The sequence below is a fragment of the Astatotilapia calliptera genome, chromosome 4 (assembly GCF_900246225.1).
Source record: "Astatotilapia calliptera chromosome 4, fAstCal1.2, whole genome shotgun sequence".
Taxonomy (NCBI): Eukaryota; Metazoa; Chordata; class Actinopteri; order Cichliformes; family Cichlidae; genus Astatotilapia; species Astatotilapia calliptera.
In genome coordinates this window covers 27,301,096-27,437,348 of record NC_039305.1, presented here as the reverse complement: position 1 = coordinate 27,437,348, position 136,253 = coordinate 27,301,096, and the positions used below count along the sequence as shown (strand labels likewise).

Genomic DNA, 136,253 nt, shown 5'->3' with positions numbered 1-136,253 from the left:
TGCTCTTTAGGTGGCAGAACAAACGAACAAACAGTTAATCGCTTACTTGAGATGAAATCTAATCAGCTACTTTGAAAACAGCTAAGTGGTTCCTCCTTTAACAGGATGACGGCTCAGGGGTAAGGCCATCATGCAGTCCAGCAACCTTTATGGTTCTGCTTTGATTCACCAGGAACTATTAGGGAAACCTTCCAGCGCCTCCTGTGAAAGACACAGGCATAAACACACAAACATTTATTAACATGTTCCACAGTGTTCCAGTTTGATTTTCTCATCCTGTGGACAACAACGTACATGGATGCAGGTTTATTGTTAACTTTTGTAAGGTTTATTTAGTGAACATATCCAGCTGCAGCTCCACTGTGATCCTGAACTGGATAAGCACTTAAGAAAATGTGTCAATAAATGGACAAACATCAACTTACTATATTTATCCAAACAGACAGGACCAATAATGCTTCACTGAGTTAGAGACTTTAACAGACTCTTCTATGTAAGAATGTCTCGTGCTGCTAGACCTGCAAACTTGACAACAAAGGTTTTTCAGACTACATGTAGCTGTCCTCTATGTCAGCTCACACATTTACATTTATGTCATACTTATTTCTGCTTTCCCATTTTATAATTATTACTTACATTTTGATTAGATACCTTGAGTTTGTAAATGATCAGATTACATAATTGGAATACAATGTATCCAATTCAGGGTTGCGGGAGGATGAAGCCTATCCCAGCTGATACAGGACAAAGACAGGCTGCCAGTTTATCGCAGGGCTAACACAATATGTGTAACAGAAAATCCACTTAAATGTTTGATATTTCTTATAATAATCATAATTATGACTATTATTTAAAGGTTTCTTCATAAATACATTTTGATTTTTTATAACCCCTAAAATATAAACCTGAGCTGTTTCAGATTCTGACCTCTGACCTCACTGGAGCTCCCTCTTGGAAGTACATCTGCTTCTTGTCTACCCCCAGTGTTGACCGCCTGCCCTTGATATCACGTACTGTACCTGAGGAACAAAAAAGGACAAACACTTGCCTTCATTTAAGAAGTACATTCATACAGAGGTAATCTATGGAAACACACTAGTTCAACCTTTGGGAGGAATCAGTTCCTGTGAAACATTTCTGTAAATGAACATCATGTGGAGAATGAATGAAATGAGTTCTTCAGGTGACTCAGCAGTCCCACACTGACAAATGAAATCTAGTTAAACTATTAAGCATATTTGCTCTTCTGAAATCTGTGTTAAACAACAACAAACATAAATTAGTAACAAAAATACAGCTGAGTAGAGGCTTTACAAACCACCAGCAGCCATAATGCTAAATTTTAATCTTCAAATGTTTCTGAGCCGTCTTCAACCTGCTTTCAACACATTAAAGTCCCACAGTCAATGCAGCCTGACTCAATCCTAAATGTTCAGCACACAGAGACACAGAGGTACCGTTTAAAGTTTAGTGTTAACCTGAGTCACTGATCATTTACAGTATTACAGAGTCTGGCAGTCTGCTTCTAGCTGACTCTCAGGTGTGACAGGTGTGCCAGCAGGAAAGAGTGATAATAACCTGCATCCTGAGGTTTGTCATGCAGGATTAAAGGAGCCAGGCTTTGTTCACACAGCTAGGATTGTATTTTACACTGACCCTGGGTCAGTTAAAGCAATGGCGACAGGGAATAGGTAGCTCGAGGACATTCAATAAAAATCAGGTATAATTATAGAATTATGAAAACAGTGTGAAATATGTAACGATTTACTTCTCCTTCACTATATGAGAATATTTTTCTTGGCAATACGAACAGCTGTACCTTGAATTTTTCAGTATGTAATCCAGCCACACATAAACCAGCGTAGTAAAAGTCTAAAGCCTGCTGGTATTATGAAGTAGTGTTTCTCAGTTTTGCGGCTACTGCAGTAAAGAGTTTGTAAAGGCTGCAACAGAGTATTCTGAGGAAAAAAGTATGTGATTTAAAATACAGGCACAATTTTTGTTTATTGAGGATATCAGTAAGCGACGTTAGTGATGGTGTTCCTCTCTCCTGGTGAGAAAATGATGTGCAGTAGCTGTAATGTCAGCAGTGCCTCTGTTTCCCTTATATGTCTTGTTTATTTCTGTCTGAACAGCATTTCCTGCCCATGTGATGGTGGATTTCCTGTTAACAATCCCTACACCCATTTCAAATAAAGCTCCAATGTTGCTGGTCTGAGAAAAAGAATCACTGGCTGCTATTTTAAGAAGAGAAAAACATGTTTAAATGAATTTTATCACTATGGTGCAATCAGGCACTTTCCGGAAAGCACAGATTTCTTTTCCATTGACTGCCTCCGTTGTTCAGTTTCTGTGTGGAAACTAATCTATAAACAAAAATGAAAGTATACTTTTGAGATAATGTAACATTAACACACAAAAAAGAATAAACAAACAGAAAATGAATCATGATAAGCATAATCGAGGAAGAGGCCCATCTTCTTGCAAAGATAACTCTGAGGCCCACTCCACACTGAAGTTCATACCAGAAAAGCCACCAGACCATATAAGGTCAGACATATCCAGGTTGTTTGGTTAATGCAGTGATGCAGTTTAAAGTTAATGATGTGATGACGAATGCTACAGCAGATCACGAGTGGGATTAGATCCCCTTTGTAAACACCCCACCCAGAAGATATCAAAGCCACTTTTCTGTATCTACTGTCTTTGAACATGAGCCCATCATCATCATCATCATCATCATCATCATCCTTTCAGCACCCTGCCCTCTAGTTCACCAACAATTCCCATATTAACTCCAGCTACACATACAAGAAAACCGACTTTAACCTTTGCTGATGTTAAAATTGTATTTGAACAATGAGGTTTGAGTAAATTCATTTATGTTAATAAAAGTCAAACCATTTAGCCACATAATGGTGTTTTACACTGCACCTTAAAAACCTTACAGTACTGACTGTATCCTTGTTGTTTGCTTCCAGCAGTTCTTGTAATTAGGTGTTACACTTCATTTTGGGCAGTGCTTAATGATAATGATACTTGTAGTGATAATAATTTCTTTTGGGATCAATAAAGTGTTCTGATAGTAATGGGTACCTTGAATAATTTCAATAAATGACCGATGACAGCCGTTCGTTGACCTCAGTGAATCGTTAATCCAGTTAGACACAGCTTTTCTTTGTGAGCTGGTGCATGTTACAGATAGTAATCTTTGCTCTTAGCTGACATCAGAGCCCGATGGTGTATTCTTTGATGTTTTTTGCTCATCACAAATGATTCCATCTGCTAACAACAACGAAGTCACCATCAAAATTGGTGTGCTCTGGCTTTCCTATATCTAAAGGATTTTCTACATGTTGGTCCTCGTGATAGGCTGATTAGATAATTGAATGAATAAACAGGCGTGTGCCTTTTCCTAAGAAATTGTATGTTTGCACAGCAATGCATATACATCATAGTTAGGACCCAACAGAAACTTACAGTGACATATCAGTGAAACTTTAAATACATATACTATATACAGTGGGGCAAAAAAGTATTTAGTCAGCCACCGATTGTGCAAGTTCCCCCACTTAAAATGATGACAGAGGTCAGTAATTTGCACCAGAGGTACACTTCAACTGTGAGAGACAGAATGTGAAAAAAAAATCCATGAATCCACATGGTAGGATTTGTAAAGAATTTATTCGTAAATCAGGGTGGAAAATAAGTATTTGGTCACCTCAAACAAGGAAAATCTCTGGCTCTCACAGACCTGTAACGTCTTCTGTAAGAAGCTTTTCTGTCCCCCACTCGTTACCTGTATGAATGGCACCTGTTTGAACTCATCATCTGTATAAAAGACACCTGTCCACAGCCTCAAACAGTCAGACTCCAAACGCCGCCATGGCCAAGACCAAAGAGCTTTCAAAGGACACCAGGAAAAGTATTGTAGACCTGCACCAGACTGGGAAGAGTGAATCTACAATAGGCAAGCAGCTTGGTGTGAAAAAATCAACTGTGGGAGCAATCATCAGAAAATGGAAAACATACAAGACCACTGATAATCTCCCTCGATCTGGGGCTCCACGCAAGATCTCATCCCGTGGGGTCAAAATGATCATGAAAACGGTGAGCAAAGATCCCAGAACCACACGGGGGGACCTGGTGAATGACCTGCAGAGAGCTGGGACCAAAGTAACAAAGGTCACCATCAGTAACACACTACAACGGCAGGGAATCAAATCCCGCAGTGCCAGACATGTTCCGCTGCTGAAGCCAGTGCATGTCCAGGCCCGTCTGAAGTTTGCCAGAGAGCACATGGATGATACAGCAGAGGATTGGGAGAATGTCATGTGGTCAGATGAAACCAAAGTAGAACTTTTTGGTATAAACTCAACTCGTTGTGTTTGGAGGAAGAAGAATACTGAGTTGCATCCCAAGAACACCATACCTACTGTGAAGCATGGGGGTGGAAACATCATGCTATGGGGCTGTTTTTCTGCCAAGGGGACAGGACGACTGATCCGTGTTAAGGACAGAATGAATGGGGCCATGTATCGTGAGATTTTGAGCCAAAACCTCCTTCCATCAGTGAGAACTTTGAAGATGAAACGAGGCTGGGTCTTCCAACATGACAATGATCCAAAACACACCGCCCGGGCAACAAAGGAGTGGCTCCGTAAGAAGCATTTGAAAGTCCTGGAGTGGCCTAGCCAGTCTCCAGACCTCAACCCCATAGAAAATCTGTGGCGGGAGTTGAAAGTCCGTGTTGCTCGGCGACAGCCCCAAAACATCACTGCTCTCGAGAAGATCTGCATGGAGGAATGGGCCAAAATACCAGCTACTGTGTGTGCAAACCTGGTAAAGACCTATAGTAAACGTTTGACCTCTGTTATTGCCAACAAAGGTTATGTTACAAAGTATTGAGTTGTATTTTTGTTTTTGGCCAAATACTTATTTTCCACCCTGATTTACGAATAAATTCTTTACAAATCCTACCATGTGGATTCATGGATTTTTTTTTTTTTCACATTCTGTCTCTCACAGTTGAAGTGTACCTCTGGTGCAAATTACTGACCTCTGTCATCGTTTTAAGTGGGGGAACTTGCATGATCAGTGACTGACTAAATACTTTTTTGCCCCACTGTATACTATATACTAGAGTAAACTAGATATAGTATATGTATTTATTCAGATTTATTTTAGAAGCCAGCACAAGAATTATTTACCATGACCTGTTCATCCCCTTTAGAACTCTACTTACAGCCATTAAAACATCAGCGTCTTTTGATCTCACTTTCTCATTAGCCCCCTCCCTTTGGTCGGTTGTTTGTGGTTAATTTCCTGTCACAGAGGAAGTGCCTCACCCAGCTGCCTGGCTCTTTATTGGCTCAAGCTCTGATGAACAGTGATTTTTGGGGGTGAGACAAAGTGACATGAGCACTCAGCCAGCACAGAAGATAGGCAGAGGGACTGGAATTTGGAGATTGAGACATGGGCACAAGAACTGGCTGAGGGGGTAGTGGTGCTTACAAAGTACTCATTCATACAGAGACAGATGAGTGCTGGACAGATTCACTGCAAGGGAGGAAATGGCTGCGTGTTGCAAGAGGTAAGTAAGCACAAAATGCAGACAAAGCAACTAAATGAGATTCAATAGAGCATGTTGGAAGAGCATATTCTCTGTTTTCTATTTTATTTTGTGTTTAAAGTGACTAATTACTGTAATTCTGAGTTCCATGTTTCCAATACAACTTACTGACAACATTTACTGTAATTACTGTTTTGGCTGTAGTGTGCAGACTTGACTTATTCTTTTATATTTCAAAGCACTGAAGCACTTTCCTTATATGTTTTGGGGGATTTTGGCAGTTGTGACATTATTATTTATCAAGTTTTGCAGTTTAATCTCACCATTACAATCTCCTGAAGTCCTGCATGCGTTCTTGGTCTGGTCACTCCCAATCCTTGTACCAGTGTCTTGACACCAGTGACGCTGGACGGGTTTTGGGGGGGCTGTGCTAAAGACTGTTCATCATTCCTATTGCCTGTGTTTTCATAACTAGTATAATTCTCATTTTGATGTTGTTTTTTCATTAGAATTCCGTCATCGTGATAAGTACCTTCCTAAATAAAATAGACGCCAATCTTGGCGCAAACATTTTTCTGTCATGATCTTTGTATTGTTGTATGCTTACTTGGTCAAGTGGGAGCAACACACATATCACAAATAAATAGCACAAATCTTCACGTATACAGACAATGTTCAATCCAAGGCGTTGTGTGGCACTCTGAGAAAACTGCTCAGAAATAGTGGTTGTGTCTCTTGCCCTCAGAAGATAATATATGTGGGAGATATAACTATACTGTATCATAATGACTTGTTTCACGGGGTATGAAAGATTTGGTGTAACGTCAACCCTAACCCAGTTAGAGAAAGTTCTCCACTGCCTGTCCAGTGGCACAGAGAGATTATCCATGATGAATAAAAGTATGTTTGTTGACCTTTCCACCACAGCTTCAAATGTGTATATTCATTTGATATCAAAAAACATTTAAAAAAAAGATTTACAATTTAAAAAAAGGAAAAATCTGTCTAAGGATGTGGAAAGACTGAAGTGTTTCCTAAGAAATAAATGATATTTATATGACATTAAGAATCACAACAACAACAAATAAAAGACTCATCAAACCAAAATATTTTTATTCTGTGGGGATGATCACATTTGATCAAAGGTAGCTCCATAAGCAAACACGTCACCACATTCTGATGCAAATGCTCTTCAGATTAACTCGTGTATGATAGTGCATGACATCACATTTTTCCAGCAATATCATGTCACATCTGGAGAGGATCTTTACTGTTTTGTGTCCTAAATTGTATTATGTTCAGAAGATTAGATGATGAATATCATGAATCTAGAATTAAAGTCAGGTCAGACTACAATCCCACACCTTTTCCCAAATTTAGTGTGCATCCTAAACGTTTCAAGCACTTGTGTTTACTTTTGTCACAGAAGAGTTATGAGAAAGCCAAACTCTTATTTTTCTGTTGCCAATTTTGGTACTGCAGTGTAGCAGTGTGTGGATCCATAAAACCTCAAGGCAAAATCTTTGCAGCTTTGCTGCAGCTCACACCAGAAAAGTCAAATACAGACATCTAGTGAAGTCATATACAAATAGCATGTGAAGAACCGCACTAGTGCAAGCTAAATTCAAAAAACTGTGTGAATAGTATTGTGGAGATCGAAATGTACACTGAGATTAAAAATGAGTGCAGTCCATACTGTGAGTAACCTACTGAAGTAGAGTTATATTGAAAGATGTGAGCCCATGGCATATTACCTTACAATCCCCATAGTAATCTCTTTAGCTTATATAGAACATCGTCATGGCTGGTATGGCAAATAGATTTAACGAACTCTTTTGTAATATTACTCACCATAAACTGCCAAAAAAGCATTCTGTTCACCTGGATTAGCGTTTTCAGTGGGAGAAATGTTTCTTCGCTCATCAAAGAGACTTCTTCAGTCTCAGCTGACTGCAGGTTCATAAAGTACTTACTTCAAAACCATGTTCTTATACACACAGACACTCACACTTGCTTCATTGAACATATACTCATACACTCCTGTACCACATGAGACCACCTCAACATACAGACTGGAGCAGGAAGCAAATCAGAAACCTTCCAATAAGTGGAAGACATCGACTTCCTCATTCTGCAGCAAGAAAACAGAAACATACAGATTGAACTCAAAAAATAGCTTTTACAAGCAGTCACAGATACATAGACTGATTTAGACAAATTTGAGTAATAAAAAGAGGGAGGAAAATGTCATGTCAGGAGACAGTTACTGGTGTATCTGGTGGAGAGGAGAATGAAATTGGTGGTGAGTGTGGGAAAATCAAACACTAATATCAACATCTTCTCTTGTGGACTCATAAGCAGGACTAGTAGTCCTGGAGCAGCTGGTGACAGTCTAGAAAGGCTCTGTACAACAATGGTGCTCAAGCAGTGTTGTCTGCAACAAGTGATAGAAAGAAACAGAGGAAAACTGACAGTGACAGCAACAGTATGGACAGAGGAAGGAAGAGGAGGAAGAATGGTGTTGAGTGTTGAATCAGAAAGCAAAGGAAGAGGAGTGGTACACAGCTAACTTACTGTGGTGGTGAGATCTGAGAAAGAGGGGTATGTGAAAAGATGGACCCAACAAAATTAACTGGAATTATCAGAGGACAATTGGGAGACGTAAAAATGCACATTCTGAGTTATGGAAATTTACTAATAGGCAGTAAATCTGAAATGGGGGTAAAGAAGGTTAAAAAATGTCAAAAGAGAGTAACTGGTGGAAAATCTACAAGTGAGAAACAAGTGAAGTAAATGAAGAAAATGCTTGGGAGAACATATAAAAAAAAGGGACTGCAGCTATGCTTTGAGGAGCAGGAACTATAATTTTGATATGACAAAACTGCTTATATGTACAGAGAATTTGCACCAAAGCCCATTAAATGTTTTAGCTCTTAAGAATTCAGACAGCTGTATGTAAAAGGAATCACAGGTGAGCTCATTGTGGAGGGGACAATAGAAGTGGCAAGTGTGCAGCAGGAGTTCCTCCAGAATCCTGCAGCCACAGAGGAAGCATTGTGGGGTTGCAAAGCAGTGAAAAGAGAGACAAAAGTACAGAAAATTAAATTAAATTTACAAAAAAATTAAATAAAACTAGTGATAAATGCAACATATTGAATAAAACTGAAAGAATATAAATAATAGTGAACGCTGCGGACCACCACTTCAGGATGACAGATTTAAAATGGGAGGAAATAAATGACAAACTTAAGATTCAGTCAAGCCGAGAAGCAATATGTATCAGATAGAGATGGCACGATACCACTTTTTTATGTCCGATACCGATACCGATATCATAAATTTGGATATCTGCCGATACCGATATGAATCCGATATAGTGTTTTTTAATCAACAAAACTGTTTTTTAAATATCTTGCTGCATTTTGTATAAGTTCATACTCAAGTTTAAAACAACAACTACACTAAAGCTATTCTGTTATACCTGTATACAAAAAAAATATTTCATAGTTCAGCAATACTGATCAATCTAATAAACTTAGACCTACACCATCCTCCCTATTCTGGTATTTTAAAGAGTACTTAGCGTAAATATTAAGCAACCTAACTAATAGGGTTCCAACTCCCAGGAACAACAAAAATAAAAAAATAAAAAATAGGGAACCACCCCTCACGCTCCACCTCATGATGCTTAATCGACGTAATCAACCTTAATTTGATGCAGTGTGAAAAAAAATGCACAGAAATCAATTATTTTTCAAGAAATATTAAATAGATTCAACATCTTTCTTCAACAAAATTGCAGACTGCACAGATGGTACCTTCCCAAAGGAAAAAGTACTATAGCTTACTAGGGTATATATATTAGACTTAATAGTCACTATATACAGTAATTGACTTCTATTCATTTTACATCAAATTAAAACTTTGTGTGTCAGATAATTATTTATTAAAAGCTAGACATTTTAAATGAGAATAAGAAAGAAAAGTATGTCTTTGTGCCCCCTTTTCCCAGTTAATGCCCTATCGGCCCCCCTGGCTAAACTTTGCTAGATCCGCCCCTGCACAGTTACCAGCCGTCAGCTACATAGAAAAAGATCCTGGTGTAGAAAGTAATATTAAATACATTCTAACAACAGCTGATCAAGCTTAAACGTGCTGCTGTTGTTCACCCGCTGGTTTCCTCTTTCTGGTGCAAAGTGGGCCAAAAACAAAGACGGACTCGCGACAGAAAAGCCGATCAGCTGATCATTTAAGCAGTTTCACGATTGAAATAGCAGCCGGAGAGCGAGAGGCAGTCGCTCGTTAAGCTTAACGCAGGAATGCTTTACAAACATTCAGAGATGGACTTACACACTTGCTTTACTTCTCTCGGGGATAACTTTGTCGGAGATGAAATGCCGGGTTGCTAGCGAAGCTCCAAATGCTATCCAGACCACAGGTCCCCATGCCACAGCCGCTCTATCACGTGATGCATACTGCTCCGACATGCTAACGTTCTGAGGTGAGTTATGGCGTGTTGCAAGTTTTGTGAGGTGCTTTCGTGATATTTAATGGATCGGATTACATTTTTTATTTTTCTCCGATATCCGATCCAGTCATTTAGGTCAGTATCGGACCGATACCGATACGTAATATCGGATCGGTCCATCTCTAGTATCAGATACTGTAATACTATTAACTACGCTCATTCTCCAATGGAATGCCAGAAGTTTCAATGCTAAGAGCCAGAAATTCAAGCAATTTATTTGAGATATGAAAGAAAAGTCCAAGATAATCCATATCCAGGCATCCTGGGTTAAATCTAATTCGGAATTCGTTCTATTTAACTATGCAACAGTTTACAGGGACAGAGAAGAAGGAGAAGGAGGAGGCTGTGCCACGCTTCTTAAGCAAGGCATCCCATATACAATACTCATATAGAATAGGGGAGTGCAAATGAGCAAGAATATGTTGTTAGAAATTGGGCTGAAAGACTATGTGATAATAAATTATTATAAGCCATGTGGACGGCTGTAGCTCAGGTGGTGGTGAGTATCCTTGGGCAAGATACTAACCCTAACATGTTGATCATCTCCAAATGTGTGTGGATGTTAATTAGGAAGCATTTAGAAACAGTAGAAAAAACTGCTGTTGTGAATGGGTGAATTGTCTAAAGCCCTTTGCGTGCTTAAGATAAAGTAGAAAAGCACTTTATAAGTACCAGTCCATTTACCAAAATGTTGAAAAAAAAAATAATCCAGAGAAACAACAAAAACATGTCATGGTGGGGTTTACGTTCATATTTTACATTAAAAATGGTTAACCCACCTTGTCTATGGTCACTTTGCAGCACAGCTGTGTGACTCTATGGTTTTCATTTTGGAACACTGCATTAACACCCAATAATCCACCACAATGAATATGAGGAAGAGAGGAGAAGATTAGTGACTTTATTTAGCAAACAAAGCATTAAACTGTGGAATCTGTTAGTACACGGAAAGTAGGCAATCTTTAATTTGATTATGTTTGAACAACGGGATTAATGGTGGTGGCAGTAATGCACCTGTAAGTTGGGTGTGCCTACCGCATTTAAACTAGTAGTAGTTGAAGAAGAAGTGGAATCAAAAGGATCAGTGATGATTTATCAGTGTACACAGGTGAAATGGTTTCAATATTGTTAGCAGTCCACTGGATTGAAGAAACAAAACCACTAAGATCTGTGATATGTTCAGACTCGAACTCTTCACTGGCCAGTCTGCAAGACAGTCACTCAGAATGCAGACCTGGCATTCTGATAGAGATCCAGCAAACATTGTTCAGAATTGTTATGATGGGGCTTATGGTCACATTCTTATGGGTACCAGCGCATCATGGAGATAAAGGAAATGAAATGGCAGATAGGACAGCAAAAGTCACAACAAGGAGACCGATAGTAGATATGGTTATTAGTGTGAGTAGGACGGAGCTCAAGAGTAGAATACGATACAAAATGATCGAAAGGTTGGCAGAAGCAATGGGAGGAAGAGAGGAAAGGGCGATGGTTGTATAAAATCCAAAGGAAGGTGGGGGAAATGAGAAGTACAGGCCGAAACTGGAGAGAGGAGACGATTATATCTCGACTGAGATTTGGACACACTGGTTTAAATACCACATTGTTTTTAATAGGTAAACACTGTACAGGGGAGTGTGACTGCAGTAGGGAACAGGAAACAATAGAACATGTTTTCTTGAATTGTCAGAGGTATGATATTGAATGCAGACAACTGATCAAAAAGCTGGACGATATGGAAGTGCAGTTGGACTTGATTGTTTTGTTTCGCACGACCTCTGTAAGTGAAAGTTATCGGGCTGCATTTTGGTTTTTAAGGCAGGCCCATTTGTTCGAGAGGCTTTGAATTATTATTATTTTTTTAACTTTTCATTTTTTTGTCATTTCGGTCCACACTCCACACCAGTTGGTGGCGGTAATGCGCTATTTTGCTGTTTGCCAACCGCCAGTAAACCCTATACAGAAGAAGAAGAAGACGAAGAAGATAGTGATGGGATTTCCGGCTCTTTTTAGAGATCCGGCTCTTTCGGTTCGGCTCACTAAAAAGAGCCGGCTCTTTCGGCTCCGAACCGGCTCTTCAGGTTGTTTTGTTGCTTTAATTAATTTATTATTAACAATAATATAAAATTATGCACAAAAGGAATTACTAACATAAAAACAAGTGGTTTTATTTATATATGTTTATATATAAATATATGCGGTGGCCCCTAGAGACAAAACACGTACAAACTCCAAAACACATTTCTAGCATTAACTGAACTTCCAAAGCAGAGCTACTAGATCACTTAAATTACACAATTGAAAGCATGTGTGTATTGTTTGTGTATTTATACACAGGCACTCATATATATATTCAAATAATTTAAAAAAAAGTTCATTTACCTGTTATTACCACACACCAAATCCGGTCGTTGGTACTTGCTGGCTTGTGTAGCCACAAGATAACAAAGGCTCAACACTGCGCCCAGCATCCTGGAGCACTTCTGTTGTCTTTTGTACGTGTTTTGAGTTTTTATGTGCTTCTGAGTTTTTATATGCTTCTGAGTTTTTACGTGCTTCGGAGTTTGTACGTGTTTTTACGTGTTTTGGAGTTTGTACGTGTTTTTACGTGTTTTGGAGTTTGTACATGCTTCAGAGTTCGTACGTGATTTGAAGTTTGTATGTGCTTTGTCTCTAGGAGCCACCGTAAATATACTTTTATTTATTCACTCCACATAAAATGTAATAAATAAATCATCTAATACAAAAATCAACTATTCACATTTCAACTTTTAACTATTTAAATTTTCAGCTTTTTCCTTTCACAAATTTAAAGTGAAAAGAACACAAAACACTGCAAACCACAACACAATTAAATATAAATTATAATATGAAAACTAAAAGAACATGCACATTCTCTGTCATATGGACCTGCATGAATAAACTTTCTCAATCCTTTATCATCTGCAACCGAAAATAGTTGTGGATGATTACTATACCTTTCTAATGTTGTTGTCCCTGCCTCTCTTTCTCTCTCTCTGGCTCTGTTCCTGTGCTACTGAGTGTAACTACCGCCCCTCCCCCCTCTGCCCAGCGTAAAGCACAAGGCTCGCGTGCAGAGTGAAGCGGAAAAAAAGTGCGAGAGAGAGGCTGAGAGAAAGAAAAAAAAAAAACAAAACCCACGTGACGGCTCGCGATAAGGAGCCGGCTCGCGTCGTTCACGTCAAAGAGCCGGCTCTAAGAGCCATTTCGTTCGCGAACGACCCATCACTAGAAGAAGACGTGGAAGCGGCAGAAGAAGACGATTACCACGGAGTTCAATGTAGCTGCGCAAGAAAACGGCAAAAACACTCTAAACCTCAATTCGGGTCTACTTCGACACGTCGAGACACACCTCGAGGTACAAAGTTTTTATTGTATATATAAGTTTGTCTCAGTCTAGCATGTATTTACCTTTCGTAAAAGTTAGTGAAATATTCTTTGAACTCGAGTCATCAATACCGCGGAAAAGTTCTGTCCCTGGTCGGTCGGGCGATTACTGTTCTTAATTCACGTATTCTTTGATTAAAATGAATTGAGCTAAAGTTTTTAAACGATATTAAAGAGTACCTTGGCAGAGGTATCTCATAGATGAGGGTCGTCGTAAATTTTGTTTTTTTGGAGGGGGGTTATAAAAAGTGTGTAAGGCGGTGTTTTGTTAGGTGGTGTAAGGAATGAATGGAATGGAACTATTAGAATCACTTGTTTGTTTCTGTTTCTCTTTCAAGCTGTTTCGAACCCGTGTTGCGACCTGTTAACAACAACAGAGAGTTCGCAAAAGAATCGATTGGGCGGAACGTAGAGAACTAATACACAATCGAACGTCACTTGAATATTATCTAGAAAAAAAATTCTTTAATTGAAACATGTAAATAAGCAGTCAATTCTATAGCTCCATGGGGTTTTTCCATGTCATTTTTGTCTCTTATGTTGAGCAAATTTGTTCCTTAGGGAAAAAAACAAAAAAAACTGAGTTACTAGCATAAGAAAGTACATGAGTATACATATTATAAGGAACAGCTCTTTATACTACCATCAAATAAGGAAAAGCACTGGGGGATAACTTCGCAATACGTCAGAATCAGAGAAACGTTACTAATTCCAGAGAGAATTTGTGCAGCACACATACATACAGTGCAGTGAAGTATGTTTAGTCTGGTTCAGTTTGTGTTGGTCTGACCCAAGTTGATGAACTAAACACTCTCATAGCACCAGAAATTAAAATAAAGCAAAAAAAACATGCATAACGACAGTCGATTGTAAGTGCTAGTTTCAATCATTGGATCATGAAGTCAGTTCCATGATAACTAGACGAAAATCAGCCACAATAAACAATTTGCTGATCAACTCTGTGGATAGATCAAGTTCACCAGGGAGGATATGAAAAATGGCAGACTGGCTTTGTTGGTCTGCAAAATTTTCCTCAGTAATGGAGGACATTTCAAAGTCACTGTGTATTTTAAACATATGGATTAGTATTTAAGGTTTGTTTTAGTTATATTATTAGTTGTATTATTATTACATTTTTGCATCTTGGAGCAAAGGAAAGGAGATTTAAAGATTAAAATATCAGAATTTCCTAATGCAGGACATCCAGTCATTTGATTTAAACTGCTGGACTGTCTTAAAGACATAAAGACCTGGATGGCCTCTAACTTTCTGCTTCTTAATTCAGATAAAACTGAGGTTGTTGTACTCTGCCCTGAAAATCTTAGAAATATGGTATCTAACCAGATTCTTACTCTGGATGGCATTACCTTGGCCTCCAGTAACACTGTGAGGAACCTTGGAGTCATTTTTGACCAGGACATGTCCTTCAATGCACATATTAAACAAATATGTAAGACTGCTTTCTTCCATTTGCACAACATCTCTAAAATGAGAAATATCCTGTCTCAGAGTGATGCTGAAAAACTAGTTCATGCATTTATTACTTCCAGGCTGCACTAATGTAATTCATTATTATCAGGATGTCCTAAAAACTCCCTTCAGTTAATCCAAAATGCTGCAGCAAGAGTCCTGACAGGGACTAGAAAGGGAGAGCAGATTTTACCTGTATTGGCTTCCCTTCATTGGCTCCCTGTTAAATCCAGAATTCAAAATCCTGCTCCTCACATACAAGGTCGTAAATAATCAGGCCCCATCTTAGAAACCCAAATCAGAAAAAGTTGGGACAGTATGGAAAATGCAAAAAAAGAAAGAAAGAAAGGAGTGATTTCTAAATTTGACTTATATGTCATTGCAGACAATATGAACACAAAATATTTCATGTTTTGTCTGGTCAACTTTATTTCATTTGTAAATAGACATCCTTTGCTGTCATTCAGACCTGCAACATATTCCGTAAAAGGTTGGGATAGGAGCAATGTAGTGCTAGCAATCAGGTGAATTTGTTAAATAATGACGTGATTTGAAACACGTGATGTCAACAGGTGATTGTAATTATGATTTGGTACAAAAAATTAAAAATTGTCTTTACATATTTCAATAATTTTCAAAAAAATTAATGTTCCTCAAATAAAGATAGAAAGAGATTTGGATAGTTTAACTTCAACAGTGCATAAGATAATTAAAAGATTGAAATTCCATCAATGTATTATTGTAGGGTCTACCTTAGAATATAAAGTGCCTTGAGGTAGGGCTGGGCGATATGGCCTAAAATCCATATCACGGTATAATTTGAAGCATGTGCGGTAACGATATATATATATCGCGATATATTATTTTCTTTTGTATAACGTATTCTACACACTAAGGCACGCTTAAAATCCTTTAATTCTCTCAAAAATCGACAGTGTGCCTGGTTCTGGGTGTGCTTACTGACCTCAAACAGATTTTATGTGGTACACGGCTCTCAAAAATCTGTCAAATGTTTGTCGGAGCATTACGGTTACCGTAGTCAGGAGCCTCGCGGAGTAATCTGGGTCCAAAACTCCATCTGCTTTCAGGTCCCAAAGTCAAACGAACACTGCAGCATCACTGAAAGTTAAAAACTGTCTAAATTCTTTCATCTTTAATAAAATGATCAGCGTTGCTGCTTTACCAGGTGCAACAATTAAGTTTAACATCCAGGCATCCATGAAAACAGAATTTATTCAATTCAACGGAGTTAGAAGTTAGCTAGCTAGTTTCCACCTAAACATGATGTGCCATGTTCTGACTGAGAGATATCTGAAAAAATTAAAACGTACAGCTCTGCTATCACTTCCAACATAAATGAAGACAGAAAACTAAACAGCAGTGACGTTTGTAGGGTTACTGAAGTTGGACTAGCTGGTATATAGTGATGTCCTAAGTCACAGGTGTCGAACTCCAGGCCTCGAGGGCCGGTGTCCTGCATGTTTTAGATGTGTCCTTGATCCAACACAGCTGATTTAAGATAAGATAAGATAAGATAACCTTTATTAGTCCCACACGTGGGAAATTTGTTTTGTCACAGCAGGAAGTGGACAGTGCAAAAGTTATGACGCAAAAATTAGAATACAATAAGAATAAATACAGTACACAGCTGTACAGAATAGAATAAAATAATATACTATATACAGTAGAATAAAATAGAATAAAAATATACAATAAGATAAAAAATAGAATACGACTGAGTAAAAATACAACGATGCCAGAAAAGATTATTGCACTTAGTGTTATTGCACATGTGTGGATGTGTGTGTTTGTTCAGTTAAAGTTTAATGGCTTTAATTTAAATGGCTAAATTATCACCAACATGTCTTGAAGTTCTCCAGAAGCCTGTTAATGAACTAATAATTTGATTCAGGTGTGTTGAAACAGGGTGATATCTAAAACCTGCGGGACACCGGCCCTCGAGGCCTGGAGTTCGACACCCCTGTCCTAAGTGATTGCTAGCAAAACAGCTACATTGGCATAACATTAGCACAGTGAAGCTGAAGGATGAACGCTAACTTTTTTCCACTCAATAAAAGATAACGTGAGGGTTTCTGGTGGTTAGGGACAAATGCAATTGCATAACAGGATGCTATAAACGGACTAAACTTCAGTCAGGAAAACTACTGAGATAATCCATCCACAATACGAGGTTGGTCATTAATATACTGCAACAACATGGGAATAGAGCGGCTGCGAGAGAATTCGGCATTAGTGAATCAATGATAGGGAAGTGGAGGAAGCACAGTTTTTGGCTTTCCTCATATTCCAAAAGTGCTTCATCTTTTTGCTATTACTGTTGCCCAGCATAATTTGCAGATGATGTTGTTTGCAGCTGCTGCAATGCTTTCGACCAAAACAGGTGCAGCTTGATGATGACACCATCAACATGTGCTATTGCGGTAGAGCGGTATAGTAAAAATCTCTACCGTTGGTCAAATTTATATCGTTTCTATCATTTACCGTTTATACCGCCCACCCCTACCTTGAGGCGACTGTTGTTGTGATTTGGTGCTGTATAAATGCAGTTGAATTGAACTATTTCACACAGGGCCATGTAGGTTTGGATTTTTTTTCCCCTTAACCCTTTAGAGCCGGTCGGAGCGGGCACGCTTTGTTTTGTGTAACTATTTTTAAATCCCGGTAGCTCTGCAACCACGTAAGCTAGCGCAATAATTTTTTTTGCATATGAAACTGGAGGAGTTGTACTTACATCTTATGCCATCAGCTTGTCCTAGGTCACGGTTTCCTTCCACATAAAGCTTTGCAAAAACTGCATAAAAAGCACTTGCAGCAACAAAAACATAATATTACGGAAACACGCTTTGCCGATCCGTCAGCGCGAACTTTTGAATGTCCGCCATTACCTGCCCGAAACCGGAAGTGATGTCATTTTCGCGGAAATGTAGTTTTTTTTTTTTTTTTTTTTTTTTTTTTTTTACCATCAGGGCCTCAGGGTCTATACTGGTGTTTTTAAAAGTTATCTTTGACTTTATGACTTTCTGTGTCGTTTCTGGGATGCTTAGGACTCATATTGCACTGCTGGAAATAGTTTATTTTGATGCATATGCTGCTTTTTTGCAAATTTGTAGTATAATATTTATTTTCGTTTTTCCTGCAGTATATAAAAATTGGTGTATTCAAAAATAAAACTATGAAGACACTCAAAATAAATTTCCTGTGGTAGGAAACTATTTTGTGCAACTTTTTTGTATTTACAGTTTTGAGGGATAAGCCTCTTAAAATTTCTCTAACTAGAAATATATGTTAAAAAAGCAAAAACGATTTTCAATTTTTTTGTAGTTTATTGCACGGTTTTGCAATTTATGTAATTACTATGCACTTAATGAATACATATTATTAAAATCTGGGCTATAATTGCTGTATTGATGTATAGCAACTTGAAATGCTCCCAAAAATGGCACCACGCGATGTAAAAATATACTATAAGCTCTGGCGGCCTTGGTTCTATGGTAGGTCTTAAAGGGTTAATAATAAACACCTTCATTTAGAAACTGCATTTTATGTTTACTTGTATCATCTTTTTCTAATATTTAAATTTGTTTGATGAAACATTTAAGTGTGACAAACATGCATAAAAAGAGGAAATTAGGGGGTCAAACACTTTTTCACTCTATTGTAGCTTATTTTTTGAGGATTTTATAACATGACTTAAGTTTTTTTTTTCTTCTGTAAACTGCAGTGATGTCAGACTCTGAAGGACGCCGCTCATCTGTGTCCTCCATCTCTTTGATTGAGATTAAGAGTGAGACTCATTTAGTGCTCCAAGCTTTTCTACATCGCTCCCTTTTAATTCCTCTGAAAGAGAGGCCTGGGAGGGTAGGAGGGGCCTACAACGATCACCACAAGTACAGGTAATATAACTCACTACTATTCTATTTTTTGCTTGTTTGTCTTTGTGTTTGTATCTTTTTTTTTAAAAATTGTAGCTCAAGACACAACATTCTGGATAATAACTCACTGACTTGTGCCGTTTGTGACCTTTACCAGTGAGTAGCAATGATTAAAGGGTAGATAGTTTTAGGACTTACTACATTTTAATCAATCTAAAGGTTTAAGTAAGTAATTATTTTAAATATAGTAATTGAATATTTGCAATATTATTTATGTGACCATTTATTTTTAATGAATTGTCTTGTTTTCCCATGCTAGTTCCAACCCAAAACCAAAAACAAAGGATGAGCGGAATCCTCAGGTTGTCACTTCAGGAGATGAAAAAAAGACTGGATTCAAAGACCTCATAAAGCAACTGCCACATCGTAACAGCACACAACGTCCTGCCAAAGACCCTGAAGGCTCATTGGGCAGGAAGAGCAAAGCAAAACCTGCACACCTCAAAGACAAAAGCGAAGTAAGTGTGTTGTATTGTTTTGAGCTGGAACACATGAAAGACCATGAGTGATGTTGGACACAAACCTGTAGTGTAGTGTCTACATGGTATTGTTATACATTAGTACTATGATACATTAAGACCATGGAGGCTAGAAAAGAGTACTAAATGGGAAAAATTTATAATTTTCACTTCAGTGTCTGAGACTGGTTCTTTTTTTTTTTTTTTTCCTTTTTTCTCATCATAATTATCAGTACTTAACTAAAATTTAATAGTTTAAATACTTCAACTGTTTCCACAGGATGACACCTCCTGTACATCAGAAGAGGATGAAAGTGAAAAGAAACTAAAGAAAAAGCTCAGCCAAAAAAACATCAAACAGAAGCTCTCCAAGATCTTCAGTTTAAGGTTACAGAAGGATAAGGACAAACAGGAGCGTCCGTCTCATCCGCAGCGACCTGACACATTACCAATTAACAAAAAACCGGAGCCTACACCAAATGTCATCTCTCCCAGTAAGCTCTCTGACTGTTACATTTTCCAAAAGAAGAAATATCAGTCGTATTTAATCACCTGGACACACAAAATTCGCTCGTCTTGTGTACATTTGTAATATTAAAGATGTATAAAAATTGCATAAATGTATTCATCTAAATGTAATTTTCACCTGTTGTGTGGTGAACTATTCATGCCGATTGATGTCAGCAATACTTCCTGACCATTTAATTTAGTAGGGCAAGGAATTTTTTTCCATTACAGCACCTTTTCATCTGACTTTTACTCAGGAACCTCTTCTCACTTTTTGCTAAAGAATTTTATTTGATGATCTTGTTGACAAAGATAATCTACATAAGGTTCTTGCACTCAAAGGAGGTAACTTCTATGGTACAACTTTTATTTTGATATTAATATTTAAGATCATGGGGGACTTAAATGGCAACTAAAAATGGATGAGATTGACATTTTTTTTTTTTTTTTAGTTGAATGAACTGAGTGAGGTGGGAGAGATAAGATTTAAATTATTTTGAAGGGTATCTCAGTGAGTCGAATAGAAGCTAGCCTGAGAAGGAGAATGCTGCAATGAGCTATAGTGCCAAAGGCAGCACTCACACTGAGGAGGAAGACAGTGGTTAATAAACCAGAGTCAGCCATTGCTTTCTTGGAAGATACTAGTGAACATAGTTCTCCTGCAATAACTCAAATTAAACACTTGACTGCATTTGAGTGGCAAAAGTCTTTTTATTGTTCATGGATATTTCATATACATTTGTCCATACAGATCACCCTCCTGAGTTCTACAGTAATGTGGCAGAGAAGCTGGAAAAGATTGCCCAGAAGTCTACCAGTATAAAGAGAAATAGTCCCAAAACACAGCCACCAACAGGTAATTGCATGCACAGCCACGCATATACATTAATTCACTTTAAAATGGTATATTGACCCAAACTAGAATTCACAGAACGGTAAAGTAACTAATAAATGTAAGTAAAATGTATTTATAAAGCAGATTTACCGTGTTTTCACACTTACAAGGTCCTATAGGGTAGCAACTAACCACAAAATGAACATAAATTTTTCATGTTCTTCAATAGTGCAGAGCACCTTCTTTGTGTTTTACTTTGCTACCACCCCAGATGCATCAAAACGTTAAAAATGACAACAACCACCAGAGGACAGGAGGGGATGCATGAGTTAGACATGCAGCAAATGAGACATTAGTTTGTTAGCAAGGGAATATTAACAGGGACAAAGGTGGGTTTTGAGTCTAGACTCAGAAGCAAAGATGTGGGTCTCCTCCTCCCCCCCCCCCCCCCCCCCCCCCCATTTCAGGTGATAAGATCATTCAATACACATGGAGCAGTGACCACAAAGGCCGCATCACCTTTTTGTTTGAGGCATCAACTTGTATGTAAAGATCTGTAAAGAGCTTTGATTCTACAAAAGATCAGTGATATAAGCTGACCCCTGCCCATTAAGAGTCTTAAAAATAATGAGTAAGCTCTTAAATGAATTCTAATGTGGCAAGGACAAGACTGTAATGATGTGCCAGTCAGCAGTCTTGCTGAAAGGACAAAAGATTTCAAAGAGGTGATGACGCTTAGCTGGTTTTTGACAACGGAGCAAATTTGTTTGTCAGAGTAAAGCTCTGAGTCACAAAGTTATATTTTGCAAGAGATGTAAAATATAGGATACAATAATCTAACACGCTGGCAAAGGAGCTTGTATGGAGATTTGGATGGACAAAAGATGATGAAAATCTGTTTCGTTCTTGTTCAACTGGACAAAATTGTTAGTCTTCCAGCCTTTTAATATATATTTTAGTGGAAGATATAACTCAAAGTCATCAGTGTACAAATGAAAGGAGATGTTATCTTCTAATAATATTACCAAGTGGAAGCAGATCCAAACAGAAGAAGATTGATCCTGAGATGAACAGTTACTGAAAAACTCTTCTTCTTAAGCTCTACATTGGCTCATTGATAAGAGCCAATGTAGAGCTGCACCCTTAATGCCAAGCCAGTCTGCAAGGGGTGGCAAACATTTTTTTTATCCACAGAATAAAATGCATCACTGAGGTCCTGCAGACTCGGGGCTGCAATATCACTTTAATCTAATGTGACTGGTAAACTACTGGTCACTGTCAGCAAAACTGTTTCTGTACTATGAAAGGCTTTGATGCCCATCTAAAATGCTCCAGAAAGGCAGCACTTGTGACATGGTAGTTTAGAGCAAGGATAATGGTTTTTGGTCAGTTTGCATCCAAGTTTTGTTTGTTTAAGTATTTTTATTTTATTTATTTATTTGACCTGGACTACAGCATGCTTAAAATATGCAGCAATATTTTCCAAGGTTAGGCGTATTGTTAGGTATTAATTATAACTTGGAAACTAGGACTGAGTGTATCAAATTAGTTACCTATGCTGTAACACAGGAAACATCATAGAAGGGGCTCCTGTGAAATGTTACATGAAAAAGTATTTGCCCCTTGCCTGATTTTGTTTTTTTGCATATGATTGTGTCCAAAAAATAAATATAAAATATAGTCATTTTTTTATTATTTCCTTTATGGGGAAAAAAGCTGCCCAAATCTCCTTGGCACTATTTGAAACCTCCCCCCCTTGTCAACTCATGAATTAACTGTGATTAACCACGTTTTTGGAAATGGTGAGTTTAATTTCACTAGCCACACCCAGAACTTACTCATCACTGCCAGACCTGAAATAGAACCTGATAAGATAAAACCAGCACATCATTCCACAATAAAAAGAAACTCAAGAACAAATGACTTGAACTTGGTTCAGGTCACTAACATCAGAATAGGTATATCTATAATCCAGTTTTGAGTTCCCTCCCAGACGCCTTAACGCCCACTCATATCCTGGGCCATCTGACCTCAGGAAATCGCATGATAAGGTGGGGCTAGGTTTCACAATGAGCTCACCTGAAAACCCTGGCTGATTGGGACCCACACCCGTTTTCACACCTTCGCTCAGGCGATTAGAGGATCATCAGGGGGTCCTTTTGTCCCTCTTTGAGGGGATACTCCCACTGGGTTTAAATCTGGGACTCTCCGCCATTTAACCTTAGAACTGAAGTAGCTTCTCGGATGAGAGGTGAAACGTCTTCAAGCAACTTAAAGAAGTCCAGATGCTTTTCTTTGCAAGCTCCTTTGACTACGGTGACCTGGATGACTGAGAACCTTCACAGACATCAGAATAGGTTACAAAGCCATTTCTAAGGCTTTGGGACTCTGGACTGTCTCTCAGCTAAAGAAACCTTACTGAATTGGTTGAAGGTGACTGATAACACCGGAAAAACACTTGAGCAACTGGTGATTGATTAAAAAAAATTGATAGATCAGAAATACATGCAGTACATTATGTGAAGTTAGAAAAACTGATCAAGAACTATAATATCTTCATCTTCAGTAAAGCTGATGTTTCTTTCTCAGCAGTATGTGATAAAGAAACAATAGTGCAGGAACTTGTCAAGGTGCTCTCTTCGGAAGGAGACTCTATCAATACTGTGGTAAGTAGTGGTTCATTATACTGTCTGTAAAGGTCCTTTATTCATTTGCCAAATGTTTTGGGAATAATAATAATAATAATAATAATAATAATAATAATTACAATAAATTAATCAATTCAGGTAAACATAAAGCTGAAGACGGTGTAAATTTTCCTCATGTGTTTGCGTGCGCACTCAAAGCAAATGTGCATCATTTAACAGATCCAATCGGACCGTTTTCTTCGCTCCAGTTTGACCCGTCTTTCATATGCATCGTTTTCCAAACTCCTGGATGCTGTGAGCAGCAGTCATGTAGCTGAAACTCTTTCTCAGCAACCAACAGCCAGTCCTACACTGCAACGGATGGCTGTCAGCATGGAAGTATCACGGCGAATAGTGACAGCCACGGGAACTCAGCGGATGCAAGGCTATGCAGAGTGCTACATGGAGAACTTCGCCCCATGGCTGAAAAGCAATGGAGGATGGGTAAGTGATTTCATTTTTGCATTGACTGTGATTATGTTTTTTACAGACGGGCCTCGGCTGTTATGAACTCTAATTTTTCCTCTGTATAATTAATCATACAGACTTTTTCATCTGCAGGAGAATGCAGTAACTTTGGATGCGCATCTAGAATATGACTGAGCAGTTTTGTTTTTTTTGTTTTTTTTTTCAACTAAACACCAACTGCTGGACCTGACGGGAAAGTGAAGAGGAATAGAGAAACCTTCTCTGCTTTAATATGTGACTTACTTTTTCTTCCATGGCCTTATGTAAACACTCAGTAATTCTTGAAGCCTTTTGAATTCTGCTGACATTAGAAAGACTCTCCAGGTTTTTGATTTGCACAAGTCATTTGTTGTTACTAATATAGATTATTTTATAAAAAAAAAGGCCTGTCAGTTAAATTGAGAATACCTCTAACATCAGTTTTCTGTTCTGTAGTGACCGGGCAATTTTAGCCTTCTTCCTTTCTGTTCAGTGAATTGGTAAAAACTCCTACTTGTTTCTGTGTCCTTAAGACTGAGTCTAAACACTTTATTTGTATTAAAAAAAAACCTGTAAATACCACCAGCCACCCAGTACCCTTTTAAGATTGAATCTCACTGAAAAATCGAATTAACAATCACCCTTATAGTTTAGTTTCACAACTATCCAGTGAGCTAAAGCAGACCAAGATTTTATGTCTTCTTTAGTCAATTTCCAAATATTTACATTTGCATTTTATTCTAAAGTTTGATTTGTTAGTTCCTGCACTGCATGCCTTACTACTGGTATTGTTCTTTCTGTGGATCTAATTTACATGGGATCACAAGATGTGGATTTGTGTATGTTAGCAAAAGCTATATAGACAGGGTATAACGTTTAGAGATTAGTGACTGATATTTCTATTGCTATCGTTTGATTGACAGGTCTTTAATCCACAAAAGGTAAACACTAAAGTTTTTGATTTTTTTGTTTTTGCTATTTTTCCAGTTTTTTTAAATTGAGTTGGAACAGTCTGTGTTTTTGCATGATCCAAAGTGTTTTTGTGTGTCTATTTTCTATTTGAGTAGGAGCATTTAAACGCCTCCTGTCTGTAAGTTATGAGGAGAGATTCTACATGTTTGAATTGCACTAGGTGTAATAGGGACTGTCCCTTTTTGTTGTTGTTTTTTGTTTGTTTGGTTTGGTTTCACACCAAGATGATCCTGGGTTCAAACCCACCAGGAGGAGCCTTTCTGTGTGGAGCATATTGTCCCTGTGCTCATCTGTTCACTCCAGGCAATCTGGGCTTCCTTAGCCACAGTTGTAAATCTGTCTCTCTATATAACTTGTGTGTGTGTGTGTGTGTGTGTGTGTGTGTGTGTGTAATATTTTATTATTTTTATTGTAAATAATAACCGTTTCCTGTTGAAAGTGGACAAATTCCTTAAGGATGTAAGTATTAACATGAATGGACATAATGTAATATTCAACCTAAAACCTTAGTAAAGCCACAGTCTTTACACTGTATGTATGTAATTGTGAGTTTACCTTTTATGTTTTTATTGATTTTTTTTTTTTTTTTTTTTTTTTTTGCAAAGGCACTTTACATTATTTTGACATGAAACATCCATCTCTGTTCTCTTAAGGTTTTAATAGTTCACTGTTTTTGTTAACTAATTACACCAATTTACAAGCAAAACACTGATATATGCCACACAGGGGATGTAATGTCTAAAGGATAAATTACTGGTTTTATGTGAAGTCCTTTCTGTGTGGAGTTTGCATCTTCTCCTCCTGTTTGCGTGGGTTGTTCTCTCCGGGTACTTCGGCTTCCTCCCACAGTCCAAAGACACGGAGCGACCAAGCGAGAGGGAACAGATGGATGGAGTTGAAACTGAGCTGCACGTCTTACAGGGAATCACCTGAATCAAGTCTTCATGTACTTTATCTTACTTTCTGCTAGTCTCACAAAGCTTACTCAGTTTGTTACTCAAACTTTTGTCAAATAGGACATTTTTTATTTATTTATTTTTACTGTTTTTCATTTTTAGGTGAACTTACTCTAATGTTAAGACATTGGAGTCATGTTGAGTATGTTGAGACTAATGTCTCAACATACTCAAATTCTTGTGCATGTTGTGACCTTTAAGCAGGGTGGATATCAGTGATCCTCACATCTAATAAATTTTACCAGTACTACCCTTGCCTGCATCTGTACTTTAAATTTTGCCCTGTATCAGTTAGAATATATAGGCTATAAAGGAATACCAAGAGTTACATTCTGAGTGACTATGAGGATATTTGAAAATTGTTGCGGTAAAATAAGTGAAGCAGATGTATATCCAGTATGCCTACATTTTACAGGCTAGAAATTTAGAATTAAACGTCAAATAAAAATCTATTTTCCAGGGTCCATGTGTCAAATATATTTTCTGCTACTACCGTGCTGGACTAAATACACAAACTGAACCAGCAGTTTGTGTATTTAGCCCCTTGCAGCAGTTCGTGCTTACAGCCATACCACCCTGAGCACGCCCGATCTCATCTGGGCTTGGAAGCTAAGCAGTGTTGGGCTTGGTTAATACTTGGTTGGGAGACTGCCTGGGAATACCAGGTGCTCTAAGCTTACTAATCTAAGATACTAACCTCCACTTGGTCTCCAATGCATCCATTGGAGTATGAGTTAAAGCACTGACAAAGGTTGGTGCTGGTGTGTATGGGTGAATGCGGTGTGTTGTATAGAGCGCTTTGAGTACTTCAAGACAGTAGAAAAGCGCTATATAAGAAGTCCATTAAGAGTGCTCCTCTGTGCTTTTTTTTACATCTTAGATAAATGACATCCAAAGGCTAAAAATATAGTATATACTAAATAAATATTTGTCAAATTGTATCTACAATGAAGGAAATGATAGTCATTACTAGGTTAATTAATATATCCCAGTTAACAGATGTCTTTGTGCAGCGCGGTGTGGAAGAACTAAGTAAATCGGTGTTAACAGTAATTGCCATGTAATAATGTAATGACTGAAAATCTGAACCAAAATTAATCAGTGGAATGTTCCAGGCTGGATTATGGATTTTAGAAATTCAGTTCATGAGTTTGATAGGCGTCACGTGACATCTGTTGAACAGCTTTTCTGCAGTTAGTCCAAGTGTTTCTCGACCGAAAGAATTTGACAATACATGAGCATGGAGAACACCAGGGCCAAAATCTGACAAAACAAGAGGAGACGTACAGGTCATTAATTAACAAGTCATTAACGCTACATATGACAGGAACTACACAGAAATGCACCAACTATGCACTCAGACTCCAGGTGGACTAGGATGTATAACAAGAACTACTTGTCTGCACTGTCCTCAGCTGCCCATGTTCACATCCACAGTGTATAAGCGAATGCAAGTGATTTCGACCAGTTAAAAGCAATCAGCATGAATAACTGAATCAAGAAATTCAGACTAAACACAAGTATTCCTAATAGCTGATATATGATCTAAGATTTTGGAATCTATACCACCTTTCATTGTAAATGTACAAATAACTGAGCTACAGCTTACAACACATAATTACCAAAAGATACGTTATTTCAAGTTTTATGAGCCTAAAGGGTAGGCAAACAGTTACTAAGTTTAAATGTACATTTTGTTTATGGACAGTATATATGTATAGTATATAGAAAACATTAATATTGTCTACCTGCACAACACCAATACACACTCCAAACACCAGGACAGAGGTGATGTTTTTTATCAGCCACTTTCTTGCTTTCTGGTAGCATGGCTGCAAACGACATGGGGAAACAGTTGAGGCAGAGTAGTTATAGATAGAAAGAAAAGCGAAGAAGAATGCCAGGGCTATATTCCAGTATGCAGGTTTAGCTAGCAGCTCTGAGTTCCTAAACCCTGAGATGTGTGAAACTCCTGTTTTCTGCTCCAGAGAGTTAACGTCAACTCTGAGTCAGTTATCAGGGTAAAAGACACTATGTTAGATGCAAATTTGTCCACAGATTAGAATTCGGTCATTAAATATCAAACAACATGTTGGAAAGAATGGTGGCTGAATTCAGAAACATATTGTCCACTTAAAAATCACCTAAATAGTCTCAGTTATTTGACCAGATCAACCAGAAGATATCACAGGCTCTGTTATGGATCAGAACCTATGCTGCCATTTGAACCGCAAGTCAAATCCAAACCGTGATCCGTTTTTAATTAAGGCAAGATCAGGCACAAATTCTGTTCAGCTCCAGGTAGACCCTGGCTATTGTAAGGTAGACCCTACAATGATACATACAGAGGAAAAACCCAGCAATCAATTTGGCGACAGTGGGAAGGAAAAACTCCATTATAACAGGAAGAAACCTCCAACAGAACCAGGCTCATGCTCTGTGTTGGTACAGGCCATTGAAGATGATAACAGTGGGTGGATTATATTCTTAAATGTAAACAGTTTCTATGCCGTATGTTAAAACAAGATCTAGAGTGTCATTAAAGTGGTGGGTGGGTTCTTTTACATTTTTAGAGAAGCCAGTTGAGTTTTCAATTACTTGAAAACTTTGAAGAACCTGCTATTCTTCCTGCAGAGGTCCAAGGGATCTTCCAGCAATTGTGATGCTTTTTTCTGGAGAATTGCTTAGGGTGATTTCATACCTTTTGATCTTGAATCTGGAACCTAAGCTGGAGCAGAGCTGGTTAGATCTACCGCATTATAGTGATCTACCCTGGTAAGAAGTGAACCAACTTTGTAGTTGACCACAGAAAACCATGGGCCAACCCTAAAGTTACCCAGATAAGCCAAAATCTTGCTTCATAGCCTCAGGTTTAGTTCACAGAGTCTGTTACCCTGGTAACTGACTCAGAGTTGAAGTCTACACAATTCCTGAAACATAAATCTTGTAGTTACCAAACTAAGATTTGTTAGCAAATTCTGCTCTGAAAAATGCAAAGACTTTAGTATGCAGTTGCCCAAGCAGTATGTGTGACACATACATTCATTGATCTGTAGGAAAATTCTGTTTCATTTGAAAGGTTTATCCCCCCAAAAAATAAAAATTAAAAAGCAACAAACCTCAGTCCATCCTTCAACACACGTCTGTGTCCCAACTGAGCAACATGATAAGGGTAGCTTTCCCTGCAGCACGTTATACCAGTCTGTTTTGTTGGTTACGCCACAGCACTTGAACTGGAAGAGCAGATGACAGGATGCAAAGAGGACAGTAATACCAAATATTTAATCTACGTTTAACATTTGCACGTGTAAACTCATGTAGATCCTTTTGACTTGACAGTTTTCTCTTGGGTTATTAGGGTGCCTATACTCTTGTCATGTACTCTCATCACTTATTTTGAATCTGTGTTTTTTTAATGTTCATAATTTGTGGCTGTAAAGTTCATTAAACTGACAAACGTCCACCACAAGGTGGCACCATCACCAAGAACAGTAGTTACTTCTAGATTTTGCCAACTGCATCTTGGTCTATGGTTTTGTCAGGTTTATTTTGAATTGGGGTTGCGTTTGGACTGCACCAAGCTGGAGATGTATCGCAGACTGTGGTGCGAAATTGCTTCATGCAGTCCTTGGCAAATATGACTGTAATGTGTTGAGACTTTATTGTGTCAATACTTTAAAATTTTTAAGGCAATATTTAACAAGACTGTGCATGTGTTTGTAGCTGTTGTTGGTGATCAGTACCTTCCGCACGGACTAGAAACCTCCATGAACTTATATGTGTAGCAAGATGCAGAGTCTGCAATCTCCAGTGTGTCCAGACATGAAGCTAGTGAAACTGTAGTGTAAGTGCCTACGGTCATTTTGCAATCATTTGGTGGTTTTGGCTTGGTATTAATTTGTTCCTTCGTTTGTTTTTGTCTGTAGACAGAGCCACTGTTGTATTTTCAGTGCATATTTTTTTATTGGATGTTTTGTGATTTTTCCTTTTTGTTTATTATCTGTATGCCATTAAAATGCTGCAAGAACCCCTGTTATTGTGTCCCATGTGGCAACTAATTTCCCAGGCTACACAGTATATCCGTTATTCTGTTGAAAAGAGGATTATTGTATTTTCATGTGCTGTTCAGTAAAAATGCTCACCATTTTCTGGACATTGTCCCAGGAATTCTTAAGGCCAGGATCTGATTCATACATCTTCATATCTTCCTTTAAATCTTTTTGTGCTTTTGAATCCAGCTGACAAAAAGACAGTGAACGAAACAAGGATATACAATTAATCATAAAAAAATCAATTGTATATATATAATATATAATATAGACAGACTGGCGCGTCCATCCATCCATCCATCCATCCATCCATCCATCCATCCATCCATCCATCCATCCATCCAGATAGATAGATAGATAGATAGATAGATAGATAGATAGATAGATAGATAGATAGATAGATAGATAGATAGATAGATAGATATGGAGCCCATTCCAGCTGTCACAGGGCTAAGTATCTCACAAAAGTGTGTACACCCCTTACTTTGATATAATGTAAAGTAGTCAGTTTACAGATTGTATAACAGTGTAAGTTTGCGGTCCCCTCTAAATAACTCAACACACAGCCATTATGGCCTACTTGGCGATGGCAACAAAAGTGAGTACACCCCGAGGTGAAAATGTCCAAATTGTGCCCAATTAGCCATTTTCTCTTCCTGGTGTCATGTGACTCATTAGCGTTACGAGGTCTCAGGTGCAAGCATGTCTTCAGACTTAAACCCTATTGAGCAACTGTGGCGCATCCTCAAATAGAAGGTGGAGGAGTGCAAAGTCTCTAACATCCACCAGCTCCATGATTTCATCATGGAGGAGTGGAAGAAGTTTCCAGTGGCACCTTGTGAAGCTCTAGTGAACTCCATGGCCAACAGGGTTAAGGCAGTGTTGGAAAATAATGGTGGCCACACAAAATATTGACACTTTGGGCACAGTTTGGACATTTTCAATTAGGGGTGTACTCGCTTTTGTTGCTAGTGATTTAGACATCAGTGGTTGCATGTTGAGTTTTTTTGAGGTGACAACAAATTTACACTGAGCGAGGAGGCTCTAAAAGACTGTTTTGACTCTACTGTGTGGGAGATGCTTTGTGACGACCACGGGAAGGACAGTGACAGACTTGTGACCTTCGTTACAGCCTACATTAACTTATCTAGGACCTCGTGTTGCTTCTCCAACAACAAACCATGGATTACCCAAGAAATAAAAGCTGTCCTCAAGCAGAAGAGGAGGGCTTTCAAATTTGGAGACAGGGAGGAGCTGAAAGGGGTGCAGAGAGAGCTGAAAGGACTGATCAGTTCAGCTTCAGCAGAATGATGTTAAAGAAGTCTGGAGATGCCTTGGAATCATCTTGGGGCACAAAGATTAACACCTTCTGCCCATGGGGGATGCGAGGTGGGCAAATGAACTGAATTATTTCTTTAACAGGTTTGATTACCAACTGTACCCTCATACACACAATAACATGGACTGAACCACCAATTACAACCACTAGCACTTTATATAACTACTGTAGAAATTATCCACATATCTCACTGATCTAAACTACACTACTGTAAATGTTGTATAGACAATCATTCTGTACAATACAATAATTATAGTTTTACAACTGTTTATAACTGTTTATTAATACTCACAATTGTATATCTACAATCTGTATAATTTCATATTTCTGTATAGTTTTCATATTTTTAACCATATTTATATCCTGTTCATAACCTGTTCATAGCTTGTACACTCACTACAGCCTGTGCATACTTATAGTTATAGCATATTCATAACATACCTTCATACCATGTACATTGTAACATACCTTTAATAGATCCATATTTTGTAATATATCTATATTATTTCCAAAGCACTTTCTGGATGGATGCAAACTGCATTTCGTTGCCTTGTACTTGTGACATGAGTTGAATTCTATTCTATTCATCCAGGGTGCAGTCTTCAACATCGGCTGCAGACTCACCCACCCCCCACTGATGCTGTTCCACCTTTGACACCCCAGACACTTCACACCTCCCCCACACACCCTGGTCACTACTCCCCACCCCCAACCACAGCATCCAGTACACATCCAGCACACATCTCCAGCATGTCTCTCACTCAACCACCCGGGTTAGAAGGCAAATGAGGAGGATTAAAGCCAGGAAGGAAGTGGGTCCAGATGGCATCAGGTTGTCAGGTCCTGCGCAGATCAACTGTCTGAGGTGATGGAGCGCATCTTCAACCTGAGCCTGAGGCTGGGGAGAGTTCCACAGGTCTGGAAAACCAATTGTGTGGTACCAGTGCCAAAGACTCCACGTCCAAAGGACCTCAACAGCTAAAGGCCGGTGGCTCTGACATCCCACCTGATGAAGACCCTGGAGCGGCTGGTCCTGGCTCAGCTTCAGCCCCTGGTGAACTCATCACTGGACTCACTTAGGTTTGCCTACCAGCAAGAGCTGGAGTGGATGATGCCATCATTCACCTCCTACATTGTTCCCTCTCTCACCTGGAGACCGCTGGGAGCACTGTGAGAATCATGTTCTTTGATTTCTCCAGTGCCTTTAACACCATTATTCCCACAGTCCTGAAGGACAAGCTGGAGAACTCAGGAGTGGACCATCACCTCACAACATAGATACTGGACTACCTCACCAACGGACCACACGGACCAGAACTCAGGACTGTGTGTCGGACAGGGTCTTCTGCAGAGCAGGGGCCCCACAGGGAACGGTTTATGGCTCCATTCCTCTTCACCATCTACACTTCTCCCACAACTTCACCCAGTGCTTCCTGCAGAAGTTCTCTAAGGACTCTGCAATAGTTGGCCTCATCACTGATGGGGACGACAGGGAGTACAGAGAACTGACCCAAGGCTTTGTGGACTGGTGCCAGCAGATCAACACTAGAAAAACGAAGGAGCTGGTGGTAGACTTCTGCAGGCACAAACATTCTCCACTGAAAACACTGAACATCCAAGGTATGGACATTGAGGCTGTGGACAGCTACGGGTACCTTAGTTTTCATCTGAACAATAAACTGGACTGGATTCACAATTCAGATGCTCTCTACAGGAAAGGGAAGAGCAGGCTGTACCTGCTGAGGAGGCTCAGGTCTTTTGGAGTGAAGGGCCCACTCCTGAAGACCTTCTGTGACTCTGTGGTGGCCTCAGACATTTTTTTACTATGTGGTCTGCTGGGGCACCAGCATCTCTGCTGGGGATAGGAAGCGACTGAACAGGCTGATCCGGAGGGCCAGCTGTGGTCTAGGATGATCCCTGGACCCAGTGGAGGTGGTGAGTGACAGGAGAATGGTGGCTAAGCTGTCATCCCTGTTGGACAACATCTTCCACCCCATGCAGGAGACTCTAACAGCACTGATCAGCTCCTTCAGTGGCAGAGATTCCTTTCAGCAGCTGTCAGACTGTCAGAAGTATTTATACAGTATACAGTATAAATACAGTATATATATATATATATATATATATATATATATATATATATATATATTATGCTTTATGATGTTTTGAATATATTATTTTCTAAGATATTTAACTTTTAGAGAAATATCCCTTTTTTAAAAGATTTTTTTTTTTAAACTAAAATATGCTGGTTTGATTCTTAGAAGTGCTAATTCCCAATTGTTCATTTTTCTTCTTTTTTTTCTTCCTAATTTAGCCTTTTCTAATGAGTCTTATCAAATTTAACTATGGGATCGTTACATATTTTCACATTCCTTACTGTGTACATTGCACTGCAGCAACTGCAGCTTCTTTTTCTTCTTTCAACTGCTCCTTTTAGTGGTCTCCAAAACAGAACATTTGCCCCCATCTCACCCTGTCTCTATGATCCTCATCTGTCCAACTAAACCTGTTCATGGCCTTGCACAACTGACACTTTTTTTTTTTATTGTTCTGGAGCACCTCAAAATGAAAATAAAGAAAAATTAATGAAAATTTGAACCTTGTAGAGAGTGAGCTTACCTGGTCATGAAAAATGTGGATAACTAAAACGAGAGTCACTTCTGTCAGGACCAGGAGTAACAGGATCAAAAAGAACTGCAGAGACAATAAGAGCAGTTGGAGGGTGAAGCGATTCATTCAAGGGTGGCTTACCCCACTAATATGTTTTCACACTAAGATTAGAATTTCTCAACATAAGGTACCTTTATTACATGTGGATGAAGTCTTACCGTAAACAATAGACAACGCTGCTCCTTAAGCGCTCCAAGACAACCCAGAAAGCCTGTTATCATAGTAATACCACCAGCAACTAGCAGCAGATTGGCAGCTGAGAGAGACGGAAATGAAAGTGGAAGAGAGGAAAACTCTGACTGCGTGAAGGACAGCCAGACTCCAACTCCAAACAGGCCACATCCTCCTAGCTTCTCAGAAAATGTAATGTTAACACAGCCAAAATTTAGTACAGAGTGGAACACAGTGTGAGTGAATGAATGCAGCATACAACACTAAATTGGTAGAGACCACAAAGAAATCTTAAATTAAACACAAAGCCAACTTAGAAATCAAATAAAAATTCTGCAAATACTAACCCAGAAGATGAGATTAAAGACAAACATCAAATACTTGACAACACATAAACAGCCCTGCGACACTGGCATCCTGGAAAAGAGAGAGGGAAATAGGACAAAGAGAGATCTTTTAACAATATTTGTCCGATCAATTTTAGTTATTTTTTTTTTTTAGCCTTTGTGAAATATCCAGTACATTGTTTTGTTCTGAAAAACACAGTTAAATATAAATTAATAATCTTTCATGGTTTGTTGTGCTGTGCTTTGGGTGTCTTATAAAATGCTGAGGGATCTGTGTCAAAAGAGTAAGTTAAGTTTGGCACACTTTCTATGTCTAACCAACAGTGCTGAAGCCATTCAGAATACTATCCTTAAAAAGCAAAATATTTTGTGAAAGCCTGTTCCACCTCTGCTAACTTTCTATCATAGAGTTCTGCTCAGACCACTTGCACTCATCCGTCTCCCAAAAAGAAACAAAAATCTAATGCATTATTGGGGGAAAAAGCTGAAGTAAAAAGAGTTGAAGAGTGAAAGATTGTGAATGTGTATTTAAAAATCTGTTTCTTTTTCACTACACTGTCAACATACCCAGGTAGAAAAATTTACTTAATAAATTATGAGCCCTACTCCGGCCCACCAAAAAGTACTCGAAGATCCCATCACAACATCTAAAGAACCTGCCTCATTTAAGATCAGTGTTTAGGACTCGGTTAACAGCTGGGCAAAATGTGGCCTCCACGAGAGAGTTCCTATGGCAAAAACTACTGATGGTAAAGGACCAAAAAAGGCTTGTCTCACATTTGCCAAAAAAGCTCTCTCTATATATAAAATCTCTTTAAATATCTGTCTTTTTAATGACTCACTTCAATTTTATTTTTCCAAATCACAACAGTTGCTTGAAGGGTCTTTGTATTGTAAGCCAAGGCCTCTACAGTAATACAGAGAACAGAGAGTATCAGATGGCCCCCTATGAGCAAGTACTTTGGCAATAGTGGGAACAGGTGAGGGGAGGAAGACAGGACAAAGGACACTCTGCAGAAGAGACCCGAAGATTAATAACTTTCCATCCATCCTCTTATCTAAGGATTATAATTTTGCTATATGGTTTTGATCATTTTGTCTACTTATCCATTCAGACAAGGCACAGGGGTGGTAGTGGGAACCTGTAACAACTGTCCGTCGATGTAACAGTTATCCATGACAAGAGAGGCGTGTTTGCCCTTCTGTCTGTGTCGTTTTAGAATGGGCAAAATTGCTTTACGTCCATTGTTGATTTCCCTAGGAAACTAGCCGTTCATACCATAAGACATTCCTTTTAATTCACACCGTTTGCTTTTAACAAGTTCTTTAAACTGGAAATGTTCAAACTTAGCAATGATAAGATCAGGCTCTGAGACGAGACTGCATGAAGTTTCTAATCCACGTTTCGGCCGGGATTCCAGAGAAAATCAATGTCTCGCATACGTCTTGTTTACATGTCGTGAATGTGTTTTAGGGATTTATTGTCTGCGTTTAGAGTTAATAGCTTTTGTTTGTGGACTCGCGTATCTGAATGTTGGTTGTCAGTAGGTCCTCTGTATCTGTTATATTTATGTTGGTCCGGGGGATTTCTCCGTGACGTGCTGCTCAAAATATCCGTGGAGGAACCTTCGAGTTCCTCCATTCTGCGTGGTGATATCGTTAGTGGTTGTATGTTTGATTTAAATTTGCTGACAGATGTTTGTTTAAATTAAAGTCATAATTTCACTAGTTTAGAGTATATAATCTGGCAGCCGGCGCAGCAGTTTTGTAAATCTCAAACCTCGCAATTTCACAGCATCACGCGCTCTTTATCTTATCTTATTTGCTCCCCTCCCCTAACTTCTACTTATGCCATAATGGCTCACCATAGCAGGTAGTTTTGATTTGGCAGGGTTTACCACTGGATGCTTTTTCTGACGGAACCTCAGAGGGGACTTGCGTTTCTGGCTGGTATCGAGCATACCAGAGCATTGGAACACTTTTTAACAATACTTGAAAGGTTCTTGAATTTGACTTGCTTGAACCAACTTTAGTGGGAAAGTCTTCATTTATAAACACTTAGATTGTGCCATGGACTACTGACTCCACACAGGAAGTTTCCGACAGGAAGGAAGTTCCCTCCCCTACTCACTAGACCCAGTTACAATACTCAAGTTATTTTACATGCCTTTGTGAGTCACAGAGCCCAAGGCCCAGATTTGGTTTTTATTTTATAACAACACAAAATTCCGAGGAAGCCATGTTTCAGTGATTAGTGTGGGGAATGAGCTGGAAAACAGACTAACCCAAAGTTATCTGAAAAAAATATCCAGGATGCCTCAAATGTAGCTATGGTACTTAGGAATTCAAACTGTCAAAGAAATTTATATGAAGTAATATAAGATTTTTTGTTAATAAGTAGCTAATATGACATAAGCAATGACTCAAGACTATTTCTTTGTCCCTTGAGTGTTGCATGTTTACTTGTGTGTGCAAACTGAAAATTAGTAGGTCTTCTTTTATTGCTGATTTATTGTGATTTCTGATTTTAATTAATTTGTCACCACTGATCCACACCCACTGCATTATCATTATTAATAATGATATATTAAATCTTGCAACACAAATTTGCAAAATGTGGGTCAAATATTTATAACAGTATCTTACATTCCTGACTGCATTTCTTACCTTTGTTTTAGCACCTGATTTTCCCGGGTCACAACAGTCTGATCAACGGATCATTAATTTGTGTGTAGGAGATTTGGGGAAATCTGCACATAATTTATTTTTGCAAGTTCACAGAACAGACATAAAAACGTGTGATGGAAGATGAAGCCCTCAAACGTAATCATAAGATTTAAATAAAAAATACAGAGAAATTATTATCTCAGATAATGAGATTTTCATTCAGTACAATTTGTTTAGTCTGCCAAAACTTATGCATATTAATAAAAGTAATACCTTCATATAAGGCACTTGACACATTATGTAATTTTTCTTGTCAGGCTAGTCCCACCCTGGCCTATTTTCAGCAAAAATGTTGCAAAGAAGTATATCCATCTGATAGAAAAAGTGGTTTCTACCAATTTTCTATTGGTAGAACACAGAAACATATCCCGTCTCTCTTTTGTTGTTTTTTTTTTTTAGAGTTTAAGAGTTACCAGCTGTGTCCAAAAGCAGAATAGCTTCATGAAAGCAAAATGTTTGGCACATTTATTTTAAACATATTTTAAACATTATCAAGATCCAAAAATACAGTTCAATTTTCTCATTTATCCTCGAGCTCTTCACTCCTATCCTCAACACAGCCATCTTTATCCCTTTATGTCTTTAAATAAGTGAAAATCTTGAAGGTAAGAGGGGGAAGCAAACACCAAAATAGAGTTTTAAAATATAGGGAGGGACATACTGTATCTAACTAATACTTCTGATAGTGTAGCATTTCTGTACATACTTTACCTTAGCATGTGGTTCAAATCTTCAAAGTCTCTGGTCTTTGTGACGCTCCTGTTCCAGGCTCCTTCAGCTCCTGACTTGGATCTTTACTTGGTTTTCCTTTTCAGATGTCTTTCCTAGAGCAAACAGCCTTTTCAGTTTGTTTTCTGGATCTTCTCTTCTCTTCTCTAGACCATGTTAATGTTCATTTTTCATGCTCCTCTGTAGGACTTTAAAATTTTCATATTAAAGTTCTTTATACCGCTCTTTTGTTCCTTTTTTTCTAACAGACCTTCGTCTATGTCTGTCCTACTCTTTCACTTCCTCTCTGTTTCTCCCTTCCTCTCTCCCTGTTTCCAGATGGTTGTGGACTGCGCTCTGTGTCCCTCCCCCTTCACAGTTTATCACATTACTTACCCCTCCTCCAGGCCACAGCCTCTAAAGTCTAATGTGGCCTGCTTATTCTGTCTTTTTTTTTCTCAGTTTAAGAAATTTTTGGTCACTACACATTTAAGAACACTTAGGTACAAACACAAGCATACAAAATATCCTGAGCAAGTTGCTTTACTTCAGATAACTGCAGACATGTCTAAACATAAAGGATTTCTGACAAAAGATCCATTTTCTTTGTTTTTCGCATGTCACTCCTGAGTATTTCGGTTCCTCTGTTGCTCTTCAGGTGATATTACATATTTCTTGTTATTGTCAAGCTATGAACAGTAAATAATGTACTTGCATTTATATAGTGCTTTTCTCATCTTACTGTCTCAAACAACCCGTTCTCACTCCCAAAGCGTAACATTTTACGCCAGGTGACAAATCGTCACCATATTACGTTTTCGGCTACCCACCATGTTCCTAAATGACGACCTCGGAAAAAGAGGAAATATGAGAACCGTCTGGACTGAACCTACACATGTTCGCTCTTTTTCTTCAAATCGCTTAGAAACACGCTATTTAACATCATTAAAGTCCTGGTTACGGTCTGGAATAAGGTTATGGTTAGGGCTAGGGATAAGGTTAGGTTTAGGGCTGGAATACAGGGCTGGAACGTCTATTACCGCGGGAGCGTCATTGCACTGGATTCCAGCCATAACCCACCGCGTACCATAAGAACGCTGAAGGTCTCCTTTCGCGTTCCTCAGGAACGCCGCGGGACGTGACAAAACGTCGACATGTTACGCCTCGGGAGTGAGAACGCTCTGTCTCAAAACATACAAATCACATGTTTACCATACATTTATACAACAGTTTGTTCTATAGTCTAGCACAGAATAATAAATAAAAAAATAAATATATATGTTTTGGAATGTGGGGAAAAGCTGGAGTACCCGGAGGAAATGGACACTAGAATCCATCCAGTCCCCAGTCAAGTTATGAATCAGGACCTTCTTGCTGTGAGGTCGGGGCAATGCTAAAATCCTGAGTCTGCAGACTCAGCAAAATGAATGACATATTTACTGCAGAGATAGACATATACACAAGACCAACTAATCATCACATGATTCAGTAAAAGCACTAGCTGTTAGAATCCCTGACAATGCATTGCTTTAAATGGAGAAAATCTTGGGGGATGGCTGTTATGAGGAAAAGCAGCCCAGAAACTACCAGCGGCACACAACGTTGTGTGCCTTAACTTTTGTTCTTTTACTCAAGCTAATCTGTCATTTTTCCTTGGTTAGGTTTAGGGATTAAAGATCTAATCTAAATGATAATATTAAAATTTGGGACATATCGTCAGTAGTGGACCTTGGATTCATCGGATGTTTCGGCCATTATCACTAGACACCCTAATCCTAGGAGGCCCTCCCAGGGTTGATCAGAAGTGTGTCACTGGTTTATGTTAAAATTGTCATTTCTCCTCTCCTTTCTGCTGTTTAGTTTTCTACAGTTTATTCTATCTATTCACTGCACCTGAGAAATGCTTACCTCTTTAACATTTATGGAGCCTCATTTTTTTAAAGGGACAGAAAAGGTGATAGAGAGAAGTAAGACAAGTAAGTAAGATATGCTTCCAACACCTCGCCAGATTGGGCTGTACGCTCTACCTCCCCACTGCCTCCCAGAAGAGGGAAGAAGAGCAGCGGGAAGAAGAGCAGTGGGAAGAAGAGCAGCGGGGAGAAGAGCGGAATACTTTTCTATTATTATTATTATTTCATTCCTCCTTTTAGTTTCACTACCATGAGATTAACTGCACAGTCTCCAGGAGGCTCTGAGACAGCTCTAGAGGCTTCAACAGTACACCAGGGCCGCACTGGCTTGCTGAGGATATCTTGACCACAACAAGAGCCTGTGTTGCAGCAGCTGTGCTGTTGGATAAGGCCATCTCCATCACACCAGGACCTGTGCTGCTGGCTGAGGCCATCTACATTACACTAGGGCCTGTGGTGCTGGCTTAGGCCATCTAAGATAAGATAAGATAAGATAAGACTTTATTGATCCCACAACAGGGAAATTTTTGCGTCACCTCAGCTCAGGTACAGATATCAGAAGGAAATACAAAAATACAAATAAGTACAATCAATGAAAAAAGTAAGATAATACATTATATACAATGGTAGCATACACAGTATGTGATTATGGATATGGTTGGAAATATGGAAGACATAAACTATATAGCTTAGCATAACTATTGTACCACTACTATTCCTGTTTATAGACATGTACACACACACATGTACACACTAAATATACATACGTATACATATACATACATATATACCTGCACATGTCCATACACATGGAAGGTCCATTATGCATGAAGTGGTGACCGTGGATGTTCACAGTGTCCAGTGACTTATGACATCGTGATTGAGGAGTTATAGAGTCTAACTGCTGTTGGGATGAATGATCTGCGAAAGCGCTCCTTCCTGCAGCGAGGGTGTTTCAGTCTCTGACTAAAGGAGCTGCTCAGCCCACTCACATACTCATGCAGTGGGTGATGTGGGTTGTTCATGATGGATGTCAGCTTTACTAACATCCTCCCCTCACCAACCACCTCCACAGACTCCAGGGGACATCCCAGCACGGAGCTAGACCTCCGCACCAGTTTGTCAATCCTGCTCCTGTCCCTGTCCATGCATCCACTCCCCCAGCAGGCCACTGCATAGGAAAGAGCAGATGCTACCACAGTGTCATAGAATAACAGAGTCCTGCAGACTCCGAAGGACCTCAGTCTCCTCAGCAGGTGGAGTCAACTCTGGCCCTTCTTATACAGGACGTCTGTATTTGTAGTCCAGTCCAGTTTATTGTTGAGGTGAACACCCAGGTACTTATAAGAGTCCACTATCCCAATGTCTTTCCCTTGGATGTTCACCGGTGTTGTAGGGGGTGACTTCCTCCTGAAGTCTATGATCATCTCCTTTGTCTTGCCGGCGTTGATTTGGAGTACGTTGGTCTCACACCAGCCAACAAAGTCACTGATGACCCCCCTGTATTCCTGATCATTCCTGTCTGATACGCATCCAATGATGGCTGTATCATCTGAGAACTTCTGTATATGGCAATCGTCCGAATTATAACAGAAGTCTGAAGTGTAAAGGCTGAACAGGAAAGGTGAGAGAACTGTGCCCTGTGGTGCCCCCGTACTGCAGATTACCACCTCGGACACACAGTCATGGAGCCTCACATACTGTGGTCTGTTGGTAAGGTAGTCGATGGTCCATGCAGTCAGCTGTTTGCCTACTCCGGCTCCCTCCAGCTTCCCTCTCAGTAGAGCAGGTTGGATGGTGTTGAAAGCACTGGAGAAGTCAAAAAACATGATCCTCACAGTGCTCCCCGCCTGCTCTAAGTGAGAGAGGGATCGGTGTACCAGGTAGATTCAATTCAATTCAATTCAATTCAATTTTACTTATATAGCGCCAAATCACAACAAAAGTCGCCTCAAGGTGCTTCATAGATACAGAGAAAAACCCAACAATCATATGACCCCTTATGAGCAAGCACTTTGGCAACAGTGGGAAGGAAAAACTCAGTTTTAACAGGAAGAAACCTCTGGCAGAACCAGGCTCAGGGAGGGGCGGCCATCTGCTGCGACCGGTTGGGGTGAGAGAAGGAAGACAGGATAAAAGACATGCTGTGGAAGAGAGACAGAGTGTCATGGTCTCCGCTCCTCGTCAGCTGACAGCCGTCAGGTGCTTTGTTTTTGTTCCCCTTTCTCTCTCGCCCTCTTCCATTCTCTCTTTCTCCTGCTGGAGCGGAGCTCAGTATGGGCTCCTGCCCCTGGCCTATGCACCTGGAGGTGATCAGCACATCTGTCGCTGATCATGAGAAATTGGAACCCTTCTTGAGAGGGTGAGTCTGCTCTACTTGTCGCTGGATCGTTGAGCCATCAGCGTCAGTCGTCCTGTATTTTGTAAAGTCAGTTGGTGAGCCTGTCTGAACCAGGAAACTAATGGTTTTTTTCTGCCTGTGTATAGATTGCCTCTGGACCTGTTCTTTCCCTGTGCATGGCGACTGAACGGAAGCAAGAGAGATAGAGGAAAGTAGAGGAGATGTGCGAGGGCTGAATGGAAACCTTCCCTTCCTGGACTCCTGCCTCTTTCACTCCCGGACCCTGGAACCCCGGCCCCTTTTCCCTTGACACCATTATGTGTATATATGAATTCCACTGCAGAGGAACACTGTAAATCAGTTGTTCTTAACCTTTTTGGTGGTACCGAACCCCACCAGCTTTATATGCGCATTCACTGAACCCCTCTTTAGTGAAAAATAAAATGTGATTTTTTTTACTGGTGCACAAAATGAGCCATGCATGTCATGGCGGAGGCTCTGCCGAACCCCTGAGACCGACTCACCGAACCCCTAGGGTTCGATCGAACCCAGGTTAAGAACCACTGCTGTAAATAAATGCACCTTTTGAAGACACTAGTGGTCTGCGCGTGAGTCCGATCTACGAAACCTGACACAGAGGTTAATAACAGATATGATTCAATGCAGAGAGGTCTATTAACACATAGTGAGTGAGAAAGGTGACTGGAAAGGAAAAACTCAATGCATCATGGGAATCCCCCGGCAGCCTACGTCTATTGCAGCATAACTAAGGGAGGATTCAGGGTCACCCGGTCCAGCCCTAACTATATGCTTTAGCAAAAAAGGAAAGTTTTAAGCCTAATCTTAAAAGTAGAGATAGTGTCTGTCTCCCGAATCCAAACTGGAAGCTCCTCTCTCCTCTCTGTCCAAAATGTGAACATTGGCATCCTCGAAAGAGTGTCCTTTGTCCTTAAGATGCAGATGGACTGCTGAGTCTTGTCCTGTGGAGGTGGCTCTTCTGTGTTGTGCCATGCGCTTGTGAAGTGGCTGTTTGGTCTCTCCAATGTAGAGGTCTGGGCATTCCTCGCTGCACTGTACAGCATACACCACATTGTTAAGTTTGTGTTTTGGCGTTTTGTCTTTCGGGTGAACCAGTTTTTGTCTGAGCGTGTTGCTGGGTCTGAAATGCACCGGGATGTCATGCTTGGAGAAAACTCTCCAGAGTTTTTCTGATACACCGGCTACATAGGGGATGACAATGTTGTTGCGTCTGTCTTTCTTATCCTCCCTCGCTGGTGTCTGATCTTCTTTTCTGTGCCTCTTTGCTGACTTTAAGAACGCCCATTTAGGATAGCCGCACGTTTTGAGTGCTTCCTTTACATGTGTGTGTTCCTTCTTTTTTTCCTTCAGGCTTAGAGGGAACATGTTCTGCCCGGTGGTGTAGGGTCCTAATTACTCCAAGTTTGTGTTCCAGAGGGTGATGGGAGTCAAAGAGGAGGTACTGGTCTGTGTTTCTGGGCTTCCGGTAAACTTCGATGTTGAGGTTGCCATTCTCTTCAATGTGCACGGCGCAGTCTGTTGTAACTTTATGCAGCGTTGTACCAACTGCTGGTTTGACGTGGGTTGCGGTCAAAGTCAACTTTAGATCAAGCACAGAGGACTGAGACGAGGCTATGGTGGAGGTCAGGTCTTTTTCTCAGCTCCCTTTCAATCACATACAATACCACAGTACCACCTACTGGTGGGAGGTAGTAATAGCTGCTGCTTATTACAATATACCACATCCCTCTTTTCCGAGATAAAGATACTACCTCTTAACTCCAATATTTTGTTACATAAATGCACCTTTTAAATCATAGGAACATTAACAATATTATATTCTTGAGACATTAAGTAAAGCACACCTTAGATTGCCTATCACTTGAACAATGCAAATACATATCAGTGCAGTGTTTTGAAACAGATGAACACATGACAAATTGGATGAGACATGTCAAAATGAACATATGAAACATGACATATTTTCTCTCTTTTCCAACAAGACAGTTATCTAACTTGTACAGAACAACTCAGGTACAGGATAGAGTGACTTTAAGTTTCCCAATCACTTAGTCTCTATATCTGGCAGGGCGTATTATTGCTCGGCCACTGCGTGTGTAGCATGTGGGTGTATTGTCCATACTTGCAGGAAGAGAGTGTTGTGGGGTGTCACTTTCTGGTGGCACAACTGGCTCTTGGGCGTGAACAGACAGTTCATCTGGGTCCATGGATGTGTCCTTGAACAGACTTGGGTGTATTTTCCTCAGATGTCTCCTGTTCCTCCTGAGCACCTCACCCTCTGGTGTTTGCACAGTGTAGGAGCGTGGTTCCTCTCGCCGATGAGCTACAACAGCTCGCTCCCAACCGCGCCGTGTTTGCATGTGCACAGTATCGCCTGAGGTCAAAACAGGCAGTGGTCTTGCATGCTGATCAAAGTGGTATTTCCGCTTTGACTGCAGTCCACGCACTTTATTGTGAATGTTCTGTGGGGTTGACTGTCTCAACACAGCACTGGCGCATGGCAGCGTGCTGCGGAGAACCCTTCCCATCAACATTTGTGCAGGTGACACATTCAGTCCTGTGACTGGAGTGTTCCTCAGAGATAACAGCACTAGATGTGGATCTGTTCCAGTTCGTATTGCTTTTTTAAGTGCATGCTTAACAGTCTTTATGGCTCGCTCCGCCATTCCATTTGAAGAAGGAAAACCGGGACTGGAAAAAGTTAGCTTTATCTCCCAAGATGCTGCAAACGATCTCATCTCGTAGCTGGCAAATGGAACATGATCGCTCACTATCTCTTTGGGAATCCCGTGTCTTGCAAAGACTGATTTCATCTTCTGAATCACAGAGTGTGCCGTTTTGTCAGGTAAGTTAAGAACTTCTGGGTATTTGGATAAATAGTCAACTAACAAAAGATATGGCTGACCGTTCAGTTCGAAGATGTCTGCTCCGATTTTCATCCATGGCAGGTCTGGAATCTGATGTGGAATAAGCGGCTCAGCCTGGTTCTTTGGCTGCATTTGCTGGCATTGTTCACACTTTTCAAGCATAGTCTCTATATCGTGTGACATGCCAGGCCAGTACAGTACTCTTCTTGCTCTGGCTTTTGTGCGCTGTACACCTTGGTGAGCGAAATGCAACTTCTCCAGGATCACTTGTCTGAAGCTTTGGGGTATTACAATCTTGTCCCCTATCATAATAATGTCATCATGGATACCGATATTGTGTCTCATAGGCCAGTAGCTGTGGAGTGTTCTGTCTAAACTCTTCCTTTTAGCTGGCCATCCGTTGAAGTGTCTTCCACGCACAGCTTGTAGCACGCTGTCTGCTGCAACTGCCGTTCTCAGGTCACTCAGTGTTTTCTCACTCAATGCTGCTGTGGCCTCCAGAGCATACACAACTCTTTCATCATTTGTGTTTTCACTCACATTTTCATTGTCACTGGTGGTTGTGGCACGTGAAAGTGCATCGGCTATGAACATGTCTCTGCCGGGGGTGTATGTGACGGTGAGATCATATCTCTGTAGTTGCAGCAGCATTCCTTGTAACCTTGCTGGTGCCTTGCATAGCGGCTTACGCATTATCACCTCCAGGGGTTTATGATCAGACTGCACGGTCACTGGTCTTCCATAGACATACTGGTGGAATCGTTTAGTGGCAAACACAATGGCTAGCAACTCTTTTTCTATTTGTGCATACCTTTTTTCTGTGTCTGTGAGTGCTCGTGACGCATAGCACACAGGTTGCCCTTCTTGTAATAGGCATGCACCCAGCCCATCTTTTGAAGAATCAGCCTGCAATGTTAATGGTTTCTTGTGGTCATAAAATCTCAACACTGGTGCTTGTGTGAGCGTCGCCTTGAGCATCTGTAACGCTGCTGTGTGGTGTGGCTGCCACTGCCACGCTGTGTCCTTTTTGAGTAGCTGTCTTAAAGGTGCTGTGAGTGATGCTTCATTTTGAATGTACTGTGCCAAAAACTTCGTCATTCCCAGCAGACGCTGAAGGCTTTGTTTGTCTTCTGGAGTCGGCATGTCGACAATAGCTTTGATCTTTGAAACATCTGCTTTCTGCCCTGCTGCTGTGATAATATGGCCCATGTATTTCACTGTGTCAACTTTGAACTGAATTTTGTCCTTGTTAAACTTCACGTTAGCTGCTCTTGCTTTCTCCATGACCTTCTGCAGGATTTCATCGTGTTCGTGCTCTGATGTAGCTGCAATTATCATATCATCTGCAATGATAAATACACCAGGAATGTTGCCAAAAGTCTCACAATTCTTTTGTTGAAAAACCTCGCTGGCGGATTTGATCCCGAATGGGAGCCGGAGGAAGCGATACCAGCCCCAAGGTGTGTTAAAGGTACAAAGCTTTGATGACGGCTCGTCCAGCTTGATCTGCCAGTATCCATCTTTTTCATCCAATATGGTGAAGATGGATTTTCCTGCTAGCTTGCTGCGAACGTCCTCGTGTGTGGGGATGGAGTAGTGCTGGCGTTTAACTGCTTGGTTCAGATCACAAGGGTCCAAACACACCCTTAGTGTTCCGTTCTTCTTCTGTGTGGCGACAAGACTGTTGACCCAATCTGTAGGCTCATTGACAGGTGTTATGACATCTCTGTTTTGTAAGTCCTGTAGCGTCTTCTTCAGCGGGTCCATTATGGAGAGAGGCACGTTCCTGCATGCATGAATCACAGGTGTTGCGTTTGGGTCAGTGTGTATGTGGTGAACTCCAGGGAACTCACCTAAGCCTGTGAACACATCAGCATACATCTCCACAAGCTCTTCCTTGGTAGAAGGTGGTTTGGCTAGTTTCGTTTTAGTGGATGTTATGGCAAGGGTCTCAACTCGTTTCACCAGATGCAGCTCTTCACAAGCTTGTCCACCTAGGATCGGTTTATCAGCATGGCCTGATACAAGAAAGTCAAACACAGCCTTGTGGTTCCGTGCTTCACACTCAAGAGACACCACACCATCTGCACGTATGCGGGCTCCACCAAAAGCTATGAGTACAGTCTTTGTGGGCTGTAACCGAGGCATCCCTGGTAACTTGTTGTAAACTGATCTGGGGAGCACATTTGCGTCCGCACCTGTGTCTAGCTTGAAGGTGACTGATACGTCTCCGATTGTTACACTTTCATGCCAACTTTCAGTTTTGTGCTTGTCACTGCACACCACGCCAATGTACAGTGAATCCCCATCAGTCTCAATGTTATTAATAGTTTTTGTTTTCTTGTAGTTTCTACTTTTCTCTGAGACTGAGGAGGTAAGTGACGGAAGTGACGGGCAAGGTAAGCGACTCATGTTGTAACTGACGTCAGACGCCGGAGATTTTGGCGGAAAATTAAAGCGAATGGTAGTTTAGATTTGAACAAATTCATTTAAGCTTCAGCATTACCAAATACACTTATCAATTGTCTTATAACCATCACTATTTGTCTAAATAATCTCCAACACCCTGGAGAACAACGAGGAGAGTTTAGAGACTCTCCAAGATTATATTGATCAGTGCTTTCAGGATCTCGTGATGAAGAAGACCCCGTGTGCAGCTTCCCCGGCCAAACCTGAGACGCCGTCGTCGAAAAGACAACACCCGGCAGATTCCCCCGGCTCAACATCGCCAGCCAGCAAAGATATTGCCGACATATTGGAGTCAATCGACAAGCAATTGTCCAGTTTCGACGCAAGGCTGTCCTTGGTGGAGATTCTTCACCGAGAATTTAAATGCTTGCGAGAATCCCTGGAGTACAGCCAGCAGCAGGTGGAAACGCTTGCTGCTGAAAATGCCACGCTAAGGGAGTCGGTGAAATGTCTCACAGATAATGTTACCCAGCTCAATAGAGAAAATAAAAAAATAAAAGAAACAGTTATCGATCTACAAGCTCGTAGCATGCGTGATAATCTGGTATTTTCTGGTATTCCAGAAGCCGCTGGAGAGGACGCGGAGACCACGGTAAAAAGCTTCATCAAAACCCACCTGAAGCTGCCGGAGGACACTGTGAAGAACATCGTCTTCGATCGGGTACATCGCCTCGGCCCCATTCGGGCTACGGCCGGGAGACCACGTCCTATCGTGGCCAAATTCGGCCACTTCAAACAAAAGCAACATGTGAAAAGCCGCGGCAGGGAATTAAAAGGAACGGACTTCAGCGTGAACGACCAGTTCCCCAAAGAGATCTTGGAACGACGCAGGGTCCTCTTCCCAATCCGACGCGGCTTCATCCAGAAGGGCTCCCGCGCTGTCATCACTGTGGACCGGCTGTACTTGGACGGACAGCTCCACCGCGACCCCAACATCACTCCGTGGCTGTATTAACCTCACACCAGATAAGAATCAGCTGCACCATTTCCCTATCCACTCACACTAACTTGCATTAACATCTGTTTAACTTACCAGCATCAAATCGCATCTTAAAGTGTGATTTCATAGCAGAATTAACACCGTCACTCTCCGTCAGTGATTTAATTGGAATGTTTACGTTTTGTTTTGTTTTTTTTCTTCTCATTTTTTTTCCCCCTCTCTTTCCCCCCCTCTTGGTTTTATGCTGCTCACCCCTGTCCTTGGTTTCTTTCTTTATTCCTTTCACTGCCTCGATCACCTGCTTCGACACTCATCCACAAACATCCTTTATTTCGACACATACGCACCATGCGCTCACCAGCAGCACATTTACATCAGTCAGACAGCGCACACAATCGTTTAGGATACACACACTTAAGCCAAGCCTACTCATATTAGTAACTATGCATACACAAAGTCAGACTCAGGGAGCATCTCGCCACACATTTTTTCTCTCTCTCCTTCTCTTTATTTATGAACAAGTGACGTATTCTCTCCACCTGGCTAAGCGACGCACACAGCATACATCCCTAGTTATACACAAACATCTATGGGTACACTGAGGTTCATTACATGGAATATAAATGGAGCTGGCTCCAGAGTAAAGAGGTTAAAAATATTTAACCAACTCAAAAAACTACAGGCAGATGTTGTCCTTTTACAAGAGACCCACAGACCTCTTAGAGGTTCGAATGAACTTAAAACACCTGAGTTTCCTAATGTGTTCTCAGCTTGTTATAATTCTAGACAAAGGGGAGTAGCAATTTTAATACATAAAAATATTAATTTCACAGTACTCGATACAGTTATAGATCCAGAGGGCAGATTCTTAATCATTAAACTATCTATACTTGATAAAAAGCTATGTATTGCAAGTGTATATGGTCCAAATGTTGATGATCCCTCATTCTTTCACGGTTTTTTCAGTGCACTCTCTGAACACTTAGATGGCACACTTGTTCTTGGAGGCGACCTCAACCTTGGACTAAATGAAGACATGGATAGGCTCAATACAGCGGGAACTCAGCGTAATTGGCAGTCCACAAATATAATCAAACAGTATATGAGCGACTTTGGTCTTTGCGATGCATGGCGCTCCCTTCACCCCACCAGTAAGGAATATACTTTTTTCTCACATGTCCATCACTCCTACTCTCGTCTGGATTATTTTTTGGTCAGCAGCTCACTGCTGAACGACATTTCAGACACTGAGATTCATCCTATAGCTGTCAGCGATCATGGTCCTGTATCTTTAACACTAATGCACAAGAATAATACTACGCCAAGAAAAAACTGGAGATTTAATATATCACTACTTAAAGATGAAGACTTTATTAAATATTTTAAAAAAGAGTGGACTTCATATTTGGACTATAATGACACTCCCGAAACATCAGCTTCTGTTCTATGGGAAGCAGGGAAAGCTGTGATGAGAGGTAAAATAATTTCTTTCTCATCACATAAAAAGAAAAAAGAAAACAAAAATATTCAGGAATTAGATAAAAACATCAAATCACTAGAAGAAGCCTACGCGTCCCACCAAGATCAGGAAACATTGAACAAAATATGCAAAACAAAACTAGAATTAAATGAGATAATTGATTAAAAAAAAACAAAATTCTTAGTACAAAGACTACGCCTACAAAATTATGAACATGGTAATAAATCCGGTCAATTTCTAGCAAACCAGCTAAAAATAAATAAAGAAAAAACAACTATATGTGCTGTTCAAGATTCATCTGGGAACACAATATATGATCCGATACAAATAAACAACATTTTCAGGGATTTCTATAAAACGTTGTATTCACCACAAATAAACCCATCTAAAAAAGAAATTGATCAGTTTTTGGACAACATAACTCTTCCAAAATTATTGGACACTCAAGCAATGGCACTGGATTCACCACTGACACCAGGTGAACTCCAGGAAGCTCTGATAAGTATGCCCAATAATAAGGCTCCAGGTCCAGACGGCTTTCCTGCAGAATTCTACAAAGAATTCTGGTCGATTCTAGCACCAGTTTTCTACAGAACGTTGTTGGAAATTAAAGAAAAGGGCAGACTTCCATCAAATATGAATTCTGCAAACATTAGTCTCCTGCTAAAACCAGGCAAAGACCCTGTATATCCCTCAAGCTATCGTCCAATATCCCTTATAAACGTAGACCTTAAAATAATCTGCAAAGCTCTCTCAAAGAGACTGGAGAAAATAACCCCCCTCTTAATTCATCCTGACCAAACTGGTTTCATAAAAGGTAGGCACTCATCAACAAATACACGTAGATTACTTAATTTGATAGACTACTCATACAGTAAAAAACCTAGAAACTACAATATTCTCTTTAGACGCAGAAAAAGCATTCGACAGAGTTAACTGGAAATTTCTATTTGCAACTTTACACAAATTTGGTTTTGGATCCTCTTTCATAAACTGGTTAAAAATATTATATAATTCCCCAACAGCTTGTGTTAGAACAAATGACCAGACATCCTCCAGCTTCTGTCTCTTGAGGGGCACCAGGAAGGGATGCCCACTCTCCCCTTCACTGTTTGCAATTTTTATTGAACCACTAGCAGCAGCAATTAGACAGAATTCAGTAATTAAGGGCATAAAATGCAAGAACGTGGAACATAAAATCAGCCTTTATGCGGATGATGTGTTACTCTTTCTCCAAAATTCACAAACCAATATCTCTGGGGTGATTGAATTGATAAACTCTTTTGCAAGAATATCAGATTACTCAATTAACTGGTCAAAAACTACAGTTCTACCGATTAATTGCTCCCTCCATAATTCCTCTTCTACACCACTGCAATTGGGAAATATAAAATATTTAGGTATTAATGTTTCTCCCAAGCTTGCAGATCTAACTAAATTAAACCATATCCCAGTTTTAAAGAAGGTAGAAGATGATCTGGCTAGATGGAAATGTCTACCCATATCACTCATGGGAAGGGCTGCCGCTATAAAAATGATGGTCTTACCAAAAATAAATTATTTATTCTCAATGATCCCAAACCGCCACAAGATTGGTTCAGATCTCTAGATTCATGTATGTCCAAATTCCTTTGGAAAAATAAACCCCACGTATAAGCTTAAAAACACTACAAAAGACCAAGGATAAAGGAGGACTAGAACTGCCTAACTTTCAGCACTACTTCTTAGCCAACAGGCTTCAGTTTATCTCAGGATGGCTAAAACATACCCTCTTAGATGAACCTTGGCTAGATGTAGAACAAGCACTTTGCAATAATCTAGAGATCTCAGACCTACCATTTATCAGCTCAAACATCCAACGGCATGAATGCTTTAAAAGCATCAACATCAGCGCTTCTCTGACAGCATGGTGGGAGTTTCTAAAATTGACGGCGTCTTCATTAATCCCATGCAAACGTACACCTATCTGGAACAACCCTGACATATTACAAAACAATAATATGATAAACTTTTCAGATTGGAGTGGTAAAGGAATCAAATATTTAGAACATATACTAGAAGGAACAGAATTTATTTCATTTGACAGACTAGTTACACAATATGGGATCAACAAGAAAAGATTTTTAGAATATCAACAAATTAAATCCATAGTAAAAAAGAAATTTAAACCGGGTCAAGTTGAACTACAAACACCACCAAGTGTGGTTCAATTTCTTACTCTTAAAACCCCCAAATTACTATCCAAAATATACAGAATGCTTTCTAAAACAGATGAATCAATATCACTTCCTATTGCAAAATGGGAAGCGGATTTATCAGTTAACTTAGACCTAAACTTCTGGTCTCAGATTTGCTTAAAAACCTTTCATCTAATTAGAAATCCCAGTCTTCAATTAATTCAATACAAAATATTACATAGAGTGCACTATACAGGTCATCGGATGTTCAAGATGGGCTTTACGTCTACCAACAACTGCTCACACTGCCAAACCAATTCACCGGACAATTATATCCACGCTCTTTGGTTCTGTCCACCAGTTCAGAAGTTTTGGCGCGAGATATGTGAAGACTTATCGAAGTGTCTGAAATGTAACATTCCAACTTCCCCCTTAGTGTGTTTGTTGGGCAGCTTAGATAATGTCACTTCAGAAAAGAATATCGCCCATATGGTTTTCACTGCCCTATGCATAGCCAAGAAAACAGTCCTCATGAACTGGAAAAATAAAAATAATCTTAATTCTAACCAATATAGAAATTATCTATTAGATTACATTAGTCTTGATACAGCCTCTGCCACCACATCAGATCAATTGCTCTGGGCTCCTTTGATCAGCTCCATCACCTGGTGGGGGGTCATAGTTTGGTCCCGCCTTCACTGTTGTGATTGGTGTGGGGGTAGGGACAGGCTTAGGGCGTCGGGGGGTTCCCCGGAGGCATTTTCCTGGGGGGGCTCAACCCGGGGTAGCGGTCATGTCCGGTTAGGGGCTCTGTTGGCTCTCAGGTGACTGTTTCCTCGCGGCTGCGTGCAGCGGGACTAGGGGAGGGTCTGTGCTGACGGACGTGGGTTACTGACCTGGTAGCCTGGCTGCCCCTGGGTGGGTCTGGGATGGGCGTGAGGTTCTGGGGGCGCTCCGTCTCTGGGCTGGGGCCAGGGCCGGGCCTCGGGGCTTGGGTCCTGGTTGGTGTGTTGCCGGGGTTGTGGGCGGGTGGGTGCATGGGGGCCCAGCCCTGGAGCAGGGTGCCGCCGGTGCATCGAGCCACCTGGGGGGCTCTTCAACTGGTGGGGAAGATTGTCACATCTTGCAGGAGCTTTCCTCTCCTCAGGGGCTCTCTCTACAGGAGGGGGAGATACAGGAGAGGTGGAGGTAGATCTCAGCCTGGGTGTTTATTGTCTTATGTAGTCTGGAAGAAGAGTGGATGGTGGGGTGGGTGCAGTTTTCTCTGTGGTGGGGTTGGGTGGACTGTCCTGGGCTCTGTGGGGCCGGGAGGCGCTGCTGCGCTGGGCCCCGGTCTGGATGGGCCTGGGCCCCCTTTCCCTGGTGGGTCGCGGAGTATGGGATGCCTACTGGGGTCAGCGGGGGAGCTGGCCCCAGGGAGGGGTCACTTGCCCCTCCCTTCCTTCCCTCCCCATCTCCAGCTGCCTCCCTCTTCCCGCTCCACCACAACCACCCACACATACAGGACCTTGGAGTAGGGGTATGTCACCAGGGTGCAGAGGAGGCCACCCCCCCCCCCCCCTTCTGGCTGCCTCTGCCTCAATTTTATCCCACAACTTAGACATTCACATTACTCACATTCTCATTACACATACATATAGGATCTTGGGGGTGGGCACGATACACAGAATCCAAATTACCATCAGGGTGTACACCCCACCCCTGGCGTCGTTGCCCACCTCTCAATGTTAAATTCACGTAGACATTGAGGGCCAGCAGAAGGGACCATGCGCTTACCTGCTGCTCTCTGGCAGGTAGCTCCAAGCCCTCCTGGGTTTTAAATGCACCTTAGAACACACATGCATCAACACTACAATGAGCGGGTGGAGGGAGGTTTGGAGTCTTCTCCCACCCCCATTCTCTGCGACCTGCTGGAGCGGGGGGGCTAGGAGGAGGAGTTGGCCGTCCGACTGCGGTCTGGAGTGTGGGGCCTCCCTGCTGCTGCGGAGTCGGGGCGGTCTGCCTCCCCCCACCGCAGGGAAAAGGGTAACACCACCTGGGTCTGGGTACAGTTCCCCCCCTCCAGGGGCAAGGGTACCTAGACCCGGGGCTTAGAGTACGCTTGGGGAATGTGATCGTGTGTACAGCGTCTCTTTATGTCTGTCTCCACGTTGGTTGAGTGTGGAGTAAGTGTATATGAGAGCATGAGGGTGGGAATGGATGTTTGTATATGTGTGTGCCTGTATTTCTGTGTCTATATGTCAGGTTGGGTGTCAGGCGCCACCTCTCTGGGGACATCTTAGGCCCTCCAAGGTATGGAGGCCTATCTCCCCCTACCACCACTTCCCCTGCCAGTGGCGGACTCCCTCAGACATCGGTGCGTTGGTGGTTCTTTGTGTCCAGGGGATGGTATTTACTGTCATATTCCCATATATCATTGTGATGTTGTTTATTCTATTACTCTTGTTCTCTTCTGCTTGTTTTCTTTTTTCTTTCTCAGCAGGTGACCCAGGTGATTGATATATGCATTTTTTTTTCTTTTTTTCTTTTTTTTTTTCTTTTTCTGCTCATTCTGTTGGTTTTTGGTTTTTGCCCTTCTCCCCCGTCCCTCTTCTCAGTTGTTTCTCTTTCTCCCTTTCTTTCCTCCAGTAAAGTCTGTCCCATATTCAGTAAGTGAAAATAAAATAAACAATAAAAGGTGAATCAAATGGACCATTATGGCAAGGCTGGGATGGTCAATTTGGTAAAGTAAATCCGTTGGGCAACTTTCTTTGCCTTTAGACAACAATTCTGATGGCAAAAGAGCCAAACGGGACAGGCGCAAGGGAAAAAAAAAAGAAGAAAAAAAAGAAAAAAAAAAAAAGACTGTTGACCCAATCTGTAGGCTCATTGACAGGTGTTATGACATCTCTGTTTTGTAAGTCCTGTAGCGTCTTCTTCAGCGGGTCCATTATGGAGAGAGGCACGTTCCTGCATGTATGAATCACAGGTGTTGCGTTTGGGTCAGTGTGTATGTGGTGAACTCCAGGGAACTCACCTAAGCCTGTGAACACATCAGAATACATCTCCACAAGCTCTTCCTTGGTAGAAGGTGGTTTGGCTAGTTTCGTTTTAGTGGATGTTATGGCAAGGGTCTCAACTCGTTTCACCAGATGCAGCTCTTCACAAGCTTGTCCACCTAGGATCGGTTTATCAGCATGGCCTGATACAAGAAAGTCAAACACAGCCTTGTGGTTCCGTGCTTCACACTCAAGAGACACCACACCATCTGCACGTATGCGGGCTCCACCAAAAGCTATGAGTACAGTCTTTGTGGGCTGTAACCGAGGCATCCCTGGTAACTTGTTGTAAACTGATCTGGGGAGCACATTTGCGTCCGCACCTGTGTCTAGCTTGAAGGTGACTGATACGTCTCCGATTGTTACACTTTCATGCCAACTTTCAGTTTTGTGCTTGTCACTGCACACCACGCCAATGTACAGTGAATCCCCATCAGTCTCAATGTTATTAATAGTTTTTGTTTTCTTGTAGTTTCTACTTTTCTCTGCACCTGCTCTGCATACTTTTGAGAAGTGGTTATTTTTCCCACACTTGTGGCATGTTGCCCCATAGGCTGGACACTGTCGGAGCGCGTGTTTGTTGCCGCATTTGTAACAAACCATTTGCTTGTCGTTGCTTGTTTTGTTTTTACTGTGTCCTGATTTAATGTGTCCTGTTATCTTTCTTAATGCGTCCACTGACGTATCTTGGGCTGCAGTTTTTGACTGCATAGCCTGAATCTGTGACTTGGCCACTTCTGCTGATCTGCATATTTCTATCGTTTTGCGCAGTGTGAGGTCGTTGTCACGAAGTAATCTCTCTTTTAGTCTTGTGTCATTTATGCTGAACACCAATTTGTCCCTGATCATGTCGTCCCCATTGACCCCAAACTCACAACTTTTACTTTTCTGACGGAGTTCTGTGATATATCTGTCCACTGTTACACCTGTTGACATTGGGTATGACCAGAACTTATGGCGCTCAAAAACAACGTTCTTTTGTGGACTACAGTAGTCCTTAAACGCTTTCAGAATGTCCTCCATTGCTAGCGCGTCTCCGGCCGGGGTTACAGTGAGTGTGTTGTACACTTCAAGCGCCTCCTCGCCGATAGCGTGGAGAAGAATGGCTGTTTTAACCTTTTCATCTTTCTCCAGCGCACCCGTAGCAGTCATATATAGTCTGAATCTTTGTTCCCACCTGCGCCAGGTCTCAGATAAATTGCCGGTGAGCAGTAGCGGCGATGGTGGCCTGAATTGCTCCATGCCGTTAGCAACGTCTACCGTAGCTACGGCTAGCTTACTCACGTCGCGGTCCCCGTTCACACGGTCTCGCCAACTTCTGACACCATGTTGTAACTTTATGCAGCGTTGTACCAACTGCTGGTTTGACGTGGGTTGCGGTCAAAGTCAACTTTAGATCAAGCACAGAGGACTGAGACGAGGCTATGGTGGAGGTCAGGTCTTTTACTCAGCTCCCTTTCAATCACATACAATACCACAGTACCACCTACTGGTGGGAGGTAGTAATAGCTGCTGCTTATTACAATATACCACACAGTCCAGGAAAGGCAAACAGTTATCCTTTGTGTCTTCCCTGGTGAACTTGATGTTTTTATCCACAGCGTTAATGTGCGCAGTGAAGGATTCCACTTCTTGTGTCTTGATTTTGACCCAGGTGTCGTCTACATATCTGTACCAGTGGCTGGGTACTCTTCCACTGTACCAGCCAAACTAATACTAAAGTAATACTTTCCATTTACTTTCCAGTTAATCAAATGGCTGCAGACATACCTACATCAACTATACCCTTTCAAATGGCTAATTCGGGGTTTAATTATCTCAGAATTGCAATTTCACGATCTCTGAGATTAATGCGGGAACAGAATATTACTTTACTTACAATGAAAGTTAAGTCTGATCTTCAAAGATGGAACTACCTACCGCTGTCTTTAGCTGGCAGGATTCAAATGATTAAAATGAATGCATTACCTAGATACAGTATCTATATGTATTTCAAAGTTTGCCCATTTATCTGCCTAAACAATTTTTCAGAACTATAAATGACGCTATTTCATCATTTATTTGGGCCGGTAAACGTCCAAGGGCTAGTCGCTCGCTTCTTTATAGGGATAGATCAGCTGGAGGATTAGGATTGCCTAATTTAATTGGGTATTATTGGGCATCTAACATGTATAATACATTATTGCGGTGTGCATCTCCCTATACTAATTGGTGCCAGAGTGAAGCGGCCTCCTGTTCCTCGTCAGTGCTTTAGCATGTGATACCTCACAATCATCCCTATCAATCCAGTTGTCACGGAAACATTAAAAATTTAGTCACAAATAAGACTCCACTTTGGTTGGCTCACCCTCCCTCTTGCAACCCCGATCTGCAACGATCACTTATTTGTTCCAGAAAAGACGGACTTAAGATTCTCTGTTTTAGACGATAAAGGACTTGGTACTCTAGGTGATCTATACATTAATGAGGTTTTTGCAAGTTTTAACAAACTAGTTATTCGCTTTAATTTCAATAAATCCGATTTTTTTTTGGTACTTCCAGTTGCAAAGAAATGTTCAACTTTATTCCCACAAATCCCAACTTCCAGAGGAAGTGGCTCAAGAGTTGGGAGTTCGCCTTGTAATCGGAAGGTTGCCGGTTTGAGCCCCGGCTCGGACAGTCTCAGTCGTTGTGTCCTTGGGCAAGACACTTCACCCGTTGCCTACTGGTGGTGGTCAGAGGGCCCGGTGGCGCCAGTGTCCGGCAGCCTCGCCTCTGTCAGTGCGCCCCAGGGTGGCTGTGGCTACAATGTAGCTTGCCATCACCAGTGTGTGAATGTGTGGATGACTGGATATGTAAAGCGCTTTGGGGTCCTTAGAGACTAGTAAAAAGCGCTATATAAATACAGGCCATTTACCATATATTTGGTTCTCAGAGCCAAAACTTTGGTAAAGGGTCATATTTCTTACCTTTATAAACTAGCTTCTCCACCTAGTGAAGCTCTTTCATACAGGACCAAGATGAAATGGGAGTCAGAACTGCATATGAGTTTCTCTGAGTCGTTCTGGGAGGGAGCGGTAAGGGCCATTAATTCCTCTTGTAGTTGTGCCAGACTTTCATTAATACAATTTAAAGTTTTCCACAGATTACACTACAGTAAAGAAAAAATGTCAAAATTATACCCAGATAAATTTGATGATAAATGTAACAGATGCTCACAGATACCTTGCAATCTTACTCATATGTTCTGGGCGTGCCCTAGGTTGTCTGTATTTGGCATCAGTTCTTCAAAATAATTTCGGATATATTGGGTATAAAATTGACTCCGATATCGATATATTTGGCAAACCACCAAATAACCTTCATACTACAGCTATTCAAAATAACCTTATTGCCTTTGCTTCTCTCATTGCTAGAAAAAGAATTTTGTTGTTGTGGAAATCGTCTCAGCCACCATTAATTAAAGTCTGGCTACAGGATATCTTAAGACTCTTAAAGCTGGAGAAGATAAAATTCTCCATCAGAGGCTCATCGGATAGATTTTTTACTCACTGGAAACCATTACCGGTACTTAAATACTTAGAAAAGTTACCAGCACGAGAAATCTCTCTGTAGTCCACCATATGACAGTGTACAATTTTTTCTGCTATTCCTGGCAGTGGCTGTTCTACCTTAGTAGTAATCATTAATATTAATATTAATATTGTTACTATTATTAATATTGGTTAAGATTTATATCAATACTGATTAATGTTAAGACCTTGTTTTTTGAGGCTAGCAGATGTTAATGTTAATATTAAATTATAAGGATACGTACTACTAACTTATTGTTGGATTTTTATTTATTTTTTGGTTTGTTTTGTCTTTTTCTTTTTTTTGTTGTATGGGTTTTGTATTTTTTGTATGGCTCTATTCATTTTCTCTGTAACATATTCATTTTTACATTATTGGGAGGGAGTGGGGGGTATTCAGGTACACAGCAAATCCAGCATGTCCAAATTAACACTGTCAGATTTGATTTCAACACTATTTCACAAATATTTGTCCGTTATTTGAAAGATTGAACTGTTAAATTCAAATGTAATACTATGGAAAAATATATAATATATATTTCATATATCTGGAGAACTGGTGCCAGAGGAACAACCTAAACGTCAGTAAGACAAAGGAGCTGATAGTGGACTTCAGCACTAAGCAGGAGAGGAACTACCAGACCCCCGTCATCAACGAGTGCCCAGTGGAGAGAGTGGACAGCTTCAAATACCTCGGAGTTCACATCACGCAGGACCTGTCATGGTCCTGTCACATCAACACCGTGGTGAAAAAGGCCCGACAGCGTCTCTACCACCTCAGACGCTTGAGAGACTTCCAACTGCCCTCCAAGGTGCTCAGGAACGTTTACTCGTGCACCATAGAGAGCATCCTGACGGGAAACATCTTAACCTGGTTCGGGAACAGCACCATGCAGGACAGACGAGCTCTACAGAGGGTTGTGCGGTCAGCTGAGCACACCATCCGCTCCGAGCTCCCTGACCTGCACTCAATCTACAGCAGGCGGTGCTGGACCAAGGCCAGGAAGATCATGAAGGACCTCAGCCATCCCAACAACAGACTGTTCTCTCTGTTGAGGTCAGGAAAGCGATTCCGCTCCCTGAAGACCAACACAGAGAGACTGAGGAGGAGCTTCTTCCCGCAGGCGATACGGTCTCTCAATCACACCACCACACAGTACTGACCCACACATATAGTTCTTACACACACACTGGACATTCTGGACTTTGTTTTCACTTCATCACTTGTACAACTGCTGTTATTGTGTATATATATATTTATATTTCTTCATACATTCTTATATATTTCTATACTGTGTATTGTGTATTTTGTTGTACAGTTATTTTATTTTCAACTTTAATTTATATATTTTATCTTATTCTTTCCCAGTTATAATTACCCTTCATTTTAATTTGTGTTGTACAGTTATTTCATTTTTAACTTTAATTTTTATATTTTATTTTATCCCTTTCTAGTTAAATTTACCCTTTTAATTTTAATATTATTTCATATTTATTTCATAGCCCTTTCTTTTTCCTTCTTTAGGTCACGAGCAGTTGTCTAAGCGTTACTGCATATCGTTACTGGTATGACTGTGTATGTGACAAATAAATTTTGAATTTGAAATAAATGATCTTATAAACTTTTTTTACATCAAATGTTTTTTAGGAGATGTGGCTCAAAAATGCAGTTTGTCTTGTAATCAGAAGGTCCGGTTCCAGCCCAGCTCGGACAGTCTGGTCTTGTGTCTGGCTAGACAGTACTATCACTACGGGTGGCCAGAGGGCCGATGGCGCGATATGCAGCCTGCTCTGCAGTCTGCAGCTGTGCTGCCTCCCCAGTGTGTGAATGGAATGGAATAGTTCACGGTCGCTGTGACAGACGTGTGGAAGTGCGTGGAGGACTCAGGTCGAACGAGTGCACGGAGAACTTAACAAAGCGAGCCTTTATTGTGGCTGTAACGCAAGAGAAAAAACAGAAAGGCGTCAAAAGCATAACTAAAAGAAACTAACGGAATGCACAGGTAAGCTATGTTGGAAACATGAGGTGGCTAGACACGCGCACAGACTGTCGACACAGAATAAATCACATGAGGACATCAGGGAATGGATGCAATGGGGAAAAGTGACACTGATAATCAAACAAGCCAGCAGGAGTGAACGTCCTGATGGGATGGCGCGAAAGAGAGTACACAGAGTTCAACAGGAGAGAGAGGCACGGGAGAACGCAACATACGCGCTGGGAAAACATAGATAAGCACAAGAGAGACGAGGCTCATAATACACAGGGGCACACAGGGTAAGATCACGAAGGAAAACAATAAGGAGCACGTACAGAGCACCGCCTGGCCTAAATAAGACAAATCAAAATACATGAAACTAGATACTGGGCCACTGAGGACCATGACAATAGAGGAATTGTAAAGTGCTTTGAGTGGCTAGAAAAGCGCTATATAAATGCAATCCATTATTATTATTATTTAAACCAACTGTTAACTGCATATTTCTGTACATTTAAGCATTATTATTCATATTGCCGCATTCATTGACCTTGTTTATAGGTAATTTCATTGTTTATTCACATTAAAATGTTCCTAATGTTTATACTTGAAAAAGGCAAAATCCCATGTAAAATTAGGGCAACAAACTGTATTGTCATTACTGAAAATAACCGTATTTTTATGAGAAAGTTATTTTCCTGTTATTTTCTGCTATTATTTTGGCGCTCCAGCTGCCGGAATATTACTGTTTTTTTAGGATTCTTTTTTTTTTTTTTTTTTACAGTGTAGTGTACCGTGAGAATACCCTTAACAAGAGTACATGAGACTTTTCATGGACTGCGAGGGAGCAGATGTCTCTCATGAAGTGTGTTAAGCTAAAAGTTTACTAAAAGAAAAGGCAACACAAGGACTAAGGACTTCTTTTCAGGACAAGCAGTCAATGATGTATTTGTCGTTTGAGAAATGTTTTTATTTGTGTTTGGACTTAACATGCTTACTGTAAAGTTATTAATTGGTTTGTAAGTTCACTCGTGACCAGTTCTAACGGCGTCTTGGCGTACTGGCGATGGTGAAGCTAAGGAGGAGAGAAAGCCCAAATAATAAACGCCCATTTCAAAGAACCGACCTGTGTCTGTGTTGTCGTGAAGAGAGCTACACTTAACAAAGTAATTAAAAAAGAAACAATTATAAATAAACAGTTTCTGTTTCTCGCTTTCTACTTCCGAAAATTCTGTTTTTAGCTTTGTTTGTTTTTATGAGTAGAGTTTAAAACAACAACAACAACAACAAACAAACAAAACAAAAACTGGACAGTCTGAGCTACCAGAACTTTTACTGTAATTTTACATGTTTATTTCTTACAGTTTAAGCCCAAAGAGTTGTGCTGACAGATGTCTTTCTTTGTCACTCTCCTGCCGGGGCGATGCTCATTATGGGCTCCCGCCCCTGGCCCACGCACCTGCTGCCGATCGGGATAATCACAAGGCCGATTTAAGACAGCAGCACTGTGTCACTCGTCGCTGGATCGTTGAGTTATCAGCGTCAGTCGCTCAGTAGATTGTAAATAAGGATCTGTGAGTTCGTTCCGTCTGTTCGCCTCTAACTATAATCTCTGTGTACAGATCTATCCCGGACCTTTCCCTGCCTGCCTGTCATCCCGTGGACGAGTGAGTGGATGGTGTTTCCCCAGTGTGGGGAGTGAAGAGAGAGAGCCTTTGGAGGACGTCAGATTCCCGTCTTTTCCCTCACATGCCCCGGAACCCTGGACCCCCCTCCCCTCCCTCCAGCACTTTGTAAATAGCATCACCTGGTGTCGTTGTGTAAATAAAATCAGTAAATCCTGTAAGGAGTCCCGGTCTGCGCCTGAGTCCGTTAACTGAAACCTGACAACAGCAGCTTTTTCTTCGTCCTGTGGAAAAACAGTTAAACGTGTAACTTCTTTATACTGACTGACTGGTGCGGCCCACTTAAAGTCAATGTAAAAGTTTGACAAACCACAGCTAAACTGTAGCTTTTAATTTATTGTCACATGCTACGGTGTACCTAGGAAATAACCCAACAACGGAAACTAACGGGTGTCATCTTTTTCTTTTCAATCCATTAACTTACACATTTTGTAGACTGAGCAAGAAAGAAAGTAAGCGCTTCATGGTGACCCCAGAAAATTTCTTGTATGACTTTCTAGCATACAGCTGACACTGTTGGACGTCTTACACTGCAGTATAAGAGTCCCGCCACTAAGAGGCACTACAGGCTTTCAAACCAACTGTTTGCATCACATTACAGGGGTTGAAAAAAATACCCCTTTGCACTGACTATAGAAGTACTACAACCCGGCCTTTAAAAAAAAAAAAATAAATTGCAGTCCTCTATTTTACAAGTGTTGGTCGTTATCTGCTAGAATAAGGGTTCGGGTAAACACTTGTGATTGTGTGTTTTTAATCAAATATGTTTTATTATTGATATTGAAATGGGTGTTAATCAGGTTGGTACAGTTCTTGTTGTTGGATTTTCCCACACATATACCTCTGGGATTTACAGAGAATGGTCAAGATGAGGGGCCCCATTTTGTGGCCAGTCCCCTTAATATCAAAGGACAGTCTTATATCCTTTATATCGGAAGCCCTTGTTAATGTTTTGTGTGTTCGCTGTTCAGCGAGTTCTGGTTGCAATGTTTTGAGGTCTGGGTTGATTATGTTGTATTCCACATGTCCAATTGATGGTTTATAATTTCTATAAAATGCTGTCACTAAATGTAAATGGCCTGAATAGTCCCATTAAAAGAAGCAAACTAATTGCCAAATTGAAAAAGGAGACAGTAGATAAAGCATATTGGCAAGAAACCCATCTAGGCAATGCAGAACATGAGAAATTTAAAAAAATGGGTTTCAGACACACATTTTATTCATCGTATAGGGCGAGGAAAAAACGAGGAGTGGCTATCCTTATCTCAAACAAAATAAAATTTGAACATATATCTAACATAAGCGATAAGGAAGGTAGGTTTGTCTTAGTAAAAGGCAAGATAGATCACAAGGCTGTCACACTATTAAATGTCTACGCACCCCCAGGAAGCAACACAAGTTTCTTCAAAAAGATATTTGATTTGATCTCTAAGGAAACTCTGAGAACTCTCATTCGTGCAGGAGATTTTAATTTACTGTTAAACCCCCAATTAGACTCAAATAATAGTGGCAGGAAAAGCACGTCTGGAGAGAAACAAGTTAAAGGAATGTTAACGGAATTAGGGTTTATTGATGTGTCTATTCATGGGTCAGCATCAGGGTTTACCTTTTACTCTGCTCGACACCAAGTGTACTCAAGGATAGATTACTGTTTTATGTTTAATAGGGATTAAATAGATGTTTACATCAATGCTGTAACTGCAATAAGTTAATTAACCGATTCGCACTACAACCTGCTTTGCCTCTTATCTGTAGTTATTTTTATTGAATTGAATAACTGTACAGTACTCTCTGTATATAGTAACCACTGTGCTTGATGTAAATATGTAAAAATTGTGTAAGTTTCTGTTCTGTGTCCTGTGTACTGCTTGTTTGTATATGTGTCTCTTTGGCTGCTGTTACAACCAAATTTCCCCTTGTGGGACAATTACAGGATTATTCTATTCTATTCTATTCTATTCTATTCTATTCTATTAAACAGGATAAAAGACTACAGAATAGGTCCAAGAGATTTCTCTGACCACAGTGGAATTTATATAACATTACATTTGGATGGGAAACGGAGGACAACCTTGTGGAGACTAAATACTGGTATGTTAAATGATCCCGCTTTTGTGAAACAAATGATAGCTGATCTTAACTTGTACCTGCAGGACAACGATAATGGAGAGACAAACCCCAGTATCGTGTGGGATGCAGCTAAAGCTGTCCTCAGAGGAAAAATAATTGCATGGTCAACCATGCTTAAAAAGAAAAAGTCACAAGAACTGTTACAACTGCAGGATAGATTAAAGGTCTTGGAACAGTCAGGTCTGAAGGATAAAAATACAAGAGTAACCCACCAGATCAGACAGATCAAGCAGGAAATAGATAAGATATTAGGTGAAGAAGTAGAGGAAAACACAAGATTTATGAAACAGAGATATTATGAGGCGGGACCTAAAGCTGCGAAGCGGCTAGCATGGCGGATTAGAAAACAGCAAGCTGAAAATACTATTTATAAGATTAGAGACCCAGTTGGTAATAAAGTTGTAACTGACTTGGACAAAATTCAAAGAGCATTTGAAACGTATTACAAATCGTTATATAGCCAGTCTATCCAGGGTGACGTAAATAAGATAACTGACTTTTTGAACTCTTTAGACCTGCCTACAATTGGTCGGGAAGCAAATAATAGGTTAACGTCTTTAATATCTCAGGAGGAAATAATTAAAGCTATTTCTAGCCTTAATTCCAATTAGTCACCAGGTACCGACGGGTTCCCTGCCGAATGGTACAAAACCATGAGTTCCTTCTACCCTTGTTGGAAACCAGTTTTAATTATATCTTGAAAGGAAGACTGGTACCTCCCTCCTGGAAGGAGGCCTTCATATCTGTTTTGTGAAAGGGGGGACAGGATAGAATAAATTCCAAATCTCATAGGCCAATAAGTGTTCTGAACTCAGATTACAAACTATACACAACTATTCTGGTAAAAAGAATGGATGCTGTAATGCCTTCATTAATTGATGAAGACCAAACGGGTTTCTTGAAAAATAGACAAACCCATGATAATATTAGGAGAGCTTTACATATCATCGAACACATTAATAATAGGAAAAATAGCTCAATTATTCTTAGCTTAGATGCTGAAAAAGCTTATGATTCAGTGAATTGGGACTTTCTCTTTCTAGTGATGAAAAGATTTGGTTTCTGTAGTGAAATTATAAAATGTTTCCAAGCTCTTTATTCTCTCCCTACTGCCAGAATAAAAATTAACGGTAGTCTCTCCAATACCATATTTTTAGAACGCGGATGCAGGCAGGGGTGCCCAGCAAGTCCCTATCTCTTCAATTTGTTTATCGAACCCCTAGCCCAGGCTATACGTCAGGAAACATCGTTGAAAGGGATTGTAATAGGAGGGGACAAGTACAAGGTATGTCTATACGCAGACGACGTCTTGGTAACAATCACAGACCCCAGCTCAGGTGTACCAGTATTAATGAAGATGTTAGAAACATATGGCTTATATTCAGGGTATGTTCTTAATGTCAAAAAAACACAAGTTCTGACATTTAATTTCTCTCCAGATCAGACACTATTGTCAGAATTCAAGTTTAAATGGAAGGCAACCACTATCAAATATTTAGGAGTGTTCCTGCCTAAAGACCTAACACAACTGTATGATATTAATTACAGTCGTCCTAATAGAGAAATATACAGTGACCTCAACATTTGGAGCCTGCTCCCTCTCGACTTTGGCAACAGGATACAGATAATTAAAATGAGCATTCTTCCTAAATTACTCTATCTCTTCCTTGCTTTACCTATTCCAATTCCAGAGAAGCAGTTCAGGGAATGGAATAAACAGATTTCGAGATTCATTTGGCTTAACAAAAGACTAAGGGTAAAGTTTTCTACTTTGCAGTTGCCGAAGGAGAAAGGGGGCTTGGCTCTACCTTCATTAAGGGATTGCTACTTGTCTGCTCAGCTGAGGTCTTTGGTGTGTAGGTGTAACCCATCCTTTTGTGCAAGGTGGAAGGCGATTGAGATGTCTCTCTCGGACACACCGATCCAGTCTAGACTTGGTCACGCAGCTTCTGAGTTGGACAATATCTTGACAACCAGCCAATGGGTCAATTTTACATTAAAGATATGGAGGGGAGTGGTCAAGCAGGCACAACTTCAGGAAGAGATAAAACTTCTGAGGTGGCCAGTGTACGACCCTGATTTTTTACCTGCCTCCCACGACAGTAGATTTAGACAATGGGTATGGCATGGAATTACTGCTGTGTGTACAGTTATTGTAAAATCTAAAATTATGGCTTTCGATACCTTATGCAAGACTTGTGACCTCGAGAAACAAGACTTCTTCCGATAGTTGCAAGTCCGTGACTATATTGGTAAAAGAATAAACTGCTGTGTCCCTGGGGACTTCTCGATTGTTAACATCTTCATTGATACTTATGACTCTGGGAGTAACAAAGCCCTGATAAGTAAACTGTACAAATGTATGACTAAGCTCAAAAGGGACTCAACAATTTACATAAAACAGAAATGGGAAAAAGAAATGGACATCGAGATTACAGAAGATGGGTGAACACAGATTTTGGAAACACAGTTTACCACAACTAACTCCAACATGTGGCGGGACTTTTGTTGGAAGAACATTATACGCTTTTTCATAACACCTAAACAAAAGTCTAAATTCAGTGCTACACCTGCGCTTTGTTGGAGAAACTGTGGGGAAGTCATGGCAGACCACAGACACATATTCTGGTCCTGCCCATCCATACGACCCTTCTGGTTGGAAGTTGTAAAAATAATTACAAAAGCACTGGGATTCAATATGAGTTGTACATTCGCATCATTGAATTTGGGATATTTTGCAGAAGATTTAGTTACAGATGATGTTTATCTCCTGAGAATTCTCTTGGCATCTGCAAAAAGGCTATAACAAAACGCCGGCTTTGTAAAGACCCTCCCACTATAATACTTTTTAGCTCTACAGTGGAAGACATCAAATTGATGGAATGTATGACTTTCACCCTGCGACTTCAGGGAGACTTGGGAAGGAGACGTTGGAGAAAATGGCTGGGCTTTACAAATTGTGGCAGCGCTCTTTAATGCATAGAACTTGCAATACCAAAGTATTGATATGTATGTGTGGATGTGCAGCTGTATACACGGGCATATATTGTCTTCCCATGATCTCATAATATTTTGTTTTTTGGGGGGGGTTTTCTGCATAAAAATGTTCCTAAATAAATAAATAAAAAGTATCAAAAAAAAGAGAGAATGGTCAGAAAGGCAACAGCAACTCAAATAACTGCTTGTTACAACCAAGGTATGCAGAAGAGCACCTCTGAACACACAACAAAGCAAACCTTGAAGCAGTAGAGCTCGCTAGGTGCCCCTCATGTCAGCTAAGAACAGGAACCTGAGGCTATAATTTGTGCAGGCTCACCAAAATTGGACAATACGGGACTGGAAAAATATCGCCTGATCTGATGAGTCTCCATTTGTGGTATTGGGTCAGATTTTGGGGAAAACAACATAAAAGCATGGACCCCTCCTGATCAGCTCAGGCTGATGGGTGATATTTTCTTGGCACACTTTGGGATCATTGATACCAGCTGAGCATTGTTTAAACATCACAGCCTTCCCAACTATTATTGCTGACCATGTCCATCTCTTTATGATTACAGTGTATTCATCTTCTGCTGCTTCCAGCAGGATAATGCAACACATCACAAAGCTCAAATCATTTCAAACTGCTTTCTTGAACATAAATGGCTTCCACGGTCACCAGATTTCAATCTATTTTGGGATGTGATTTAACAGGAGATTCACATCATGGATTCATATCAAATCTGCAGCAACTGTGTGATGCCTCCATATCAATATGGAGCAAATGATCTGAGGAATGTTTCCAGCAGCTTGTTGAATCTGTGCTACAAAGGCAGTTCTGAAAGGGAAAGGAGGGCCACGGGTGTAACTAATGTAATGGCTGTTAAGTGTATTTACTACATGGTGGAAATCTTTGCAGGCAAATTGTCTTAGACAAGTCATTTAACCCTTGTCCTGTACTTTTATTAACCAGCAAATTCCAAAGATCAACTGTTCACTCAGCACCAGGAAGTTTCTATCCAGACTCTAAGTGTCCAATGAAGCCAGAGTCCAAATTTATACACGACTAAACTAGGATGAGAAACTTCAGCTCTGCTAACAGTTTCTATGTAGGTAATTCATGCTGCCTGAGTCAAACATAGAAGCCTTCTTATTTTAAATTAAAGCTGCCATTTGCTCCAAGTTATACAAAAACATGTAGAATTTCACATTTAGGCTCATGTTTCCTGTCTTAATGGTTTCAGATAAGTTAAACTCTCTAGTTAAAAGTAAAAGGTAACCTCTATATGTCCAATGTGTTTTCTTGTGTAATAAAGTGTAATAAATAATAAATTAGTCCCTTCTTACCTCATAGCTTCTGTAAAATGGCACAAATGCTTGCAGCCAGTTCAAAAACTCCCAGAAATGTGGACTTTATTTAAGAATCAGTCACTTTTAGACCATATAAACATATCATGTATCAACTTTGGTGCTAATTTACAAGCTGAATTGTGCAAAACGAACACAAGCAAACAAAGAAAAAAATCCCCCTTTCAGTGCCCAACATTGACAACAGGTTTTGTTTCATTATCACAATGAATACATTTATCACTGAATTCCTCATTAACGGACTACATTAAACAATCATTGGTCAGATACACAGTGTGTGTGTGTGTGTGTGTGTGTGTGTGTGTGTGTGTGTGTGTGTGTGTATACAGTGTGCTTAGCTGATTTTATAAATGCAAAATGTTCTTAAGTAGATAGCATACATACATAGATGTTTACATTGATAAAATACATTCATTAATTGCATCTATTAGCTAGATTTAAATGTAGCAAAAATAGATTTGTTACATTAAATTATTAAATTTGATTGCATAAGACTTTCATTACAGGAAGTGATAAAAGAAGTAGAAAGATTCAAGTGATTTAAGGGATTCCTCTGAGGCCTTTGTCATTTGTAGTTTGATGCTTTTAGATTTTATCCTGCAGTAAAGGATCACTGAGAAAGCCATGGCACATAACTGAAGGGGTTAAAATTTCAAAAATAAGGTAAGAAAAGGTGCCAAAAGGAGAAAAATGAAACATCCATTTACCATATAGTTCAACCTAATGTAACAGTGGTGTCATACCTCCAGAGCTGCAATCCTGAGCGCCACTCTCACAATAGCAGTGGTGTTATTGTCAATCAGCTTCCAGATCTTCGGGAAGAAACCAGTGATGGTCTAAAGAAAATATGTAGTAGGTTGAGATTAAAGAGATATCGTAATTATAAAGACATTTTGAATTATTTTTTTTCTACTACTTTGAATTGTCCATACCCCATCAGTACATGTTCTTCCAGGGTTCAAACAGCACTGTGGTGGAAATGTATTGTTGTGGTTTTTATAGTAAGGAGACTCCTTGAATTCTGATGAGTTGTAGAATCCACAACATTTAAACTAGTGTAGACAGAAAAAGTGGGCACGTTACCAAAAGTGTTGCTGAAAACAGAAGCCACTGACTTTATTGTTTAGCAGATTTTTGTACCGTGCTCATTGTCGAATTCCACAGTCCTGTGATGTCAGTATTGTTCCCATAGCCCTGCTTGATGCTCTTCACTGCTTCCTGACCAATCTTGTTAAACAGCTCCTCAGCCTAACATACACATACACACACAAGCAAATTTTGCATTCAAATAGTCATGATAATGCAGCTACTAAGATTATCTCTGTAAGTTCTTTGGAGACTTACCAGTGGTCTGAATACCAAAATAACCACTGCTCCTGCCACCTCTGCTATGAAGATCAACAAGACTATGATAAAAAACTGTTGAGGAGATAAGAATATCCATTACTGGAATGGGTTTGTTTAAAGTGTAGCTTAAATAAAAAAGAATAGAAAAAAACTTGTTTGAGAGAGCATTTTAAAAGAAATTTTTTGACCTTTTATTTTCACAAAGTATCCATAAATTAATTTTCTTGCGTAAAGAATTACAAACAAACATGGAGATATAGCCAGCAACTGGCTATACCAAAAGTGTTGGTGGGGAGCTTAGTAGCCCTCTTCTAACCAAGCAGCAATCTCAGAAGGTGGAACACGAAGCCAAAGCTGAAGTGCGAAAACTAATTACGTTCCTAATAATTTTGCGTGCTTCCTGTAACAGACTTCCAAAAACGTTTGTTCTTCATTTTGGTGATTAAACAATACAGCTATTCATCTTGTTACTTATGCTTTGATCCATTTGAGGTGGAAAGTCAGGAATCATGAGTTTTCTTTTGAAATGATCAGGAAGTCAGACTTCCCACTCTGATGGTCAGAGCAGCCACACCAACACCAACTTCACAGTTCAAGATAGCAGAAGTGGGCATAAGCAGACAAACCAGTAATCTGTCCTGCCACTGTTGTGTAATTTTCTTGGTAAATTATCCATACAGAGATCACGGATCAAGCTGTATTCGTTAACCTGCTGCAGCAGTGTTTTCAGTACAAAGATTAAAGGCAATGGATTGTACTCCAGGTCAAGCTGGTGTCGGATAGATGGCTCCACATATTCTACCTTAAAGAAAAAGAAACTCCACTATTACTGCAGTGATTGCACTTGTTACTTGCTATAGCTGGGGGTAACATGTGGTCTAAGTAGCAGGTAGCACACATCTGTGTTTGTCTGTTTCTCTTTTTCAGGGTAAACTATTGCTCTGTAGTGCCTCTGTGCACAGACTAGAATAAAGTTTTGCAAACTGTTGTTTACATGTTGTAGTTGTTTACTGTCTCTAGAGAACAGTGTCACAACCATCCAGCCTGTGGGCAACCCTAGCTTGAGTTGTTGGTCCTTGGAGAAGCGTGGAGAAAAGCTGATCTCAGTTTGTGTACGAGAGGAAGAAAATGATGGTCTGCATTGTTGATATAGACATTACTTTTATTCCTATTGCACAAAAGGACAAGGATGCAATGGTAAAGTGCAAACTGCATCTAGGACAGAAACAACCACATTACGCTTCAGGTCTTTGCAAGCATCTGCATGGACAACACATTAATGCAAAGCTAGCCAAGAACCCTGAGTGATGTTAAAGTGTAGCACTTGCTGACCCTAGCCCAGCAGCCATACCGTGAACTTCAGCAGGTAATAAACAGATGAGCAGTGAGGCTCCAGCCTGTTTCTACCTGTTTATGTTTCTAAAGTAGGATCACTGTGGTGTTCGCTTTGAAGTCTCTTTGGGCTGGTCTTCATCTTTGTGTTGTCGGCTTTGTGTTTATAATACTAAAAGAAAGATCCTACATGTGTCTTCATAAGGATAGGGATTTGAACTGAAGCCCAAGGCTTATATTGTTAACTGGTAATTATGTACAATTCAGGTAATTTTATAGACCATACATTTGCTAAAGGTCACAACTGCTGTACCAAAAATTCTCAGTTAGAGTTTATAGATATGTCTTGCTAATTAAGCTTGTTAGCAATAACTGACAACATAGTTCCTTAACCTTTATATCGTAACCTCTGTATTGTCACTCAAACTCAAACTCAAAACTGAAACCAGGCTGGTGAGTCCTCTCCCTTATTTGTTGGCTGTATGCATTTTACACAATGAATTATTATGTTTGTACTAGATGAATGGACTTGTGTACTGAGGGTGACTTGTTCCCATAAAATAAAAATTACTGCCCTATTGACCTTCAAGGGCTCTACAATCAAGAAAGTGTGCCAAAATGTCAAAGTATTTCTTTAAGCCTCTATAAAATAGCAGGCAACAACCTACCAGCAGTAGCATACACTTGCTCTCCCTCATGGCTCCACAGCAGCCTAGAAAGCCGATGACGACTAGCAAGATCCCAATTGCAATCAACAGGTAGCCCACATTGAGCACCTGGCTTAGCTCTGCTGGCATGTTGTCAATTTTCCCAAGAAAGGTAAGGACGGAACCGCTATCCACCTTCACCCAGATCCCAACACCCAGGATGGCAGCACCTGCCAGCTGAAGAAGAAACATGTGGAGGGTGGAGAAGTTAAAAGAGCACTTCACAGATTTTATGCATAAGAGACAGTCTTTTTTGTCACGGTGACTGCTACCATGCTTTTGTCTGTTAAGACTTAGGCAGGGAGGGTTTTGCCTTGAGACTGTCTTGTAGAAAATGCATTTTTACTCTAATAACTTTAAAATAGATAAGTCCAATACTCAATGTTCTGAAAATATTTGTAATGTGCAATTTACAGTTTACAACTCTTGTTGGTGGTGTAAAAATAACCAGTGATTTGTATTTGTATGCTTTTGTACAACATTCAGACTACACAGTACTGCTGAGTCACACTTAAAGAAAATTGTAAGTAACTGTCAGCATCCTTCAAACTTAAATAAAATTATAAAACAATGAGAGTCTTTACTTACAAAGATGATGCCGTTGAACGCAAACATCATGAATTTGAGGAATTGAAAGCATCCCATTTTTGCTGCTGATATTTCTACCTACAGTCAGAGGAAGAATGATAGAGACACATTTTTAAACTTTAGTCTGGTTTTATCTCACTAAGAGCACTTATTTAGCAACACTTTGCTTTTACCTGCATGAATGTGTTTTTCTGTAAAGAGCATTAATCATCCTGCTCACCTGTTGTCTCAGGTTTCACTTCTTCCTTGAAGAAGCAAATTAGCCAATGAATTAGTAGAGCTGCTCTGTGAGCAGGGAGGCCACAGGGTGGGGTAGCTTCAAACTCTTGTCACCTTTTAGTCTTTGTGAGCTTAATAACTTATCTTAAACTCTTGAGCCTGTCATTTATACTATAAGGTCACTCACGGTGCACATGTAACTGTGAGCGCTTTTGGTTTAGCAGTAATCGGAGAAGAGAGGTGACGATAGAGGAAGTAAATCTCACTCTATACTGGAAAGTTTGTCACCGCACAAAACAAAACAAAAAAGCCCAGCGGCATGCAAAGGAGGGGAGGAACCAAATTCGGAAGATGAATACTATTGATAAGCAAATATTCCTTATTTGTGGACTTTTTTTTTTTCATCTCACCAGTGCACTTGCTATGTCCTTTCATAATATTTTTAAATGTTAAGAATAAAGAGGGTATAGATCCTAGTAAAGACACCAGTGTATGTATTTGCATAGGGAGCGAACTCTGTGGCCAGCCAGCGCACCATTCCCTGAACATGCTGTGGGGGTGAGTTGATGTTTGAGTTTAGGCTAAACTGAGGTGTAGTGTGACAACCCTTTCGCTAACTCTGTACAAGGCTCTTTACTCCAATGCATCATCCATCAAACTCAGGCACACAGATGACAGCATGCTGTCACTAAGTCTTCTCCTACCACCCTCTGTTTTGAGTCACTTAAAGATTGTCACTTACAAATGTGTGTGTGTGTGTGTGTGTGTGTGTGTGTGTGTGTGTGTGTGTGTGTGTGTGTGTGTGTGTGTGTGTGTGTGTGTGTGTAGATCTCCCAGAATGGGAACAGCACTCTTTGTGTGGTGGGAGGAAACAAGACAAGTTGTTAACAGCTATGACTGAGCAGAATCCGCCTGTGTACAGCAGCAGGCTGTCTTCTGCATTACCTTTCTTGGAAAATTTAAACCACAGCAGCCTTTATAGTTCTTCCCTATCAGCTTACACCAAACATCCATTCATCCAAACATATCACATTAACCAAAATCAGGAAGTAGTTTCTCTAATAATTTAGCTCTGCTGCTCTGTTTGAGTAAAGCTGGTTGTCATCAAGTTAATCATACATTCAGATGCCAGGATACTGCTCCAAGCATAATGACTTGTTGCCTTGACTCCCCCAAACTTTAGCTTGTTCACTCCTTCAAGCTCTTCCTGCTTCCTTAAGGTCACTGATTCACTCTGACACTGAGGAGTGGGCCTGGTGATGTATTAATGAGCCCAAGTCACAGAATAATCTCAAAATGCCTCCGTGATTACTGTAAAAGGACCCAACGGCGTACTGACTGGAAGAAGCAGTCTTGTCTGGAGGTGAGATATTTTACATTTTATGCGTTAAACATGACGTGCTGTGTTTGTGTTTTTAAATGGAACCTCTAAACTGTCTCCAATTCGACAACCACCATCAAAGAAAACACAGATGGAGAAATCTCAAAGGATCCCATTGAACAGAATAATTGCAGGCAGGTCTCAGGAGACAAAGGATCATTGTTGGGTGGATCTCTCCCTGTGCGGGTACAGCTCTCATACAAAATAGCCAGACTTGCACGCTCACAAGAAGCAGCCTCATAGAACAGTTAAACAGCAACGAATCCAAGTGAAGCGGCCTACCTTTTCTCAAGTGTTATCCGAGGACGTTCTCCGGCTCCTGCCTTCACTGCTGTGATTCAGGCAGCTGCTGTGGGAGCGCACCGTGAGGTAACAGGAGCACAGGGGTTTGTTGTTTTGCTGTCCTCACAAAAATGACCCACACTGTGAAACGTACGTCTCGCTTCTGTGGCTGTGGCACTGTGTTATGTGTAAACAACTTGCAAGAGACTTTTTCAGGATTCTGCTCTTATTTTTGGGCTGTTGGCTGATTATAAGCAGAGTGAAGGGAGGGGAGGGCACAAGGTGGGTGTGACCAAAGCAGCTGAGTAATAGCACATCACCATGGATCTAGCTTTGTAGCTCCCAAGGGAGGGAGGGAGGGAGGAGGGAAATGAGGGAGGGATAAAGATCACCTGTGCATGGTCAAAGCACCATTCAACATTTGCTCTGTTTCAAGGTGTTAATTTGAGCACAGCATGTAAATATGGCCTAATTATGTGACCAGTTGTAATAATTTGCAATAACCACAGGCTGATCTTAAAGTTACTGAAAACTGTAAATGTTTTTTTTTTCTCTACACAAAAGAAAATGTCTAATATGGTTTCAGATGTATCTATATACATAGGTCTGAGAGTTTAACTTCAACATGATGTAAGTAATACATTACAAACAAAAAAAACACACAAGCAAATAAGCTCACCCCTGAAAAGGTCATGGACCAAAGGAAGCAAGGCCCCATGGTACACTTTACACGCATGTGCTTTAAAGAAAATATGAAATCAAATGGAAAGATGCAAATCTAAAATCATCCTTTCCAAAGGTTTCTCTGGCTCATTTCCAATCACTGAACTCAGCTTATCAAATAGGGTGTCATATGTGTATTCTCGATCCAGCAATTTTACTCAACGATACGTCATCGATCCAACGATCCAGCCTAACCCTGAAATCCTTGAAAAAGCTTTTGCAAATTACCTGTACCTCCTTGCAGTCGGGGCATACAGCACATCATATCACAGAATCAGAACTGGTGAAAGTTGCTATTGATCTTCAGACAATAATATTTTTTATTTTCCTGCCAGATCTCAATGTAGGTTGGAAGACCACTGATGAAGTTTTATTCCACACAGGAATGTGTCATTGGTAAATGGTAAATGGTAAATGGCCTGTATTTATATAGCGCTTTTAATTAAGGGATATGCACTACTCTGGTTTAAGTCATATTTCTCTGAAAGATCATAATTTAGTTGTGTAAAGAATATCTTTAGCTTTAAAGTTTCACACAGTTCTCTGCAAGTACCGGCGCTCATCCATTACTTAGATGGCTATGATAATGTTCTAATTTGGAATAAAGAGGCAGGTGGGATATATCACATGCTGTGAACCCAGAGACCGTGGTCTGTGTCTGAATTCACTTGCTGTTTATTACCTCCGCAGAGGAGGTCATGTAGCGTGTGTGTGTGTGTCATTCTGCCAGCTGCAAAATTTGCTTTACATTCACCAAAGTCTTTAAGGTTAACTTAATGATTCATGAGTAAAAAAAAGGCCTTATCATTTAGAAAATATTATTCTGAAAAGTGTTGTGTGTACTGTCAACATATAGAAAGACTTTAGATGAGGGTCACGTGGTACGCCGGCCCAGGATGGCAGCTTAAGTCGGAGCAAAGCTCGTATTCCTCCCAAACTCTCGGAAAAAAATAAGTTAAAGTCCATTGATTTTTTTTTTTTTTTTGGTCTAGGTCCTGCAATTGCAGTGGAATGAGTTAGAAAAGTCATTATTTCACACATACCCGACCCGGCCGAGTACCTCGCAAAGGGAAAGCCAACAATTCTCAGGCTACTTCGTTATCCAGAATAGCTGAGTCACTAGATGGAGCTGACGTTAGGAGTTCATCCAAAGATAATGTGGCTGCTGAGTTGACTTGCATAAGATCTATTCTGGAACTGACAGCTCATGACATGAACGCAGTGAAAGGTGGAATTGAGTCTCTTAATGAAACAGAACAGAATCTCCCGCTTGGAGGAAAAGATGGAGTAAAGATGATTGTTTCCCCAAAGCTCCAGTATAATCTGTTTAAGTTACCTATAATGTTTCCACACAACCTCTTCAAGCTTTATAATACAGTTGTGGGGGGGTATGTGTGCGCAGGCAAAAACACAGTCTTTCTTTGGTCCAAAGTACATGCTGTCAAAGATAGTGGTGGATTAGCACTATCCAAGATGGACTGGTTATGCGTTTTCTCTCTCCCAATTAGCTAAGATAAATAACTCATGCTGGGTAGTGACTGAGGAAAGCCTAGTGACTCAAACATCTTTAGAGGCCTTTTTCTCTCACAGGGGAAGACCAGTACTGGCTTTTAAACAAGAGACTTGGTTTAGAGTTCACCAGTTCATTAATACCAATCCTTATCTTACCTCTAGAGCCTCTATTTGGTATAATAAGAAATTATTAATTGGTAAGAAACCGTTCACGTAGGCTAGTGCAGGAATTAAGTTGGGGGATTTATTTGGTAACCAAACCGTCTAAATTCTGTGGGATCTTCAGAGAGGCACAATCGCCTGTCTAGAGGGGCTGAAGCTGGGCTGGGAGAGAGATTTGGGAATCCAGATTTCAGAGGACAGTTGGAAGAAGCTGGTTATATGTTGGTATGGTTGCTCATGCCACACGCAATCACAGCGTATCCAGTACAAATTACTCCACAGAAGCTATTGGACCCCTAGCAAACTATTCAGACTGAATTTAGTTGACAAAGACACCTGCTGGAAGTGTCAGAAAGAAGCTGGGACTTTAGTTCATATGCTGTATGCATGTGAAAAAAATGTCCACATGTGCGATGGGATCATTAACCTTTTGAAAGGTCCTTTTCAATTTGATCTCTCGAAATCTCCCGCTTTGTGTGTCCTGAGTCTGTTACCAGATAGCATGAATCTATCTGGAAGACAGAAGCTGTGGGTGCATCTGGCCACCATAACAAGGTGCAGGATAATAATGGGACACTGGACGTCATCTAACTCTTGCTGCTTTAAGGAATGGACTGAAAAAAATGGCTATATATGAACAGGTAACTTAGAGGAGAGAAGATATCTTTGATCAGGTCTGGGGTCCCTTCTTGCACTACATAGAGGATAGGTCTGTTTAGACAGATATTGTGATATGTATTTTGTATTGGATGTAAACGTTTAGTATACGCCAGAGGTCAAGCTCAAGCTAAGTTTATAAATACTCTGTTTTTACTTTTTTAAATGTTTGTTTGTTTGTGATTTTATTTTCACTTTTGTGCGTTATGGTTTTTTAAGTACTATTCAAAAAACAGGACAGAGACGTGACTGTATGGGGATAACTATTCCTGTAGTCAATGTTTTTATGTTCTGCTGTCAGACAAAAACATGAACAAAAAAAAAGAAAAATAATTTATTTAGAATTTAGATTGAAAAAAAATCATGTCACATCTGGCCTTTGACCTTTTCTCAAAGGCCGGTAGATTAATCTGACGGTTAGTGACAACAATACTACATAAAGCTTTCTAAAACTATGTTTAGCACTGCCATTGCTTGTATTGACAATATATAGACAAATAGAGAGTGATATATAGGGATTATAAATATAATATTCCTTTGACCTTTGACCTCTTCTTCAAGGTCAAATAAGGTCAAATGTTGAGAGAATGTCTTTTTTATATTTAAAACTTTGCTTTGAATTCTGCTGCCGTTGTTTGTATTGGCAAGACTTTGGAAATGATACTACTAAATGACATGTCTAAATATCCCACTATGTAGTTGGCATCCAAAGATCATGCCACACACTTGACCTCTAATTTCAAGTCTTCCTTTCTTTCAGGTTGGTTAGCATGTTAAATGTTAAAGCTGATGACAGTATAATTAGGAACAGAGTGAAAAGGTGTGACTTGTTTATAAAACGAACAAACACCGTTTAGGTTTGCAAAGCTGCATCTGAACAAATCCTTTGGACTGACGAGACCAAAGTGGGGATGACTGGCTATAATGCACAGCGCCATATTTGGAGAAAACCAAACACAGCATATCAGCTCAAACACCTCATTACAAACTGCTCAGTTATTGCTGCTGAAGGTTATTCTACAAGCTATTGAATCATGAAGTATACGTTCCCCACTCTGCCGCTGGATTAGGTTTTGTTAAATAGAATAACACACATGCTGTTGTTCATCTGACGTTGTATTTACCTAATTTTAAGACCTGGTAAGGTCAAGATAATTTATTATGTCTTGAATCATATACAAACTTTAGAATCAACAAAGAGTTTAACTTGCTTTAACCTCCTAAGACCCAAACTTGTTTGTTAAAACTGAAATGACCATTTGCAGAAATTCAATTAACTGTCAGCTCACTAATAATTAACAGTGATTTTTATACCAAAGTGATATGAGCTTTTTCCCAATTGGACCAACAAACAAAAGAAAAACAAAACGATCTGTGTCTCGTGCTCAATTGGGGCACCCGATTATTCCATCCGAGCAGGGCAGGCCACCTATGAAAGAGGCAGGGAAAATATGGGACAGTGCTTTTCTATTATAATGTGAAAGAAGTTGTTTACCATGATGACGTACTGAGGGAGTGCCAGTTTGCACAAGCATCAGCAGAGCGGCTATTCTCTGTGATATTTCTCAGAACAATAGGACTGCTTCTTGACATTTAAATAGAGCTTTGTTTGTACGCATACACACATCAAATATATTCCGTCCTTCATTACAAAATCTTCATCACTACATTTGGTAGTCCTACTAAGGTGTCTGTTTATGATGTGTTTGTGCTTATAGAGTGGATGGAAACTGTTCATCTGTGAGTGGGGGGTATTTTTATTTCCCTTTCCAGTTGTTGCTGTTTGCCATGTCCTGTACTTCCTTTCCAAAGGTTTTGGTCTCATGAGTTTTGATTTCTGCTGCATCAGCAGTTCACGCTGGTGGTGCCATAAGGATAGCTTCTTGGCAAATTAACACTAATTGAGAACTGTTTAAACTTCACAGCCTAACCTGAGTATTGTTGCTGACCGTGTCCACCCATTTATGGCCACAGCGCACCCAAACTTCTGATGGCTGCTAACACACAACGTAACAAAGTTTAAATCGCCTCAAACTGGTTTCTGTATATGAAAGCATAATAGGTTTACTTTAAATAAATGGAAAGTTAGTACTCAGCAAGGTGACTGCTCCTGAGACTTTGGCCTCATGTTGCTTACACTGTGACTTTTGTTTTACTTGAAAATCACACAAGCTAATAAAAAAAAGATCAAAGAGGGTCAAAAACCACTCACTCAAAATTGTTAAAGAAAGAAGAACAGATCAAAAACACTAGAAAAATGTTGAGTTAAGGCGCAGCAGATGTGAAGACTAAATAAATCTTGGTAGCCTATTGGATGACCTCATATTTCACTTGGAAAACCTGTAATTTCTTTCCTAAGCATCTCATCTCAATATTTTAATGTGACCAGGAGGATTCTAATGTGCCCCAAGCTAAACGTTTTACTGAAACCATTTTCTAATGTTCAATATTCTTCTGACTCACAGGGTCCAGATCCTGTGAAAAGATTTCATAACTAGGTGTCATCTGCATGGTTTTCATGATGTTGCTTATTCCTTATGCACACCCACTCAAAAACACACACATACACACACCCTGGGTTGCATTATGTAACAGGCACAAACAGCCTGCATATTAATCATGTGTCAAATAGATGTCATTAAGAAAAAAGAAAGAAATGGCACAAACATGAGTCATGGTGACATATTTTTTACTGATTCACCAGTTAGCCAAAGTGACAGAAGAGAAGAAAAAGTGCATTTTCTTAAAAAAATAAAATAAAAATACAAAAAAAAATATCACAGGACAAGAAGACAAAGGTGAATTTTCCTGAGAAACTGTCACATCAATCTCACAAGCTTTCCCATTGGACTCTGTCAAATAAATACTGCTCTCCCGAGCAACGCAGCTAACAGTCGCCTTGAGTGACTAAAACAGAAAAGCCTACATTTGAATTTGTACATGCAGTGTAGACAGACACAACCTACAGACCAGGTATGTTACCTGGATCGATCAGTTCTGTGATTCTGCCCATAAAAAGCAAATCGCTCCTCTCTGCAAACGTGCCAAAACCACTCTCTTCCAATTTGAATTTAGTTTTGGCACATAAGCAGGAAGCCAAATGAAGCAAGTAGAAGGGTTGTGAATTAACTTTGTCAGGATGGATAAAAATTTGAATTTTACTGCACTGACAGAGAGCAAACAATAGTTGCTGTGTTTGAGGAGGCCATTTCCAACTAATCAGATGGCTCAGGACTTTAAACTCTAACTTGTAAATGACAAAGAAAACTGAAAATGGTCGTTTGTTTTCCAGGTCACAGACAGAGATACAGGTCTCCTTAACAGTTATGACTCATAGGTCAGTCTAGTGAGTCCATGGTGTTGTGGCTAGCACATTCATCTTATGTGCAAAAGATCACTAAATCAACTCCAGGAGGAGACACAAACCCAGCCTCAGGTGGTCCAAAGCTACTGTAGTCCTGGTACTGCTCCCAAGGCAAGATATATGCTAGAGTTGCACCAAGTTCACATAATATCTGTGCTACATTAAAACCTGCAGATTCATCAACTTGGAAAATACCAAAGGAACTGAAAGTACTTTCTTAGTCATTTTGACACGAAAGTCGATTTTACCAGGAGCACAGATGTAAGTGGTCAGAATGAGACTTCCAGGGATCGATTCAAACGTAGCAATGGTGCTTCGGAAAAGGACTGCAAATTTGAGTTTAGCTATATTAAAATCAGCTGAGGATCTTGCTTTTTAACGGGCAAAGCCGAGAAACCAATGAAGTATTTTTGTCCAGAGCAACCCAAATTTTCCTTTTTCATAAAGCTTATAAACTAGGGCTCGTCACAATGAACCATCCCTTAGTTAAGCTGTGATAAACCTAAGCTCCAGGAGGCTTCCCGTGATGCACTACTTTGACCTTTTAGCTCTATGCCATTAGTGTCTTTTGTCCTGTTTCCCACTCACCCACAACCAGTTAAAGCTGGCTGCCCCTCCCTGAGCCTGGTTCTGCTGGAGGTTTCGTCCTGTTAAAACAGAGTTTTTCCTTCCCACTTTTGCAAAGTGCTTGCTTATATGGGGTCGTCGGATTGCTGGACTTTATATTGACTTTACTATTTAAAGCACCTTAAGGTGACAGCTTTTGGGATTTAGCATTGTATAAATGAAACTGAACTGAATTGTTTAAGGAAACAGAGATCTTCATGGTTACACATGAAAAAATACATTTTTTTTGTATGTTTTCAATATGCCCTTTATGTAACTGCAGGACACTTTCCAGAGCCTACAAAAACATTTACTATTACACGACTGTCTGCTCACACCAGAGGGAACAAATATGGTTGCTGAAAATAATTAGCCAAATCTCAGATCTAGAAGCATTCTGAATTGGTTCCCACAGAGTGGGGAAATACTACACGGTGTGTGGGCTGGTCATGAATGTGACCGGTTCTTTTACTTAATCTGTAACCCCAAATAAAAATGAACATGTAACAAAGCACAACCAGCTCAGAAAGCAACAGTTACTAGCAAGCTAGTTAACGAGCCTTGCTAATGTTTACAGCTATGTTTAATCACTTCTTCTTTTTTAATATCGGAAATTGTCCTGAAAAACAAAACAAAAACAGAAAACATATCAAATTAATTCTGACTGATTTTGCCAAGTCTGGTATGTGAACAGTTGCTTGAAATATTTAGGAATCACTCTTTACCAAATGAGGAAATTAGCCTCTGACACAGCATGCGTCCTGCACAGCTGTTAGTCCAAATCACTCCTGCCTTCATCCTCAGCCTGTAAGAACACGGCTGATGTTCATTGCCCTGGACGTGCAAGGCAATACAGACGCGGCAAAGTCTCTCTCTTCACTGGAAGACTTCCTTTGGTCTCGGAGGTGTCCAGCCAGTAATGTTTATGAACCTCAGGTTGCCTGCTTGTCTGGGTGACTCTTTAACTTGTGGAATTTGACACTGTCCAGCTTCTCGAACCTCTTGTCACAGAACTCACAGGTGAAGTTGTAGTGGGCCTCTGGAGTGTGTTTCTTCATGTGCCAGTTCAGGGATGCGCGCTGGCGACACTGGTAGCCACAGATTTCACATCTGACAGATGATGACGATGACGTGGGTGACAAGATGTATGTGAGAATGTTAATATTTGGGGCCATGTAATAAATTTAGCTCCCAGAGAGACTAGTGACTCAACAATTGCTCCACATTTTAATTCCAATATAAAGCAACAGTGATCTGAACTTCTCAGTGTTTAATTACTAAAAAGAGTAACAATAGGATCTGTTTGAAGCATTAGTAACTTACTGGAGTGGTGTTTCTCCTGTGTGCGTCCGCCTGTGAACCTCCAGGTGATTTTTGCGTTTAAATGACTTTCCACAAGTCTCACAGATAAAATCTCTAACGCCTGTAGGAAGATTCATGTTTACATTTGGAAGTATATGCGGATAACACGCAGGCAATACACAGGGGTGTCTTTTGCGAACTCACCAGAATGGATGATCATGTGGCGATGCAGATGGTTCGACAGGTAGAATTTCTTTCCACAGCCAGGGTGGGGGCAAACCTTTGTCCTTCCTTTCCTGTGAACTAGGTTCACGTGATTCTACAGAGAGCAGACATTTAGAGCTCGCGTGTAGAAACAGAAAAAGCTCAAATGCAGAGCACGACTAATTAACTTTACCTGAAAGCTGCTAATTGCTACATAGACTTGACTGCAACCCTCGTACGGACAGTGGAACATCTTGAGCATCCCATCAGCCTCGATCACCGGGCCTCGTCTGCTTCTCTTTGACCTGACATTGCAAAAAGGGGCACAGTGGACTGAGCGGCACACTAAGGAGACCAACTTAAAACAGTGACCTGATGACAATGGAATTCTCTATTTGCTTTTAAGATGATGTTGAGTACGTGAGTCTCAAACCTGCTCAGACTCCTCTGCAGCTGTCTGTCACTGCCCAGCTCCAAAGTGTCAACACTGGGCTGCAGCAGTTGTTTGTCAGTCATACCTGCAGGGAAACGACAAGTAAATTCTTTTAGAGAAAACATAAAGACTCCCATTAGTCAAATCTGAGTGCTGGGAAGAAAATTCAAATCATTTAAGTCAATATCCAAAGTGTAAAGAAAACAAAATGCAAATCAGTGCACATTACACTCAGCTACTCTTTCTTGGTATTAGGTGTTGGCTGGATTTAGTCAGAAACTATCAGACTGGTGCTGCATGTTGCAGGAGAGCAAAAGGGATTCACACAGGTAATCTAGAACTTCCTGTTTTACAAAGTTCATGCCCACTGCGAGCAGTGGCGCTAAAATGCATGTGATTTAGACATATATACACTGGCATGAATTTATATAAATTTATATAAACATAATCAAATATATGCTTATATAACTTGAATTGACACATCTCAGTAGCACGAACATATCATAACATTCAAGTTCTGTGTTTTATTCACATGGAAATCAATGGACGGGATGTTTACATGAAACAGGTATGATTCAAATCTATATAAATATACTTCTCTGGAGTTTGCTGACACTAAATAAACCCAAAACAAAAAGAGGCACTTTATTGCATGTCCAGTGATGTCAGTTATGGACATGTGACAGTCTCTCACAGAGTCAGCCAGCAGACTTAGTGAAGCCGATTACTGTAAGCATCTTTTAAAAGTGGAAATCATTCCCAGAATGGATGTGATTCCTAATAGAACCTAAACTTTCACAAAATGCTTACAGTTTTCAAGATGCGCACAGTTGAATATTTTAATATTTAATTGCTGTGTTTTTATTAGGAACTTACAACAACTTACAACTTCAAAACTTCTTCAGAGCTTTTATGCTCATTTTTTAGCAACAAATGTTACATTTCAAACATAAAACATCAGATAATTTTAATTATGCTTTATTTATTACAATAAGACTGAACACTTTGAGTATCAAATGATCATCAAAAGACTGACAGATATAGGAACATTTCATCTCAAAGTCCAGAAATTTCGAGTTCCAAAGTAGCGCACCTGTCATGGAGTCCTCATCCTCTGCTGTTCTGATTTTCGAGTCAGCCGTGCACACCTGGTTGTAGGTGACGCCCCCAATGACGGTGCAGGTGACTTCCTCCACATTTCCGCCTCCCATGTTGAGTTGGATTCCCTCGGATGCCAGGGCTTCGTAGCTGGGGCCAGTGATGATAATTAACTAGGAACGATGGGAAATGTAGTTTATGAAAAAGAGTAACACACTCCTCCTGCAGTCTTATTTCTGTGAGATACTCGTTTACCTACCTGTGAGCCCTCCAAAGCCGTCCTCTGGTCAGGAATCTCACAGCCGGTCACCACCGTTTGCAGAGTCTGAGGCTCAAACAGTTCGCTCTGCTCTTGGACCTGCATGGTCGGTGGGACTGACAGTTCTGTCTGAGCACTCAGGCGCACTGAGCCACTCAAGCTCTGCGACAGCACCAAGTCCTCATCAGACTTGTCAAGTTCATCAGCTAAGGATGCCGTCATAACGCACTCGTAATCGTGCCTAACAGTCCTGACTTCCTCTTCTGTGAGGCGTTCTTCTTCCCCTCCATCCTTACCTTGCCTCAGATCTTCAGTCTCCTCCTCTTCCTCTGTGGGGACGGAGTGAAAAGCCGCTGTGAGGGAGCCTTGCTGTCGCACCATCTCCACTTCCCAGATAGGCTGCCCTGTCAGCGGAGCATCCTTGGAAGAGGCCAGTACGCTGGCTTCAGGGGTTGGAACTACAACCTCTTCTACCTGGCTTACAGCTTCCTGATGTTCCTCAGAAACATCCACATTTTCTCCCACGTCTACAAAAAGAAAATGATTAATAAAAGGGCAAGTTGGTCATTAAGAAATGTAGGATTTACTGAAGTCTACACAACAAAACAAACACTTACAGTACGATTCTACACACCTTTCAACTGTCTGTGAGCCTCCTTCCTTCTCTTCCGGCTTACTATGTTTTTTGCTACAGACACGTCTGTTTTGACTGCACACTCTCCATCGCTGTCCCTGTTCACTCCCTCCTCATGCTCAGAGTCACTTGCCTCCCCCAGAGGTGAGAAAAGGTATTGCACAAACGAGTGGTTGCCTTCACATTGCCAGACTGCAGTGGTGGAGAAGTTGGACTGGGTCTCTAGAGCTCTAAGCTGGGGCTCGTGTGGGCAAGAGTGCGAGTGCTGCTGGTACCAACACACCAGGCTCTGGAGGCTGGACACACATTGCTTCCTGCCTGAGCGTATATGCCAGGGTGCGGGGTGGGGGGCATATGAGATGGATGATGAATGGCAGATTAATTTTTGTTGGATAAACAGTTTATAGAATGAGATTAACCACATATCAACTAAGACTCAACACGTGCAGTAATAGCGTACATGAAAGTTGATTCCTTAGCAAAGAAGAATAAATGTTGAGTCAGTGTAAACATCCATAAAGCAAAAAGATTTAAATTTGGTCACAGTTGGCTTCAAGGTGACCTTTCTTTTTGCAGAAATGCTGCCTATTTTAGATCACTCCATGGAAGTCCTGGTCTAACATAACTCTTGCACTAGATCTCCTCCACTGAAGCAATGCTTCAAGTACAAGTTCACTTTGGTGAAGCAGGGATGCAAATGAGGCAAGTACTGCAGGTAGTGAAGAACAATATTGCCCTAAGCAGCATGATGGCACAACAAGTGCCAAAGTGCCACAGATCAGGAAATATCCTGATTTCTGATTATTGAAGGATTTCTCCATGCAGCACCACAGAAATGAGCATGCTTCTGGTTGCACTCAGGCTTTGACATGGAAGACATCTTCCAATGTTTGAAAGTGTCTTCTGAGTTGCAGACTTGGCTCTAATGACTGGTGAACGTCTGATCAGTCTGACACAGATATGACTGTTTGCTCTATGCCACAGGTTTGAAGTAGATGGATAATTTGAAGATGGAGGGTGCAAGCGTGCAGAACAAGACACCTATGGTGTGATCTAAGAATAGTAGCAGCACTAAAAGAGGTGCACAAAGAGATCAATCCCCTTCTCTATGAGAAGTTCCAGTCTGGTTTTAGAGCTCGGCATAGCACAGAAACCGCCCTTCTGAGAGTTTTTAATGATTTGCTTTTAACTGTTGACTCTGGTTGTGCTGCTGTCTTAGTAACCCTGGACCTGACAGCAGCCTTCGACACTGTTGATCACAACATACTGCTATCCCGCCTTCAACATTGTGTCGGTTTAAAGGGCACTGTCTTAAAGTTTTTCCAGTCCTATTTGAATAATAGGAGTTTTTCTGTTCACCTTGGTGAACTGTCATCTCCCAGAGCTCCTTTAACCTGTGGCGTACCTCAGGGGTCCATACTAGGCCCCCTGTTGTTTATTCTGTACTTGCTCCCTCTGGGCGATGTGCTCCGTAAACATAATGTGTCCTTCCACATCTTTGCCGATGATATTCAGATCTACCTCCCTCTGAGGTTGAACTGCAATGTTTCTTTGCAGCCGCTACTCTCCTGCTTGTCTGACATTAAGACTTGGATGACTCTTAACTTCTTACACCTTAATGAAAGCAAAACTGAAGTCATTGTGTTTGGGCTTCCTAAAGATCCCAACTTCTCTCTTGACTTTTTGGGACCCCTAACCTCCGATTGCACTTCTTCCATTAAGAGTCTTGGTGTTATTTTTGACAATGCTTTTAAACTTGATAAACAAATCAGCTCTGTAGTTAAGGGATCTTTTTATCATTTGCGGATTTTAGCCAAAGTCAAGTCTTACCTTTGCAGGAACGATCTAGAAAGAGTGGTCCATGCTTTTATTACTTCACGGCTAGACTACTGCAATTCCCTCTATGCTGGCCTAGATCGTTCCTGTCTACATCGCCTTCAACTGGTGCAGAACGCTGCCGCTCGCCTGTTGACCGGTTCAAAAGAGAGACCACATCACTCCGGTTCTCTGCTCTCTCCACTGGCTCCCAGTTGCCTTTAGGATTGATTTTAAAATCTTATTGCTGGCTTTTAAGGTTTTAAATGGCACTGCACCTTCTTACCTGTCAGAACTCCTTAGTACTTATCGCCCCAGGAGATCTTTGAGGTCAGCCGACCTGATGCTTTTAGATGTTCCCAGGTATAAATTAAAGACAAAGGGAGAGAGGGCGTTTGCTGTGGCTGCACCCAGACTGTGGAACAGTTTACCTCCTCACGTCAGACTCTCCAAAAGCCTAGAAACTTTTAAAACTGCTCTTAAAACTCACCTCTTTTCATTGGCTTTTAGAAAGGTTTAATTTATTTGTTTTATATATTTTTATTTTATTTTTATCAGCGAGGTGTTATTACGAAATTGTGTTCTATTGTATTTTTATCTGTATTTACTGTACAGCACTTTGGTCAGCCTTGGTTGTTTTTAAATGTGCTCTATAAATAAACTTGACTTGACTTGAAAAGGAGACCAGCCGAAATTTAAAGAAGTTCTAGTTGTTTGACTGCTTTGATTACATTTCACATACAATTATGTAATTAATACTATTTTTATTTTTTCATTTTTCATAACATGTTGATAATGTTGAAAACTTGATTTTTAGTTATAAAACATTAGAAAATGCAGTAACATTTGCATTCACACTTAAACAATATGAGAAACATTTCATGCATATCCGCTTTAGGATAGGGATTTGTGTTGGGATGTGGCACTGTACTCAAGTTTTATGTTGAATAAGTAAATAAATACTCACACACTGCTTAAAAAATAATGACAAATGTGTAATACAATACTCATTTTAAGTTATAACCTCAAAACTGTTCTTCTGGATCTTTGTGAAATTTTGGATCTTTATTGTCTGTGTATTTAACTTGATGCAAGCACTTTTGTCTAGAAAACATTTAGGCAAGCTCCAGTTTGATACACCAAATAACTGAGCCGCTTTAAACAGACTTCATTCCCAACCTCAAACCCTACGTGCTTAATTTGGAAATATTTCCATGTAATAATGGCTCCACACACCTCTTTTCTGTTTTGCCGAGACTTCTGGGGCAATCTTCTTCCTGCAACACAGAAACACATCATTTGGAAAAAACAGATTAGTCACAACAAACAAACAGTACTTATCTAAAGTTGAACTATTGTGCTTTTGCTTGCTTTGTATCATACTGTTACAATGGTGGGTACTCGTATTAAATATGATGTTACAAATTGCAACATTTATTTCAAACCTTCCGTTTGCTATATGCAGCAAATCAGGAAAGAGTTGGCTTAAGGGGAGGGGGAGTGAGAATGAACAGTGAACTAGGACATAAACAAAGATTATTTTTGAACAGTGAATTATGAAAATATACCCTCGTGGAGTCCAGTTATAACAGTAAGTGCCCTTTAAGATTAAAACTAGCACAAATGTGAAGAGCAATGTCTGACAGAAGAAAACAGCTAGTCAATATACCACTCTGATTAGATAACGTGTCTGCAGCACATTCCTACCCGCAGTATTTCTGCTGGTATTTTTCTCCATAGGTGGAGTTGAGTAGGATGAGATATTCTGCCAGCCCGGCGTCGCTCAGACCGGTCCGCCTGCGGAGATCACTCCACAGCTTGTGCGACTCTCCGAGGTACACCCTCCTGACATCGTACTTCTTTCTGGATTCCAGCCGCCTCTGCGCTCGGTCGGAGTCTGTGAGCCTGGGTCGCCCCCTACAGCGCCTCAAAACACCCTTTCCTTGCTCCCCGGCTTGGTTTGTGTCCAGGGGAGCCTCCACTTCTGCCAGCTGATGCGCCATCTTGGCCATAACAGCTGATCCTTTGATTATCCGACATGCCGGAAGTTGTGTAAGGACTCGCAGGAAACACTGATATCAATGCATTTTGAGCTCGTCTTCCTCGCGCTATAGATTCATAAACTTTGCGTTGGCAATATCTAGTTTTTCCTTTTAAGCTAGGCGAAGACATCGGTGAAATGCTAATAGAAATATGAACCGTGTGGACCGAGCGGAACGTTACAATGGACACAATGCGTTGCATCCGGACTACAGTAGCACGAACACCATCGTGCACCATGTAAACAAACGCGGGAAGCTTGAGCCAGAGCATCATTTTTGGTTAGTAAAGCGTTGATTTTGGGATTGTGACACATGGCTGATATTTTGTCGCTCGTTTTTCGGACGTTTATGTCACAATCCGATTTAAAGAAGGACGTCAAAGTTATTACTCCGTCACCAACGACCTGCAGCACCCTGGTGGTCGGAGACCACAGCCTCAGCCGCTCCGTGCTGCTTTTGGCTTCCGTCACAGCTGCCGCGGAGATGGGCATAAAAGTGATGTTCTTTACCCAGACTCAGATCCAGAGCCTTCCACCGTCTCTGCAGAGATGTGTTCCCAACCTGAGCCCAGAAAGTCTAAAGGTAGGGGTCGTTTTATGTTTAAACTGTGCCCAAATTCGCAAAAGCTTGTTTTTTTTCACTACTCGTGATAAACAACATTTTAGTAGCCCAGGTGCCTTGTGTGTTAGTGTTTTGAGGGTTGTTGTCATGGAAGTTTTTTCATCTTCCAACATAGGTGCTTGCATTTTATTTAATTATTTAGTCATTTAGTTGCAGATCATCCAATCCGTGAATGCTATTTACGTTTTATGATATGAATATATAAACGTTACAGACATTTGTAAGTGTTTAAAATGACATTTGAGCAGACGTGATACCCCTCTTTTTTTAACTCCCGTTTTTATTGTTATCTGTTAACCTTTTTTGGGTCAGGGAAACAAATAAATATTATAAGAAATAACTGAGGTCTAGTTTAGGTTGAAAGTGGTTTAGGGTTGCAACACAGCAGAAAGACACCAGCCACTGCCATGGTTACAATTACTGTACGGCTCAATCAAAGCACATAATAATTTAATACACTTTTACAACCATGGATATGGTGCATAATTTTAACTGGTCACTGACTTGTTAATATCTGTTATATCAATATCTTTGATTGCAGTTAGAAAATTAGAAACTCACATGTAATCACAAGTAATTGAACAATTGAGCATTTATTACCACGTGTCACGTGGAGCTGGATAAAGCAAAAAACACTAGTATTATAATTGTGTTTTAAGCCTTTGTAGATGAAATGGAGCAGGTTATGATTATAATACAAAACAGGCAACAATGCCATAATAATTTGCTGATCAATTATTAAAATGTCAAAACAATTATTGCCTGAAAAGTTACCCAGCAATTAAAACAAAAATGTAATTGTAGCCCCAGATTTAAAAAGTATTTTAGGTGTGATAAAATTAGGTGGTTAAATCAATAATCTACCATGATTTATTTAGCTTTTCATTTTTTGTGTGTTTATGTATTTATCATTATTATTATTGTTGTTGTTATTAATAATCTATTTATTTATATATTTTTTGTCAAAGAAAATCAAGTTTTCCTATCCCAGGACAGTGGAGGAACTCCTCCAGCAGGTGGCTAGCCTTCATGAGCCTACCAACACGTCCCCTACACCTCCTTCACTCATCATAGTCGACAGACTCGAGAGCTTCCTGTCTGGTCCTGGGGGCAGCAGCCAAAGTGGATTTCACCCTGGGGAGAGGTCTTGCGCTGCGCACATTGCTGCGCTGCTGTGTGACACTGCTGCCTTTCTCACGCAAGTCCTGGAACAGCGGGGTTCAAGTTCAGCCCCCTGCCGCATTATTGCCTCTTTCTTGTCGGAGGTGAACGCTGGTGGGGATCCATCTGGAACAGATCCTATCCTTGATGTACTTGACCGCTATTTCCAGGTACGCTGTACTCTGGACCAGGACAGCGGCTATGAAGCTACAGCAGCTGCTGTACAGGAAGTGTGGCACATTTACCTTTCTGGGAGAGGAATCACAGACCCTTCTTTTACTGAAGACTATAACGACAGGCCAGGTGTAGCCCAAGAGTGGAAGCTCTTCATTTTTCCTGATGGTTTAATGGAGTTTAAGTTGGTCTGAGAGAAATTTTGTGTAGAGACGGTAGTCACAGCTACATTACAGTGTCACAGGATTATCAAAAAATGGGGGGAAAAAGCTCTTCCTTTCAGATATCAGGTAAAAGGACCATAACAGCTGTAACAGTACAATATTTAATGAGTTTGAATTTTAAATGACATGAAGGTTAATCAAAAACATTAACAGTCTTTACAAAGACGTTTAAGGAATGTGAATGTCTTAAACTAAACAGTGGTTTTCCAACATTTTTGGCTGAGAGTGCCTTAATAACAAGTCAAAATGACACAGAGCAAAAAGTCTCTAAAACACATTGTAAATTCCAATAAACACGCAGTGTAATGCTTTTCTGTTTGTCTTTCTTTTATCATAATTTGTGAAACTCGAGACTTCAGTAGCTGATATCACATTCAAATAAATTACAAAATGAAAAAGTTTCTCTTATTATGTATATTTAAGCATAAAGAAATACACATTGGGGAGTTCCCCCTAGTAAAGAGCTAGATCCTGTTTGTAGGGGAAAAGACAACTTTATTATAGAAAAGCTTTCACAAACTAACTGAAAGCTAGCGAGTTGTCAGTTTTTGCGCTATAAAATTTGTTTTCCTGCCATTTCACACTTTGCTGGACTAAAATAACTCAACAGTGTTGAGAATCGTGCTTTTAGAGTAACTACAATTTCAGTTGCTAGATGTTATTGAGCAACAAAATCAAACAAGGATGTGCAAAAGTATGGAAATCAATTTTTTGGAGTGATTGATGAAAATGGATATTGGCTTAAAATGTCCCCACGCCCTGCATTAGTAGTGGTTACTAGATTTCTTTTACTTCAAGATCCAAGGTTTTCTTGGAAATGGCAGCAATTTACAGATTTGATCATCCTCTCAAACAATTGTGATAAAAACAGAAAACAAAAACTGTATTATTATGTACAAGTACAGTGAGTTTCACACTTGGATATGATCCAAAATATCCAAAAGTTCTTAAAATTTAAAAAACCTCAAATGAACACCTACAAATAACATATTAAAATATATATATTACTTATCAAAAGCAAAGCCAAAATGCAGGAGCAGTATAGAAAGACTGAGTACACCTGTCACTTAAAGCTCGAGAACTCAGATCAATTCAATTATATTTTTATAGCGTCAAATAACAGCAAGATTGCCTCATGGCCCTTTATATTGTGGGGTAAAGACCCTACAATAATACAATGGAGGTTCCATTAACTGAAAGAGGGCATGCTTTTTCATAACTGCAGATGGCTGCCAGATTTGCCATAATTATTTTTAAAAAGACAGAGAGCGTTATAGATTTTAGCAAATGTTAGCCAAGCTAAGTTTATTTGTCGTTTTGGAATAATATACACTTGATGCTGAGTAATCTGAGTTTGAAAAAAAACAACACAACTTTCTTTTTCACAGCAGTGATGATGAAAAATTAAGTAGCAACAGCTGTGATGACGAGCTTGTTCTTGCACAATGATGATGTTTGTACAAAGTTTCTTCTGGTAATTGGATGATTGAGTACGTAGGTGCTATTTCACAGTTTAATGTCGGTAATGATACAATTTATCAAAGATTGCCGAAACTTGAAGTTTGACTTTATAACAATGTAAAAAATGTGAAAGTCGCATTACTTCTAACAAGAAGACATAACTCCTACTGCTTTGTTCACCTAAAATTCTGTTATGCTGCACGGAAAGCATTATATAGAGAATGCTGCTCTAACCAAGCAGCATGAACTGCTTTAAGCAAGTTCATTTTTGTCTGTGTAGCTTTTGTGATGTGTGAATTAGGGTGCTAAACAGTGCCACATGCTGAGAAATATAAAAGCTCTATCAGCTGAAAATTATAAAATTTAGTTAAAGCAGTACATTTATTCTATACCTTAAACATGATATGAAAACAAAAGTATGCTATCAATTAATAAGGAGAATGGTGTTAGCTGTGCCAAGTTTGTACTTCTTGCTCCTTTGCACCTCTGTGAACCTACAGGTTTTTTAACACTATTAACACTTACTTTTGTGCAGTCTTTCACAAGAATACCCCGTATTCATTAAATGCTATAAAAGGAAAACTGCTATTATATTGGCAATAGGTTATGAATAACTACTTCCTTATTTACCATCAATGAACAGTAATTAGATAGCAAATTAATTATATTTGTAGAATATGGTGCAGACTGCAGCATCAGAAAGTGCTTTATAGTGACTAATAAAAAACCAGTCTGCTACCAGTATGCATGCTAATAAGAAACCTGTTAATGGTCAATATGTATGCCTTAACATGAAGCTTTACAAAATTCTTCATGGTGGAGAAACTCAAGAAGTTCAATCCCTCAGTGTCCTGTACAGAGTTCTTTAGCTTACACTGTGGTGTCAGTCACCTCCCCAGTTACTTTTGTAACAGTTGATGGGAAGCCATGTTGCCTTGGGTGAATATCCAAATTCCCTTACAGAGTCTGTTTTAAAACAGTTTAGCTTCCTCTCAGCCATCACCATGGACAGGGTACTGCCTCACCAAGAAGGGTTTCCTGTGAGCAGGGATCATGTTCTTGTACTCGTTAGTGTAGACGGGCACTTTTCCATTTTCATCAACTCTGCTCATGGGGCTATAGTCCATTGAGACCCCAGAGTCTGCCACTGCCATGTAGGTGTACCCGGGGCCCTTGGCCATCCAGGCATGGTTTGGGTACTCAAAACTGGACTGGGAAGAAATGCAACCTGATCCAGAGCTTTGAGGCGCTGATCCCAGGTCAGAGTGAGATTCACACAATGCTGTATTTCCAGAGGGAAAAAGAGCCTCAAGGGGCAAGGCTTCCTCAAGGTTGCTATCCACGCGCTCATCGTTACTGTTGTTGTTGGCACTGAGGGTGACGTAGGTGTCTTGAGACTCCAGCAGAGAAGACTGCGAGCAGGGAACCTGGTGCTGGTGGAGTGCCCGCAAGCGGTCCAGTAACCAGTGGTGGTGCGGTGCGGCTCTTTCCCCATCTGTCTCGCCATCTAAATTGTCTTTTACCAACAGTGCTCTCTCTTCAACCCCATTCCTCAATTCCCTGTCCTCATTCCTGACTGCACTCAAAGCTCTAGAGGCCTTGGGTGGCAGAGGTGGAGAGGGCAGTGAGGGGCATAGGCTCAGTTCTGAGAGTACTTCCAGAGGAGAGGGGCATTCTTCTGAGTAGATGAAAGCTGGCGTCAACCACAAACCTCCATTGGTTTGCCCTAACCACTCCTATAGAAAAACAAAAAGAATATGATGGTGTTGATGTGAGCATGTTACATTAAGCTCAAAGTGTCATTGTGCCAGGCTAAGGCTCAGTCTGCATGGCTGTAGACTCTTAATATTTTTCTTACCTGAAAGTTCCCACCATAAATGGTAAAAAGACCCTGAAATTTGCTGTCAGGAGTTGGAATAGCTGGCCAAATCTTCTTTATAAGGAACCTAGAAAAGGAACAGACTCTTAAGATATATTTCACAACTTGTGTTTTCTGTTATTGCCACTTAAAATTCTTGAAGGACATTTTTTGAGACCAGACAGTAAGCAATCTGTTTGTGTGGGCCAGGCTGACTGACCTATGATGGGACAGGAGCATAGCAAGACACAGGACAATGAAGATGAAAGAGATGATGAGCGTCAGGGAGATGATGAGTGGATCAAATTCTAGGGGAGGAACAGAATGATCAATGTGTGTTAGATCACTGAATACGGTAAAAAAAAAAAAACCCATGGCATCATTTAGTCCCTTTCATGAGTTGCAAGTGCTTTTGGGGTACATAATACATTTTTGTTATGCATTTTGATGTGAATAACCACCTGTAGGAAGAGTTTCCATGAACACTGGGTCACTCCAAGCACTCCAGTAGCCATTGTAGCTAACTCCATCCAGTTTTACACGGACTTGAACCTTGTACTTTCTACTGAACTGCAGGCCTCTCAAGATATATTCTGAGCATGCCCGGGCCACTTCAACCTGCAAAAAAGCCCCAAAAAGTCCATGTGCGGCCATCATTAAACCTGCTGCTCAGAGTTTAATGTTCAAATGGGTGAGGCTGCTTTACCTGCCCAATGTGGCTGTCAGCCAGAGAATAGAAGACCTCATACATCATGCTGTCATCCATGTACTTCAGAGGAGGTGGCACCCAGCTGACATTCAGCTGGCCTTGCTGACCTGTGCTGCTCACTGTTACATTAGCAGGAGGATCCAGAAGAACTGCACACAGACATAGAGTTGCATAGCAGTTAAGGGAAGACTGTTCCCTGCAAAGTCTCACTTTGAAACACTTCCCCTCAATCTATAGGTACCTTGATGCAATGCTGCATGCATACTTAGTAGAAATGGGCAGATGATGGCAGTTATTTCAACCTACAGTACACAATTTTGTTTTTAGGCACTCAGCAGGTGCATAGCCCCTTTAACCATCACTTTGAACCATGTTAGTGCAGAATGTAAGGCACAAATACTTAAAAACGTATTTAAAAAGCATTAATCTAGTGCTAAGCTTTGCAGAAGTTGTTGGCAGGAGCACCGTTTGCAGAAAAAAAAACATCACTTACAGACGAGTTCGATGAGGAGGCTGCGATTGTGTATCAGTATTCCCTCCCGATGAACTTGGATGTCCATTTGGACAAACATCTGAATTCGGTTCAGATGGCATACAATCAGCATTTTCCCACCTGCTGCAGGGACGGCACTGAGGGGGCACCTGCTGCTGTTTTCATTTCTGCTCAGGATAGAGGAAAATGGGAACATTGTGATAATAATATTGTATTTTAGTTTTTGTTTTGTAAACAAATCAAGCATTTGGATTATTTTTTAATAATAGGCTCTGGAACTGAAGCGGTAAAAAAAAAAACCCTAAAAAAGTATAAGGGGTATCTCCTGAAACCACCCTGAAATACTTTCATTGTAGGTTGTGTAATATGAAAAGAGATAAAAGGAAAAATCACCACATAGACTCATTTTATCTAATAATAAGTGTGACTTACTGGTAGGTGTATGTAAAGGAGTACTGATGCACAGAGCCAGCTCTCTCCTCATCTTCCTCCCAGAAGCACGTGAAGTCCTTCCTCCCTTCAGCAAAGCATTTGGGGGTTTCTGGTTCTTCTTTCAGGAGAATGGACACTGAGGGTGGCAAATTGGAAATGTGAGAGCACTATGTGAAATGGCATGATAGGAGCACACTAACGCCTTCCTGAAAAGTTCCAGAAAAAAAACAAAACCAAAAGATGCCTTACCTTTCTCCTCGAAATCTCGAGCGTCTTGGAGGGTGGAACCCGCTCGCGCGATGCAGGCTATCGCGCAAAGTGCCAACAGTCTACTCAGAATCTCATATGTCATCATGTCTTCTCGGGGAACAGAACGACCTCGGCCCTCTATTGTCCACCTGCATCACCGGAAAACAACCTGCCACAAACACATCTGCCGCAGCTCTCTCCTCGCTTGTTTTGTGTTTCGATACCATGCATAGCGCTGCGCGGTTATTACGCGCCTGCTCGTGAGCGATAAGGTGCTTATACGCCGAGCTGTTTACTTTCTCCTTGAGTGAGAACAGAAGAGGTGGGGCAAATAAAGTCTTTCAGAACTTTTTGGCATGGTGGGCGGGAATCACGCGCTCATTGATGTTTACAACATGTTTGCGACGTCTGAGATCTGTATTGCGTAAAGGCGCGCAGATAGAGAGTTCGATCGATAGATAGATGGTTATTTAGATGGATAGATAGATAACAGCCCTTTTTGAGGAAATGGTGCGCAAACACTGACTGGCCCGAGGAGGTGGTCTGTAGTCCCCTGCTGTCTCCTGGGACAGTTTCATTCCTGCATGTGCTCATGTAACAGAAACCGCTGAGTACCCACTCACACTCTGTACGAAACAGGCCTAAACGGTTCCTTATCTACTCACTGCACCCCCGTGTTTTCTTGGTTTGGCTAGTATTATCAGAGGTGCAGACAGCCCTGTTTCTTCACCCAAGATAAGTAGTCTCAGCCCATCCCCGTCAGTTTAAATGCAATTCAGCACGTGTTTACATCACTTACAAAGGGCAGTATGATGACTGTGAGATGGGCACCGACGTAAAGAGCTACGTTTTGTTTAAATAATGACACATTTGCATACATTTGCTCACTTCAGTTTCACATCCCTTCCAGTCAGCTAAGTGAGAATTCTATTTAGAAGCAGAGGCCTCCCTTGCATAGGGAAGGGAAGTTGTGTCTTATGGCAGGAAGAAGACATCTGTATTGTTGCGGAGGACAAGGGCAGAATGTGGTTTCTCTGTTTCTTCAGATAAAACAGATGTTTGGGGTTAGGATGTGTGATTCCTGGTCATAAATTAAACCTTAGATGTAGCCATGACCGCAAAGACACGTGTGCAGGTTTCAGAACTCATTTATGAGCTGAAGAGACTATTGTGCTCCCCCCCGTCTTTTTTGTAGTGAATATATTCTTTATTTTCATAAACAGATTTCTACATTTGTCCTTGTTTACAAGATGCACTTTTTTCTTTCCAAACAATGGGTTCACCCTGCACATTCAGAATATATAGTAAACAGCACAAAGGGTCTAATCTCCCATCTTTTAGAAAGCTATCAATCAGGAATGTAAGACATTAAAATATATATGCCATAAGCATAAGAAAGAAAGAACATCTCTAGGACTAAAAGCTGAGGTTCAAACCTGTTTGCACAAGAGCGTCTGAGCACAATGGCAGATACCTGCTGAACTAAAATGTGATATCAGTGGACAGAGCAGAACAGCATGTTTCAAGCAGCAGTCCCCATCAGAAGCTCAGTAAGAGAAACATGGTTTTTGCATGCTATTTTAATACACTGCAAAACTGCATGATATAATACAAATAGTGTTATGAATTACTGATCTTGCACACAACTTCCCTATTTTAGACCCCTGCATCAAAGCGCAGCATGCCACAGACACGTGATATGATAACATCTAATACCTGTCAAACTATATCACTATTCAGCAGCACATGCTGACACGAGTGATAAGTGGCCGCAGGCTCATACAGTAGCAGGGAGTGGGCTGACCAGCAGTTAGCAGTGTGAGGCTGCTATCGCTGTACAGAGGCTATGGTTAATACTAACTGACAGTCAACAGTCTGCAAAACAACAACACACAATTCTTGTATTCCCATCCCTGATTTGTGGTGAAATCCAAAAGACGCTCCAAATTTCAATCTTTCCCATCAGGATGACGTTTTCAGGAGGGTCAAACTGACCTTTCAACACTGAAATCTTGTCCAAACAGCAGGAACAAAACAAGATGTATAAAATACAATTATGTGGAGTCATTCTAAAACTGCATTTTATTCACATTGATTTATAACAGTAATGGGGAATAAAGTGATGCTCTGCACCGGCTCACTGTTCCTCCTGATAGTTGCAACAGCACGGTTGGTGTCCGGACTTATCGTCCTCACAGATCAGTGGTTGTCCCCCTTTCTGGGCACAAACACACATAATGTGCTGCACTTCTTGAAAACAGTCGTGTCAGTAACAAACAAAGGGAAAAAAAGATAATTCACCACATTGTAACTGCTCACCTACTAAACACAGTACCATGCTACAGTTAAGGGAGCAGTATGTGTGTGTTTGTGTGTGTGAGACAGAAGGCGGACAGAGGACATGTCACATGAGGGGCTTGCTGACACTAGTACATCACACTGTGTGGCAGACCTGACATTTAGTAAACAGCAAGAAGAAGAGGTGAAGGGAAGCTCTAGACTGGAGTAGACTGGTCACACGTGTTTGTACAGTAGTTATTACGCTTCTACTGACTTTCTATATTCTAAGTGAGTCTAAGTATGTTTTGAATATGAAGTTTAGTATATCGATGTCTTTATGCTTGGCTAAGTTAACCAGCTCTAGGCAGTAGTTTTACTTACCATATGCAGCAGTGGTACTTTTTTTTTTTTTTTTACTCCTGACAAGAAAGCAAAAGTTCTTGTCAAACTTGCCCTTGAGGGTTGGCAATGCTGAAAACTTTCAGCACGCTGTGCAAGACTCCTTCATGTTTCCTTCCTTTAATCAGTCCCTAGAGGTCAGCATCCTGGACAAGACTCATTAAGCACAAAACGTCTCGGAGCTGCTAAAATCCATCAGAAATCAATACCTTAATAAATATTAGACCGAAGACAAGTCCTATTGGAACTTGACATTACTGGTTTCTACAGTATAACACATTTAAACAGTTCATCGATCAAATCAAAAATTTCAAGATAAACTGATAGCTAGCTTGTTGCTGTCTATAAAAATATTTGTCTAAGAAAACTGAATGCACTGAATAAATGTTTCACTAGATTTCACGTGGTAGTTAATGGGGCTACAGCAGTCAAAGAGGTGTATGTGGCGGCTTAAAGTCTGCAGGCTTAAAGTCTCCCTTAAGAGAAAGAAAGTGACAGAGTGGGTCTCTTCGAAGGAAAGACAGGTCTGAGGAGGAGGAGGATGTGCTGAAGATTATCTGTGCTGCGTGGATGGGGCAGAGCTCGGTATGGCTCAAGTGAAAGGGGAGGTGCGGCACTTTTCATGGTTGAGGCACAGACAAGTTATTCTTCAGTGTGTGTGTGTGTGTGTGTGTGTGTGTGTGTGTGTGTGTGTGTGTGTGTGTGTGTGTGTGTTGGGAGACTAAGAAGGCAGATGGTTTAGCAAGCACAGCCCCCGTGGCTCTCTGAAGGTGAGTCTTTAAGGCCCTGGTTGCTGTGGTTGGCTATGAGGTTGGCGTCTCCTTCCATGCTCTCGTTCATCTTCTCACAGATAACATCCACTAGACGTTCAAACACCTGCTTGACGTTGATGTTGTCCTTGGCACTGGCCTCAAAGAACTGAAAACCTGACATGAAGCAAAGTCAAAAAGCTAAATGGTATTTCAATTCATCTGCTATGAAAAATAGATGTACTAATGTCAGAATCTACAAAAAAGACAAGTCAAACGTGTCTGCAGACTCTAAGCTAAAAAGAAATAACACTGTGACACTAACGGCTTTTACCTAGCTCCTCAGCCAGTCGCTGGCCATCCTCTGTGGGTATAAGCCTGTCATCCTCCAGGTCACACTTGTTACCAACCAGGATCACCTGAGCATTGTCCCACGAGTATGTCTTGATTTGTGTTGCCCTGAAAGACAAAACCAGAGTTGCAAAGTCTACATGATTAACAGCAGAAAAAAAATGCATATATATAGGACACTCTGATTAAACTATTCTTACTATAATGATCAAAGCATATGTATATACATATGTGTGCATGAACTGTATCTCTTAACGGGTAAGCCAATCAGAATAACATACAGTGGTCCCTCGTTTATCGCGGGAGTTACGTTCTAAAAATAACCCGTGATAGGTGAAATCCACGAAGTAGCCAACTTTATTTTTTACAATTATTATGGTAAATGGCCTGTATTATAGATGTTTTAAGGCTGTAAAACCCCTCACTACACACTTTAGACAGTTTTCTCAGACAGGCATGAACATTTTCACTTTTCTTTCTTGTTTAAACACTCGAAGTTCAAACCTTGCAGACAAATAAGTCCAGTATTATAGAATGAAACCAAAGGCACCCGCAGGTGATGACGTCTCGTCGACATTGTTGTGTTTGTTGGGGAGAAAACTTACAAACACACAGTACAGCACTTCAGAGTCATGTTGCTAGCGATCGAAGATTTATGTAAATTTGACAAGCTGAACGCATTCTGTACTGTGCAGGAGACACGGCACGAGATCAACTGAAAATAGTCAACAGCCAATCAGGATGCAGAACACAATGCGCTGTAAAAAGGTATGCAAAATTGCACACACACACAAAAATAAAATCTGCGAAACAGCGAGGTGAACCGCGTTTTACCGAGGGACCATTGTATATGCAAAACATTGTTACATATACAACAACTATTAATATCTATATGTTAAAAAAAACGATTTATTATAAACCCCACTGTTTTACATCTTCATATACATCCTTTTCATTCTGTTATCTCCTTGCCAATGCAGTGTTGGGTCGCCAGCGCCCAAAGCCAAAGACATTTTAGCAACCATCACGACTGAATGAACCCTTCAGCAAGTAATACTACATTTTATCTAAAATTTTTCATTTTAAATATTTTGTGCTTTTTGCTAATCATTCTTGTTTTGAATAAAGAAGAAAAAAGATATATAGGGTGAGTTTTTCCTAGTGTCAATAAAACTGTTGTTTTGAAAGCTAAATGTTTTCTCTTCTTTCTTGGTAAAGGATTCCAACTGCACAAAAGTTTTCATTTTATAATGCACCAAATGTATTGATTATGTGACATGTCCCTGATACCAACCCACACAGTCCCAACCCTCTTTAGTCTGAGGACGTGGCATCCATGATTCCCACATTTTGAATCATCAGTCACAGAACAGTTTTCCACTTGACCTCAGACTGCCCTGAAGAGGTTTAGGCCAATCACCTGCCAGCTGCATGACAGAGATTAAACTGCATATAAGGACGCAGTGAAGAATTGTGTTCACAGAGAATAGTATTCAGAATTGTTCCTGAGATCATAGAGTTAAACTCCTAGTTATGCCTGTTGTTAATGACGTTTTTTAAAATGCATTTGAAATGTATTTGAAATGCATTTCAAATACATTACTGGTCTCTCATCTCATCTCATCTCCAATGAGCATTTTTTTTTCTAAAAGCTATATGATTTCTCAGTTTCAACAGTTTATATGTTGTCTTTGTACTTTTTGTATTGTCTACTGTACTTTGTACTACTTTCAGTTAAATATAGACTTTATTGTACATTATTTACAAATTCTTGCATTAATATAGCACGGCAATGCATTTCTCATCTAATTTGGGCTGCAACTCCAAACCACAAGAATCTAAACCCCCTGCAGGGGGTTCACCCCTCAGGCTCCTACTAGATACATTTATGGAATCAATTTCTAAATCCTGGGTGACGTCCTTCTCAAATTATCGCATTCACAACATTTTCAGAAAACTTGTCCTCTGCCCACTGATCTTGACGCTGGGATCACTGATTTTGAACTGTTTTGAGATTTTTAGTAGATATACCTACGGTATCAATTTGAAACTCCTACATCCCTTTGTTCTAAAGTTCACAAACTTCAGTGTCTACGTCAGGGTGACGACATTACGGCTGAGGGGTAAAAACCAGCTATCCAGTGCTGTTGAGTGTTTTTAAATAAACATTTTTATTTAGAATCATCCAAATATGATAAGTAGCATATTTGCTGTAGATTCACTAAACTCTTTGGGAAATCTGGCAAAAAAAATACATTGAGGTCCATACCTTGTTAGACAGTGACACAAATTTGAAGTTTGCCCACATACACCATTGCAGTGGGTGTTAAATGATCAAGATATGATTGAACTGCAGACTTCCACCTATAACTCAGCTATTTTTATACACAATACATTGTTTTCAGATGTTCAAAATGAATGGGACAAACTAACATGAATTTAAATATAAAGACTTTTTTAAACTTTGTTGAAAATCCTTTTCAGACAGTGACACCTGAAGTCTAGAACCCATGGATGTCACCAGATGCTGCCTTTACTGCGGCCACCTTCAGCTGCTCTTTGTGGATCATTCTGCATTCAAATTTTAAGTTAATAACTGGGAAGCGCTCTGCTAGGTTGAGATCATGTGACTGACTTGGCATTTGAAGTATCTCCAATTTCTTTGTGGTATGCTTCAGATCATGAGCAGTTTTCTCCTTCTCCACACTTTTCTCTTTCCATTATTCTGGTACGTTCATCTTGGTTTCATCTGTTCAGAGAATTATTTTCAGAACTGCACAGACTTTTTTTAGATTTTTTAGATGTTCTTTTGAACTTCCTCTTCTTGAGACGAACAGGAAGTTCTATATTCACATTCACCCTTCGTGAATGTAAATATAAAAGGACTTGTTAGATACCTTCTATATGTACATTCACAAAGGATTGATTGTAGACCTTGACAATGATACCTTCTCAAGAGTGTTTTTAACTTGGTTAGATGTTGAGAGGCTGTTTTTCTTAATTGTGAAAAGAACTCTCCAATCATGTATTTTGTCTTCTGTTGTCTTTCAGGCTTTTTGGTATTGCTGAGGCGGCCACTGCATTCATTATTTTGAAGAATGGCTCCTCCTAAAATAGTGCTGTCTCAGCGATAGGTTTACTTTTATTTTTCTGCCTTTTGATGGCCTCCCTCACTTGCACTGACATCAATGGCACCATCTTTGGGCCTCATTATAAGTCACGTTACTATTAAACCATTAAAGATTTTGTTTGTTCATTTCTTTCAATTAAAGCTGAAAATCTGCACTTCAGTCATATCTTGATTGTTTCCACTGTGGCTGTGTACAGAGATAAAACTACTTAACTTTGTACAATATATTATTGCTCTAACTGTATATAAAAAGGACAAAGAAGAACAGGGATGTCACGTTTACGTCTCAGTTCACAACTGACCACATGATGGCACTAACATACCAAAAACCCCTTCATGTTCCATCAACTGGCATCAACTTCACACTTTAGATAAAATACTCGAGAATGTATTTTTTTAATTGTTTTTTTTAGATAAAACAAAATTACAAATACATAATCTAATGTAGACAGTATTAATAGTAAAGCTTTTCACTCATTCCACACTTACCAGTCCTGAACTGCGTTGAAGGAGTCCTGGTTAGTGATATCATACATGAGCAGGAAGCCCATGGCTCCTCTGTAGTAGGCTGTGGTGATGGTGCGATAGCGTTCTTGCCCTGCCGTGTCCTGCAATTATACAAAAATACACAGTCCATGAAATACTTCATTCTATCTGCTTCATTCACTTTACATTTTTAAGGTTAAAAATCTCCAGTATATGATTTTAAACCACAAGGGGGCAGTATTGCCAACACTAACCCTGGACTCTTTCCAAGTAACAGTTATCTAAGGTGTCAGCTTTGACTTGACACTACACAGTCCAAGTAGAGCAAGTTTGACAGTCATCCATTACAGCATTAATGCCCTATAATTGCATTTACATCCTATAATTTAGAAATATCTTGCAGGGATGGCTATTTTAAGCAGAAGGTGGGGATAGGGTTATTTTTCATGTAATGATGCTACTAGTACTCCTAGTTTCACCAGCTTTGATGATTCTTGTTAGTACTGGTTAGGTAAGTTCTTTTCAATTGTTTTTAAGTTAAATTCAAGTCAGATTTGTATTTGGTTTTATTAGACATGTACTGGTAAATATCAGGGTAGGTCAAGGCTCTGCTGCACTCTGTGAGACCTTCATATAGTTTTTTTCTTCCAAACCAACTGGCTGCATTGCTTCAAAATGCCATTTCTCTGCACCACACAGTCCAGGGGAAGATGGCATTTAGATACGAGCTCCTGCCACAATCATTTCTCATCACACCGGGACTTGTGGCTTGGATTACTAACCACCTGGAGGCTGTGTAATATCACAGCCAACGGCTCAGTTTATTTATTGGACAATTAAAGCATAAAATATCAAAAAGGTAGAGTGAGTTGGTTGATTATCTCGCCGCCACTCTCGTGGTTACCTGGTAACCTTTCTAAAGTCCTTAATTTGCATCAGGGGCCTGTGTGTGTCTGATGTTTTCCTCATTTTGATGAGGAGGAAGAGTGGGTTGTCCAGGTAACCAGAGGGCATTGAAGGTTATGAATGTTCCATTACAGCTAGGACTGCTCTAGGTGGACAACCAGAGCGATCCTTCTCACTTTACGAAAACAACCAACACAGAGGGCAGTCTGCTGGTAAAATCCCGCGAGCAGAGTGCTCAAGCTTTATTCTTTAATCTTTCCAGAGCCTGCTCTGTCAGAGTTTATTTTTGTTTCAGTAACGTGTGATATATCCCAGGTCCATCTTTATCTCATCCACGAAGGGATGATCAAATATTTGGCAGCATAATAGCATTACTAACCAAACAGTCAGTCTCCAAGGTTGCTACAATAAACCCCAAACAAAAGCTGCTCCCTCGTGTGCATATATGCGATGACAGATAGGGAGGAGTTTAAATTAGGCTTGTGCACAATCAGAAGCTCTGACGTCTCTGGGACCCTGATCTTTAAACATGCGTCACCTGCGTTTATATAAGCGACCGGCATGAAGCAGTGGCACACACAGGACATCATCCCCAGGGATAGCACGCCCGGGCATATGTGCGGCTGTGTAGTGCTAAATGTGCAAAAGGTGTGTGTGTTTGCTTAAAGAAAGGAAATTTATTTCCATGACATGAGAGCAGGGATGTACACAGTGTGTGTGCACAGTGTGTTCATATTGTACATGAGTTCCTGTATGTTCATGCACTGTGCAAGGGCCACGTGGTGCGTTATCAGACTACTTTCCATGATACACACAGTGAGGCTGGCAGCTGGCACAATGGCTTAATCTGCAACTCTCTTTGTCAAAGGCTCTGGTGAATTCTCTTATGTTAGGTAGCCAACTTTAATTTAGCATTCCTGAATTATTACAGAGTTAAATATTAACACGATGTAAGAGAGTGCTTGTTTTAAGACATGCCTGCTGCTCCCACACCCTTTAAATACACTACTGAGTTCGCAGTCGATCTTCGCTATGGCTCAGTGAGACGCTGATAAGGAACTTCCTCTGCTTCCTGAGTTTAGGAAATACCAGGTTTCTTTGTCATCCAACAGCACCATCAGTACTGCTGCTTCTGTAGAACCCCATAACAATGTCCTCTAATTATTGAATACAAAGTGCACAGTCAAGTTAGTTACTGCTGTTTTTTTTCTCCCTCCTGATCAGCTGTTAGACTAACACCACTAACGCTGCATGTCATTTATAAGAGACACAGTTTTAGTAAATGGTAAAAATGGCCTGTATTTGTATAGCGCTTTACTAGTCCCTAAGGACCCCAAAGCGCTTTACACAACCAGTCATCCACCCATTCACACACACACATTCACACACTAGGTGACTGTGTGTTTTGGTGTGGGCTCCTCTTGGCTGCTGATTCATTCGGGTCACTGTTTGTGGATCATACAGTGGCTCACAGATTGCTGGTTTGAATGAATCATCTGTTTGATCAGCCTAAACAATGTATATAGACAGGATTTGTAGCATAGTGTGAGGGAAGGTGAGCTGCCAGGATACACCTTATAGTACAATATGAAAGCCCATTCCAAAGTTAACTTTGTTAGTAAAGCTGTCAGTGGGGCTGATCAATCATAGAAGCTGATTCCTGCTGTTTCTCAACTGCTAACTGTAAAAAGGTGGAAAAGTATCATCTCAAAAACTGGCACAGGCTTTTAAAGGTACCCATTATAGTTCTCTGAAGGTGGAAGTTTAAAAGAAGAACAAAAAGAAACTGGGGTGAAACAACAGAGTTTGACTTTTTTTTTTGCCCCAGCCCTGGTCCAACACTGAATCCTAGATTTCCCATAATGCAACTACCCATCGATTTTTTAAAAACTAGTAATCCACCCATGCCATCCTGTCACCATGTTGCAGATAAATTTGAGTGACTTAACCAGATGTTACCATATAGTTTAAAAAGTGGGGTCAGCCACTGAAGTTCCTTTTGAAGCCCCAACTCTATTTTGGCTGTTGTTACAGTGTGGGGTGGATCCTCATATAATAGTGACCTGTCAAAATGCTCTTTCATGTAATTTACTCTAAATAAACTAAAATTTAAAAAACAAGCATAATGTTGTGTTGACGTTAATAACTGAGGCGGAAAACTCATTGGGAAAGTGTTTACTGAGGTCATAAATCAAGCGAGAAGCAGGGTTATTCTTTCAGAGACTTCAACTCAGTTTGACTTCTTTTTGCAACTACGGCAGTAGTTCCTGAAAGCCAGGGTTGTGCAACTACATTTAAATTAAATTACAATTAGAACTTCTAATGATTATGGCCAAGATGACAGAAAGAGAGACTTTAGTTGACAAAAAGTTTTCAAATGTAGAGTTATTGTGTTAAAGATTCGAGACCTTAATGCTGAACAAAATAATTGTGATTTTTTTCCCCACAATCGAGCAGCTCTATTCAGAAGACCATCTCACCAACTTCACTTTTCAGACCTTCCCGGAGTTTGCATCCGCTCTACAGTGCATCATCTTTTAGTTATAGTCTACAGTGCTGACCCACAGTAGACATTATACAATTAATGTAAGGCTTAACAGTTTTATTCATAATAATCAAACTGTTCACAATCTAATTATGTGTGTTTTGATATTTTTATCTTAACTGTATGACTATTAGGGGAAGTAATGTCTGCTTGCCCGTCAAAGAAATGACAAATTCATGAAAAGCATCGATAGCAAATTCTCCAAAATCATGATCTTGTGTGATAAACATGCATGACAAAATGAGTTAGCAAAGAGGAATAGTGGTGTGAATTACAGCAACAACATCAACTGTCGAACGCAACACGCAACAATACTACAAACTGTAGCTCAGAAAAACAGCTGAATCAACACCTGAAGACTCCAACAACAAGGAAGCATTATGTGCTAATGTGACTGTGGAGCTACTGTACTGTTTCAGATGGTGTTTAACTTACAAACAACACCATCACAACACCTTGCCTGCTATAAATGCTGCACACAACGTATTGCATCAGTGTCTACATGAAATGTACAGCAACTAAACAATGAATACATCTTACTTTCTCAACCTTGGAAGCAAAAGAGGAAGGAATTTGTGCCCAATTTGTCAAAACACATTTTATATTTAAATGAAGAGGACATCATAACCCATGATAGAGAACACTTTTCCACCTTGGCATCCAGGTGACACTGTAATCAGCAGATAAAGTTAGTTAAAGCTAGTGAACAGTCATGTGAACAGTAGCTAAGTATCCAGAAATTTATCTTAAGATTTAGTAGAAATTGTATCTGCTTGGACAGTGATGTCAAACATAAGGCCTGGGCCAGAATTGACCCGGGAAAGATAATCCGGCCCACTAAACGGCTTTGGAAAAATTTTTCTATTAATTGACAGAAACCTTCTGCTTTATAAATACAGCACAGTCTGGAGATTGAGCTACCAGAACTTTTTCTGTAATTTTACACATTTACCTCTTACAGCTTAAGTCCAAATCGTATGGACAGATTTCTTTCATTTACCACAGGAGCATTTCTTTAGCATGTAGAAAACTTAAGAAATACTGTTGAAACTGCATGTATGTAAATGTGTAGTTAAACTGACAAAAAAGGCAGATCCACTTGTCCAGCCCACGTAAGATCAAAATATGGCCCACGATGTAAAATGAATCTGATGTAAAATGAGTCCGATGTCCCTGTTCTAGGCTAACACGTTCACCATACCGATACAAAAGGTGGTCAAAAAAGTGTCAAAAAACATTCATACCATAACTTTTCTTAAAGGCACGGTACCACTAGATCTAAGGTAAAACAGGCAAACCCTGGCTTACAACTACAACTAAAACTGTAGTAAGCACCACCATCCATCTCCTTTAAACAAATGTTGACACTTAGCAGATGCGTGATAATGGGTAGGAAGTATAAATGCGTATAAAACATGAGGAAGTCATGCTTTTTACATTTACACAATTCACAGGGTACACTTGCACAACTGCCAAACCACAGTTTGAGAAAAATGTATTTTTAAGACTTTTGTTCAGTAAGAGGTGAAAGACTTAACATGTTCTAAACCAATAACACCTTTAGAAGTATGGAGCATCCACTCTGATTTACAACAGCTTATCACAGAGTACACATGAAGCTCCTCTTCATTCTGGCAAACAAAACGGCAGAATGAACTGATGCTGTAGCTTGGCAGAGAGAACTTCTCATTTATCTCAAATCTACCCACCCAGATCTGCAACTTGATCCTCTTGTCATTGCGGAAGACAGTCTTGACCTTGAAGTCAATGCCCACGGTGCTGACGAAAGCGGAGGTGAAGGAGTCGTCGGCATAGCGGAACAAGAAGGAAGTTTTCCCCACGCTGCTGTTGCCAATGATCAGCAGCTTGAACATGTAGTCAAAGTTCTGGTCGGCTGCATCCTTCTGCGAGGGCTGCTGCTGGAGCCGCGACTCAGTTGATGCCATCTGGAGCATTTACGAGAGGGCAAAGTCTATGTGAAAAATCAGGATAAACTAAAGCACTTGCTTGAAACATCCTACCAAAATCAACTAACGGCATCACAACTGCATTATCACATCCCTCACACTGGTTAGTGGTTACAACTAGCAAAGCAGCAGCTGCATGGACAGACAATCAACGCACAAACATAACACCTCTGTTCACAGCTCTCACACACATAGAAAAATGTTTCGTTTGCAGATTTCTACTGAGGAAAAGCAGAAATCATCATTAATTTAAAGAAGCAGAGAGGAGGAAGTGATTGGCATGTACGCACGCTGAATGACTACTTCAACTAGAAGTTGACTTGATGATGTTGTGACTTAACTAAACAAAATTGCTGATTGTATATATTTTCATTCGATGTGCCATTTATACACACACTAAAAACCTGAAAATTTCCTTTAAATGAAAGTACAGGACGTCCTGCCATCTGTCCAATCGTTTCATTACAGCCATTAATCTCAGTGTAATCTCTTCTGGGGCAAGTGTGAGATTACCTGCCATCAAACCTTTTATTGTCAGTCAACCAAACACAGGGAGGAGGAGGGCAGAGAGCTGGCCATGTGCGTCCATTCAAACAGACACACACACACACACGCACGCACGCACACACAGCAGATCAATCGTTGCAGCTCAGCTGTGCCTCTCTCTGGTCAGACCCGTCTCCGTGGAGACCAGACTTTGACTCAGCTGCCCGCAAGACCCATTAGCGGTCAAGGCAGTCAGTACGCTCAGCTTTTAACTGGCCAGATGGAGGTCTCCAGAGCTCAACACAGATATCTATCTCACTACCATGAGAGCTAAAGAAAACAAAATAAGGAGGAAAGCGTGTCTTCACTCTGTACTGTCAGAATAATTGCCATACAGGGCATAAGAGGACAAGTCTGTGTGTTTCACTTGTTAAGAACTCTGTCTGTATATAAGTGTAAGACCACCTTTTTAAAAGTAGCTGCAGTTTAGCTGGAGGGTTAATCCAGACTTTAAGCCTCACTTCAGTTGAGCATTTTAAATTGCCTCTGTGGGTTTTGTATTGTAAAACTGTGTGAAAGTAAAACAAGTTTTCTTTCCTGCTGAATGTGAGCCCTAGGCACACCTGCTATACCCTCTCACAATCCTTTTAAATGGAAAAATGTGTTTCTGGGTATTAAAGGTCCTGGGCCCCACACCACGTCTCCCAATTCTTTCTAATCTCTCAGGATACTGGCTCTGAAACCCTGAATCACATGATGCCTGTGCAACTTGAGGTACATTTTTCTGCTCAGAAATCACATAACATTGATTCACTCATTTTAAAGTGATGTTTCTTAACTGTCTTAACTTCCACTCTACTGAGCTCGGCTTAAGGCTGCAGTACTTTGTGTTTACTGTGCAGTGTAGAACGCCTGCAGGCAGAAGCAGACTCACATAAGCTTGCTGACGTTTCATAAATTTTTAAGAAACTAAAACTTTAAAACTTGTTCATTACATGTTGTAGAGATTACAAGAATTTAAAGTGCTTTTCCTGTTGTGGTGTTGCTCAGTTCTGCAGAGTCAAGTTACTTCTGGGTATGCAAATGATATTTAAAAAAAAAAGACAATTGCAAAGCAGGACAGTTATAAAGATTTCTTTCTATGGTCAAAGTACCCAATGGTGTCTCTGAAATAAGTAGAACAATATGAGGAAATAAAAGCAGCTTATTCAAACATCACCACAGGACCAGGTCTCAGTGAGCAGCTGGGAAGACTAAGACAAGCACCTGCTCTCATACCACAGACCAGCCATCCTCCATGAAGTGAAACTGGCCATTCAGGGAGCTGCTGAGTGGATGAGAATGGGAGCTCCTTTATTGCACAAAGGAGCGTCATTATCCCCAGTAAAACAAATAGAGGCCATTATGGTATATAGAGCCTGATGGCAGTGCGGCCAGATCCCTCAGCTGGCATTGTTTGCTGAGCCAGAGGCAGCAGTCTGCCTGAACCAACAGGAAATGACCATTATCGATTAGTTGGCAGCAGCACATCTGTTCTCTCATTAGGAGCAGGACCGAGACACAAACACAGATGGAAAATTCAGGCTTAGGCTTCAGTACTATCTCGATACTGGGTGAAAACAAAACAAAACAAATAACAGCTTAGTTTATGTCAACATATTTCCTGCAAAACGAGAGTGTGTATTATTACTCTGTAGGGATAAGCCTACACAGATAAAGGATAAAGCCTAGGGATAAAGCAGGAAACATTGAAGTTTTAGTAAAGGTTCCCAGTTAGTAGTCGGACATGAAGGAAGCACTGTGCAGGAAAACAGCTGGGAAAGGGAGAAACGTACCTCTTTTTTTGCGGAAGAAAGGAAACGTCCAACTCGTTTTCCTTTCTACTTCTGGTATCTCCCGTCCGGTAATACGCGGAGCAAACGACCTATCAAAGTCTGCTAATAAAGTGCACCTGAAATATCCCTCCGACCTGTTTCCCTTCCTCAACAACTACTTTTCTTTTCCTTCGCTTCGCTGTTCGCGTACTACAACCTGCTCTCGGTTTGTGGACAGCTGGGGCTGAAGCCGCGGCTCTCGCTGTGACAGAGTTGGTGCGGACACTCAAGCACCCTAAACGCCACGACACTGTGTAGGTCTGCCACCAGCGCGAGGAGGAGAGGGCTGTCCAGCGTGCGTGCGCAAGTGCACGCGCGAGAGCCACACACCCTGAATAAACAACACAAGCAATTTCTAATATCCTTACGCAGACGTGAACGACTCAGTAGTTAGTTCAGAATATTATATTATATTATATTATATTATATTTACTCCTATGTTTTCACTATGTTTTTCACTATGCAGTGAAAACTCCTATGTTTTCACTATGCTAATGCAGCCCTGCATTAGCATGGCGACACCCCCCAGTTCGCTGTGTAACCCTGTGATATTTACATTAATTGTTTCCTTTTTTGTGAAAGATGTGATACTTAGGTTATTTTTCTTTCCCCCAGAGAGTTTGATGATAATATCACTCTGCCCCAGCAGCTGTTGCACGTATGGAGATTAGAACTGGGGGTGGAAACAGCTAACTCCTCTTTGTTTAATGAATAATAAATCCCTGTACAAGCACCTTTAAAGGAGTACAGCAAGAGCCTACTATGAATGGATAACAAGCAAATCTTTATTTGCTTTATTTGTGGTCAGGCTTAAAGCTTACTGTTGTATTTTGTTCAATTGGTGCCAGTAAAATGATACTTTGTGGTTCTATGCTGAGTGCCAGACTGACTTGTCAAGGTATAGTGGGGGTGGGGGAGCCAAAGGTTCACCATGTAGTATTCACTGTAACCAAGATTCATCCTTCCAAACAATCACAGCCTTTCTGTGTCATTTTAAAATAAACTACCAGTAATGGGCTCCACAGCTAAGTGCATTTGGATTGCAAGCTCGGTGGTGTGAAGTACAGCTGAGTGTAAGAGAAGTGACCAGCTCTCTGCTTTCAGAAGGAACTACATCTGGGGGGGGGAGACAGACAGATATACACATTAAATATACAGGGATCTAACCTGTGCTTGCAGATTTTTGTAACCCCCCCCCCCCCCCCCCATCCCCTTTTTTGTCCTGTGATTGACCCTTTAAGCTTATATACAAGATAAGATAAGATAAGATAAGCGATAACATGAGAGATACAAATGAACCTGTTAAGGAGGATAGATAAGAATAGATACTCAACATTAGAAGAGAGCCTAAATGGTGCAAACACTGGCATCAGGAAAAATGTCCAGCAGCTATTATCACAAAATCTCAGTTAAGACGTGGAGCTTTGCTCATTTTTTTTCTCTGGTGCACACTGCAGAAAACTTGATCGTGTCTAAGGTGAAGCTGTGTGAGACCTGGCCCTTAATGCTTGTATCAAAGTGAGCAGCAGAATCCTTTGACAGATGGTTCTATTAGGAGCTCGGTGTTTTATGATGCATAGGTGCATTATCCATCACTGAAATCAGACAATTGCAAATTGGACCAATTTCTCCACAAGACATGATGGAATAAAGCAGCTTGAGACTTCTAGACTCATAATTAATTTAACACACTATATTACTGCAGGGCTGCACTGCAATACCATCACGACTCCACAAACTAGCAGGCGTTTTCAGAATACCGACTGCAGTAGAGACTCTTACGTTCTCGGAAACAAATACAGACTCATTTCCTTGTGTGACTCAGGAATGAGGGAGGAATGGTTGGACCTGTCTGCGAGGAGGCCCCAACAATTCCTTTTGTTCTTAGCTTTCTTTTGTTTTATTTTGCACACCCAGAGTTGAGGAATTTTAGCTGTTTTTAACATCGTGTGTTCATCCATATTCTCTGTGTCCAGCTTTTTTCCTCATACAAAGAATTCTTGTACCATTATTCACTTTTTGAGATAATCACTAACAGCTCTGTAAATGCATGAGAAATATTGAAGAGATCAGTGAATAAACCTCTTCCCTGGTTGAAAAAGGTTTATTTCCTGATTCCACTGCAGCAGATAACCTGATAGGCAGGTAAAGCTCTTACACTCCTCAAAAGGTTGGCATGTGTAGCTGTGCTGTTTCCTCAAGACTCTTTGACTAACTTCCTTGTTTATTTTGTGACATGACTGCATGGCACATCAGTGTTTTAGTAAGATAAAACTGTATGCTCAACAGCAATTCTGCCAGTTTATACAATGCTGTTTTCATTGGGTTGGAAGAAAACATTAAAAACCTGATCACAGCCTTTAAAGGACCAACATTAATTGCATTGGGGACAAGGTAATTCATTTACTTTCAGCCTCTAGCCTATGCTTTTTATATTGAAATGATTTCACTACAGTCCATTAGTGCTCATATTCTAATAGCAATGGTGCCTCGCTTATCCTGTAGTTGGCCGGCAAAGCTCTGTTCCCCGCATCCAAGGCTGCTCTCCTCACAACCTGACGTGCATCACCGAGAATTTAATTAAAACCTGCTTATTCTGAAAGCAGGCACTGTCTGTTTGGCCTGGGTTTATTCATCCACAAGAATCACAGGACCACTTCTTCCTAAACCAATTCTTTGAAATAAGTGTTTGCTTTTAAAGCTCGTGTCACTAGGCCAAACACCAGAAAGACTTTGACATCACTCGGTTGATCCAAATGGAAGAATCAAAACAACACTTTAATCATCCAGTCATAGTTTTCATTAAACAGTGGTGACAAGTTTAAAATGCACTACAAAATCAAGAAAGTCATGGTGCACATGAAATAGCATTATGTTGTGTGCTACGATGGATCTGAAAGCTTTGTCCAAATATCGCCCCCTACTGGGGAGGGACGTGCATTGCTTCCATGTCGCTTGGTACTTTTCTTTGCTTTCTGAGAAATAAAACCAACTACATTAAAAAAAAAATACAAAAAGTAAAATAAAATTATACAAGATAAAAAAAACCATTTTGTAATCAAAAAGGTTAAGAGTGCTTAACTGACAGCAGTGAACAGCACATGATGAGTTCTGCATGCTCACTGGAGATAGTTCTTGCACATAAGGACACTTGGGGCAGATAAAGTGATGCAGAATTCTCTGTAATTACATTTGCAAAATGTCACATATACTGCTATTTATGATTCACACTTCATATTCAACACTGATATGATAGAGAAAGAGTTGGCGAAATGATTTTTGTAAACTAAAGTACTTCCAATCCAAGTCGTATGAGTGTGTGTCCTAATCCTACTGTATCATAAAGTGATAAAAGAACCAACAAATCCTGCACATTTATCAGTGTTCTGAACCAGAAACACTGTTAGATAACAAAGTACAAAAGTGTGCACGGCATTTTGGTTCTTTAATAACTAAAACATTGTCTTTAAATGGTGGCTAAATTCAAAGCTGTGTAGACCAAATTAGTTGTGGTGCAGAGGAATCCTATCAGGTTGCAGAGGCTGGACAACCCATGGTAACTGCCAAACTTGCTCCTGTAGGCTTTGTACTTGGGATCCTGTTCTTTGAGCTTGGTGTAAGCCTCTTTCTGGCTGCCCAGGCCGATCTCCTCCCCGAGGTTGTGCTCCTTCTCTACCTCCCTCATCAAGAACATCAACTCAGTGGTCTCTGGGCCAAACCACTGGGCGTTCAGACCTGCAGTGATCAGCGCCACGAAGAACAGAAGCATCTGGAAGATGAAAAGGGAAAGCTTGCAACTCGATGACGATTCACTCACAAAATGTTTAATTTTTTCTTTTTTCCCCAATCAAAAGTGCTCAGTTTTTTCATTCCTAGCAGCGTGTGATATTTCACCTGTACACTTTCATGCCAGTCCAGCAACTCTCTGGGATGGTACACAGCATACACAGCCAGGCTGACAAAGTTACTTCCAAGCACGCAGTAGAAGTACACTGGGAAAAGCTTACTCTGCACCAGGCCGAAGGTGTGCCGAGTTACCTGCCGAATCAACACAAAGCCTGCAGGCACAGACGTTTAACACGGTGTCAAAACAGGAACGCATGCATTTTGTTGAAGCCATGCCTTGTTGCTCTGTGGCCCACTTACCTGCAATGAAGGAAACCCAAAGCTGCATGCCCCAGGTGAAAGAGAGAACCATGAGGTGCAACACTTTAACAAAATCTGTTGGCTCCCCCTCTGTCACCATGGTGTCACCTTTCAAAAGAGACAAGACATGCTGTGTGGGACAGTCCAGCCAAGGTGTTTGTTTTTCAGGTTTTATGAGTGAAATTCTAGTATTTTAACCATCTGCTACTCCATGCTAAAGATAACATAACACTCCACCCTTGTTCAAATGAGGTCCTGGCTACAAAAAAACTAATAGAGAGTTGGGCAAATTGCAAAGACTTAATTTTTTTCCCCCTTCTGATTTTGTTAAAATTTATATTTAAAAAATGTATTCGAGCCCATGACAGCTGGGATAGGCTCCAGCGCCCCCCGCGACCCTGAAAAGGATAAGCGGAAGTGGATGGATGGATGGATGGATGGTATTCGAGCCCTTCGCTGTGCTACAAACCAAGTTTGCATTTGACTGAGATAATAAAACAGAAAAGACAACAATTCCAATAACAAAAATCTAAACAGTCTTATTTAGGATTTCTTCTGTATAAAAGCAGTCACAGACGCATGCTCATATGATCATACATATATGATCACAAATGTAGATGCAGCTTCTGGAAATCAATATACAGTGTTCTACAGCCAGAGTGTTTTACAGGCAAACCTCTTGCAGTACTGTGCAAAAACGTTGCATCACCCCTCCTTTCTTTACAGTGTTGCTTGGAAAATGGGAAATGTGTTTAAAGGTTACCTTCTAGGTTGTTCTGGGGAAATTATAGAAATAACGCAAAAACAGATCTGTACAACTCTAACAAGCTTGAAAGTCAATATTTTATTCTTCAAAACAGTCTGAATTCTCTTGTCATTTCTTTAAGTAGTCTTCCAAAATAGTTCTCCAGACTTCTCCAAGGACATTCACAGCTCCTCTGTGGATATTGGCTGTCTTTTGTACTGTTATTTGTCAAGATGATCCCTTACTGCTTTAATAATGCTGAGCAACAGTTTCTGGAGAACTATTGCTCAAGACCACTTAAAATAAATAAATAAATATTCTAAGAAAGTATGACTCATTGAAAGCAAATGTATAAACATACAACTGGGCATCGCATTCATTTTATAATATATTGTTAGGTTTTCTTTTTTTGAGCTATAAAGTCCAAGGCTCTGGAGGAGTCCAAACATTCATCCGTGATAATGAAATTGCGCCAGAGAGATAAATGTGTCATTTGAGGGAGGTTCTCCACATACGCAGCAGACCTGATAAAGTCCACAGATTACGATATGGCAGGAGAGGCAGAGCAGGAACAATACATATCAGAGTATACTGACAAACGAGCAGCCCGAATGCAAAAGTTCCTTAAAAGACATCGATAAAGAACACAACACGGCAGAGAAGCAGGCAGCATGTCCTCTGATAACAGCAGGCAAAAGTCTAACGTTATGTCAAGCTAGCCAGGTTTAGCCTCAGAGCTGACAAACAGTTGCTTAAGTTTTATATTAGCGGCGGTGCTGGCTTTGTTTTGGACCTCATTGTGACAGGTACAAGCGCTTACTACTTGTTACACAAACCTGCACTTAGCTGTTTTCCTTTCCTCTGCGTTATTCCGAATGAAAAGGACCAACTAATAATGTCAATGGACTCCAAGTTTCAGCGGGTCATCAGGCGCTTCCTCTGTCTACTTATCTTGCCTGCAGGTCCCGCCCCTCCACCGAAGACGAGCCAATGGTAGTCTATGAAAATGAACATTTTATGATATGCGTGTTAATCATTGGTTCCCCTGTGATGTTTACATTCAGGGCCCCTCCCCTGTACTTACCCGCTACACAAGTGTGCCCTGCAGATGTTGGGAGGATGATTAGACCAGCGTAATCTGCAGGTTTTTGGTTAGCTCAAAAAACGTCAGTTTAAAAATAAATTTAGCAGTTACTGAACTTGCACTACAATATAGATGTATCAGTTGTTTTTTTTTTATATATTTTTAATCAACTGATTTATTTATTTATTCATAGAATAATTATTAAAGGCCACAGTGGATTGAAGATTTACTATCTAATCTGTGCACAGTGCGTGTATAATCATTCTTTTGCAACTTTGGAAGCAAGAAATAACAGAATCTTCCTTTTACAGTTCACATATTAAAATTATAGTGGACGTAATATACTTTAGCCACTGGTGTATGGATCAGTATGATACGTAGCTTATGATAACAGAGAAGATGTTGACTTTCTGTTTTGTTTTTTCTGTAAAATTGAATAGCAATTTATGCAGCTTGATTGAGTGGGTGTTCCCCAGTTTTCTGTGTAACACTATTAGGGATATTATGTTGGACAATTTGTGAAGCAGTTTGATCTGAGAGTTTGTCCTTGCAACCCAAGGACAAATTAGTTTAAATAATTTTTAAACGAATTTGAGACAGGAAGTCAAATATTTAATAATCATAATCAGTTATTTCCACAGAAGAAAAGTGATTTCATACAGGGAAATTATTTACTGTCAGTTTGGACACAAGCCTTGCTGTGGCTCATACAGAATTTGATGATTATGCACTCTTTAGTAACCACTTACCTCTAATTTATTAGTCATATGGTCAGGCATTATTAAACCTTCTTACATACTTTCACATTTTCTTTGCAGTAGTGTTCAACACCCTTTGGAGGATGTAATGTGTAATGTTTTCTCAGAGTACATTTTGATTGGAGTGCTTTCATGAGTACTGGAGTGCTTTTTAAATAAAAAAAAAAACCCTACTTTTATTTAAGGACACTTTTCAGCACCAGGAGAGCACTGCAAAGTAATCTGTAGAAGGTGCTGTGTCATAGGGGGTTAAAATGCAAAGAGGAGATGCTGGGTGCAAATCCCAGCAGCGCCACACAGTTAATATCATGTTCTACGTAAGTGAAAAGTTACTTTACTGATTCATATACAGAACTATATGATCTACAGTAGTCTACATATGTGATGTCAAAGTCATTTTACCACATGATTTTACCATCATCTCGACCAATGAAACACCTCTTTCTATTACAAAAGCTTTAATCACGGGGATATCCTAATATCAGAAAAAGAAGTGCAATTTAGACATTTTTCTACATGACGGAGAAATTGCTGTGGTTGATTCTGCTCATCTGTACGTAGCGCTTTAAGTGGGAAAAACGTTTCGTAACTCATCCAAGTGACTTCTTCAGCCTCAGCTGACTGAAGGTTTCCCTCAACCCTATAAACAGCAGTGATTGAAAGTGATTGAAAGAAATCTGCGAGCATGATTGCAGTTGGGATTAAACTGCAACAAATAAATATGTAAAACTACAGAAAATCTGCTGATTTCTTATAAGCTAGGTGGTCCTTTGTAAAACTGAAAGTAGTTCTAATTCATGTAAAATGTCGTTTTTATACTGTGGACCCCACATTTCTAGAGTAGATTAAAAAAAACCCAAAAAAACTTTTCTGCCATTTAAGTATTTATCTATTATTTAATTACGGTGGTGTGGTTTTAATGGTCACGGTGGGGTGTGTTTATCAGGAGGGAAAGCTGTAAAATTTACGAAAATACAGGTACAAGTCCAAAATTTCAGCCCTCCTTCACATTTTACAAAGCAGTCCAGTCCTTTGTTGGCCCGGTTGTTGAGTCCGGGGCGGTTTGATGTCCCTAATCTACAGTATCAGCTTGTTTATCAATCTGGAGGCAGATCCACTATTGGACCCCCAGAAGACAGCCAATCAAAAGCCTGACCAAACTCCCACCTAACCAATCAGAAGCGTCCTCAGTGAGACGCTGCATCTGTACCAAGTTGAAGAGCGGAGCATCCTCTGCCGAAAGACATCTCGTTGGTAAGACAACCGTCTCGTTGTCGCTCAAATGTCAAAAGCTGTAGTGCAGAGAAGCGCACTTTGTGTTTACCGGTTACCTTCTAGGTTGTTTCGGAAAGCAACTTTTTGCGTCAGTCAGAATCCTCCTACATGACAGCAGCATGTTAGCGCGTTAGCTGCTAACATATAGCCCTAGCTTTTTGGCGTTTATAGAGCGAGCATCTCCGCATCCCCTCTGTTATTATTTTAGCTCTTTGGAGGAGTGTCCACACCTCGAAGCTATGACTATAATAAAACACATTTCAGGTTTTGTTTACACATTGGCAACAGCGTTGGTTATCGTTTCTAAGATATTTTAAGTAACCCACATCTCGCGGCAGTCATTGTTTTGGAAAATAAACCTTTACTGATAAGCAGCTGCGTGCTGGGATTGCACTGTCTGCTGTGTTAACAGTAAGCTATGTAAGTGATGGGTTAGAGCCGTCTCTGTTTAGTACAATATGTGAAAGATTCATGTGGTGTTGAAATAATCGGAAAAACGAGTTTCCTGTGGGGACATTTTAAACGAATGTACACTCAGGCCTAACTTGGAAATTCGGAGAAATTTTAGTCCAAGACTTTCTCTAAAAAAAATAATCTATAGCAGATGAAAGTAAATAATTGATTGCAATTTTAATCAACATTTCAAGTTCGTGTTTTGTATTATGGTTTTTGCTAATCTTAGCTGCTCATATAGGATAGTAACTAATAGTTGCTGTCTACTTATACTAGTCAGAAAAGTTGTTTTATAACAGCCATACTTGCAACAATGCAGATAAAGTGTTTATATACTGTGTGACTATGTTGAATATAAAAACACACCAAGCAATAAAATCGTATGAGATCAATGTAAAGGCGCATAAACACAACTTCAAAGTCCATGTGAGTGCAAGACACCACTGCAGTGACTAGTCAGATAACATGGATCACATAAGTTAGGCAGGACACACAGATACATGTCTAAGAAAATCTTCTAAACGAAATGGAATGTGAAAGCGTAATGGAAACACCTGTGGTTTTTTTTTGGTTTTTTTTGTCTACAGAGATATAATGGGCCGCAGAAAGTCAAAAAGAAAGCCACCTCCCAAGAAGAAAATGACAGGTAACCTGGACACCCAGTTCACTTGCCCTTTTTGCAATCACGAGAAATCCTGCGATGTCAAAATGTAAGTATCGCTCCAAATTCTTGAAACATTCATGCATCGGGGACATCCTGCCTAAAGTAACTGTCTTCTAGGGAACGAACCCGCAACACTGGAATTATATCCTGCAGCGTTTGCTTGGAGGAGTTTCAGACTCCCATAACATGTATCCTTTTAATCAACAAAAGATGCTGCTTGCTGCCAGGGATGTTTGATTTAGCTTTTTATTTAGAAGTATATTTCAAAAAGTATTAACTCTCCGAGGTCTAAGTTATCAGAGGTGGTTACTCGACCCCAACTTTATATTTTGGGAAAAGGGAAAACATACTTTTTTTTTTTTTTTAAACTAATCACTTGAACGATTACTTTCCTTGTTCTCTGGCTGCCATGACTTGTGACACAGACATGTGATTGCATAGAGTTAGGGTTGGGTTTGTCTGTGATGATGACTTAGACCTCGGAAGGTTAAATACACTCTGCACTTGAATACAGTTCTGGATGCACATGCACATAAAGTACTTTCATTTAAAGTAATGCATTTAAGTTGATCTTTGATGCAGCATGTGTATGTTGAATTTTTGAGCACTTGGTTTGGTCCTTAACCTTTTCTCAATAGATCTGTCCGAGCCGGTGGACGTCTACAGTGACTGGATCGATGCCTGTGAAGCAGCCAACCAGTAGCATTCCTAACTGACCTTCTAACCTCAATTTCTGCTTCTTGAAGTAATTTCTGTTGAGCTAGCACAATGTAGCAAACATTTTGTTTTTCTCTTGAGTCACCTGGTGTTCTTAGTTCCTTTTAGGTTTGTTTTTTTTCTTGCTGATTATGACACATTACTCTGGCTGGGCCAGAGTGTGGCCATGTTCTTCTGACAGTAACATGTAGCTATAAAAAGATCAATGTAAATGTTTTCATATCTTATGTTAGTGAACTATTGTAGGACTTAACCTTCCCTTCTTTCGGACCAAATTGTTATATAATAGTTTAAAATATAACCTATGAAATATTTCTTTATATCTTCTCTTAGATCGTTTCAAAGATTTATTTAGCATCTAAATGTTGACATATTTAGATTCTGGTGACACAATCAGAATAACTTGTCACATGTAGATTTTCTTTATTTTTCCCCAACTGTGTCACTATTGCACTGAAAACATTTTTTTCCTTTTGGACCAATTTATATTTTTACTGCTAGATTTTCCTTAAAAAAAACAAACAAACAAACAAACAAACAAACAAACAGACAAAAACAAAATCACTATGTATCTCTCGTACACTACTTTGATGTATTTGTGTACTTCAAGTTGCTGACAGTAGTAAGAAAATAAAGTCACGAAAATGCTTTGTGTGTTTTTATTGCACAAATGTTTTATGAATGTTTCATGTTTAGTGAAAAGCATATTGATAAAGAAACCAGGAGCCAGCATGTCAGGGTGAAATGTTAATGAATCTGTACTTGTCAGTGCCAGTATCAGCGCGTTAGTGATGATGAAAAATTTATATGCCATTTAAAAAAATAAAACAAAAAACACTACATTCTTAGCTAGATTGTAAAGCTTGTACAACACTAGATGGCACACCTCTACAACTTATAAATCATGGAAGCTTTTGAATGATGGGGAGCTGAGAGGAGAAAAAGCATGCACCACTTTCTGTAATCCAAAGCCAGTCTGAAAGCCAGACAGCTGAAAGTAGCGAACAGTTTGAAATTGAGCTCAAACGGGATTTAAATGTTCTCGGGTTATTCCGCCCCAACAATCTCCAGCACGTAATGCTGCCAGATTTGCCCCCTCAGATCGAACAATTCGACTGAACCTGAAGGTCACTTCCTCTTTCATGCTGTTTTTGAGTGCATTAATGGTTAATGGGAAGAGTACATACAATAGCTAACTTAACTTATTAAAGGCACGCCCATCTTTGATGGGTAGGTTCTTCGTGTGATGAAGAGGTGATAGCTGTGTTATCCACCTGCTAAACTATTTATTTAAAATAACAGTCTTGGTGCTTATACAAACTGTGCTGTGCGCGCGCGCGCGCGTGTGTGTGTGTGTGTGTGTGTGTGTGTATAGACTGTTTCATTTTGGACAGCAGTCCTAGTTTGCAGCAGTCGTTTTGACATAAAAATAGTAGGGTAGCAGGCCTAGCCAACAGTTCTGTCCAAACTGACGTCAGTGAGGTTATCTAGAGAGCATATTCTCACTTTTCCATCACATGTATGATTTTATTTAAACTGGGATTTAAAAAAAAACAAAAATCTTTAAGTTTAAAATGTAAGCAAGAAATTTAACTTGCTTATACAAGCAGACACCCTGTGCACATATCATGAACCCTGTGATAGGCAGTGGGACCTCTAGCTTTACAAATAACGTTACATTCAAGACATTCGGTGGGTTAGACAGTATGTTGCAGAAGCTTTAAAAATTCTGCATATTTGTCATGACTCACATAAGGATATATCTGCAAGCGCATGGGTCTGCTTTGCTGTTGCTTTTCACAGCCAGTGGTGGACAAAAAAAATAAATAATACTTCATTATAGGTCCTGCTTATGAAAAATATCCCCCTGTGTGTGGTAAACTGTATCTGTGTTTTATTCTTTAAGTATAGCTAATAAATATATGAAGTAAAAAGGAAAACACTATCTGGACTGTACAGCAGGAGTGTCATCAAATGGAAAATATTTAAGTTTAGGTGCTCGAATGTGTAACTAATTGTTCGGGCATCATTCCAACACTGGTGGCGTGTGGCCAGGTAGAAGTGCAACAGTAAAGCTAAAGTTCCCAAAAGTCGAAATATTACAGGACTATTTTTTGCAGTGCAAAAACAACTGGTGACCACGTACCAAACTTCAATCTGGATACCACCACACCTGCACGTACTCCTTTATAAAAACCAGTGCACCGTGTCTCTCAGAACCTTTTTAAAAAAAAAGACTTTCTCAGTAAACAAACTCTGAAATTCTCCACAACAAGCCATGTAAATGAGCCCTGCAAAAATGGCACAATGGGTAATTTAGCAAACTTAACATGACTATTGGTTAGCGCAGGTGCTCGCGGTGAAAAAAAAAAGAAAAAAAAGAAAAGCAATGTCCGCACAAAAGCTGCGCATCGCGATCAGTCTGTGGACCCAGAGCTTGTGTGTCATCCAAAGGAGTGGTATCCTGGAGCCTGCAGAGCTCTTAATGTGGACGTGTTCCAACTGGGTCGAAGTTCAATAGCACCAACTTGTTTGCCCTCCAGGAACTTTGCATATTTTGCTTCATTATGTTCAAACTGGACTGGTTACACGGGGGTAAAAAAAAATTTTTTTTCTAAATTACGATGCAAGTATAAAAAGCTTTAGGGAAAAAAAACAAAAAAAAACAAAAAACTATAAATTGCAAAAGATCAAAAAGTCTCCACTTCAGAGCGTGGTTATTTTTAGCTGTAACAATAACATCATTAACTAGAGTGACTGAACTTGGCCACCACATTTTTTTTGTGACGGAAGGTCAGTGTAAACACATTTCTTCTCTTTTACTCACGGAAAGCCAAACAATAAGCTGAAGAGTCAAAAACTTGTTTATAAAAGACGGGAAATGAAGCAGACAATGACGTCAATCGATCTGAAAGGTCTGATCGTCGCAAGGACAGTCGCGGCTGGCTGTCTAAAGTAAAAGCGAAAAAAAAAAAAGGGGGGGGGGGGGGGGCTGGGGTTGGGGTTGGGGTGAGGGAGAGGGAGGTGGGATGGAGGATGCTGCTGTCCATGGTTTTTCCCCTTAGTCAGAGTACTGGTTGTAGCCATCAAACTCCACCTCGCTCCCGTTGTTGCAGTTGGCCTCAGTGGGGTTGATGCAGTACTTGTTGTCGTAGACTTGGCGGGGCAGGCCATAAGTGGTCATGCCCTGTTGAGAGGCCCCTTTGTTGGTGCCCATCTGCAGAGAGATTGTGGTGGTGTCACAGTCCTCCAGCTTCAGGTTCTTGTCAAAAATATGCCTCCTGGTTCCTGGAGCCGTCATGCCGGACTGTAGCAGAGAAAAGCAAGATGGAGGGCGCAGCGGTGTAAATACACTATACCGTTGCATTCATGACAGATGTGTTAACAAATCCAAAGAATCCACCAAAACTAATGAAGTGATCTGAGCAATCAATTTCTCTATATCTCAGCCTGACGTGTCTTAGTCCTCCAAATGCTATTAAAAAACAGTCAACAAGCACGAGGATGTGATTCACTAAGTGTCCTTATAATAAGATAGTCCAGTCAGAACCACATTAGTCAAAGAAAGAACAGTCATCAAATCTGTGATATGACTGTTTGGAGTTCCATGTATATGCACAAAAAGGCAAATGAGGGAGGGCAGTACTGGCAACAGATGTGCAATCACTTAGATCGGACACAGTATGAAATGTAGGAACTGAGGATGGAGGTGGGTTGCAAAGTGGCTTGCAGGAGTGCAGCAACTATTGGTTAGACTAAACCCTGTCAGATCAACTCAAGTTGCAGTTTCACCTAACATGTTTCTAATGTGTCTTTTTAATAAGTGTATATATTTTGTGTAATAACATTTTATCTCTTTGATGCAACAATAAAAGGGATTTTGTTCATTTCAAGATACATTTTAAAAACGATAATACATACTAACCATGCTAGAGCTATATCGCCAAGAAACTGTGTAGTGAACAAGTGTTACTTTAGTCTAAAATTATACATCTCTTCCCACCTGGCTGGCTCCCTTGTTGGTGCCCATCTGTAGGCTGATAGTAGATTGGTCAGGGGTGTCCATGCCTATTTTGGCATCATACAAATGGCGTCGTGTCCCGTAAGAGGTCATGCCCTTTTGACTGGCAAACTGGTTAGTGCCCATCTAAATACAGAGGAAAAAGACAGGATTTACATGACATGCAATGTAGTTGCCACAGTTATTCTTTGGAGTGTCTCCAAAAACATCACACTTTAGGATCACGTATGAGGTGTGGTTATTGACCGGTCCATTCCGGTTCCTTGTTTGTTGTTAAAAAGTTAAGAAGACTGTTTGGGGAATATTCATTCAGCAAGAATCCAGCAGGGGGCACAATAACAACACACTGAGAACAGGCTTGGCCAGCAGAACAACACTGCACCATGACAGCTTGGCCATAACACAGTACATTACACGTTTAGCCCTTTTGCCACTCTGACCTGCAGGCCTATGATGTTACGTCCCTCCCTGAGCTTCTCGGGAGCGAAGCGCCGCTGCTGTTTCTCTGCGTACTTCACGCCTATATCGTACTTCGAGTGGAAACCTTTGGACTTGGCCTGAGAGACAGAAGTGGTGGTGACAGAAAGGAAAAATGGTGGTAATAAGAATGCACTTTTCATACCCACATTGCTTTTATTAGATCCATGCTGTTGCCATGGAAATCTAAGCAAAAAAAAAAAAGTATCAAGATCAAATAATAATGTGCAGCCAGTGGTGATTTCAGCGAGATGCCGACGTATGTGAATGTGTGTGCACCGCCGCCCTCACCATTCCAGCCAGAGCGATGAGTGTGCACTGGACCTGAGTGTGGTTGACATTCTCAAACAGATCGTTGGCCTCAAAGATGTCGTGTGGCTTCAGGCCGTACTCCGTGATGGCACGGACGAAATTCCCTATGTTTTCCAGCTGAGAGAAAGAGCAAGAATACAGGCTGGAATAAGATCTTTTGGGCATTTATACATGCCTGGATATATTGGCAGAACAATGGTACTGGCCAGTCTGGCCCTGCTGACAGCTGTCAGCCCATTTGCTATCGGCAAATAGTGACATTCAGCAAAATTCAGAATGTCCAAAAATAATGTAATAAAAGATCTGAAAGGTCCTTGAATTTTTTTTAAAACTAGATTTCTTTGTTTCCCCTGGTACAAATGATGGGATGCAAACAATACAAACAAAATCAACAATGAAAATATCTATCAGCATATCAACCAAATTATTATTATTTTAAACTCTTATGTTACCGGCCCAGAATTTCATAAGCAATGCATGCCTTTTACAAATGTCTGAGTAGATCCTGTGTTTTTCTTCCTAGAATAAAACCTTGCATAACAACAGAAAAAATCTGTGACGGTTGCCATCTTGTAACACAAGAAGCTCTGCAGTTTCAGAAATGATCTTATTCGCCTTTTTTTGTGATCTCATGTCGGAACTGAGGCTACAGCTCGTGGGCAGTCAGCTTACCTTGGCACCAGGGCCAAGTATTAAGATTCAAGCTCAATAACTTTTGCTAAATATTGACTCTCGATTTGCGCCCATGCCCTTGGAGAGTGCGACTGTGTGACGGTCTGTGTGCATGTGCGGCAGTGTCAATATCACAGCGAGAACTTTCTGAAAGGCGTTTTAATCAACGCTTAAGAGCTCTGTTTGCTTTTTCCTGGTCCAATACTAGGCTAATAAAAGCTGTGCTAAGATGAGCCTCATTTGATATGGAAGCTACTTTATGGAAGTTAAATAAAAGTCTTTGTTGTCAGTGCCAGTGCGGGAGACGAGTTCCACTCGGTGTGGAAAACAGGCCTGAGTTTTGAGAGCTGGAGCATTACCTGGTGCCAGTTTTGACTGGAGTGGTTGATCTTTTTCACAGAGCCCGGCTGGAGAGCATTTATGAGCCTACAAAAAGACAGAGCGAGAGAGAGATTTGAAGAAAGTTCCTGCTTTAAAAAAAAACAAAAACAAGGTGGCGTCCATCCACTCACTCGCACAATAGTACTCCATCTTTCAGGCTATCCATGAAGCTGTCCCCAGTCCTTTTGCCAGTCACATCTTCAATCCACAGTCTCAGCTCCTCTTCCTTATGTGGGTCATATTTTCCTGCAAGCTGAGAAGCAGAACAGAGCAGAGATGATCGCTCAAACATGATATGAATTTAGATTTTTTCTGGTTTTATTGATTCAAAACAGTAAGACATTAAATAATTAAATAAATAAAAATAAGACAGCTTGCCCTTTTATGGGCCCTGTAGAAGAACAAAGAGGCATTAATGTGTGTCTACAGTGAAATAATATCCAGTGGATCATATATACATTAAACATTTATATTGTATTTAGTGCGTATTAGACTGTGCCTGCTCTGACCAGAACAATGTAACTGTGTACAAGCTGTAAATATTCATCTAAGACAATGTTCTCCAGGCACGCTGAGATAGTGCAAGGACATGGGTATTAGAAGCCTCCGTTTAGTCTTGGGACCTAGTTAAAACAAGGTCCAGTTTCAATCTCACCCAGGAGCAAAACTGTAAAACATCCAAACAAAATACACAAAAAAAGCAGAGCAAAATAAAGAAAGGCCACTTTGCAAGTGATACCATTTCAAATTATGCAGTGCTAGAAGGGCTTAATTATATTTCCTCATTCAGGGGGTCACGTTGGGGTTACTGCATAGGGTCATAGTTTTATTTCCCCCCCCCCCATCAGGTTTCTACTTCATCTGCTGGGAAACTTCTCTCCTCAAGAGACTGCCAACTGTTGCATAGTGTTCAGAAAAATGTTATACAATTCACAACAAACTTTTACGTTTTGTAAACTGATTCAACTTAAGATTATTGTAGACTACATCTAATGATATTTAGTCAACCAAAACTAAAAGAATTTAAAAGCCTAAATTATGACTCAAAGAATTTAACAGTTCAGTCAAAAGACTAAAACTAAATCAAAACGGACACTGGTCGAGTCCTCCATTAACACAAAGAAGCCTTGATGTCTACAAATCTATGGGAAAACGGTGGCTGGGTTTCCTTGACTTATGACCTCCATAAACACTTTTTCAATGAGAATATGGTTCCAATTGCTTGTTTCCAAGTCTTATGGAACATATAGTGAAGTCCAAATATTGTCAGAAAGAGTGATAAAACAGGCCACACTTAAAGGCAGACCTGCTTTGTGACTGACAAGTTGCTGTGATGTGTGTTTGAGAAGCTAAAAGTTACTGCACAATCAGAACCAAAATACTCAGACTTTAAGATGAGACTTCAACCAGTGCTGACGTCACAGCGGCACAAGTTTGTCTTTTATGTACACTCAACTCTAGATGTTCTTCTAATACATTTTATTTGATATTTTCTAGTCTTTAAATTTGAGAAATCTTCAGCAGACTGCATGTGCCACTCAACTATTCATATATTTGTGTCTCCATGTAGACGTGTGGAGAGACAGAAATATGTGTAAAAATCTCAAGTCACCTCTCATGTCTTTATATTTTTCTGGAAAAATGGCTGCTGCAATTTATTGAAGCATGCAAACATAAAGAAAAATGTTTGCATGTTAGAATTGTATGGTAACGTTTGTACAATTCTAACAAGCTTGAAAGTCAACTTTTGGTATGACCACCATTCTTCAATATAGCCTGATCTCTCTTAGGCAGCTTTCTATAATTTCTTTAAGTAGGCTTCAGGAATAGTTCTCTAGGCTTCTTGAAGGACATTTAAAGCTCTTTTTTGATGTTAGCTGCCTTTTGTTCCATTCTCTGTCAAATTGATCCCACATTGCTTCAATAATGTTGACATCCCGGCTCTTGGGAGGCGAGTGCATAAGTGATAAAGTTCTCTAGTGTGTGTGTGTGTGTGTGTGTATGCTTTTACTGCATTCACAGTGTCTTTGGGAGCATTGTCATGCTGAAAAATGAAGCTGTTGCCAATCAGATACTTGCCCTATGGTACTAAAAGGATCAAACTTGACAGTATTTTTTCAGTATTCATAATTCCATCATTTTTGACAAGATCACACCACTAGCTGAAATGTAGCCCTAACCTCCACCATGTTTTGCAGATGGCTTACCCCGCCCACTGTTATACCCGTCTCCTGACCTTCTCCATACATATTGAGATGATCTGAACCAAAAGTTTCAAATGCAGATTTATCGCTTCATCAGACCCCATATGGAAAAGAAATAGTAAAAACTTATGTGATTACTCATGAAAGTGGCCACTTTCTCATTACTTTCATACATTGTTTTAGTAAGTATCCAAAACATACAAGTTTCATTATATAATTTTTTGATAGATAGATAGCTATCTATCTATCTCTCTTTTCCATATGGGACTGGCTTCCACTGATTTTCATGTATAATGTGACATAGCCCAGCCTTTTCTTCCCGTTTTGGTTCTTTAAGAATGGCTACTTCCTTCCTTCATCCTTCCACTGACACCTTTTCTGATGAGATGGAGCAAAAGGACCAGATACATCTCTCAGATTCTGAGTTAGATCTTTGCTGGATTTCTTCCCCAGTTTCTTGATGTTCCTAATGACTTTTAGATAATAATATCTTCAGCAGATAAACTTTTTTTTTTTTTCTTTTTAAGACCCAGCACTTTCTTTTGTTTACTTGTCCCTCCTTTTAAGGACACACAGGCTGAGCTTGCTACATTTTCAGCTAATAGCTTTTTGTGAATCACCTTGTTAGTGCAAAAATACAATTTTATTCCCCTCAAACTCTTATATTTGGCAAATTTTATTTTATTATTTATCAAAAGAAACATGAACAAATTATATGTTTCTTTGACAGGCTGCTAGTAACAAAACGCCAAAAGATACAATTTAAAATTGGTTCTTTTGGAAGTTGTCTGTTATGTGTCGACACAAGACTTTTTAATGCTTGATGATTCAGAGGTCAGCGTTAAGTGACTTAAACAAAAACATTCCTCTGAAAATAGTCAGGTACAAGAATGGGACTGAAAATAAGTATAAAAAACAAAACAAAGAAAAACTCTGAAGAACTTAAAAATTATTCCTCAGGACCTCTTTTTTAAAAAAAATAAAAAAAATAAAAAAATAAATAAATAAATAAATAAATGGCAACAAAGTCAGCCTCCTGGGAGGTAAAATATAAAGAAATGATGAGTGGCTAAAGAGTTTTGCACATTACTGTATGAGATGGATTATTTAAGTGCACTAATTGAAAACTGGCCTCTCTGTTTTATTTCAAGGTGGAGTGCCTTCCTAAAGATTTATCAGGAAACTATGTATAATTTACACATATGTATAATAAAGTGTTATCATTCTTACTGATAGTTGAAAGTATAAGGATACTGTATGTGAGAAATTGGTATGAGAATAGTAGACTCTGTAATCTAAAATGCAACATTCAAATCCTTAAATACATGAATAGCAGCTTCTTTCATGCCTCAGAGTCTCACAGAGGATGACGCTCCATATCTGAAAGTCTTACTATATACTGAAAAATACTCTAAGCTGAGGTGTAAAGAGAACAGGAAGGAAAATGAAATGTGGACATTTCTGCATGCAGAAACACACAGGCCTCTCCCTCTCTCTCCATGCATTTCCTTATTGGCATAAACACACTGCCCTAATACTTTGAATTCTGGCATGGGGGTTTAAGGCTGCCCCCACCTCACCCCTTCACACACACACACACACACACACACACACACACACACACACACACACACACACACACACACCCTGAATGTTCTGCAGATAAGTCTTCACAGTCTGGGATCAGCAGCCAACACAAACAAGTATTTCAAAGCAGCAGGGGATAGCGGGGACTCCAGTCCATCACACCAAACTTGGGAGAAACAGCTTTTCCTAAACACTCCTCCCTCTCCCTCTGCCTGTCTCGCTCTGTGTATTCGATTGGCTGCGCTCATATTTCTCCCTCACAATCTCTCTCCTTCTTCTCTCCCTTTGGGTTTTCCAGAATCTGCCCTTTTACAGCGAGTTGACTATTCAGGCACCCAATGTCCGATAAAGGCACACCAAGTCAACAGGTCCCCCTGCCAGTCCGGGGGGGGGGGGGGGGGGGGGGGTTTGATTTAATTGTGCTTTGTCTTTTGATTGCCGAACTCCACTGCCACAATAAAAACTATTTTAGGCATGAAACACACAGAGAGAAAAGGCAAACAGAACAAAAAATGATCTGTATACTGACGGATGTTATCGAGAGCATGTAACACTTGTAATTCCACCATGAGTGGTAATTACAATAAATAAATAAATAAATAAATAAAAAGAATCAGTAACTGTAAGATCATAGCAAAAGCTATCAGAACATTATGCTAGCTGTCTTAGCTTAGCCAGCATTAGCTAAAAGTAGCTCCACGTGTGGCTGATCATACCAGACCAAGTAAGGCTGTGGCAGTAAATCTTCTGACTGCACTGAACTCCAGTTTGGTGCATTTCATTTCTTATGAATAGAACTTTTTATTTGATTAATGGTGGTCGGCTCTTTTTAAAGGGTTAAATAGTGGCATGTGAAGCTAAAAAAACCAGTACAACCAGTACAAGATTGTCAGCAAAGTGTGTCAGGATGTCACGTGAAAAGTCAAATGAATTACTCTGGAAAAAAAACTCTTAATAATAAATCATCATCCCTGAGGGGACACCCAGAATCAATATATAAAGTCAGTTTTGCAGATAACTGAGGTGGAGCCCATGTTTGTCTGCTTTATATACAGTTAGGCAAATACTACAGTATATTGATTCTAAAACCATGGGTTGGCCCTTTCCTGAAAATCGAAATAAAGGATTAACAAGACATTGTAGGATGATTAATAAATGAGAAGAAATAAAGCAATAGCTCTAATTCTTTTATAGTTATAATAATTTAGATTTTTGAACAATAAACTTAAAAGGGAAAATAAGAAAAAGCCCCCAGTAACCCCAACATTTTCACAGGGATCAATAAGACCAAGAGGTTTAGCAATTGCTGGCTTCATCTCCATTGATGTATTGCATGTTTGAGATTTATCACTTCGTTTTATGAGTGAATTTTCTGCTAATTTGGTGTTTTCTTCAGATGTTTTGTACTTCAAATAAATATATATTCAATAATCTTAGAGCTTATAGCCAATTTTATTTAAGGAGTCATACTGTGCGGCTACAGCATGGATTTATTAAGAAAACACATATAAAAAAAAAAGAAAAAAAAGAAAAAAGAAAAATGTGGACTGCCCTGCACTGTATAGTGGTGAGTTCAAAAACCAGTGGAACAATAGGAAAGAGCTACAAAGTGCCAGTAAGCTGAAGCAGCCATGCCACACACGTCACCTACACAGGAGTTTGCAGGAGGAAAAACTGCCAGCATTTGTCACCATAAGCTAACGGTCAGTTCGAACCAAGTAGGGCTGCTGCAGCTAAACTCTGGGTGTACTGACCCGAGCAGTGGACTGTGACAGAGAAAATTAAACAGGCTCACAAGAATGGCTCCAGAGCTTTGCTACACTATCACAGACTATTTGCTGTAACCGCTGGTGTAAATACGCGAGTTGAGCTGTTAGTGCCTGATATGTGGATTTCCGCCCCTCCCTCATTTATTTGTTTGCATCGAGTCTCCTTGGATTCACTGTGTGAACTACTGGCATGGCCTTGTCTTTGCTATCTATCGCCTATCTGTCTCCTGTCCACCTGTGTTCTATCAGGACAGTGTTTTGTCATTCTTGACTTGGATGTAAACTGTTTAGAGTGAGCACACTTTCTCACGTTCCAAGTCAGAGCCCAGTCACTCCATAAAAGGCCATTAGATGATGATCATGTACCTGTCAGTCTTTCTGCTGCATCTCTGCCCCTCTCTGATGTCACGCTGCTGGAACGCAGCATCCCGCCATTACTCTCATTTAAGCCCTTAGGCTTAAATAAAAATTTTATATCCCCCCAACACACACACACGACCCTACTTCTCAATTTCCACTCACTGCGTGTACGTGATCGGCTTGGAAATGGCACTGTGGTGTCGGTAAAATAGCAGCCTGACTGCTGAAAGGAATGCGGGCTTCATAGAGTGTGCTGCACCTCTGCATGAGACTAAAGCACAGCTGAGAGATGGCACCATTCAGGGAAGAGGCCAGGGCAATGATGATTATAATGATGATGATCTGGGTATTGGAACAGTCACAGGCTGACCTTTGTCATTCTGGCTGTTAGCAGCTGTGACTCATCCAAACATACAGAGTCACTGCTGTCACCGCACAGGCAGAAAATCCCAGTAATTTTATTCACACTCACAAAGTGAACACGGCCTAGCTTCCCCACAACGGTGACAACACAAAAAAAAAAAAAAAAAGCTTGAAAATCAGGATTGTGCATGTTTATCCTTACCCAGGTACAAACTGATTTAAAGGTGGAATGTGAGTCAACACTTGTCAGGTGATCCGGCCAGTTTAAAAAAAAAAAAAAAAAAAAAAAATCAGTAATATAATGTGCAATGGCACAACACAGATACGTTCCACCCTGCCAAAATAGTGAGAAATTAATTTTTCAAAGTGATATATATATTATATTGTATTTGGTATATTAGCAACAATATTCCACATCCCAAAATAAATACTCTCACTGACCTAATCATTACAATCTTTCAAAGCTTACTGAATGTAATACTTCCTGTTAAACTTGTGTCATATGTAATTATATGGAACTGCTTTCCAGTTTGCTCTCTCACATGCACATCCATTTACGTCTAGGAAAAGGTTCATAAAAGGTGGAGGATGTGAATTTTAATGTAGTATAATTAGTGAGGGGTGCACACTCACTAATGATACACTAAGTTTTTAATGTTGGCGTGTGTGTAGTTTTCATTCAGTCTCGGTCGTTGTGTCCTTGGGCAAGACACTTCACCCGTTGCCTACTGGTGGTGGTCAGAGGGCCCGGTGGCGCCAGTGTCCGGCAGCCTCGCCTCTGTCAGTGCGCCCCAGGGTGGCTGTGGCTACAATGTAGCTTGCCATCACCAGTGTGTGAATGGGTGTATGAATGGGTGGATGACTGGATATGTAAAGCGCTTTGGGGTCCTTAGGGACTAGTAAAGCGCTATATAAATACAGGCCATTTACCATTCATCTAATTTCTCTGTTCAATCCCCTTTCTCACTGCACAGTGCAGCTTCAAGCTCAGCCTTTGTAAGATCACCTTCTTCCATGTTTCAGTCACTTTTTGATTTCTCTGAGGGGAGATCAGCCAAACAACAATAACAGAGCACTCCCTCCACCACGTGCTTCACTCCAGCACACTATAAAGCCCTGACCCTGCATAATCGCACGAATCATTTGGCCACTAAAGCCTGTTTTCTGCTCGAAAAACAATCACCTCCTTCACGGTGTGATCTCTTACCAAAAGACAGAAGTGTGTCACCGCAGCGGTTTTCCCAAGCACACAACCTGAAATTAAACTGAAATGAGATCACATCACCGATGATATCTTCCCCCCCCACCCTCTCGGTGTAACGTTAAGATACATGTAGGAGTTCCTTTCCAACTGTTTGATGCAGAGCCACAGGCCAACAGCAGGTGTATTTATCTCTACGTCTTTTGCTGCGAGTTGTTTCAACATGCTTAACTATAAAAGCAGCCACCACAAACCCTCTCTTCTGTTTCTTTGTATCACAGTTTCGTTGGAAAAACTGCGTATTTACAGCAATCACAGAGAGCTTGTTGTTTACTTTGCTATTATACTGGGTAGATCAACCTGTTACTGACCCTTTGTGGACCTCTGACCCCCACCAGAGGAGCCCATGCTTCACCTACAGCATCCAAACACACTCTGGATAACTAATATTAAAAAAAAGAAAGAAAACATACCTTACTCTTGACCTCGGCGGAGAGTCCGAAGGCTGGGCCGCTCCTGAAATGTGTTGTCATTCTGTCGGGTTTTCTTTTCTTTTCTTTTCTTTTTTGGCTATTTACAGTGGAGCTAGGGGGGAGCTTTAAAAATGGAGAAGCAGGTTAGAGCTCTCTGTCCAAACAAGGCAGGGAAAGCACGCAGAGAAAGTCCCCAACAAATCCGCGGGTATCTTTTACCCCCCTTTTCTTTTCTTTTTATTAATAATATTATTATTCGCCCCAGTCGTGCTCGGACCTGCTGGCGGAGGTTTTTGGACAACTTTCCAACACTTTTCCGAATCTTTTTAAAACTCTTCCCATGTGTGTGCTCTCTGATTGGCCGCGAACTCCGTCCAATCCGGACGCAGCCCCATCACGGAGGGGAGTGATGTCACCGCTCGGGTATTGGATTTAATCAGTGTCACTTTTTCCACCTTCATACCGGTCCGGGATAATTCACACGTGTGTTAATATGCAGTTTGAAGGAGTTATGTCATTGCCATGTTCAGATCAATTTCTGTTTTTACTCAAGGTCTTAAAAGGAAATTCACGTAGCAGTAACATTTAATTCAGTAATATGAATAATTA

The 136,253-nt window shown here is 40.4% G+C and overlaps 10 protein-coding genes and 1 pseudogene across 12 annotated transcripts; 4 read left to right on the top strand and 7 right to left on the bottom strand.

Moving 5' to 3' along the window:
• The first annotated feature begins 13,348 nt into the window (after nucleotides 1-13,348).
• bcl2l12 (BCL2 like 12) lies at nucleotides 13,349-24,868 on the top strand. Of its 2 annotated transcripts, none has more exons than XM_026165892.1 (8): nucleotides 13,349-13,479; nucleotides 18,721-18,892; nucleotides 19,191-19,389; nucleotides 19,670-19,883; nucleotides 20,648-20,752; nucleotides 23,324-23,397; nucleotides 23,599-23,862; nucleotides 23,980-24,868. In XM_026165892.1, exons 2-8 carry the CDS (start codon nucleotides 18,723-18,725, stop codon nucleotides 24,019-24,021), a joined length of 1,068 nt encoding a protein of 355 aa, XP_026021677.1. In that variant the 5' UTR covers nucleotides 13,349-13,479; nucleotides 18,721-18,722; the 3' UTR covers nucleotides 24,022-24,868. The 2 variants fall into 2 exon arrangements, with proteins under 2 accessions (XP_026021677.1, XP_026021676.1); XM_026165891.1 differs by having other exon boundaries at nucleotides 23,321-23,397.
• A 606-nt stretch (nucleotides 24,869-25,474) lies between these two features.
• tspan4b (tetraspanin 4b) lies at nucleotides 25,475-38,147 on the bottom strand. Its single transcript, XM_026165893.1, has 8 exons — nucleotides 37,811-38,147; nucleotides 34,373-34,442; nucleotides 34,013-34,204; nucleotides 33,804-33,878; nucleotides 29,936-30,031; nucleotides 28,913-29,026; nucleotides 27,542-27,625; nucleotides 25,475-27,056 (listed from the first exon to the last, which is right to left on the bottom strand). The coding sequence occupies exons 1-8, from the start codon at nucleotides 37,816-37,818 to the stop codon at nucleotides 26,988-26,990; spliced, it is 708 nt and encodes a 235-aa protein (XP_026021678.1). The 5' UTR covers nucleotides 37,819-38,147; the 3' UTR covers nucleotides 25,475-26,987.
• On the top strand, nucleotides 26,352-26,470 carry LOC113021587 (uncharacterized; annotated as a pseudogene).
• Nucleotides 38,148-69,555: 31,408 nt separating the features above from the next.
• Nucleotides 69,556-72,951, bottom strand: tspan34b (tetraspanin 34b). The gene is made up of 7 exons (XM_026166314.1): nucleotides 72,908-72,951; nucleotides 72,735-72,812; nucleotides 72,108-72,323; nucleotides 70,105-70,179; nucleotides 69,901-70,008; nucleotides 69,677-69,812; nucleotides 69,556-69,596 (listed from the first exon to the last, which is right to left on the bottom strand). The coding sequence occupies exons 1-7, from the start codon at nucleotides 72,911-72,913 to the stop codon at nucleotides 69,556-69,558; spliced, it is 660 nt and encodes a 219-aa protein (XP_026022099.1). The 5' UTR covers nucleotides 72,914-72,951.
• A 7,391-nt stretch (nucleotides 72,952-80,342) lies between these two features.
• znf653 (zinc finger protein 653) lies at nucleotides 80,343-89,409 on the bottom strand. 2 transcript variants are annotated; one of them, XR_003272277.1, is made up of 11 exons: nucleotides 89,093-89,409; nucleotides 88,622-88,662; nucleotides 85,571-85,888; nucleotides 84,937-85,463; nucleotides 84,673-84,850; nucleotides 83,580-83,664; nucleotides 83,340-83,451; nucleotides 83,147-83,261; nucleotides 82,964-83,063; nucleotides 82,366-82,750; nucleotides 80,343-82,259 (listed from the first exon to the last, which is right to left on the bottom strand). XR_003272277.1 is itself a non-coding variant. In XM_026165886.1 (10 exons), the coding sequence occupies exons 1-10, from the start codon at nucleotides 89,395-89,397 to the stop codon at nucleotides 82,573-82,575; spliced, it is 1,959 nt and encodes a 652-aa protein (XP_026021671.1). In that variant the 5' UTR covers nucleotides 89,398-89,409; the 3' UTR covers nucleotides 80,343-82,572. The 2 variants fall into 2 exon arrangements, 1 of the variants encoding a protein (XP_026021671.1); XM_026165886.1 differs by having other exon boundaries at nucleotides 80,343-82,750.
• A 314-nt stretch (nucleotides 89,410-89,723) lies between these two features.
• swsap1 (SWIM-type zinc finger 7 associated protein 1) lies at nucleotides 89,724-91,917 on the top strand. The gene is made up of 2 exons (XM_026165888.1): nucleotides 89,724-90,009; nucleotides 91,017-91,917. The coding sequence occupies exons 1-2, from the start codon at nucleotides 89,740-89,742 to the stop codon at nucleotides 91,575-91,577; spliced, it is 831 nt and encodes a 276-aa protein (XP_026021673.1). The 5' UTR covers nucleotides 89,724-89,739; the 3' UTR covers nucleotides 91,578-91,917.
• Nucleotides 91,695-97,931, bottom strand: epor (erythropoietin receptor). Its single transcript, XM_026165887.1, has 8 exons — nucleotides 96,810-97,931; nucleotides 96,561-96,696; nucleotides 96,129-96,295; nucleotides 95,633-95,784; nucleotides 95,388-95,544; nucleotides 95,147-95,234; nucleotides 94,927-95,014; nucleotides 91,695-94,804 (listed from the first exon to the last, which is right to left on the bottom strand). The coding sequence occupies exons 1-8, from the start codon at nucleotides 96,913-96,915 to the stop codon at nucleotides 94,061-94,063; spliced, it is 1,638 nt and encodes a 545-aa protein (XP_026021672.1). The 5' UTR covers nucleotides 96,916-97,931; the 3' UTR covers nucleotides 91,695-94,060.
• Nucleotides 97,932-98,868: 937 nt separating this feature from the next.
• Nucleotides 98,869-109,610, bottom strand: rab3db (RAB3D, member RAS oncogene family, b). The gene is made up of 4 exons (XM_026165889.1): nucleotides 109,365-109,610; nucleotides 104,208-104,326; nucleotides 100,572-100,696; nucleotides 98,869-100,414 (listed from the first exon to the last, which is right to left on the bottom strand). The coding sequence occupies exons 1-4, from the start codon at nucleotides 109,608-109,610 to the stop codon at nucleotides 100,227-100,229; spliced, it is 678 nt and encodes a 225-aa protein (XP_026021674.1). The 3' UTR covers nucleotides 98,869-100,226.
• Nucleotides 109,611-114,733: 5,123 nt separating this feature from the next.
• On the bottom strand, nucleotides 114,734-117,852 carry tmem205 (transmembrane protein 205). Its single transcript, XM_026165890.1, has 4 exons — nucleotides 117,710-117,852; nucleotides 116,129-116,236; nucleotides 115,877-116,040; nucleotides 114,734-115,751 (listed from the first exon to the last, which is right to left on the bottom strand). Exons 2-4 carry the CDS (start codon nucleotides 116,226-116,228, stop codon nucleotides 115,449-115,451), a joined length of 567 nt encoding a protein of 188 aa, XP_026021675.1. The 5' UTR covers nucleotides 116,229-116,236; nucleotides 117,710-117,852; the 3' UTR covers nucleotides 114,734-115,448.
• Nucleotides 117,853-119,881: 2,029 nt separating this feature from the next.
• On the top strand, nucleotides 119,882-122,290 carry elof1 (elongation factor 1). Its single transcript, XM_026163748.1, has 4 exons — nucleotides 119,882-119,969; nucleotides 121,031-121,153; nucleotides 121,225-121,295; nucleotides 121,746-122,290. Exons 2-4 carry the CDS (start codon nucleotides 121,038-121,040, stop codon nucleotides 121,808-121,810), a joined length of 252 nt encoding a protein of 83 aa, XP_026019533.1. The 5' UTR covers nucleotides 119,882-119,969; nucleotides 121,031-121,037; the 3' UTR covers nucleotides 121,811-122,290.
• A 163-nt stretch (nucleotides 122,291-122,453) lies between these two features.
• Nucleotides 122,454-136,053, bottom strand: cnn1b (calponin 1, basic, smooth muscle, b). Its single transcript, XM_026165885.1, has 7 exons — nucleotides 135,645-136,053; nucleotides 127,819-127,940; nucleotides 127,666-127,732; nucleotides 126,614-126,751; nucleotides 126,286-126,402; nucleotides 125,828-125,971; nucleotides 122,454-125,131 (listed from the first exon to the last, which is right to left on the bottom strand). Exons 1-7 carry the CDS (start codon nucleotides 135,702-135,704, stop codon nucleotides 124,886-124,888), a joined length of 894 nt encoding a protein of 297 aa, XP_026021670.1. The 5' UTR covers nucleotides 135,705-136,053; the 3' UTR covers nucleotides 122,454-124,885.
• Between the last annotated feature and the right edge of the window lie 200 nt (nucleotides 136,054-136,253).

What these genes read in the sequence shown, in the direction of transcription:
- bcl2l12 (XM_026165891.1), top strand. Translation starts at nt 18,723, where the DNA reads ATGTCAGACTCTGAAGGACGCCGCTCATCTGTGTCCTCCATCTCTTTG. An exon ending in AACGATCACCACAAGTACAG is followed by an intron (nt 18,893 to 19,190) that starts GTAATATAACTC and finishes TTCCCATGCTAG; the next exon opens with TTCCAACCCAAAACCAAAAA. An exon ending in ACCTCAAAGACAAAAGCGAA is followed by an intron (nt 19,390 to 19,669) that starts GTAAGTGTGTTG and finishes CTGTTTCCACAG; the next exon opens with GATGACACCTCCTGTACATC.
- tspan4b (XM_026165893.1), bottom strand. An exon ending in TCTTTAATCTCATCTTCTGG is followed by an intron (nt 34,205 to 34,372) that starts GTTAGTATTTGC and finishes TTTTCTGAGAAG; the next exon opens with CTAGGAGGATGTGGCCTGTT. An exon ending in AGCGTTGTCTATTGTTTACG is followed by an intron (nt 33,879 to 34,012) that starts GTAAGACTTCAT and finishes TTGTCTCTGCAG; the next exon opens with TTCTTTTTGATCCTGTTACT.
- tspan34b (XM_026166314.1), bottom strand. An exon ending in GCAAGTGTATGCTACTGCTG is followed by an intron (nt 70,180 to 72,107) that starts GTAGGTTGTTGC and finishes TCTCCTCAACAG; the next exon opens with TTTTTTATCATAGTCTTGTT. An exon ending in TGGGGTATGGACAATTCAAA is followed by an intron (nt 69,597 to 69,676) that starts GTAGTAGAAAAA and finishes TATTTTCTTTAG; the next exon opens with ACCATCACTGGTTTCTTCCC.
- znf653 (XM_026165886.1), bottom strand. Translation starts at nt 89,397, where the DNA reads ATGGCCAAGATGGCGCATCAGCTGGCAGAAGTGGAGGCTCCCCTGGAC. An exon ending in CGGCTTTGGAGGGCTCACAG is followed by an intron (nt 84,851 to 84,936) that starts GTAGGTAAACGA and finishes CATCGTTCCTAG; the next exon opens with TTAATTATCATCACTGGCCC. An exon ending in CTGCAGAGGAGTCTGAGCAG is followed by an intron (nt 83,452 to 83,579) that starts GTTTGAGACTCA and finishes TTGCAATGTCAG; the next exon opens with GTCAAAGAGAAGCAGACGAG.
- swsap1 (XM_026165888.1), top strand. Translation starts at nt 89,740, where the DNA reads ATGGCTGATATTTTGTCGCTCGTTTTTCGGACGTTTATGTCACAATCC. An exon ending in TGAGCCCAGAAAGTCTAAAG is followed by an intron (nt 90,010 to 91,016) that starts GTAGGGGTCGTT and finishes TTTTTGTCAAAG; the next exon opens with AAAATCAAGTTTTCCTATCC.
- epor (XM_026165887.1), bottom strand. Translation starts at nt 96,915, where the DNA reads ATGATGACATATGAGATTCTGAGTAGACTGTTGGCACTTTGCGCGATA. An exon ending in TCGAGATTTCGAGGAGAAAG is followed by an intron (nt 96,697 to 96,809) that starts GTAAGGCATCTT and finishes TGCCACCCTCAG; the next exon opens with TGTCCATTCTCCTGAAAGAA. An exon ending in TTTATGGTGGGAACTTTCAG is followed by an intron (nt 94,805 to 94,926) that starts GTAAGAAAAATA and finishes GTTTTTCTATAG; the next exon opens with GAGTGGTTAGGGCAAACCAA.
- rab3db (XM_026165889.1), bottom strand. Translation starts at nt 109,610, where the DNA reads ATGCTCCAGATGGCATCAACTGAGTCGCGGCTCCAGCAGCAGCCCTCG. An exon ending in TTCAACGCAGTTCAGGACTG is followed by an intron (nt 100,697 to 104,207) that starts GTAAGTGTGGAA and finishes TTTGTCTTTCAG; the next exon opens with GGCAACACAAATCAAGACAT. An exon ending in GCGACTGGCTGAGGAGCTAG is followed by an intron (nt 100,415 to 100,571) that starts GTAAAAGCCGTT and finishes GCTTCATGTCAG; the next exon opens with GTTTTCAGTTCTTTGAGGCC.
- tmem205 (XM_026165890.1), bottom strand. Translation starts at nt 116,228, where the DNA reads ATGGTGACAGAGGGGGAGCCAACAGATTTTGTTAAAGTGTTGCACCTC. An exon ending in TTGGGTTTCCTTCATTGCAG is followed by an intron (nt 116,041 to 116,128) that starts GTAAGTGGGCCA and finishes CTGTGCCTGCAG; the next exon opens with GCTTTGTGTTGATTCGGCAG. An exon ending in ACTGGCATGAAAGTGTACAG is followed by an intron (nt 115,752 to 115,876) that starts GTGAAATATCAC and finishes TTCATCTTCCAG; the next exon opens with ATGCTTCTGTTCTTCGTGGC.
- elof1 (XM_026163748.1), top strand. Translation starts at nt 121,038, where the DNA reads ATGGGCCGCAGAAAGTCAAAAAGAAAGCCACCTCCCAAGAAGAAAATG. An exon ending in AAATCCTGCGATGTCAAAAT is followed by an intron (nt 121,154 to 121,224) that starts GTAAGTATCGCT and finishes ACTGTCTTCTAG; the next exon opens with GGAACGAACCCGCAACACTG. An exon ending in GTTTCAGACTCCCATAACAT is followed by an intron (nt 121,296 to 121,745) that starts GTATCCTTTTAA and finishes TTTTCTCAATAG; the next exon opens with ATCTGTCCGAGCCGGTGGAC.
- cnn1b (XM_026165885.1), bottom strand. Translation starts at nt 135,704, where the DNA reads ATGACAACACATTTCAGGAGCGGCCCAGCCTTCGGACTCTCCGCCGAG. An exon ending in CCAGTCAAAACTGGCACCAG is followed by an intron (nt 126,752 to 127,665) that starts GTAATGCTCCAG and finishes TCTTTCTCTCAG; the next exon opens with CTGGAAAACATAGGGAATTT. An exon ending in TCATCGCTCTGGCTGGAATG is followed by an intron (nt 126,403 to 126,613) that starts GTGAGGGCGGCG and finishes TCTGTCTCTCAG; the next exon opens with GCCAAGTCCAAAGGTTTCCA.